This window comes from Pinus tabuliformis, chromosome X (genome assembly GCF_031772625.1).
Source record: "Pinus tabuliformis cultivar Carrire ecotype Pingquan chromosome X, CPIR1, whole genome shotgun sequence".
Taxonomy (NCBI): Eukaryota; Viridiplantae; Streptophyta; class Pinopsida; order Pinales; family Pinaceae; genus Pinus; species Pinus tabuliformis.
Genome location: NC_142308.1, coordinates 760261440 through 760405618, shown reverse-complemented (window position 1 = coordinate 760405618; position 144179 = coordinate 760261440).

The following is a 144179-nucleotide window of genomic DNA, read 5'->3' as shown; positions in this document are numbered from 1 at the left end:
CAGGTCTGGTTTTCTTAGGGGGATAAGCAATGTTTGTTGTGTTAAGGCTAGGAGGAGCCAAATAATTAGCCATATGTTTCACAGAATCATTATCAAGTCAGTGTTCTTTAACTCTATTTTATTTTGAGTTAGGAACAATAGTCTGCTTCTAATTCTCTACTTATTTATAATTCTATAGTTTAATGTGTGTTTTGAAAAGACTATTTTCACCATAACGATTATCTTGTATTTTACCCATGCACACGAATATAATCAAGCAAAAGAGAACTAAGGAATAAAGAAATTATATCTTTTCTAAATGCATAATTTGTTTTGGAACAAAGTACCAATATCGGTAGCTACAAAGTATGTTATATGTCTAATTTCTTTAATTTGAAAAATTTTATTTTATGTATGAAAAGAAAGGAATATGTTGTAGAAAATCTTGTAGGTCATATGCAATGTTTTTGGAAATTAAGGAAAATTATTTCTAAAGCTTTATAGTAATAATATTAGCGAGCATAGAACTATGTAAATGAAAGAATATAAATATTTATAGTGAAACACATTGGAGTAAGAAGGAGAAGTCCCTGTATACCAGTCATTGAAAACAAAAGAACTAGTCTTTATTTAAAAAATAAATAAATAAATAAATAAAATTATAACAGGCATGAAACCTTGTAAGTTCCTCTTTCTTAAAATTAGGAATATGAAATCCTTTCATTACAAGTAGAGAATCCTTGAGATAAAACCAAGGGATTCAATAATGGATATTCTGTAAACCATTCAAAAAAACATGTGTGGCCTAATAGATGAGGCCAACTTCCATCTAGATTGAAGAAGATAGATATGAAACTCAATGAACCAAAATATTTGGAAACAACAAAGGAAAACTGCCAACTCTTAGCATCTAGAAATAATCTCCTAAGAAACAACAAAATGAAATATTTACTTTTCAATGATAAATAGATAATAATTATGGTAGAGATATTGTATAATTGTAGTAAAATAATACAGGGGACTCTTACAAAATAAAGTTGTTATTAATGTGGTTATACAAAGAACAAATCAGAACCAAAAGAGAATATGCAAATATCTTAATATTACAAAGAGAAATTGCAGGAGAACAATGATTACAACCATACATGTGCATTATGAAAATCATAAAGGAATAAGTGAGTTCATTATAAAATTCGAATTACTTTAGTTAAAGTAACAAACAAGAGATGAGGTATATGAAAATATATAAATATTATTTGAACAAATAGACATAACATGTCTAATCTCCATGAGTAGTAATTCAATATTTCAGAAAAAAGGCTCACGGCCTTAAAACTTTCTTTGTACTTCTGAATAATATAAAAAAAGATTTCCGTGCAAGGCATTAATAAAAATTATAAACATAAATTCCAATAAATTTTCTCAATAAGCATCCTTGTAGCAGAATAAACCAAAAGAGGGAATTCGTTGACCTGTAAGAAGAAGGTCAGTAAGTAGAAGTTGAGATTGTATGCTTTTAAATAGATATTGTAATATTACCTATAAAAACAATGTATAGTGATGAGTACATAATGAAAGAGTGAGAAAATGGTAATAAAAATGATAGTATGGTGTACATCTGGATAAATGATTACCTGGCAAGATTTAAGAGGAAGAAATATTAGAGATCTCATTCCCTTTGACACAAAAGCAAAGTGTTGTGTCACACGGTGTCAAATACAATCAAAATATACCATAACTATGTAAATGTACATAGGGAACTAAAAATTATAGAGGGACAATTGTAACCCTATAGGTTCTATCCACTTATTAATTAAATAACTTTATCACGCTTAAGAAATTCTTTTTGAAATATTAAATGACTTGTATTGGCTATTTGTAAACAAGAGATAATAATTGCAATATTACTCTATCTAATCCAAAAACCCTAACTGGAAAGTAATGGCAACAAGGTACTCCAGTTCCTTTTAGTATACAGACCCAGGAAAATATTTGCAACTAGATAATGTGTAAAGCATATATACAATAGAATAGAACCATTCTATAAATATAAAGAAAATGCAAGGCCGAACATGCCAGATAAAATGAGGAGACATGGCGCTCAATTAAACGTGAAACTAATTCGAGATGTTATGTAGAAAAACCCTTTCGAAAAGAACAAACCCGACTATAGGAAAGAAAACCCTATTTCTATTTACGATGGTCTGAATGAAAAACCAGAGGAAATCTATAAAAGAAATCTCAAAACTAGGCTCTCAACATCTTATCAATGAATGAGAGGTAAATATGAATACATTTATACAAAGAATCTGACTATAAGAAAAATAAAAAACAATGAAATTCCCTGAACAAGTAAAAAATAAACCTTAAGGTTTGTAAAATACGAAAATTTCCAAGGAAATCTAATCAAAATCATTTAAAAGGTTCAGGTAATGGCAGAACAAATCTTGTTAAATATTGTGCGAACAGATTGATTTTAACCAAATGTTTACACGTTGATAAATACGATAGAGGTAATTATATCTCCTTAGTAAACCATGAGTGGAAAAAATATTTCCCCTTCCGAGGTTAAGGAAGGCCTCCTGTAACTTGTAGAAAATAAAATAAAAACCCTGACATTAAAAATAGTGTTACTCACAACAAGAAAGTAGTACATTGCAACTACAAAAATTGAAAAGAATAAAACTTGATAGTAAACCATTTAAATAACTCACCTCCTATAAGAGAGATTCAAAACTACTACCAAGAACCATGTTAACTCGACAATAAAAAAGGTTGAAAGCTCTCAAACGACATATGGTATGGAACATATCAATATATGGTATATGTCAAATTCCTATTAGAAATATACCATGTATGCTATAATTGTGTCATGGAAAATTGCTACTGAAACCCTAGCCGTAGAGTGGCATAATCGGGTAAGATCAAATGAAAATGATTATGGAATTACAACAAAACCAACAAGGAAGGTCTTTAAACTACTAGAGAAACCCTAAAACCATATCAATTGTTGATTCAATATTCATATGATCTTCACCGTTGATTGAAATTAGGTGACAAGTGTAATATGTGGCATAGGGATAGGAGTTTGTGCTCTCTAATAAAGTACTCCATAACTGGTGACATTTATATCTATATAATACAAACCTATAGCATTGCGAAGTACCATATTAATACCACATGTGAAGTGTTAAGATAATTCACATTACACACACTGCTAGTTTTGTTCGAAATAATACTGAGAGGGGGCCTAAATCAGTATTATCAGATCAATAATTTTTCATTTCCCAAATAGATTTATATATGCCACTTTTTGAAGTGAACTAGCCTGTACACGCTATTGTATTTAGAGAAACCAATGTATACCCAGAGAACTTATGATTTAGTCAATTTATCATGTGTTGATCTTTAATCAGTGCATCAGTAACTTATTAAACATTGAAATAAAAAAAACAGAGTAAACCATCACACATAAGCAACACACATGAACACCAAGATTTAAGGTGGAAACCCAATGTGGGTAAAAACCACCTACTATTGTCATCTATGTCTTCTTTTAATAATAAGAAAATTTGTTTACAATATTGTATTGGTGCAGACTCGTACCAGTATGCAAACACCCACTTGCACAAGGCTACAACCTTCTCTCATTTTCCAGCTTCTACTGGAAGGGAGCTGCAACCCCCTAGCTCTTGTACTAGCCAATGTGTTTACTAGTACGTAGGCACTTGCCTACAGAAGGCTACTACCTTCTCTCTTCTTCCAGGGACCATGTTTCATAAATTTTCAGACTGCATACTCCTAGCACACAACAATATACATGAAGGCCTCGTTTAATCAAATTTTCATACTGGACCCAATAGAACTTTCAAATTGCATCAATCAATAATTAGTTAATCTGAACAGTCATATCACTATCACCATAATATTGTGCTGAAACCAGAAACCTGCACTATCATTCAGAACCAGCTGCAACCTCAAAAATCATGCATCATAATGTATATGCTACTTTACTGAACCCAACCTGTGTGTATACGATACTTCCTTTAATCAAACCTGCTTATACCTTCAAAACTACTGAAACATAAAACTTTTGAATCAAGTTTGTACCAACCAGCAATATATTGAACATCTATTGTCAATTTCCAGAGCTTTACATAGATAGTAGCAGAGATCACCCTTCTCACTTATACAATCAATCAATTAGATACCGAACTCCTTATGCATTCAGTTTTGCATTCAGATCTAAGATGACTTCATTGAAGGACATCAGTAAAGAAAAAAACTGATCAGATAGGTCAGTCAAATCTGAAGGAAAAGGCTTTTCCTTTGTATACACTACTTGGAAGAGTATAACCACATGTACACGCTCTTTTACCGAGACGAACCAAAGTATAGGTCTACAAATATTAACTCATAACTTCGATGCAATTCCAAGATTCAGAAAAACCCAAATCATGACATTTAGAGAATAAAACACGTGTACATAATTATATATAGCCCAACCAATACCAGATCATTCAACGATAAGTCATTTCAGGTCTCATCATACTGATCCAACATTGAATTCAAGGTGCACAAAATATTTCAGATCAAATCACAAACATAGCCCCTACAACATAAAATATACTTCAAATAGAAGTATTCCTTAGAAACCCTTTCACTTTCACACCCTAGCCTTATGATCTTCTCCTCCTTATATTTTATGCATTTCTCAATACCTCAGACCAAAACCACTTAGGACCCGTGGTATTCTTGGACAAGATCAAAGAGTTTTTACTCTGCTCAATATAGTGGGCTAATACCATGGTATTGACCCCTAGTATTGTGTCCTCTTGAATTTCCTTGATTTTCCAACATATACACGCTTTTATTCTTGTGAAAGTGCGTGTATATGTATATGCTTTTTTTTTCTGTGAACTAGTGTGTATACATTGTTTTGACTAAGTGGACCTACGTATACATCTTAAACTACTTTTCACCATCCTTTACCTTCAACTTCTTCATTCTAATTAGTAGAATTTAGTTCCATATTCTTGTTCTTCTCTACCAATTCCCTATTACATCTGAATGGACCTATTACACTATGAGTGAGTTGCCATCAAGGACAACACTAGTATCATAATGCCAACAATATCCCCCTTTAGGCTTGATGGAAACCATGATGGTGTTGATTACTGCAAGCTATAGAAACTATTAGAGATAACGTGTAACACCGAAATACTCTCCCCCTTTGACATCAAGGGAAAAGGGCGGACCAAGATATTCTTCCTCTTTGATATACATTATGATGTCCATGCTCCCCTTGAGTACATGTTGAGTCTACAAATATATGTTTAAAAATAATAGCATGACTCTATAACTCAAATAAGTGAGTATGACCTCCCTATGACTAATGACTCATACATAAATCACCCAACCAAGTGGGGATATATCAATTATTTATACATGACATAAATAAAACAACTATTACATCATCCATCCCATGAAAAGTGGGGATACAAATTACATCGTATGTCCAATAGGACTCATTCAAATATAGACCATGACAGAAGAATTCATAGCACAAGTATCTGATACCATGCAACAAATGATATAAGTATCTGAAGCCATAACTGAACTCAACAGCCAGGATGCCAACAATGTAGAATGTGTGTGAAGGCTAATGCTCCCCCTGAACCTGTGCTACCCATATTAGAGTCTGACCCACTGTTTTTCTATCAAAAAAACATATATGCTCCTTCAGCCATAGAAACCCGCATGTATACGCGCGACTATACTTCATGAAACCCGCGTATAATAACCTTCCTCTAAAAACTAGATTTAACAGCAAGATGATGCAGAAACTAATCCTAGCTTTTGTCTGAGATATTCAAATGTTTCTCTCAGAATCAGTTTAGTGAATATATCTGCAACCTGTTCTTTGGAGGGAACATACTCCAATTTAACCTTTTGTTGAAGCACTTGTTCTCATAGAAAATGGTACTTAATGGGTATGTTCTTGGTCTTGGAGTGCATGATAGGATTTTTCAAAATACTGATGGCACTTGTATTATCACATAGAATGGAGATGGGTGGAGTACATGTCATCTGAATGTCTTGCAATGTTTGCATCATCTAAAGTAGTTGTGTGCAAAAAGATGCAGTAGCCACATATTCTGCTGCAGTTGTACATAAGGCAATCGAACTTTGTTTCTTGTTGAACAAAGACACTAACCAACAACCCATATAGAATGCACCTCCACTAGTGCTCTTTTGATCATCAACATTCCCTACCCAATCAGCATTTGTATATACATGAAGAGTAAGGTATGTATATTTAGGATACCATAGTCCAAAGTCCTGAGTTCCTTGAATATATTTGAAAATTCTTTTGACTACCTGGAGATGTGATTCCTTTGGATTTTCTTGGAACCTTCCAACAATTCCTACTGCATGCATGATATCAGGTCTCGTACCTGTTAGATAAAGCAGACTTCCAATCATAGATCTGTAATTTGGTTGGTTTACTACTGGTGATTCATTGTTAGAACTGAGACTACATCCTATTACCATTGGAGTACATACTAGTTTAGAATCTTCCATTCCATACTTCTTCAAGATCTACTTGAGATATTTGGTTTGTGAAAGAAAGATGCCATATTTTGTTTGTTGTACTTGTAGACCAAGAAAATAAGTAAGTTCACCCAGTAAAGACATTTCAAATTCTTGTTGCATTACGGAAGCAAAACTCTGACTCATGGATTCTTCATTGCTACCAAATATGATATCCTCAACATAAACAACAATAATTAGCAGTTTATAATTTTCAATATTTGTGTATAAATTGCTATCTGTGAAACCGTTTTTGAAACCTTCTTGTTGTAGATATTTCTCTAGGTGGTAATACTAAGCCCTTGGAGCCTGCTTCAGACCATAGAAAGCCTTTTTGAGCTTGCATACGAGGTTTTCATCATTTACAAGAATGAATCTTTCTGGTTGTTCAATATAAACTTCTTATTCCAAATCTCCATTAAGAAAAGATGATTTTACATCCATTTGATATACTTCGAATTTTCGAAAACTAGAGAGAGTGAGAAACATCCTTATGGCTTCAAGTTTGGCAACAGGTGCAAAAGTTTTTCCAAAATCTATACCTTCTTATTCAGCATACCCTTTACAAACAAGTCTTTCCTTGTTTCTAAAAACTTTTCCATTTTCATTCAGCTTATTTTTAAATATCCATTTTGTTCCTATAACATTCTTATCATGAGGTCTAGGAACTAATTCCCAAGTATCATTATTTTCAATTTGGTCCAGTTCTTCATCCATAGCCTTGACCCAAAATTCATCTTTGCAGGATTCATTTACATTCTAAGGTTTGGTGGAGGATAGTAATGTTAGATAACTTGAGGTCCTTGTAAGAGTTCTTGTTTGTAAACTAGCCCCTTTTTCTTCTAGAATTTAAGATTCTAGATGATTCTTCTAAACATATCTGGATGGAGTCTTTTCCCTGTCTGTTGTATCTTCTTTAGGTGCTTCATTGGTTTATTCTTCTATATCATTTTGATTTGATGTGGGAAAGCATTCCCCATCTTCCTCACTGTCATATTCCTCTGTTGATTTCATTTGCTCCGAATTTATACATGCTTCATCAATTACAACATCAATGCTTTCAACAATTTTCCGGAGTCTTTTATTATAACATTTTTATCCTTTAATTTTGAATGAATAACCAAGAATTCCTTCATCTGCTTTGGGTTCGAACTTACCAAGTTTTTCATCAGTCCTTTTGATGAAACATTTTCTTCCAAACACTCTAAAGTGTTTTATAGTAGGAGGCTTACCATACCAAATTTCATATGGAGTTTGATTTCTATTTACCTGAACATTCTCTTTGTTGAGAATAGTCATGGCAGCAAATGCAGCTTCACCCCAGAAGGTTGCAAGAGTTCCAAATTCATCAAGCATAGCTCAATCCATTTGTTGAACTATTCTGTTCATTCTTTCCACCACGCCATTTTGCTGAGGAGTTCTTGCAACAAAGAATTTCCTTTTTATTCCATGTTGTTCACAAAATTCAAAGAATTCATCTAATATGAATTCTCTCCCTCGATCAGATCTGAGACATTTGATTTTTCGATCTGATTCATTTTCAACTAAAGCTTTTAAGGCTTTAAACTTTTCAAATGCTTCATCTTTATGCTTTAGTAGGCCTAGCCAACACATCCTAGAAAATTCATCAATAAATTAAATAAAGTATTATTCTCCATGAGGTGAATTTTTCCTCATTGGTCCACATAAATCAGTATGGATGAGTTCAAGAGGCTTACTTGTTGATCCTTTATTTTCATTGAAGTGAACTCTAATTTTCTTACCGACTTGACCTAGTTTGCATATTGTATTTTCTGGGATGCTGATATCTGGAAGATCACAGACTGCCTTGAGCCTGCATGCTTTTCTTATTTGAGAAAAGCTTAGATGTCCCAATCTTCTATGTCGTAGCCAATTTTCATCTTTTTTTCTTAAATAGCATTGTTGTTGTCCTCCTTTAAGTATGTATAAGTTGTTTGGAGTTCTTGTAGATTTGATCACGGTCTTTCCTGTATCAAGCTCACAAAACACACATCTGTTTGATCGAAACGCAACTTCATTTCCTTGATCACACATTTGACTAACACTCAATAGGTTATGCTTTAAACCATCTACATAAATGACATTTCTAGTTTTAACCTTTTCTTTCAAGAAGATAGTACCTTTACCTTTAATGGCAGTTGGAGTTTCATTTCCAAATGAGACATTCTTTTCCTTTTCTAAAGCATTATATGAATGAAGTTTCTCTTTATCACCTGTCATGTGTTTGGAGCATCCACTATCGATGCACCACTGATTTTCTTATCCTTCTACATATATATCTATGCCACATCTTTATGATTGAGACTCCTTCTTTCCCCATATATTGTGATTTAATGATGTTTTCTCCTTTTGAAGTGATGGCCAAAATTTTCTCCTACATTATGATTCTTCATGACCAAAGTTGTTACAAATCAAACATTCTACTTCATTTTCAAGAGGAGAAAAGTTATTATAGGAACGTTTCTTAATTCCTGTTACACTCCTTTGATTTCATGCTTCTCTAGTCATGATGGTTTTGTAAGAAACACATTGAGAAGCCTTATGGTTGAAGTTATGACATGAAAAACATTTCCCATTAAAGAAGTTTATGCGATCATAGAATCTTTTGGTATTGTTTCCCTGTTGGTTGAAGATTCTACTAATATTAATCCTTGGAGTAATTAGAGTTTGATTTACCTGGCGAGTAATTTTAGGCTTTTGCTGATGATTGACATACTGTTCACTAGTCTTTGTTGCATCAAGATAGCTCTGTGGAGGCTGATGGCTTCTGTGATTGAGATGATTCTTCAGTATATCCAAGACCTGTCTTTATCAGAGGAGAATGCTGAACTTTGATGATTTCATTTAAAGTTTCAGATCCTTTAGAAAATCTAAGATTAATAGATTTTGTCTTCTCAAGCTCTTTCCTTAGACCCACAATTTCAAATTCTAGATTTTCATTGTGTTTTTCTTTTTCAGTGATTTGGTGTGTCAATGTATCTATGATCATATTCTTTTCTTCTAAACAGATTTTGAGTTTAGTGATTTCTTCAAGAAAGTCTTCCTCTTCTAAGGCATCCAAAAAATCATCATTGTCATAATCCATGAGTAGTCTATAATCTTGTTCAGTTTCACCTTCATCACTATTGGATAAACCATCACTATCTTCATGTGTATAGTAACTCCTATTCACAATCTGTTTTCTATTTTCTTTTGCATATTCCTTTCCTTTTTCATATTTATCTTTATGAGGACATTTTGCATCATAATGGCCGACTCTACCACAAGCAAATCATTTGAAAGGTAGCTTACCTCTGAATCTTCTGGAACCCCATTGAAGCTTCTTAAAAAAATTTAACTCATCTTCTTCTTCTGAAATGTGTCCTAATTCATTGTGCTCTTCCTTTTCTTTTCCCTTTACTGACACTTTAAAAGTGGCTTCTCTCATATCTGATGGACCTCCTTTTTTCATTTCAAAGGTAGTTAGGATTCCATAGAATTGAGTCACAGTAATAGTTTGAATATCTTGTTTTTCTTCTATGGCAGACACTTTTGCCTCAAATTTAGAACACAAAGATCTCAAGATTTTCTCAAATAAAGTAGCTTCCTTTATCTCTTCACCCAGATTCTTCATACAATTAACAATCTCATCTACATGTAAAAAGTAACTAGCAACACTCTCATCACTATGCATCTTAAGAGTTTCATACTGAATTCTGAGAGTTCAAAGCTTAGTACATTTTACCTGAGAGTGTCCATTGTATATCTGAATGATTTTTTCCCATATCTCTTTGGCTGCCTTGAGCTGCATGTCTTTGACCAATTTTGATTCTGAAAGACTTCCCAATAACGTATTGATGACTTTGGCATTTGTTTCGTATAACTTCTTACCTGCAGAGTCTGTAGGAATGACTGTTGGAAATTGATATCCTCCTTCCACAATTTCACAAACATCGCCTCCAAGAGATTGTAGATGGGCTTTGGTTCTTATTTTCCAATCCAACAAGTTGCTCCCATTGAAGATTGGTGGTCTGATAGATCCCATGCCTTCATGATTATTCATCTTGAATGATCTTCCTTCAAGCAATCAATTTTCTTCTGAAGGACCTACCCTGATACCAAATGTTGGAAATAATACTGAGAGGGGGGGTGAATCAGTATTATAATATCAATCATTTTTCATTTCCCAAACAGATTTATATATGCTTCTTCTGTGAAGTGAACTAGCGTGTACACGCTACTGTGTTTAGAGAAATCAGCGTATACCCAAAGAAATTATGATTTAGTCAATTTATCATGTGTTGATCTTTAATCAGTGCAGTAAAAAAAACAGAGTAAACCATCACACATAAGAAACACACATGAACACCAAGACTTAAGGTGGAAACACAATACGAGGAAAAACCACCTATTGATGTCCTCTCTATCTTCTTTTAATAATAAGAAAATCTATTCGCAATCTTGTACTGGTGCAGACTCATACTAGTACGTAGGCACCCACCTGTAGAAGGCTACAACCTTCTATCATTTTCCAGCTTCTACTAGAAGGGAGTTGCAACCCCCTAGCTCTTGTACTAGCCAATGTGTTTACTAGTATGTAGGTGTCGGCCTACAGAAGGCTACGACCTTGTCTTTACTTCCAAGGACCATGTTTCATAAATTTTTAGAATAGATGGTCCTGGCACACAACAATATACATGAAGGCCTTGTTTCATCAAATTTTCATACTAGACCCAACAAAACTTTCAAATTGCATCAATCAATAATCATTTAATCTAAACAGTCAGATCATTGTCACCAGAACATTATGCTGAACCCAAAAACCTGCATTATCATTCAGAACTAGTTGCAACCTCAAAAATCATGCATCAGAATGTATACGCTATTTTACTGAACCCAACCTGCGTGTATATGCTACTTCCTTTAATCAAACCTACATATACCTTCAAAACTACTGAAACATAAAACTTCTGAATCAAGTATGTACCAACCAGCAATATACCAAACATCTACTTTCAATTTATAGAGCTTTACACAAGAAGTAACAGAGATCACCCTTCTCACTTATACAATAAATCAATCAGATACCAAACTCCTTATGCATTCAGTTTTACATTCAAATCTAAGATGACTTCATTGGCAGACAGTAGTAAAACAACAGAACTGATCAAATAGATCAGTCTGATCTAAAGGAAAATGCTTTTCCTTTGTATACACTACTTGGAAGAGTATAACCTGTGTGCACACACACTTTTGCCGAGACGAACTAGCGTATAGGTCAACAAATATTAACTCATAACTTTGGTGCAATTCGAGACTTCAAACAAACCTAGATCATGACATTTAGAGAATAAAATAGGTGTACATAATCAGATCTAGCCCAACCAATATCAGATCATTCAATGATAAGTCATTTTAGGTCTCATGATCTTGATTCAACATTGAATTTGAGGTGCACAAAATATTTCAGATTAAATCACAAACATAGACCCTGCAACATAAAATATACTTCAGATAGAAGTATTCCTTAGAAACCCTTTCACTTTCACAACCTGGCCTTATGATCTTCTCCTCCTTATATAGTTTTAGGCCTTTCTCAATACCTCAGACCAAAACAGTTAGGACTCGTGGTATTCATGGATGAGATCAAACAGTCATTACTCCACTCAATATTGTGGGTTAATACCATGGTATTGACCCCTGATATTGTCTCCACTTGAATTTCCTTGATTTTCCAAAATATATGCGTTTTTCTTCTTATGAAAGTGCAGTGAACCAGCATGTATACATTGTTTTGACTAAGTGGACCTGCGTATACATCTTAAACTACTTTTCACCATCCTTTACCTTCAACTTCTTCATTCTTATTATTAGACTTTAGTTCCATCTTCCTGTTCTTCTGTACCAGTGCCCTGTTACATCTGAATGGACTTGTTACACTGTGAGTGAGTTGCCATCAAGGACAACACTAGTATCATAATGCCAACAAGTTTCTCACAAATTCAAAGTAATAAGTCAAGAGGCTCCTCAAAGGAAACCATGAATTGATAAGTTCTAAGTTATATGTTTAACTAGATGCATGCAATATGGTTGTATGCAATGGATAATTACAAAAAAGTAATGGTGTCCATGATATATGTAACTAAAGGTGTAGATTGGACTAAGTTCCATACCTTTTGGTATCAAGTTATGAAATATGTTATATCGATGCCAAACTATTGTCTCGCATGTAATAAATAAATTCAACCTTGAGATATTGTATATGATTCGAGGTGTAAAACATCGTGAGATGTGAGAGATCAATACCAATTGTGGGAATTAATACATATAAGAAAATGTAAAATAGTTATGGATAAAATAATGGAGATGTTATTAATGGTATAATATTCCTTTGTAGATGAAGGTTGTATAAACAGTTAAAGTTATATATAGTCATTAGATGAAAAATCCAAACATTAGTAATAATTTTGCTTCAATCATAATAAATATTGTTAAGCCTAGTAAAACAAAGACAAGGGATTTGTACCCATGGTAACTAATAAACTTTTTATTTTAAAATATATAATAACAAAGAAGGAAAATAGATTTAATGTTATATATACAGATAATTAAAAAAAAAAATGGTTATATGAGGGTCTTTACAAGTGGTATTAGAGATAAAGTTACAACATTAGGCCTCGTTTGTGTCCTGAAAACTAAAATTGTTATACCTATCATTACTAGACTGTATAAAAGAACTAAAAGTTGAAAGATGGTAGAATATTTTAATGGAAAAACTTACATGAGATCACCAAGGGGTGATGCAGAACATGACACTAAACTAGGAATGGTTGCGGACTAGAACCAGTAATGTAGAAAGTCAAAATTCTAAATTGCTACAAATGATAAGAAGTTTGAATGCAAATCTAAATTATATTAAGGTTAATTAGGAAAATTTAGTTAAAGTTGGAGAGGAGAAAGAGGAGATAATTGGATGTATGTTAATAAGTTGGAGGATGAAAGAGTCAATAAAAATACTCATAGGAAAAGGCCTAAAAGTAAATATGTTAGCACAACAAGAAGAAGAAATTCAATAACTTCTAGTGATTGTCAATCAAATGAATTTAGTAATCAAGAAGAACAAAAATCAAGCAGTATCACTTCCTTACCCATAAAAATAAGATCATCTACTCAGTTGCAGGGAGAGTTTAAGAAATTCAGACCTCCCAATTTTGATGGTGAATTTGAAGGAGTTGAGGCATGACTCCTCAATATTAGCCAACTATGAGCTTATTGGTAAAGAAGATTTATGGTGGGAAGAAAATAAAGTTCTTAAAAGAATCAAAAGAAAGAATTTAACTTGGAAATTTTTCAACAAAGAATTTAAAAAGAAATACTTGACTGAAAGGTATTTTGATGAAAAGGCTAGGGAGTTTCATGAGATCAAGTTGGGGAAATTTACTATGTATGAATTTGTTAACAAATTCATGAGTCTGTTGAGATATATTCCATACTTGAAAGAGGAGAAAGTAAAAATCCAAAGCTTTGTCAGTTTCCTACCTTTCTCTTATAGAGAAATAATTGAATTTGGTGAGCCAAAAATAATGGATGAAACCATTAGAAAAGATAAGTTGGGTTTTAATTAGAATAATAAAAAGGGAGAACATTCTAAAGGATGGATATCAAGTAAACCTAATAGATTTGGTAGTAGGAAGAAAGGATTTAAAAAACCTACTTTTATTAAAAGTGTACAAGTAGGAAACTAGAATGGAAATTTCAATCAGCAGAAAAATATTGGGAAAAAAGGAGGATTTGTTATAGGAAGCAATAATTCTACTGATTTTATAGAACCACCTATAAAATGTTGGGGTTGTGATGAAAATCGCTTATATGGAAACTATCCATAGAATCCATCAAAGAAGAACACACTGTTAAATTAGATTCAAGAAGCATCAACAGTAAATGGTGTAGCCTATAACATACCCAAAATCAGTGCTACATTGGATGGTAGGAAAGCCAATCATTAGTCAACTTATGGTTGAACACTAAGATAAGGTCTCTCATAAAAATGTATCTATGCCTATAAATCTAGGATCTACCTTGAGTTGTGTCTCCGTGCTTGTAGTTGAGAAGTGTAAAATTAGAAAGGAAAAATAGCATAAGCCCTAGTTAGTATAGTTGGCCATGGGAACAAAAAAAAATATTCTAAATTAATAAGAACTACAACATAGATATAAATGGAATGAAAGTTGTCCTCAATCTAAATATTTTACCATTAGGATCCTATGATATCCATATAGGAATGGATTGCTTAGAAGCACATATATTGATATTAAAATTCTTAGAGAATTCGTTTACATGTGTTGAAGATAAGGGAAAAGCTTGTATGGTTCAAGGAATCCGAAGAGAAATTTATGTTAGAAAAGTTTTTGTTGTACAAATGAAGAAATATGCTAGGAAAGGTTGTCAAAAATTCACTCTCCAAGTACAAGATCTATCTAAAAAGAAATAGTAGACATCATTGGAGGAATATCTTGTTCTAGAAAAATTTAAGGATGTATTTCGAGAAGAAATAACAAGACTTCCTCCAAGGAGCGATATTGACTTTCCCATTTATCTTATACTGGGTGTTGTTCCATTTTCCAAGGACCCATATAGAATGATCATTCCTGAACTTATGGAGAAAAATATTAAATTTCAAGAATTATGGAAACAAAAGTACATAAGACCATGTGTGTCTCCATGGGGAGCACCTATGTTATTTGTTAAAATTAAAGATGGAACATTGACACTGTGCATATATTATAGCCAAGTAAATAAGATGAATATAATAAATAAATACCCCTTTCCAAGAATAGATGACTTATTTGATCGAGTTATAGGAGCTTCCATATTCTCAAAAATTGATCTAAGGTCACGATAACATCAAATCAGGATTAAGGATGAAGAGATATCTAAGACAAATTTTCATATAGACTATGGGCATTGTGAATTTTTAGTACTTCCATTTGGGTTAATTAATGCACATGCTACATTCATGTGTCTCATGAACAATGTACTAAGAACATTCCTTGATAAGTTTATCATTGTCTTTATAGATTATATTCTGGTATATTCAAATAGTAAGGAAGAGAATGAGAAACATATGAAGGTGGTCCTCTAAACTCTAAGAGACAATGAACTATATGCTAAATATAGCAAATGCTCATTTTACTGGCAACAAATTCATTATTTAGGACATGTAATATTAGAAGAAACAATTGTTGTATATTCTAAGAAGATAAAAGAGATTATGGAGTGGTCGGCACCCAAGAATGTGGAAGAATTTAGATCCTTTATGGGCATAATAGGATATTATAGGAGATTCATAGAGGGGTTCTATAAACTTTCTTATCCAATCACTAATTTACAAAAGAAAGGAATTGGATTTGAATAGAGTAAAAAATGTCAAGCTAGTTTTGATAAACTAAAATAGCTTTTGACTGTAGGTCCAATTCTAAAATTAGTTGATCCCAATAAGGAATTTATGGTTTGTACATATGCAAGTTAAGACGTTCTAGGGGGAGTTTTAATCTAGGATGGTCATGTTATCTGCCATGAATATAGAAAATTGAAAGAACATGAGAATAATTATGCTACTCGTGACCTAGAATTAGCAGTAATAATTCATGCATTCAAAATGTGGAGACACTACCTAATAGGGAGAAAATTTTGGCTAAGAATAGATAATGTGAGTCTCAAATACCTATTTGATCAGCGTAATTTAAATGCTAGACAAGCAATATGTTCAACATTTATTAGTGAGTATGATTATGAGATCACACACATCAAAGGGAAGGAAAACAAAATAGTTTATGCTTTAAGTAGGAAACTTAATCAAATTTGCACTACAACACCAATCAGTTGGTCAACATATTTCATAGAAAGAGTCAAAACTTCTGAAAATTATGATTTAGAATATTTGAAAATTAAAGAAAAGATGTAGAAAACGATAAATTGGAAGAAGAGGAAGTTGATTTTTTAGTTAACAACCAAGATTTATTGTTGTTTAGAGGCATAATTTCCATACCTAATGACCTAAATCTGAAAAATTTTGTCCCAGATGAGTTGAATAAGAGACCAATAATTTTCATCCTGGTTATAAAAATTTGATCATTGTGTTAAGAAATATTTTTTTGGCCAAATTTGAAGAATGAGACATATGGATATGTAGTAATATGCTTAGAATCCCAACAAGTTAAGGCATCTCATCAACATCGTGCTAGATTAGTGCAACCACTACCCATTCCAGAATGGAAATGGGAGACCATTTCAATGGATTTCATTACTATATTGCCAAGGACAAGAAAACATCATGATTCCATTATGGTTGTGGTTGGCAAGCTTAAAAAGCAACACATTTCATTCTAGTGAATTCTGCTTTTAAGGCCATAAGTATTGTAGAAATTTTATGAGAGAAATTTTCAGGCTTCATGGGATGCCTAAGGTTGTGATTTCAGATAGAGATGAAAAGTTTACCTCTAAATTTTGGAAAGGGTTATTTGAAAATATAGGAACTAAGTTAAACTTTAGTACATCCTATCATCCTAAAAATGGTGGTCAAACAAAAAGGACCATTCAAATATTATAGGATATGTTAAGGATCTATGTGAATAAGTAAACTAAATGGGAAGACAGTTTGCATTTAGTTGAATTTGCCTACATCAATGACTATCAAACATATTTAAAAATGAGTCTATTTGAAGTCATGTATGGAAGAATATGCAAGGTACCAATAAGTTGGGATCACTCTGGCGACAGATTGATACTAGGTGCAGACATGTTAAAGGAAATGGAGGAAATAGTCAAGCAAGACAAATAGAATTTGAAAACAACTCAAGCTTGCTAGAAAATTTATTGAAAATAAATTAGAAGGAATTCAACCTGGGAGATCATGTATACTTTAACTTCAATCCTAAGAAGATTACACGTAGGCTTGGAAAATGTGCTAAGTTATCTCCTAGATAGTGTGGACCCTTTGAAGTGTTAGCCATAGGTGGATGTATTTCTTACGAACTAGCTTTGTCAGCCAAAATTAAGATTCATAATGTATTTCATGTTTCATTATCTAAAAATTATGTACATGACTCTTCTCATGTAATTATTTGGCATGTTGTACTGGTAGAACAAGAGGGAGAGTTCCTAGCAGAACCATTGTGTATTGTAGATTAGAGGGTGGTTAAACTGTGGAATAGAGATGTGGTGTAGTTGAAGGTTCAGTGGAAAAATTCCACTCCAGAGGAAACAACCTCGTAGTTAGAGGATGTTTTCAAAGAAGCTTATCCTTATATGTTAAAAAAAAATGAAATGATTTCCAAGAAGAAAGTACCGATTGGGACACAGGGATGGTGTCAAATTTAAGTGGGAGAGGATGTGATATCCCTCAACTCAAGGATTTCATTGTAATTAAAATGTTCATAAGTTTAAATTCTGATTTATTATGCTACAAAGACATTTAGACATTTAATTATCAGTAATTTTGTTGCTAATAAGTAATCTAAATTTCTAATTATGTTTCTATTTTTATGAGTTAAAAGAAAAAAACTTGGGAAATTAGTGGTTAAGTATAGATGGCAGAAAGAGGAAAAAGTCTACAAGTGATTTTGGAATTTATTGTTTTATCCATCATCAAGTCCTAGGAATCTAATGTGGGTGATTAGATTTATTTATTAAATTATGATGTTGGTCAATTAAGTGCTCCCTAAAAGATAGGGAGTTGTCTTCAAATGTGGGAAACAATAGCTCATAAATGAGCAGACAACTACCTACCACCTGTAAGTGATGTGGAAGCAGTTAATAACCACCCAAAGAATGGTAGATGAATATTATCTAAGAATTCTCTTGCTTTTGTCTCCATAATTATGAGAGAATAATTGGAGATATTAAAGAGAATTAAGGAAGAATAGATAGAAAGAAAATTGTAGTCTTGGTTTGCTTAGAGGGACAAGCATTTTTTATCATGTCAAGGTTGGGAGGAGCCAAGTAATTATTCATATATTTCCCATAATTATTATCAATTCGGTGTTCTCTGACTTTTTTTTATTTTATGTTAGGAACAATAGTCTACTTCTAATTCTCTACTTATTTATAATTTTATAGTTTATTGTGGGTTTTGAAAAGACTATTTTAACGGTAGTGATTCTCTTGTATTTTAATCATGCACACGAATATAATCAAGGGAAAGTGAACTAAGGAACAAATAAATGACATATTTTCTAACACTGATATCAGTAGTTACAAAGTAGGCTATATGTCTACTTTCTTTTATTTTAATGATTTTATTTTGTGTATGAAAAGAAAGGAATATGTTGTAGAAAATCTTGTAGGTTATATGTAATGTTTTTGGAAATTAAGGAAAAATAATTCTGAAGCTTTATACTCATAATATTAGCAAGTAGAAAACTAAGTAAATGAAAGAATATAAATATTTATAGTGTAATACATTGGAGTTAAAAGGAACAATCATTATATACTAGTCACTGAAAAGAAAAGAACTAATATTTATTCAAAAAAATTTAGCCTTTTAAAATAAGCATGAAATCTTGTAAGTTCCTCTTTCCTAAAATCAGGAATATGATATTCTTTCATTATAAGCATAGAATCCTTGAGATAAAACTGAGAAGGTATTCGGTAATGGGTTCTTTGTAAACTAGTAAAAAAAAATAGATTTGTGCCCTAAGAGATGAGGCGAATTTCCATGTGGATTTAAGAAGATGGATATGAAACTCCATGAACCAAAATATTTGGAAACATCAAAGGAAAACTTACAACTCTTAGCATCTGGAAATAATTTCCTAAGAAACAACAAAATGAAATATTAACTTTTCAATGATAAATCAATAATAATTATGGTAGATATATTGTATAATTGTGGTAAACAAATACAGGGGACTCTTATGATAGAAAATTGCTATTAATGTGGTTGTACGAAGAATAACTAAGAACCAGAAGAGAATATAAAAATATGTTAATATTACAGAGAGAAATTGGGGGAGAACAATGATTACAACCATAAAGACAAGAAGTACATGTGTGTTATGAAGAGCATAAAGGAATAAGTGAATCCATTATAAAATTCAAATTACTTTAGTTAAAGCAATAGATAGGAGATGAGGTATATGAAAATATATAAAGTATATAAATATTCTTTGAACAAATAGACATAACATGTCTAATATCCAAGAGTAGTAATTTAATATTTCAAAAAGAAACTCTCATGACCTTAAAAGTTTCTTTGTACTTCTGAATAATATATAATAATAATAAAATGTCATGCAAGGAATTAACCAAACTTATAAATAGAAATTTGAAGAAATCTTCCCAATAAGCAAAGAGGGAATTCGTCGACCTATAAGAAGAAAGTCAATAAGTAGAAAACGAGCTTCATATAGTCAAGCTTGTATGCTTTTAAACGAAGACTGTAATGTTTTAAGAAGGGTTTCCGCGTAAAACCTTTGTCGACGCGTTTCGAACCAACCAGTGTGGTTCATCATCAGGACAAGTTGAAGAGTCACATCATGGCTGCATATTAAATAGGGAGAGCAGATCTTCCAAACGGGTAGGTGTGACCATCAACCGCTACATAAAAATGGCTATATTATATAATAATATTATAATGTTAATCAAGGGTTAATAAGTCAAAACGTAATAACTCATAGTAATAATATAATATTATAATCATAGTAAATAATTTTCTTCTTAATAATTAATTCAATAATTTTTACATTATAATATATTATTTATTTGAATCTTATTCTATTTTATTTTATTTATATATTTCTATTTGGTTATTAAATTACTTTATTTAATTCTTTTTAATTTATTTAATCATTTAAATCCAATAGGGATAATATATACTCAATCTAGGTCAAGTAAAGGGGGGTTTTATAATAATATTGATTTAATATAACTAATAATCAAATGGAATTAATAAATTATTATTGAATATTAGTTAAAAATTTTGGATTTATTAAGGTAAGGGTAAAAGCTTAATATCAAAATTATAAGTAAAGCCATCTAATGGATCTAGGGATGTTAGTACAAGCCAGGATTGATAATATTAAGATATTATTGTTATGGTATTAGTAATAAAAAAATTAGAACGAGAGACAAATTCCAAGTTCAAGAAGGTCAAGAATAGGACAATTAATAAAATAAAATAACCACAGGAGAAACCCTAGGAGGATAGAAAAGTCGTGGCTCAAAGGAGAAGTATAAGGGGAAATACGGGGAAACCTAGAAAGCTAGAAAAGGTCAAAAAAGGGGCGGGGGGTTGGGGGAGGGGAAGGCATGACTAGGAAGAAAGGGCAGGGATCCAACAACTACTGATCTTCCCAGCCATCATCTCTATTAGATTGTCTAGCCTTCTTTCAATTTCAATAGCTTCCCTAAATTTACGGTGATGGAACTGTGCAACCTTTGCAATAACCTTGGCCTCTTCAATACAAACATGATGCTTGGTCTTTTCCACATGCTCTGCTAGCGCTGAAGACTTGTTTCTCCCATGCCTTAGGTCAACTACATGTTCGTTGATCCTTTGATGGATGGAGTGCCCTGTTTCCCCGATATAGGGGGTCCCACAAGAACAAGGAATCATGTAGACACCCTTCATGTCCCTAGGGTCAATAGGATCCTTCACCAATCATAGGGATTTACGAATGGTGTTGAGGGACATAAAGGTTGAGGGAATATTATACTTCTTAACAATCTGAGCAATCTTGTCCATGATACCATGGACATAGGGAAGATGGACACCAAGGAGACGTTCTTTAGGTTCTTTTTTAATCACTAAATTTTTGGAGGCTTTAAGGAAGACCTTCTGACCAAGGCATCTACTAGAGTTTTTCTCCATAAAGACATTAAGGAGATGGGATTTATCCTTATCGAAGCTCTTATTATCAGAAATCTTCAGGGCACGAGTAGCGAGGGTGTTAAGAACACCCAATTTTTGAGCGGGGAAATGATGGGAATTGACATGAAGATACTGCTCAATATGTGTTTTCTTCCAAAAAACTGAGTGGGAGAGGGAACTATCATTATTCTTAGAGATAGGAATATGAAGGAAGGGGAGGCAACCATTGAATTCTTTTCCCATGGTGAACTTAATGGCAGAGGATTGACAGTTGAGGTGATTGAAGAAGAGATCGAGCTCCTGTTGGCCATGGGACTAGATGACATTAGTGTCATCTACATACCTTTTCCATAGCTTGGGTAGGAGATGGGCCGAGGCTAAATCTTTGGCTTTGAAATCTTCCATAAAAAGATTAGCAACAATAGGGGATAGGGGTGAGCCCATGACAACACCACTCGAAACAGAAAAAAGTGGAAGTGAGACAGATCTCAACTAGATGAGTGGTATCGGGATAGGCGATAGATCACTTCCAAGGCCTCCTTTATAGGGATACAAGTGTAAAGGGAGACCACATCAAAGCTTACCAGAAAGTCCTCAAGGTCAAGCTTTATGTCCTTAAGCTCTTTAATGAAGGATGCAAAGTCTTTTACGAAGGACTCTATCCGGCCAACTAAGGGCTTAAGCTTAAGGTCAAGGAACTTAGCTAGAAGGTAGGTCGGACTAGAAGGTAGGTCGGACCATCAATGGTGTTGATAATATGCCTTAGGGGAGCCCCTTCTTTGTGAATCTTTGGCAACCCATAGATCCTAGGAGTAATGGTATTGCTCTCAATGAGTTTATGGCATAGGGAACTCACTCAGCTGCTGACTTGATGGAAAAAGCCATAGCCCTAGAAATTTTCTTTAGAGGGTTCTTGGGTAGCTTTTTATAACTTCCAACTTTTTATTACTACTAAAAACAATGTATAATAATGAGTACAGAATGAAAGAGAGGAAAAATGGTAAGAAAAGTGATAGTATGGTGTACATTGAGACAAATGATTATTGGACAAGAGTTAAGTGGAAACAACATTAGAGAGTTCATTCCTTGTGACACAAAAGAAAATAGTTGTGTCACACAGTGTCAAATATAATCAAAATATACCAAAATTATGTAAATGTACATACAAAACTAAAAATTACAGAGGGACAATTGTAACCCTACAGTTTTTGTGTACTCATTAATTAAATAACATGATCACGCTTAAGAAATTCCTTCTGAAAATTATTAAATTACCAGTAGTGGCTGTTTGTAAAATAAGAGATATTAATTGTAGTATTACTCTATCTAATCCAAAAACCCTAACTGGAAAGTAATGAGACTAAGGTACTTTGATCACTCTCAATATACAAGCCGAGGAAGATATTTGCAACTAGATATTATGTAAATCATAAATACAACAGAATAAAACCATTCTATAAATACAAAGAAAATAAAATATCGAGCATGCCAGATAAAATAAGGAGACATAATGCTCAGTCAAACATGAAACTGATTCCAAATGTTCTATAGAAAAACCCTTTCAAAAAGAACAAACTTGGCAACATGAAAGAAAACATTGTTTCTATTTACAATGGTTCGAATAACAAACCAGATAAAATCTCAAAAAGAAATCTCAGAACTGGGAGCTCAACATATCACTAATAACTAAGAGGTAAATCTAAATGCGTTTATACAAAGAGTCTGACTATAAGCAAAAAAATAAAGAAAAAAAATCCCTTAACAAGTAAGGAAGAAACCCTGAGGTCTCTAAAATATGAAAATCCTCCAAATAATTCTAATCAACTCATTTAAAATATTTGGGTAACGACGGAACAAATCTTGTCAAATATTGTGCGAATAGTTTGATTTTAAGAAAATGCTTACCCATTGATAAATATGATGGAGGTAAATGTATCTCCTTGGAAAACAATGAGTGGGAAAAAGGTTCCCCTTCCAAGGTTAAGGAAGGCCTCATGTAACTTGTAGAAAATAAAGGAAAAGCCCTGACATTAAAAATAGTGTTACTCACAACAAGCAAGTAGTACTTTGCAACTACAAAAATTGAAAATCGGAAAACTTGATAGTAAATCATTTAAAGAACTCACCTCCTATAAGAACATTGGAAAAGAGCTAGCAAGAACCATGCTAACTTGGCAAGAAAACAAGGTTGATAGCTCTATAATGACACATTGTATGGAACATACTAGCAGGTGGTGTATGTCAAACATTTGTTAGAAATATATTGTACACTATAACTGTGTCGTGGAAAATTGCTAATGAAATCCTAGCCGAAGAGCAGCATAATCGAGTAAGGTAAAATAAATAAATAAATGCAGCCTTGTGATATTATATATTAATCAAGGTGTAAAACCTCATGAGATGTGAGAGATCAATACCAATTGTGGGAATTAATACATATAAGAAAATGTAAAATAGTTAAGTATAAAAGAATGGAAATATTAATGGTATAATCTTCCTTTGTAGATGAAGGTTGTGTAAAAAAATAAAGTTATATAGTCATTAGATGAAAATTCCAAACATTAGTAATAATTTCACTTTAATTATAATAAAAAGTGTTAAACCTAGTAAAGCAGAGACAAGTGATTTGTAACCATGGTAATCCATAAATTTTTATTTTAAAATATATAACTAAAAATAAGGAAAATAGATTTAATATTATATATATAGATAAATAATTAAAATGATTATATGAGGGTATTTACAAGTGGTATAGGAGTTGAATTTACAGCATTAGGCCTCTTTTGGGTCCTGAAAACTAAAATTGTTATACCTATCATGAACAGATTGTATAAAAGAACTAAAACTTGAAAGATGGTAGGAGAGTTTCATGGACAAACTTTTGTGGGATCAACAAAGGGTGATTCAGAGCATCACATTGAAATAGGAATGGTTATGGGTGGAACTTGTAATGGAAAAAGAAGTTTGAAAATAGATCTAGATGATATTAAGGCTAATCATGAAAAGTTAGTCAAAGTCGTAGAGGAGCAAGAGGAGATCAATGGATATTTGTTAAATAAGTTGGAGGATGAAAAAGTCAATAAAAAGACTTGCAGAAAAAGGCCTAGAAGTAAATATGTTAGAACCACAAGAAGAAGCAATTAAACAACTTCTAGTGACCATAAATCAAATGAATCAAGTGATCAAGAAGAAAAAAATCAAGTAGTAGCGCTTCCTTACCCAGAAAAAGAAGATCATCCTCTCAATTGTAGGAAGAGTTAAAGAAAATCATACCTCCAAATTTCGATTATGAATCTTAAGAAGGAGTAGAGGTGTGGATCCTCAATATGTCCAAATACTTTGAAGTTTACAACTATCAAGTAATCTTAAGGCGATATTAGCTACCTATCAGTTGACTAGTAAAGCAAGTTTACAATGGGAAGAAAATAAAGCCCTTTAAAAGAATCAAAAGAAAGAATTTAACTTGGAAATTGTTCAAGAAATAATTTTAAAATAAATACTTAGCTCAAAGGTATTTTAATGGAAATGAAGGGAGTTTCATGAGTTGAATTTGGGGAAACTTTCCATGCATGAATTTGTTAACAAATTCATGAGTTTGTTGAGATATGTTCCATACTTGAATGAGGAGAAAGAAAAACCCCAAAAAATTGTCAGCCACTTACCTTTCTCTTATAGAGAAAGAATTGAATTTGATGAGCCAAGAAAAATGGATGAAACCATTAGAAAGATAAGTTATGTTTTAATTAGAATAAGAAAAAATGAAAACATTCTAAAGGATGGATATCAAGGAAACCTGACAGATTTGGTTGCAAGAAGAAAGGATTTTAAAATCCTACTTATACTAAAAGTGCACAAGCATGAAACTACAACAAAAAATTCAATCAGCATAAAAATATTGGGTGGAAAGGAGGATATGTTATAGGAAGCAGGAATTTTAGTGATTCTATAAATCCATCTATCAAATGTTGGGGCTATCATGAAAACCACCTACAGAGAAAATGTCCACATAATCCATTAAAGAAGAAGATAATGTTAAATCAAATTCAGGAAGCATCAACAGTAAATGTTGTAGCCTTTATTTATTGTTGTACCCTTTAACATACCCAAAATCAATGTTGCATTAGATGGGAGGAAGGAAGATCATCAATCAACTATGTTTGAATTCCAAGATAAGATCTTTGACAAAAATGTATATGTACTTATATATTTAGGAGTCTCCCCTATTGTAGTTGAGAAGTGTAAAATTGGAAAGGAAAAACAACATATGCCCTGGTTAGTACAATTGGCTATGGGAACCAAAAGAAAAGTACCTAAAGTTAGTAAAAATTGCACCATAGATCTAAATAGAATGCAAACTATCCTCAGTTTGAATATTTTACCATTAGGATCATATGATATCCTTATAGGAATGGACTAGTTAGAAGCATATAAACTGATATTAAAATTCTTAGACAAGTCATTTACATGTGTTGAGGATAAGGAAAAAGCTTGTGTGGTTCAAGGAATCCCAAGATAAATTTATGTTAGACAAGTTTATGTTATAAAAATGAAGAAATATGATAGGAAAGGTTTCCAACTAATCATTGTCCAAGTACAATATTTGTCTGAAAAAATAGCAGCCATAATTAGAGGAATATCTTGTACTAGAATAGTTTCAGGATGTATTTCGAGTAGAAATTCCAAGACTTCCTCCAAGGAGGGATATTGGCATCACCATTGATTGTATACCTAGTATTGTTCCAGTTTCGAAGGCCCCATAAGGAATGAGAACTCATGAACTTATGGAGGTAAAGATTCAATTGCAAGAATTATTGGACAAAAAGTACATAAGACCAAGTGAGTCTCCTTGGGGAGCAACCGTGTTATTAGTAAAAAAGAAAGATGGAACATTGATATTGTGCATAGATTATAGATAGTTGAATAATAAGACTATCAAAAATAAATAGCCCTTGCAAAAAATATATGACTTATTTGATTAAGTTAGAGAAGCTTCCATATTCTCTAAAATTGATCTAAGATCAAGATATCATCAAATAGGGATTAAGGATGAAGAAATACCTAAGACAATTTTTTGTACACAATACTGACATTATTAATTTGTAGTACTTCCATTTGGATTAACTAATGCACCTGCTACATTCATGTGTCTCATGAACAATGTACTAAGACCATTCCTATATAAGTTTGACATTGTCTTTATAGACAATATTATGGTATATTCAAAGAGTAAGGAAGAGCATGACCAATATTTGAATATGGTCCTCCAAACTCTAAGAGACAATGAACTATATGCTAAATATAGCAAATGTTCATTTTACTAGCAGCAAATTCATTATCTAGGACATGTAATATGAGAAGAAGGAATTGTTTTAAATCCTGATAAGATAAAAACAATTATGGAGTGGCCAACACCCAAGAATGTGAAGAAGTCGAATCCTTTATGGGCATCACAGGCTATTATAAGAGATTCATAGAGGGGTTCTCAAAATTTGCTTATCTAATCACTAATTTACAAAAGGAAGGAATCATATTTGAATGGAGTCAAAAATGTCAAGCTAGTTTTGGAAAATTGAAACAGCATTTGACTACATGTCCAATTCTAAAACTAGTTGCCTAATAAGGAATCTGTGGTTTGAACAGATGTAAGTGAAGAAATATTAGGAAGAGTTTTAATCCACGATGTTCATGTTATCTTCTATAAATCCATAAAATTGAAAGAACATGAGAAAAATTATGCTACTCATGATCTGGAATTAGCAACAATAATTCATGCATTCAAAATGTGGAGACACCTAACAGGGAGAAAATCTAGCTAAGAACAGAAAATCTGAGTCTCAAATACCTATTTGATCAGCCTAATTTAAATGCTAAACAAGCAAGATGGTTAGCATTTATTAGTGAGTATAATTTTGAGATCACACACATCAAAGTGAAGGAAAACAAAATAGTTGATGCTTTAAGCAGAAAACTTAATCAAATTTTCACTACAACACCAATTAGTTGGTCAACAAATTTGATAGAAAGAGTAAAAAAAGTTGGAAAATTTGATTTAGAATATATAAAAAATAAAGAAAAGGTGGAGAAAACCAATAAATTGGAAGAAGAGGAAGTTGATTTTTCAATTAATGGCCAATATTTATTGTTGTTTAGAGGCAGAATTTACATACCTAATGACATAAATCTAAAAAAAAATTATCCTAGATGAGTTGCATAAGAGACCAACAACTACTCATCCTGGTTATAAAAAAGTTGATCATTGTGTTAAGAAAGGATTTCTATTGGCCAAATATGAATAATGAGATAGTTGAATATGTAGCAAGATATTTAGAATGCCATCAAGTTAAGGCATCATCAACACCCTATTAGACTCTTGCAACCACTACCCATTCCAGAATGGAAATGGGAGACCATTTCAATGGATTTCATTACAAATTGCCAAAGAAAAGAAAACAACATGATTCCATTATGGTTGTGGTTGACAAGATTAACAAAGTAGTACATTTCATTCCAGTCAAATCTACTTTTAAGGCCATAAATATTGTAGAAATATTTATGACATAAATTTTTAGGCTTCAAGGGGTACCTAAGGTTTTGATTTCGGATAGAGACACAAAGTTTTCCTCCAAATTTTGGGAAGGGTTATTTGAAAATATGGGAATAAGTAAAAATTTAGTACATCCTATCATCCTCAAATGGATGGTCAAATAGAAAGGACCAATCAAATATTAGAGGATATGTTAAACATGTATGTGAAAGATAAGAAAAATAAATGGCAAGACTATTTGCATCTAGCTGAATTTGCATAAGAAAACTAAATGGAAATACTGTTTGCATCTAGTTGAATTTTCCTACAACAATGGCTATCAAACTTGTTTAAAAATGATTCCTTTTGAAGTAGTGTATGGAATAATATGCAAGGTACCATTAATTTGGGATCACCCTGAGGACAAATTGATACTAGGTCAAAACATGTTAAAGATATGGCGGAAATAGTTAAGCAAGTCAAATAGAATTTGGAAACAATGCAAGAACACCAAAAAAATTATGCAGATATGAAAAGAACTCAAAAGGAATTCAATTTCGGAGATCATGTATACTTGAAGGTTAAACCTAATAAGAGTACACTTAGGCTTGGCAGTTGTGCTTTGTGGACCCTTTGAAATGTTAGCCAGAGTTGGACCTGTTGCTTACCAACTAGCCCTTCCAGCCAATATTAAGATTCATAATGTATTTCATGTTTCATTGTTGTAAAAGTATGTACATTACCCTTCTCATTTAACTGATTAGCATCTTGTACAGATTGAACCAGAGGGAGAGTTCCTAGTAGAACCAATGTGTATTCTAGACTGGTTACACTCCAGAGTAGAGATGTGGTGTAGTTGAATGTTCAATGGGAAAATTTCATTCCAGAAGAAGCAACCTGGGAGTTAGAGGATGTTTTCAAAGAAGATTAACCTTCTATGTTTAAAAAAAAAATCTAAAATGATTTCCAAGAAGAAAATATTGATTGGGACACTGGTACGCTGTCAAATTTAAGTGGGGGAGGATGTGATTCCATCAGCTCAAGGATTCCATTCTAATTAAAATGTGCATAAGTTTAAATTTTGATTTAGTATGCTACAAAGACAGATAGACATTTAATTATTAGTAACTCTGCAGATAATAACTATTGTAAATTTGTTGTTGTAAAGTTGTAATTATGTTTCTATTTTGTGAGTACATAAATAAAAAAATGGGAAATTAAAGGTTAAGTACAGATGGTTGAAAGAGGAAAAAGGTTGCAATTTATTTTGGAATTTATTATTTTATCCATCAGCAATTCATAGGCATCTCATATTGGTGATTAGATTTATTTATGAAATTATGATGTTGATCAATTAATTGTTCCCTAAAAGACAAGGAGTTGTCTTCAGAATTGGGAAACTAGAGCTCATAAATGAGAAGATAACTACCTGCCACCTGTTGGTGAGGTGGAGGAAGTTAATAACAACCTAAAGAGTTGTAGATGGATATTATCAGTGAATTTTCTTGATTTTGTCTCAATAACTCTGAGAGCATAATTGGAGAGACTGAAGAGAAGTAAAGAAAAATAGACAGAAAGAAAATTGTAGGTTTGGTTTGCTTAGGGGGACAAGAATTATTTGTCATGTTAAGGTTGGGAGGAGCCAATTAATTAGCCATATATTTCCTAGAATTATTAACATTTCGGTGTTCTCTAACTCTATTTTATTGTATGTTAGGAACAATAGTCTACTTCTAATTCTCTACTTCTTTATAATTTTATATTTTATTGTGTGTTTTGAAAAGACTATTTTAATTGTAATGATTATCTTGTATTTTAGTAATGCACGTGAATATAATCAAGTGAAAGAGAACTAAGGAATAGAGAAATGATATCTTTTCTAAATGCTAATTTGTTTTGGAACATATTATTGATATCATTGGTTATAGAGTATGTTATATGTCTACTTTCTTTGATTTGAATAATATTATTTTGTGTATGAAAAGAACGGAATATGTTGTAGAAAATCTTGTAGGTTATATGCAATGTTTTTGGAAATTAAGGAAAATTATTTTTTATTCTTTATACTAATAATATTAGTGCACAGAAAAATAAGTAAATGAAAGAATCTAAATATTTATAGTGCAACACATTAGAGTTAGAAGGAATAGTCCTTGTATACTAGTCATTTAAAAGAAAAGAACTAATCTTTATTAAAAATAAAAATTAGCTTTTTACAATAGGCATGAAAACCTATAAGTTCCTCTTTCCTAAAATTAGGAATATGAAATTATTTCATTACATGCAGAGAACCCTTGAGATAAAACCAAGAAGGGATTCGGTAATGGGTTCTCTGTAAACTAGTCAAACAAAAATAGATGTGTGCTCTAAGAGATGATGCGACCTTCAGTGTAGATTGAATAAGACAGATATGAAACTCAATGAACCAAAATATTTGGAAACATCAAAGGAAAACTGCCAACTCTTAGCATCTAGAAATAATCTCCTAAGAAACAACAAAATGAAATATTTACTTTTCAATGATAAATAGATAATAACTATGGTAGATATATTGTATAATTGTGGTAACTTCAATATAGGGGACTCTTACAAAAGAAAATTCCTATTATTGTCTTTGTACGAAGAAAAAATAAGAATCATAAAAGAATATACATATATGTTAATCATACAATGAGAAATTGCAGGAGAACAACGATTACAACCATAACAGCAAGAAGTACATGTGTGTTATGAAAAGCATAAAGGAATAAGTGAATTCACTATAAAATTCGAATTACTTTAGTTAAAGCAATAGAAAGGAGATGAGGTATATGAAAATATATAAATCTCCTTTGAACAAATAGACATAACATGTCTAATCTCCAAGAGTAGTAATTTAATATTTCAGAAAGAAAGGCTCATGACCTTAAAAGCTTCTTTATACTTCTAAATAATATATAATAAAAAATTGTCATGCAAGGCATTAACCAAACTTATAAATGGAAATTCCAATAAAGCTTCTCAATAAGCATCCTTATAGTGGAATAAAGCAAAAGAGGTAATTAGCTGACCTGTAAGATGAAGGTCCATAAGTATAATTCTAGCTTCATATAGCCAAGCTTGTATGTTATTAAACAAAGATTGTAATATTACCTATAAAAGCAATAATGAGTGAAAAATGAAACAGAGGAAAAATAGTAAGAAAAATGATAGTATGGTGTACATCAAGATACATGATTACATGACAAGAGTTAATAGCAAGAAAACATCAAAGAGTTAATTCCTTGTGACACAAATGCAAAGCGTTGTGTCACACAGTGTCAAATACAATCAAAATATACCAGCACTATGTAAATGTACATACGAAACTAAAAATTACAGAGGGATAGTTGTAACCCTACAAGCTTTGTGTACTCATTAAGTAAAGAACTTGATCACGCTTAAGAAATTATTTTTGAAAATTATTAAATGAACAATATTGGATATTTTCAAAATATGAGATAATAATTGCAGTAGTACTCTATCTAATCCAAAAGCCCTAACTGAAAATGGAAACAACATACTTCGGTCGCTCTCATTATACAAACCAAGGAAAATATTTGCAACTAGATATTGTGTAAATCATAAATACAACCAAATAGAACCATTATGTAAATACAAAGAAAATACAAGATTGAACACGCCAGATAAAATAAGGAAACATAGCACTTAGTTAAACATGAAACTGATTCTAGATTTTTTGTAGAAAAACCCTTTTGAAAAGAACAAACATGACTACAAGAAAGAAAACCCTATTTCTATTTACGATGGCCTGAATGACAAACCGGAGGAAATCTAGAAAATAAATTTTGGAGCTAGGCTATTGGCATATTACCAATAACTAAGAGGTAAATCCAAATAAATTTATACAAAGATTCTGACTATAAGCAAGAAAATAAAGAACAAGATTCCCTTAACAAAGAAGAAACCATAAGGTCTGTAAAATATGAAAATCCTCCAAAGAATTTTAATTAAACTCATTTCAAAGGTTTGAGTAATGGCATAACAAATCATGTCAAATATTGTGTGAATAGTTTGATTTTAAACAAATGTTTACTCATTGATAAATACAGTGGAGGTAATTGTACCTCCTCAAAAAACCATGAGTGGGAAAAAGGTTTCCCCTTCTGAGATTAAGGAATGTCTCCTGTAACCTGTAAAACAAAACAAAAACAATAAACAAAACAAAATAAAAAACCTTAACATTAAAAATTATGTTACTCACAACATGCACGTATTACTTTGCAACTACAAAAATTGAAAAACAGAAAACCTGATAGTAAATCATTTAAAGAACTCACCTCCTGTAAGAGTGCTAGCAAACTTCTAGCATGAACCATGTTAACTCGACAAGAAAACAAGGTTGATAGCTCTCGAATGACACATGGTATGGAACATGCTGATAGATGGTGTATGTCAAACACATATTAATAATATACTCTGTATATTATAACTATGTCATGGAAAATTTATATTGAAACCTTAGCTGCAGAGCACAATAATGAGGTAAGGTCAAATGAAAATTATTATTGTGTTATTAAAAATCCAACAAGTTCTTTAAACTACCATAAAAACCCTAAAATTGTATCCATAGTTGATTCAAGCTTTATATGATCTTCACCGTTGATTGAACTTAGGTGACAAATGTAATATGTGGCATAGGAATAGGAGTTCCCACTCTGTAATAAAATAATCCATAAGTGGTGACATTTATATCTATATAATACAAACATACAACATTACAAAGTACCAGATTAATACCACATGTGATGTGTTAAGATAATATACATTGAACATAGTGCTAGTTTCTCACGAATTCAGAGTTATAAGTTAAGGGGCTCCTCAAAGGAAACCATGAACTGATAATATGTTAGTTATATGTTTAACTAGATGTGTGCATTATAGTTGTATGGAATGGATAATTGCAAATAAGTAATGGTGACAACTATATATGTAACTAAAGGTGTATATTGGACTAAGTTCCATACCTTCTGGTATCAAATTATGAAATATGTTATACCGATTCCAAACTTATGTCCCGCGCCTAAAAAATAAATGCAACCTTGTGATATTATATATGAACCAAGGTATAAAACCTCATGAGATATGAGAGATAAATACCAATTTTGGGAATCAATACATATAAGCAAACATAAAATAGCTAAGGATAAAAGAATGGGGTATTGTTAATGGTATAATCTTCCTTTGTAAACAAAGGTTGTATAAATAGTTAAAGTTATATATAGTCATTAGATTAAAATTCCAAACATTAGTAATAGTTTCTCTTTAATCATAATAAAAATCATTAGGCCCAGTAAAGCAGAGACAGTGGATTTGTACCCATGGTAATCAATAAAATTTTATATTAAAATATATAATAGCAAATTCTTGGTTGATAAAAGGTATCTTTTAAAACTCCTAATTATCCCACATTAATTATCAACCCGGGCAAGTACTCTTATTTCAAGAGTGTACACAGTATGTGGCTGCTATTAATTCAGAGAGTAATGTTTCCTAGATTACAGTTTAGATATTTAAATACAAGAGCAAACAAATGCATCTAATAAACTCCAATTGCAATCATTAAAAGGAATATAACATCTAAACTTCAAAACTCAATCTTCTACCAAAATCATAATCAATCCTTACTCAAGCAATTCAACTAGCAATGGCATCAGCTGAGAGTAAAGTAGCAATAACTCATCTCTTCTTGACTGATTTAATCTAAATCAAACTCAATCTTCAATAAATAATCTAAACAGAAATGATATCAATACGAGAGTCCAACAACAATAGTTAATACTCTTTACAGCTGATTAAATCAATTGGAATATTTATCTAAATAACTCAATCTGAAATGAAAGTGAAATGAATCAACGACAATACTATAAGTCATATAAAGCAGAGATATTTTGTCAACACAGGAAAACAATAAACAGCGAAGGAGATAAAATCACAGAAAGCAATAATACTATCAAACCATCACACTTGCGAGAATTGGAAATGTATGACACAAAGAAAGCAGTTAAATCCACCAGAGGTCAGGCCCTTAGCCGCCAGCGAACACTGCTAAGTTACTTCAAATAACGTGAGGGAATAGCAACTTCACTTATATATTAATCATCAAATTGAAGGAGCATTACAATATATTCGTGTTCTTCTCAATAGCAAGAGTTTGTAATTAAAATCACAAATTTCAATAATAATAGAGATTCCTCCCCTTTCTTCTTACAATCATCTCCTTTTATAATCAGAAAGGGTAAAAGATAAATCGTAAATGTGATCCCTCAGTATCTCCCGATCTTGAGGGATTCGCAACTGATTTCCAACTTCAGACATCCTTCCTTTTCATGTTGATCCTCCTAATTCGTCTTTAGCCTTAGCTGCAACCGCCACATTCCTTTCTTTGCTTGTTGAATTTTGTTGTTCCTTCATTAGGGAACAACAATTATCCATTTTGTTGTTTTCATGCATAAAGAAGGGTAATAATTAGCTAAATCGTATTTGTAGATAATTCCTTCATTTCTTACCATAATTCCTCAATATATTACTGCATTAGGATATAGAAAAGATAAGAATAAAAGAAAAGGATGATGAGATTAATAGTAACTACATACCCATTTCGTGACTCAACATACTCCCTTGCTTACCATGTTTCATGTCCTCATGAAAAGCAAGTAATTTGTATGTAGAGCAGTTAAAGAATAAGCTGGAGAAGGAATGTTGTAAAGTGGTCTAAAACCATGGTTCTTGGCCAAGAGCTCAAATATGGGCCCTGTGTGTCCTTCAAGCTATTCGTATATAGCCCGGTAACCTTCTGTAGGATACCAAAAGATAGGGCTACGAAACCGACATACTAGCCAATAAGGACCTCTCAAAATGAGATTGCTATAAGTGACAAAATGGTCTGCAGCTAGCTTAAATTTTTTATAATTAAATGGCTCTCTATTCTGTACATTACTAGTGGAGACTATCCACTTGAGCTTGGCTACAGCTAAGGAACTTTCCTGAATGGAGAGGAAGTATTCTACTCCATTCTGTACAATCTCTTTATGAATAGGCCCCAAAATTTTGATTACCCCTTCCCTTATCATCAGACTCTTGTAATTGGCTAGCATTTGCAAAGGATGCTTGGGTTCACTTCTGACCGAAAGATCCAGTCCATTCTCTTATCTTTGGAACACGTTATGAGCCTTGAACCATTTCAGTTGATTGACAGCAAATGAGATAAAGGATTGGAATTAAACATCCCCCACAAAAGGGTTGGGGTTCTTTTCCACCTCTTCCTCTAATACAAAATTATGTAGGAAAAATTCACAAAGCAACCTTTGAACTTTTACCCCATGCTATTTGCAACAATTTATAAAATCCTCAATTGTTTTTAACTCAATAGGTTTTTTCAGCTCTCACAGCTTTAATTTTTAACAGTAAGTATCGTTCTTACAAAAATAAGGCATAATTATTGGCAGGAGATCTGCATGCCAAGACATCAGTGTATAATGAGCAGATAGTGTCTATTTGACTCATGACCTTCTTTAATATGAGCTTCATTTTCTCAATTTTCTCTTCTTCTTTTTGGTATTTATCGAAGGTCTTGCTCTCTGATGTATTCATGTCCCGAAGCTGCCTCTCTAATTCTTGGTATTTTTTCTTGGAAACGGTTTCTAGTTCAAACCGTTTTATAGTAAGCCAAGCTTGTGCTAAATCTTCTTGAAGATTCAATATACTAGGATCGTTGCTTGTCATGATATTTTGGCTTGAATGGTTGTCTAAGTACTTCTGCTATAAGAAGGAATGACTATTGTCTGTGTTCCTTTATTATGGGAGGTCCAAACCTCCATCTGGGTAGCCATGTTGTAGGAGGGTACCACCTCCGTCTGAATAGCTAAGTTATAAGAGGGTATAGCCTCTGTCTGGGTAGCTACTTCTGCAAGAATTGCATATTGTTCCTTAATAGGTTGAGTAAGTATGGGCTCAGTTTGAGTCCGTGTAGCTCTTCTTTCATATAATTCAATTTGAACTATTGCGTTTACTATCTCCAGGGTTTTGTTTGGAACCTTCCCCGCTGATAATTCTTTTATCTTTCATCTGAGACTTTTTACCATTTTCCGAAGACTCTGTTATTCCTTCCTAAGCCTCTTAATTTTGGCTTTGTACTTTTTCAGAGGATCAACTGTTCTGTTAATATTTTCTGCTCCTAATGAGCCCAATTGCTTATCATGGCTCTGTTCTAAAAAAACCATGTCCCCAGATTGGTAGTCATCTTCCTGGTTTATTTCTACTTCTTCTGTTTGGCATATATTTTTCGTGTTTAGGCCTACCTAGCTGGGTTCTCCTAGAGATGTGTCACCGGGTTGGTTCACCTCTTCTTGAATGGCCTCTGTGCCTATTTCTGCTTCGCGGCTTGAATTTTCTGATAAAATTCTGTCATGGCCAGAGTTCTCCATAGATTGAGTTGCTCCAAAATTAAAATTAAGCGGGCTTTCAGGCGTAATGAAATCATTCATATTGGCCAGGATCTGGGCCAATTCGATATCGTGCAATAAATCTCCTAGGGAACTTGCATTTGGTGTTGAGAGGAGTCTTGATTCATTTCTTTGCTCATCCCCAGAATTCCCTGTTTCTTCCTCATGGTCTAATTCAGGGTCGTCCCATCCTTCTAACTGCAAGTATTACTCACTTCTTGGGCTGGATAGTTCTATGGGCTGGCTGATACTGCCCTGGGGATTTTCGGCCACTCCTAAGTTTGTCCTCAACCTGGTGGAATGTCTGTGCTTTTGGGGAATGTTCGCTGCAAGGGTAGTCCTATTCCTTTTCGAAATAGGATTAGGTGCAGGCAGAGCCAAACCTCCTTTGAGAGTAAATATTAGTTCCTCCCAGATTGGTTACTGTTGGGCAAGGTTGTAGCTAACTATCAGCCTAATCAACCAGTGGTGGCTTACTACGGTCTTTATATGTCGGGACCGTCTTAGCCTCTCTACGGTGTCATGGAGTAAAAAGTTCAATAATGCAGGTAAATTTACACCGCATTTTTGTTTCAGAACTACTAAGAGTTTGAGTTGACACGGCCTTACCACGTCTTTGCACCCATCACATGTGATGTAATTCTGGACGATCCTTGCTAATTCTCCCCATGGTTCTCCAAGCGAAGATGGTTGAATGCCTTTGCCTTTTTTTATCAGCTCCTGTCCTTCATCCTTAAAGGCTTCGATGACATCATGCAACTTCAATTGTTTGTTAGCCCATACGAGTCCTTCGGCTGGCAACCCGGATACTTCTGTTATCACAACATCTGATACTATGATTTATCTGCCCCTTAACATGGATTTTCCATTCTGTAAATTTCGTAAGAATTCAATGGAAATTTCTTCATTGGGTGGCTGAAATCATGTAAGTATGCTATTCACCCGGCTTGGGCTAAAATTTCTATGCCTGCATCAGAAACAGCCAGTATTAGCAGCTCCCTGCGAATTGTTCTTCCTCCCATACTGCATGAATTCTATAAATGGTTAGTGTGGCAGAGATAGCACAGCAATAAACAAAGCCGAGTGATGGAATAGCAAGTTGTTATAATGGTTATATTAGATGATACTTTACAAGCATAAATACCGTTATCTAGGACTTGTTATTATTCCACATGCTCCGTGATCATGGAATGTCGTACTGCCCTGCAAAATCAAATAAAGATCTGACACGCATGCATAAGTACACTAGAGGTTTCTCCTCGCCCCCCTTTGAAATAATAGGTCGCCTTTGACCGAATGAGTGAAGGGATACGTGTTGGCAGCGAAGTATAAGGGTGATGAAAGTGGTAAGGTACGCATATTAGTGAAAGGATCGCAAAAGATATCGGAGTGTTGAAATCAATGCATAAAACAAGAATTATCAATAAGTGAGGAGATGCCGTGAGGTGATTCAAAAAGGGAAAAGGACAACTGATGCAGGAAAAATACTATACCATCATTATTCCACTTAAAAATATTGTGATTGATTTTTAAAAGATATCGCATGCATAAAGGTTCAAAGTAAATTAGGAACATAATATCTCTGTAGTAAAGATAAAAAATAAGAAAAGGGAATTGTAATAAGTATTGATGTTGAAAATATGACTTCAATACCATCAGCAGAGCTTCTATTGCCTGCAAGCGTCTATAGCCTCAACAGAGTTGCTTTCTAACCCTTTGGAACCATGATCCTCTATGTATAATTGGGGAAGTGCATTATGATATCAGAGTAGAGACCAATGTGTTGGCTTGGTAACAAGATGAACACATTGCCATTCATTGGGAAGGAGCAAAAAGTGGGCAGGCCGGCTCTTAATGAGACCTCCTGTTCCAAGGACTTTTATTTCTTGATGCATCCATTGGATCATATCCCTAGTGTGGTGGCCATAGTGGGAATGCCACTTCGTTGCTTCCTTATGATCATGGTGTGATGAGACCCCCTATCCTCCATCTGTAAAAATCATAGACTTAATAGTAAACATATGTATATGTTTCTATTATATATATATATATATATATATATATATATATATATATATATATATATATATATATATATATATTAACAGCACTTCCTATTTATATATAGAGGGTGGCTCAACACTCCTTAGGAGTAGGGATGGTGGAAGAAGTCTAAATATATAAATAGAAAAAAGTATGCCCTTAACCTTATTTGATGATAATGAACAGAGAGAATTATAGGGGTTAGGGGGGAAATGGCATGGTACAAATAATCAGTCAATTCGATTTATAGTGGAAATGAGGACATTGAAGTGATATAGATGGTTGTATCCTTTCTTTTTTGATCAATACAAAGAAAACTTGTTAAAGATGATAATATTCAATATATTTGCTTGTTCCAATAAACTTCAGATTTGTATCCTTACATATATATTTGTACACTTGTGCCCTATAGAGGATCATAAAGAGTGAGCAAAGGAAAAAAAGGGTATTCTCAAACAAATATTCACAAAGTGTTATTTCCTAAAGGAAACAACAAAAGAAAACCTCACACAAAAAGTGATGTTCCTTATAGGGAACAACAAGGAAAGACACGCAAAAAGGTGTTGTTCCTTAGAGGGAACAACAGTTGTTCCCTATAGGGAGTAGCAAAGAAAATACATACGAAAATTGTTGTTCCTTAGAGGGAATAGTAGCTACTCCCTGTAGGGAACAACAAGGGAAATACATGCCAAAAAATTGTTGTTCCATGTAGGGAACAACAGCTGTTCCCTACGGGGAACAACGAAGAAAATGAACACAAAAATTGTTGTTCATTATAGGGAACAGCAGTTGTTCCCTGTAGGGAACAACAAAACAAAATGTACGCCGAAACTGTTGTTCCTTAGAGGGAACAACAGCTGTCCCTTAAAGGGAACAGTAGTTGTTCCTTGTAGGGAACAACAAGGAAAAATTGTACATGGAAATTATTGTTCCTTAGAGGTAACATTGGTTGTTCCTTAGAGGGAACAATAGTTATTCCTTAAAGGGAACAGCAAGAAGAAAAAAATTACACACCGAAATTGTTGTTCCTTAGAGGGAACAACAGTTATTCCTTAGAGGGAATAATAGTTTTTCCTTAGAGGGAACAGTAGCTGTTCCTTAGAGGGAACAACAACTTTTCCTTAGAGGGAACAGCAAGGAAAAATTGCACACAGAAATTGTTGTTCCTTAGAGGGAACAGAGGTTGTTCCTTAGAGGGAACAACATTTGTTCCTTAGAGGGAACAGTGGCCATTCCTTACAAGGAACAGCAGTTGTTCCTTGTCGGGAACAACAAAAATAAAAAAATTGCACACGAAATTGTTGTTCCTTAGAGGGAATAGCAAATAGCAAGAAGAAGAAAAAAATTGCACACGGAAATCATTGTTCCCTATTCCTTAGAGGGAACAGCAGCTGTTCCTTAGAGGGAACAGCAAAGGAAAAATAGAAAAAAAACAAACTTATATACAATTTGTTATACAAGCAAATTCAATCAAACAAAAAGGGAAATTTATGTATAGCTTTCAAAAACAAATAAATTCTTCACTGGACCAATGCTGTGGATGGGTTTCCCTCCTCAGCAAGAATTTGTATAGTGGAATCTTCTCGTAACTGTTGGCAAAAGGACTCCCTGGTAAGTGGTTTGTGATAGAGGCGTACTCGATGTCCATTTGCTTTAAAAGAGTAACCAAACCCATCAATGGTGGCTAATGTGTGAGTGTCATTATCATGCACCTCTTGTATCTCATAGTGGCCTAACCATCTAGTTTGGAGTTTTCCCGGGAAATCTTGGAACCTAGAATCATACAGAAGTGCCCAATCACCTTCGTGGAAGGTCTTCTTCTTGATAAGGGCATCATGCCATTTCACTCTTCGTTGTTGGATCAGTGCAGTATGCTGAAGAACTGATAGCTAGATTTCATCCAATTCATTGATTTGATGTAGCCTATTAATCTGTGCTTCATTTAAGTCCAAGACTACTTCCTGAGCTATCCTCAATGTCTGAATTTCAAATTTGATTGGGAAGATAGGTTCTTTGCCAAACATTGGCTGATATGGGGAATATCCCAGGGTATTTCTCCATGTCGTGCAGTGTGCCCATAGGGCTTCTGGCAATCAGGTAGCCCAATCACGTCTATGTGATGGGACTATCTTTATGAGTATTGCCTCAATTACTTTATTGGTGCTTTCTACCTGGCCATTTTCCTGTGAGTGGTATGGAGTTGTGATTCTATGCATGATATGATGATTTTTTAATGTCACAACAATCTTATGGTCTACAAATTGTGGCCCTCGATCCGTGATTATTTCTCTAGGTAAGCCATACTGGAAAAATTTGGAAAAGAAAGTGGATTACTGAGTTCTCTGTTGCCCTTGGTAATGCTTTTGCCTCTACCCATTTAGTCACATATTCTGTTGCGACTAGTATATATGTCTTTTTATTAGATGATGGGTTTATTGGACCAATGAAATCTAACGCCCATCATTCAAAAGGTTCAATGACTAACTACGGATGCCAGGGCATCTCATCAGACTTCCCAGCGCGTCCCATTCTTTGGCAACTATCGTGTGCCTGGACAAACTTCTTGTCATCCTTAAAAATGGTGGGCCAATAATAGCTCATATGTAAGACTTTGTGACCAGTCCTGCGGTCTACAAAATTTCCACCGCAAGGCCCATCGTGGCAAGCTTTCAGGATGTCGAAGATTTCATCCTCCCTAACACATCTTCGAATATGCACATCAGCTCCTGTATGAAATAAATATCCTTTGATCCAGGAGAACCAAGTGCTATGTTGTACTATTTGTTTTCCTTTTTTGGGCGTCAGGTGCTTGGGTAATTTTCCCACTTCTAGGTAGTTTGCGACATCTGCGTACCATGGTGTTTTCACGGTTATAGCAAATAAGTTCTCATCAAGGAACTGGTCTTCTACTTCTACCTAGTCGTCTGTCCTTCACATACATGAAATGAAGTTTCCTACTATATTTTCCTTTCCTGGTTGATCTTTGATTGTTAAGTCGAATTCCTACAAAAGGATCAACCATCTTGTCACTTTCCATTTGTAACACGTTTATTAGCTAGATATTTAATAGCAGAGTGATCAGCATACAAAACCATAGGATATCCTGTTATATAATGTCTGGATTTATTAATAGCATAGACTACAACCAGAAATTCATTTTTAGTCACAGTGTAATTCAACTCAACCGGAGCTAGATTTTTGCTGATTTAGTATATCGCATAAGGTTTCTTATCTTCCTCTTGGCCAGGAATTACTCCAATGGCCGTATCTAAAGCATCGGATGAAATGTGGAATGGAAAATCCCAATTTGGGCCCCGTAATACTGGGGCTGTTGATATTAGCCATTTTAAATCTTCAAAAGTAGTGTCACATTTTTCAGTCCATATGAAATCAATATTTCCTATTAATGCATATAATGGTGCAGCAATTTGAGAGAAATTTTTTATAAATCTTCTATAATATCCAGAAAATCCGAAGAAACTACGTACCTCAATTTGTGTGGAGGGGGTAGGTATTAAGAGAATTTTCTGAATTTTTGTTCGATCTACCTGAATTCCAGCTACTGAGATGTAGTGACCCAGGATGAGGCCCTCGGTCATCATCATGTGGCATTTTTCATGGCTTAAACAGAGCCTAGTAGTAATGCATCTTTGCAGAACTTTCTCTAGCATTTGTTATGCTGGCTTGAATTCATCCCCGAAGGGTGTAAAGTCATCCATGTACACTTCGATCCCCTCGTTTATTAAGTCTAAAAAAGTGTTGAGTATAGCCCTCTGGAATGTGGCAGGTGCATTGCATAGTCCGAAAGGTAAGACCTTGTAAGAAAATGTCCCCCAAGGTTAGGTAAAGGTAGTCTTATCCTGGTCTTCAGGGGCAATTTGAATTTGATTGTAGCCGCTGAATCCATCTAGGAAATAAAAGAATTTTTTTCCTGCCAATGTGTCCAAGACCTGGTCAATGAACGAAAGGGGAAAATGGTCTTTTTGGGTTGCTTTATTAAGCTCTCTATAATCAGCACATATAAGCCACTTTCCATTCTTTTTAGGCACCACAACTAACGGAGAAACCCATTTGATATCAGATATAGGATAGATGAAATTTACATCTAACAGTTTTTGTAGTTCATCTTTAACAATATCTTTAAGGTGACAGTTTAACCTCGTTGAGGTTGTCAAATGGGCCTCGCATCTTTCTCTGTATAGATGTGGTGCATGAATAATTAGGGATCGATCCCTTTCATGTCTGTGTAATTCCATATGAAAGCTTCTTTATATTTTCTCAAAAGTTGAACAATCCTCTGCTCCTGGTCATTAGTCAGGTTTTTGTTGATATTTAGGACTTTCCCTGGCTCAATTTCTATGGTTTTGCTATTGTAAATAGAAGTTGTTGGTATTGACTGGTCATTAATATCTTTTAAGGGATCTTCTTCAATTTCATTATCCAGGGCTACTTCGATCATGTGACATTTTGGATTGGCTACGACATCTGGTTGGTTAATGTAAGTGTTAATGATTTCATCTTCTGTTTGATCCTTAAATTCAAGAGCTTCTTCTATAGTTAGCGTGATCAAATGTTTTCAGTTAAATATGATACAGGTTGTTTTCTAGTTTTTATTATTGTTAAACTTGGTTGAGCTGGAGGATATAAAGATAAATTCTTTACATTACTTCCTCTTGCTATAGTCATGCTTCCTGTTCAACAGCTTATGTAAGAATATGCGATTGCTAGCCAAGGTCTTCCTAGAATTATGGGATGTCCGTCTAGCCGACTTCTATGATTGATCATCAAAAAATCTGCTAGGTATTCCCAAGAATCTACAGACACCATTACATCCTGTAATGTGCCTTCTGGTTTGACTACCGATCGGTTAGCTAGTTCTAGAAAGGTCGTGGTTGGATCTAAGGATGTAATGCCAAGTTTTTGACAGGTTGTTGTTGTGAGAATATTGATGGTTGCTCCTAGGTCAACTAATGCATTGGGGAAGGTGCATCCATTTATTTGTATCGTGACTATAGGGTTTCTTGGGTCCTCATATTTTACTGGTGTTTCTCTGCCTGATAATAAATCAGACAAAGTTCTGACTACATGGATAGTTGGGGTTGTTTTTATTTTCCTCTTTGGCTTTTTCATACACAATTCCTTAATAGTTTTTTCATAAATTGGAATGTCCTGAATAGCCTAGAGGAGAGGTATTTTTACACACAAATTTTTTAATTCTCTGGGAAGTTCAAAATTAGGTTATTCGATTCAGTGGGATATAATTAATCTTTCTGGGAATGGTGGAGAAGAGGTGATAGTTTGATCGTGAGTTTTCTGTTTAACCGTATTCTCTATTTGTGGTGCTTGTTCTACAAGTAACGGATATTCTAATTTTATATTTTTATCCCCCTATGACTTAGTTATCCATCCAGACCTTAATTTAAGCTCATTACACTCCCTCAACTTAGTTTCTGGCTCTGGTCCTTCAATAATTTGCACAGATTCACTGGTCTATTGTTGGGGTTTGGGTTAGGCTGGGCTGGGAGGGGTGGTCGTAGGTTCGTCTGAGGGTTCTGTTGCAATGCATAGGGTACTGGTAGTGTAGGTTGAGGTAGAGGGATTGTTCCTACTAGCTGGTTTGTAGGTCCTTTCCATCTTGACTACCAATTCTGGTTTTGTGAAGTGGAGGGTGGCCATTGAGATGGATATGCATTATTCTTCCAGAATGGTGGGAAGTAAGAGGAATTTGGCCAATTGTTGTTTTGATTTGATTGGTTGGACCAAGGTGGCATAGAGAATGGTTGTTGTGACCAATTAGGAAAAGGTGGTTGGTTCTGCCACATAGCTCCTAGGTATTGTTGTGAATTGTATTGCGAGGGTTGAAAGAAAGAAGATGGGTCAGTAGGAATACCTGTTTGTCGTGCTTGCCATTGGTTATGCTGATTTAGCAAGTAGATTGGTTATGTTTCTTCTTTTGCCTCCTTATAGACTACATTTAACCCTGGAAGTGATGGGAAGCTTTCTGTGGCATGATATTTAGTACATATGGCACAAGTTTGTACCATATCTAGCGGGCATTCTTTATGACTATGCTTTTTCCTGCATCTAGGACAAAATATCACCAAGTTTTTTTCTCTTCATCCTACTTCTGCTTGGCTTGCATGATGTCTAATTGTGTCGTCAAAGTTCCCAAGGTATCTATTTTGAAATCCTCCAACAGGTTGCTAATTCCTACACGATTAATGCTCCCACCAAATATTTTGTTGTCCCTGGTGGTCATGTCGCGTTCTGTTGGTTTCAATCTTGTACTGCCTCTTGAGGACCTGATACACAAATCAATAATGTTAGCATAGTCTTCTTGATATATATCAGCTTTACCCATAATATTTAATGTCTCTATCCATTGGTCTTTCATTCCTTTAATCAATGTAGTTTTTAGCACATTATCAGGCAAGGGCAGCGTTGCATAGGGAGACCGCTGGAGGTTATATCGAAAACGTTCCACATACTCTTCCAATGTTTCACTAGGTCTTGCTACCATTTGGAATATTTCGTCTTTCAATTCCCTAGATCTACAATAGTCCTGATATTTTTTAAGGAAAGCAGTTTTCATTTTATCCTAATAATTTATTGTGCCCCACCTAGTCCCATAAACCAACGCAGGGCTTCTCCTTTTAACGTAGAGGGAAACAAATTTAGTTTCTAGGGGTCGGTGGTATAATCATAACCCCGACATAATACATCAAATTCAAACAGAAATGCATCTGGATCCTCTAATGTGAGCCCGTGAAAGGTGGGAATATTTTGTAAAGGGATAGCTTTCATGGGTGCGTTGACATCTGTGTCAACGATGGGATACTGTAATGTAGAGGTCTAGGATGCTTGTGGGTTGTTGGCCATTTGATCAAATATATATCAGTACCCTTCCAGGATCTTTAGAGAGTTATTCCTAGGGTGATTAGAAGGGGTGGGAATGATCTTAAAAGCACTCCCTTGGTCTGGGATACTGAATGTTCCTTGCTCAATTACTGCCTGAGGGGATCTCGGTTCCTCTGTTTCCCCTGTTTCTCCTCCTCCTTTACGAATATTACAAGAATTCCCTTCTTGTGAGGGACTTGGGCACAAATTTTCAATATCTTGAAAAATATGCTCAGTTCCTTCTATTTTACTATTGACCTCAGTGTAGGCTACATATGGTGAGCCTGTGGCCCGAAGGGAGACAATAGCTTATCTGGAAACGATTGTTCAAGGACCTACTGATGGCTGAGATTCAGCTTTCTTTAAGATGTCACCTATGAAAGTTGATTGTTCAAGGGTCACCGATCCCTTAGATCTTTTAGGTTTGGGAAGTGGAATTGGATTGTTTTCGGGTCTTTTATTCTTAGTCATTCATGCAGAAATTCAAATGTTTATCTCTACCCTAAGTCCCTAACAACTCTGCTGGAAAGCGGGTGGGGGAGCAGGCATTTTACTTGCTCTGTACGTAGGTTCTTACCTTCCGTTTTTAATACTCAGTTCTCTCTCAATAGACAAGCATCAAATACCTACTCTAGTTTTTTATAATTGTGTTGAAAATTGGGCGAAGGAGCAAGCACTTTACTTTCCTCGTTACATAGGTTCTTACCTTCCATTTTCAATACCCAATTCCTCCTCAACAACAATTATCAAATGTACATCACTCGTTGTAAATGGCTACACTCTCCCCGGCAATGGCGCCAAAATGTTGGTTGATAAAAGGTGTCTTTTAAAAATCCTAATTATCCCACATTAATTATCAACCCAGGCAAGTCCTCTTATTTCAAGAGTGTACACAGTCTATGGCTACTATTAATTCAGAGAGTAATGTTTCCTAGATTGTAGTATAAATATTTGAATACAAGAGTAAATGGATGCATCTAATAAACTCCAATTGCAATCATTAAAGGGAATATAACATCTTAACTTCAAGACTCAATCTTCTACCGAAATCATAATCAATCCTTACTCAAGTAATTCGACTAGCAATGGCATCAACTGAGAGTACAGTAGAAATAACTCGTCTCTTCTTAACTGATTTAATCTAAATCAAACCCAATCTTCATTAAATAATCTAAACAACACTGATATCAATCTGAGAGTCCAACAACGATACTTAATACTCTTTATATTTGATTAAATCAAGTGGAATATTTATCTAAGTAACTCAATCTGAAATGAAAGTGAACTAAATCAACGACAATACTATAAGTCATATAAAGTAGAGATATTCTGTCAACACAAGAAAACAATAAACAACGAAGGAGATAAAATCATAGAAAACAAGAATAATATCAAACCATCACACTTGCAAGAATTGGAAATGTATGACACAAAGAAAGTTGTTAAATCCACCAGAGGTCGGGCCCTTAGCCACCAACGAACACTGCTAAGTTACTTCAGATAATGTGAGAGAACAACAAATTCATTTATGTATTAATCATCAAACTGAAGGAGCATTACAATATATTCGTGTTCTTCTCAACAGCAAGAGTCTATAATTAAAATTACAATTTCAATAATAACAGAGATTCCTCCCCTTTCTTCTTACAATCATCTCCTTTTATAATCAAAAAGAGTAAAAGATAAATGGTAAATGTGATCCCTCAGGATCTCCCAATCCTGAGGGATTCGCAACCAATTTCCAACTTCAGACATCCTTTCCTTTCTCACGTTGGTCCTCCTGATTCATCTTTAGCCTTGTTCACAACCACTGCGTTCCTTTCTTTGCTTGTTGATTTTTGTTGTTCCTTCATTAGGGAATAACAATTGTCCCTTTTGTTGTTTTCCTGCATAAAGAAGGGTAATAATTAGCTAAATCGTAACTGTAGATAATTCCTTCATTTCTTACCATAATTCATCAATATATTACCGCATTATGATATAGAAAAGATAATAATAAAGGAAAAGGATGATGAGATTAATAGTAACTACATACCCATTTTGTGACTCAACACAAATAAGGAAAATAGATTTAATGTTATATACATTGACTAAAGAAAAAAAATGGTTATATGAGGGTCTTTACATGGTAATTGATAGGTTTAGCAAAATGTGAATTCTGATGCCTTGTAAAAGAACCATTAAAGGACAAGAAGCAATCAATATGTTTTTTGAATAACTCTAGGTACATTTTGGGATACCAAGGTGCATCATCGCGAACAAAAATAATAGATTTCTTAGTGCCTTTTTTTACTACACCAAAGAGAATATGAACATGAAATTGAGGTCTATGACATTCCATCCACAAATAGATGTCTAGACATAAGTGATCAACAAGACTTTTGTGAAAATTTTCATGGGTTACATTCAAAAACATTAAGACCTTAGATGAAAATATGATCTATATCCAACACTCTTATAATAGAGCAATCCACACAAATACTAATAAGTCTCATTTTAAAACTTGATTTGGGTATTTTTCCACTTCACCTTTCACTATTTTATATGGATAGGAAGGAGTGAGGGAACATATCATATGTGTGTTATCACTCAGGTTGTTCCCAAAAGTTGTAAGAAAGGGAATACTGCCGAGGTAACTACAGACCAATCTTTTAGATACAGAATATATCCAATCTGTATACAGAGAGGGCTCTCTCTTTATGATTTAGCTTTGTTTTTAAAGGTATTAGGCTAGTTATGAAGTTCAATGGTTTTGTTTTGGGTTTGGGTGGTGAGATTCCATAGAAAAGAGAGGTAAAACAGAATAGTTCAGTCCATTGGGCATGATGGAGTCAAAGAAGATGGATTTCTGGATTCGGTTTCTTAACAGAGGATGGCTTCACAGAGCAAGGTAGTCAAACAGGGAACAAATAAAGGCTGGAATCAAATGGAATGAGCTCAAATGGGTGAAGGGCAATTAATAATCCTTCAACATATTAAAAGAGGGAAAGTGGATGATTATTGATAAGGAGAAGTTAAGAATTCCTTAGCAAATAAACAACATGAGAGAATCAGGAAACAGGACCAATTAAGAGTTAACTGTTTATGCTAATTCTGAAGAAAACACAGAGAATAATAAAGACTGAAAATATAGTGCAGTTAAGCAAATTCTGAACTAACCCTTTTTTTACCGTTCAGATTATGAAACACAGATGATATAATAAACAAGAAAACTGTAAAACACAAGATATAGGGGACTTATTGATCTGGAGGTTGATTCAAGAATTATGTGACAAGTCCTCTACATCAATTCTTCATCCAATAAGCCAGACAACAGATGATTCCAACAGCTCTTTATTCCAAAGTATCTGAGTTACAGCAAAGTCTAAGAAATTCACACACACCCAACCTCTTTAAAACTCTAATGAAGGGGGTATTTATACAACAAAATATGTACAATAGACATCTCATAACAGTTATGAGATAATATCTAGTTTTAATCTAAAATAATTTACAAGTAACATAGAAGCAACTAAAGAAAGATCACTGATGTTATGCTAGAGGCAGGCCTTTAGGGCTCGGCTTGCAGCTGTCTTCTGAAGTAACTCTGCGCCGACTGCCTCTCTTAAATGTGCATTAATTCTGATCTGATAGTCTTTAACTCTTATCTCCTGCCTTTAATTCTGATCTGCTTTGCCTTTAATTCTGCACTGATACACTTTAATGCTCGTACTAATAATCTTTGACTTGTTTTGATGCTCTTTAATGCTGAACCAACCCCGAATCACCGTTATCTGGCAAAATAGAACGACTAACGTGTCTTCACACCGCCTTTCTTTTGGTCGTTCATTTTTCTGAAGGTCCACTAGATAGGGTAACAAAATATCCCTGTATATCTCTGTTTCTTTCTTCTGTGAGCTCGGAAGTCCCTCGGTTTGATTTCAACTGTGTTTGAAGAGAAAGAAGCTATAAAATGATGGGTCGGCGGCGGTCTGAAACTAATGTGTTTGATTTTGGTCAATCTTATACCTGGAGCACGCAGGGCGATGTATGCTGAAAAACATAACAAAATGACCTTTTTCCCTTTTATTCGACAGAATGATTTTTTGGTGGGAAATTTTAATTTGAAGGACGGATAACGTAAGCATGACATCAACGGGAGTACAGGGGCAAGTGATCTGGCAAGTGATCTGGCGGTGACATCAGCAAAGGACAGCTGACATCAGCAGATTACATCAGTAGGGGGAAGGTAGTAAGCGGATTTGCCTGCACCGCTTTTTGGGTCAAGTGGTATTGATAGGAGAGCTAGCAAACATAGCAGGAGCGCGACGCGTGGCATGGTATAGGCGCCAAAACCAGCGGTTCCCCGTGAGTTAAACATTGGTAGAAAGGTCGGTTATGAAATGATTATAGGCCGTCACATGAACAGGTGCAGATCGAACGACAGATGGTGCATGGAGATGACAGGAGATTAACTGGTGGGGGCCCGGTACGATAAACCACGTTTTAATGGTTTCGGTCACATTTTGGTTAGTCACGGGAGGTTTGGTTATCAATTAACGTGGGGTTAATTAATCCCTTATGGTGCAACGGGAAGGGTTCTTAACAACTTTCAATTAAACTCATTAATTCCATAAAAAAACTCATTTATGGTTATATTTCAACCGGGGGCGGGAATATTAATATTCTTTGGGTTTATATCATATATTTACATAATATGAGATGGGGTTTATTCTGAGATTTACATAATAAAAGTTAAAAATTAATATGATTTATGAAATGGAAAGTGCTAAGCCATAATTGTTAAAAAACTTAGACTAAAGGGGCAAAAAGAGTTTATACAAGAAATATGGCCAATTTTCCTAAGTAAAATAGGGTTTCACTTAGGCAATGCTTATGGAATGGAATGAGTGACTTCAGTGATATGAAGCAGATCTTAATACCTTTGGGGGGGGGGGAATTAGCAAATGATTTTTTAGGGAAAAGTATGAACGGGAGTTAGTCATGTAATCTACCTCGCTTGAGCTGCATCAGGTGGAAAGTCCACCATGTACTTGTGATAGAGATAAGAGTAACACTTTTTAGAGACAAAATCTATCCCAAGTATCATTCTGCAACACCAAACTACCTACCCAGCCTATTTTGCCTAACATTTTTTCTTCTTTCTTTGGGTGCATTTAGACTAGAAAACCCTCATCAACTTTTTCTTTTTCTTTTCATGGTAAGCCTACCTAAGTCTGCACTTATTACTTCCAAGGGCTCAGATTAAACTGTTGAGCTCCTTTGCTTCTCTACCTATCTACTTATCTGCCAAAATTAAACAGTTTGGTCAGATTTTTATTCTCTATTTCTAAAACAGGAAATTCAAACATGAACTATCCAAGATTAAGCTGTTTGGCCATTCATCAATTGTGGCATGAGTTTTAACAGGCTGCACACAATGCTTTATTTGCAGAAAATGAAAAAGTAGTGGCATTTTGGACTTGCACACTTTCCTGGTCTTTCTTTGTTTGGGGTTCATTTATTTTCATTTTTTATTTTGACCATTTTATTCTTTTTACCCTTTGATTTTTCTTTTAGGGCATACCCTCTTTACATTTTTTTATTTTTATTTTTTATTTTTTGATAATATGGAAAACCTTTGCAACAAGGAAAGGGATGAAAATATTACAGAGCTCAACCAGTCAATCATGAAATATGACACCTATTGGTATAGGATTATAACACTGGCTCCACTTGGGGATGGCTTTCCCTGGTGGAAAGTCAAGAATAGCAGGTCAGATGGCCTTATGAATAACTTTTACTGTGCTCTGAAATCTTCCTTTGCTGGTTGCTTTATTGCATGTATATATGACAGCACACTTGTGAAGCTTAGGGACTTCTCTTCGGGCTTCAACTGCAGCAAGTTACTATACAATCCAAACTGTGACATTATTAAGGATATAGTATGTACGTGTTAGAGTCAGAATACATCAAAAAACTAGATCAAAATAATGTTTCAGCATTCGACCATTCACTGGTCCTTCTTCTGTTTCTGTACCAACCAGGCTCTTCAAAAAGTAAGTATTGTTCCCTTGCAATGCCTGGATAATGAATGGCCCTTTCCACAGGAAGTAAAACTTCCCATGTTTTCCTTTGTCTTCTCTCCTAGAATCCCACTTTAGAACTTTGTCTTCAAGGTAAAATTCTTTTTCTTTGGTCCTTTTATCAAATATTTTCTTGAGTTTTTCTTGTAACAGTTAGGATCTTTGGTGCACTTCTTCTCTGGTCTGCTGCAAATGGATAGTCTGATTTATTCTCCTTTGAATGGCATTGGGTTCCACCTGAGCTTCTTGTAGTAATTTCATCACAGGAACTCCTAAAGATGAAGGAAACACAGCCTCCATGCCATAAACTAGCTCATAAGGGCTAGTTCCAATAGATTTCTTCGTAGTAAGTCTGTCTGCCCATAGTGCATTTGTGAGTTTCTTGTGCCAATTTTTCTTGTTCTCTTCCAACAATTTCTTAATAATATTGATCAGGCTTTTATTGGAGGATTCAGCTAAACCATTACCTTGAGGGTAATAAGCTGTGGAATGGCCTAAAGAGATATGGTATTTGTTGTAGAAATTTATCAGTTTCTTGGACTTGAAGGCAGCAACATTGTCAGTTATGATCTTTTCAGGACAACCAAACCTAGAAAATATCTTGGTTTCTAAGAATCCTATGATCACTGTATCATTGGCTTGTCTGGAAGGAATGGCTTCTATCCATTTGGTGAAATAATATGTGGCAATAAGAATCCATTTATGTTGGCCAGAAGAGGGAGGATGGATTTCTCCAATGAAGTCCAAACCCCATTGTTGAAAGGGTCTGTTAGTGGAAATTGGTCTCAAGGGTAAGGCTAACAGTTTGCTTTTGCCTTCAAATATGTGGCATTTGTGGCAAGCAGTGACAAACTTCTTTGCATCAGCGAGCAAGGTTGGCCAGTAAAATCCAGCCCTTAGGATTTTGTCTACAGTTGATTTCCAGTAAAGGTGTCCACCGCAGTCCCCTACATGAAATTCTTTGAGAACTTTGTCAGATTCTTCTTTTATTAAACAATTCAATAGAATACATTCATGATTTTTCCAAAAAAGAGCATTATGTAAAATACAGAATTTTGAAGCTTTCATCTTTAAAAACCTTTTCTTTGTTCTGGATAACCCTGGAGGAGCCTACAGGTTTAATAAGACATGAATTATCTCAACATACCAAGGTGTTTCTAAGAAGGCCTGGGTGATTTGTGGAGTCGCCATCTCCTATTCGTTATCCAGTTCATTGATATCCAGGGCTTGAAAGTTTGTTTCAGTCATGAGTTTAGTTAATCCCTTTCCTTTTATCAGCTTTGTAGGTTTTATTTCAATTTCATACTCCACTATTTTAGCTATCCATTTACCTCGTTTGCCTTCAATTGCATCCTGAGTCAGGATATCTTTGACAACAGCATTTGGTACATAAGCTACTACATGGGAGTACAGTATATAGACTCTAAAGTCTTGAATGGCTTTCACAAGTGCAAAGGCCTGTTTTTCCATGATTTTGTAATTCATAGGTGCATCTCTAAGTGCTTTACTGAAAAAGGCTATGGGTTTTTCACATCCTTGATCATCTTTTTGAAGTAAAATAGCTACTATAGTGTATTCTGATGCAAGTGAGAAAATTATGAAGTCTCTGTCGAATTTTGGACTTGTGAGGACTGGTGTTCTGGTCAAAGCCATTTTGATTTCTTCAAATACTTGTTTGGCTTCTATTGTCCATTTAACTTTTGAATCCTTTTTTAACATGTTGTTTAGCAATCTAATTAATTCAGCCAGATTAGGTATGAATCTTCTCAAAAAGTTAATCTTCCCTAGGAAAGCTTGAAGTTCTTTGACATTTCTAGGGTGGGGTATTTGCAGAATAGCTTCTATTCTAGCAGGATCAATTCTGATGCCATCTTTGGAGATGATATGGCCTAACAGCTTGCCTTCTTCTAGACAAAAAAAAAGACATTTTAGGATTTAATGAAATACCATACTGTCTGCATTTTAGAAACACTTGTCTCAATTGATCTAAATGTTGCTGATCTGATCTAGAAAATACAGTGAGGTCATCAAGATATATAACCAAAAAATTGTGAATTTCTTTTGCAAAAGCAATGTCCATTGCTCGTTGAAAGGTTGCCCCTACGTTCTTAAGTCCGAATGGCATTTTAACATATTTGAATGTACCCCATGGTGTTGTAAACGCGGTCTTTTCTTGGTCATCAGGATGAACCGAAATCTGATTAAAACCTGAAAACTCATCCAAAAGTGAAATCCTAGAAGCACCTACTACCCTTTGTAAAATATGATCCATCTTGAGTAAAGGGTAATTTTCCTTCAAAGAAAATTTGTTTAGATTCCTTAAGTCAACACATAATCTGATTTCTCCTATTTTCTTTCTTGTAGGCACTAAATTAGACACCCACTCTAAAAATCTGATTGGGGCAATTATCCTTGCATCATGCATTCGTTTGATTTCTTTTTCAATTAAAGGGAGAAGTATAGGGTTGATTCTTCTGAGCTTTTGTTTGAATGGTTTTTTATTTTCCTTGAGGGGTATGGTATGCTAAATTACAGAGGTGTCATAAGATTTCAGGTCTTCGTAGCTCCAGGCAAAAATGTCCTGGAATTCTTTGATTAGTTCAACATATTTAAGTTTTTGATCAGGGGGCAAAGATTTGGACAATTTTACCATTTTTTGATTCTCTTCAGTTCCTATGTTGTAGTCTTCAATGTCTACTTTTGGAGGTTCCATTCAAGGCTTCTTTGGAAGATCGTTGAAATCAAAGAGATCTTCCAAAGGAGTTAATCCTTTGGGCAAATGATTGTCTTTCAAATTGATAATTTCATATTCTTCTTCATTAATCTCATCAATCTCTATTTCTTTAAGATCCTGTATTTCCTCTTTGGTAAATTTCGTTGGATGAAGCATTTGAGTTGCATTTACTATTGAATTGTCTGTTTCTATCTAATTTGGATCAAACTCTCTAACCGTATCTCCATCTTCGTTAGTGCTGGAAAATTCCTCTTCTAGGGTCAAAAAATTGTTGATCTGGTTATCATTGTCAAACACTTGCCAGTTCTTTACATTATCAGGTATGGCTGGCCTATGTCTAATTCCTGCTGTGAATTGATGATTTGGTTCAAATGTTAATTCGCAGGTGCTGGAAAACATTGCTAAGCTATGAGCTTGCAAGTTATGTTTTCTTGGGATTTTGGCAAGCTGAGTTTCTTGAAATGTATTGAGGATTTCCATAGTTGTTCTTCTGTAGTCTCTCAATCTAAGATCATTTGTTAAGAACTTCCCTTTTATTTGTTGAATGATTAAATCAAAATCTCCTAGGATTGAGACTCTAGTTGCTCCCAATTTCTTGACCAGTTTAAGACCTAGCAACAGAGCTTCATATTTAGCCATATTGTTAGTGCATCCAAAGTTTAAGCTATAGGCATGGCCTTCAGCATGATTGTTTTCAAGATTGTGCACCCAGACTCTTACTCCAGCTCCTAACTTGTTCACAAAACCATCAAATTCTAAGTACCAAAGAATTTCATGTTCATAATTAGCATCTGAAGTTTGAGGGATTTGTTCAATAGGAAGATCTGGTTTTTTGAGTTTCTTTTGGCTTCTCTGATGTTTCATGATTTTCAGAAATTTCTTGGATTTAGACACTAGACTTGTCATTTGCAATTTTTTCTGTTTCATCTGCTAGAACTTTTATCTCATGTGGGGGATCAATTTCAGCATTGTAAAGGATAAAAGAATCCATGTCTGAATGTACTGAGTAGATAGGGAAATTTTGAGGTTTCTCTTGACTACTTACTACATACTTCATTAAGGTTTCTCTGTATAGTTTCTTTGGTTGAACAAACACTAAAATAGTAGTGTAATACAGGTCTAACTATAGAGATCCTTGAAGCTTTGCACCCCAAGATCTAGACAATAGCATACCGTACTTTGGTGGAATATCAGCTACTACTATGTCCATTAAGATGGTTTTGGCAGGGTATTGGACTAGTGACACACATAATCTTTGATTAAACCCAAACATTTGACCTAACTTGAATCAAAAGAGAAAAGGTCTTTATATGGCCTGGTGATGTCAAGGTCAAGTTTCTCCATTACAGATTTAGGCATTAAGTTATGGGAAGCACCTGAATCAAACATGGCATTATGAAGTATTTTATCATGAATGTTTAAACCCACATAGAAAGGAGGAATTTCTCCCTCTACTGTTTTTCCATTTACTCCAGGGCCAAATATCAACTCGGGTTGGTCATCAAAAACATTTTTTGAATCTTCGTTCATAGAAATTTTGAGTGATCTGCTGATTTGACTTCTGTAGACATCATGTTTAGCTAATTCTGATAATGGAACAGCTATCTTTAGTTTGCCTACTTCTGTCTCAAGATTAAAAGGTTTTTCGGTCTGAGTTCTTTTATTTTGGACAGCGGAATTTTCTGCGTTTTTCTCCTCTTCAGGAGTGGGATTATGTGCTGAAGTTGTTTTCAAATCAAGTTCTAGAGGCTCTTCTACTTTTTCTTTAGCAAGAATAGAAGTGGAAGGTTTTTTGTTATGTGGTCGATTATCTGATACATCTTCAACAATTGGGCTATCAGGGTTAGGATCTATTTTAGAAAGAATATGTACACGGGGGTTATTGATCTTACCTTTGTTAGGCTGCTTGGTTTCTTTTTGTTTGTTGATTTCAGGGACATCTATTCTTCTGCTCCTCAGATTGTATTGTTTGTGGACTTCATAAATGGACGTAGCATATCCCTCCCTAAAGTCAAATGATTCACTTGACTGAGTTTGGAATTGCTTAAGAATGTGAGCTTCTTGATCCTCTTGGGTCAAGAAAACTTGTTGTTCATTGTTGAGTCCCATCAAATTTATTTGAGTGTCTTCTGTTGGTTCATCGGAAGTTGATGCTTCAGCATAATTTTCTTGAAAGGGGGGCCTAATATTTTGGTCAGGTCCTGTCTTTCCAATGTTAGGATTTTGATTTTCCCTGAAATTTGGATTTCTCCTAGTATTGCTTGGTTGACCATCCCAAGGGGATTTTCTCTCGATTGTTTCCACTCTATCTCCAAGTCTATCCATTCCTTTGATAATAGCATCTAATTTCTGTTCAAAGGTAGAAGGTTCTTCCTTGAAAGGTGTTCTCCTTTTAGCTTTGGCCCCAGATCTTTTAGATATCAGGTTGGCCTCAACACTGATAGATATACTCTGCATCTCTTCTAAGTTTCGAGGAGCTCTTTCCCTAAGTTGGTATGCCATATCAGAATCAAATGCATCAGGGAATTTAATCAAGGCCAAATCTGGGGGAGGTCTAAGATTTTGAGGAATAGCATTGTAGACATTATTGAATCAGGTACATTAATCTTGGACAGTGTCTTGTGTGCCTCTTCTTAGGTTCTCATACTCTCATAAAATGTGGAGAGGATCTTTCTTCTTTTCCCATCTGTTTAAGAAAGTTTGATAAAGAGCTTGTGGGTCATTGATACTGTTTGCAGGGAGGGCTCTAAACCAGGTTCTAATATCTCCAGTCAAACTTTGAACAAATACTTTCATTCTAACATCATCATCATCAATCTCATAACTTTCAAAATAGTCGGTCATTTTCTTGGTATGTTGTTGAGTTGTGTAAGTGTCAGTACCATCAAAAGAATGGATTTTACTTTGATAGGACCCTGGATTGATAGGTAGGTTCAGGGGAGTATGTCGGTTTGCCATGGTTGCAGAAATAGGGGTGACAACTAGAGGAGTAGGGATAACGATGGGAGTGTGTGATGTGGATGGAGGAGTGGAAAGGGTGGTTGGAGGTGTTGATGGTGAACTTGGAGAAGCTGTAGTAATCACAGAAAGGTTTGGTGTTTTTTCAGAGGTAAGTTCAGATTGAATGGAGTTCTGCAAATGTTTGTCAAGGTGTGAACTAGCAGAATTTTCTTGGCTCTCTTGTCTTCTAAGGATCCTAGAAATCAGATTAGGATTTTCAAACACAGGTGGGGGATTAGGATAAGGATTTGATCTGGTGTAACGAATCTTTTCTGAAGCCAGTTTCTAGGTGTATTTTTTGTTTTTTCTTGAAAGAGATTTGACAATACAACTTTAATAGTCTCTTCTAGGAGGTTTTAGATGTGGGAGTTTTTAACTTTCCTAAAGACATATTTGAAAAGAAGAACTGATCGAGTATTCGAGACCAACTATTCAATCCATATGCTAGACTGGAGATAGACTAAAGTAGCATTCATTTACTTCTACAATTGCAAGGCAAAAGCATTTCAAAGGCTACCTGGCTAACTTCAGGCTCCAATTGTAGCTTATAAAATAAACAATGGTGACAAACAATTATTCAGGTCCCCAGTGATTCGCCAATGATGTTATCACTCAGGTTGTTCCCAAAAGTTGTAAGAAAGGGAATACTGCCGAGGTAAACACTGTGAGATAATATCTAGTTTTAACCTAAAATAACAGCTGTGAGATAATATCTAGTTTTAACCTAAAATAATTTACAAGTAACATAGAAGCGGCACGAGAAAGATAACTGATGTTGTGCTGGAGGCAGGCCTTTAGGGTTCAGCTTGCAACTATCTTTTGAAGTAACTCTGCACCAACTGCCTCTCTTAAATGTGCATTAATTCTGATCTGATAGTCTTTAACTCTTATCTCTTGCCTTTAATTCTAATCTTCTTTGCCTTTAATTCTGCACTGATACACTTTAATGCTCGTACTGATACTCTTTGACTTGTTTTGATGCTCTTTAATGCTGAACCGATCCCGGCTCGCCTCTATCTAGAAAAATAGAACGGCTAACGTGTCTTCACACCGCCTTTCTTTTGGCCGTTCATGTTTCCGAAGGTCCACTGGATAGGGTAATAAAATATCCCTATATATCTCTATTTCTTTCTTATGTGAGCTCGGAAGTCCCTCAGTTTGAGTTCAACTGTGTTTGAAGAGAAAGAAGCTATAAAATGACAGGTTGGTAGAGTCTGCGAGCTCGTTGACGTAGCCTTTCTGGTCCAGAGGTGGTCTAAAACTAATGTGTTTGATTTCGGTCAATCTTATACCTGGAGCGTGTGGGGTGTTGTATGCTGAAAAACATAAGAAAATGACCTTTTTCCCTTTTATTCGAGATAATGATTTTTTGGCGGGAAATTTTAATTTGAAGGACGGATGACGTAAGCATGACATCAGCGGGAGTACGGGGGCAGTTGATGTCGCAGGTGATGTGGCGGTGACATCAGCAGATGATGTCAATAGGGGGAAGGTGGTAAGTAGTTTTACCGCACCGCTTTTGGGGTCAAGTGGTATTGATCAAAGGGATAGCGAACATAGCAAGAGCGTGACGCATGGCATGGTACAGGTGCCAAAACCGTCGGTTCCCCGCTAGTTAAACATCAGCGGAAAGGTGGGTTGTGAAATGATTATAGGCCGTCGGATGAACAGGTGCAAATCGAACGGCGAACGGTGCATGGAGATGACAGGAGATTAATTGCTGCCAGCCCGGTATGATAAACCACATTTTAATGGTTTCAGGCACGTTTTGATTGGTTGCGGGAGGTTTGGTTATCAATTAACGTGGGGTTAATTAATCCCTTATGGTGTGGCGGGAAGGGTTCTTAACAAGTTTCAATTAAACTCATTAATTCCCTAAAAAAACTCGTTTATGGTTATATTTCAACTGGGGGCGAGAATATTAATATTCTTGGGGTTTATAACATATATTTACATAATATGGGATGGGGTTTATTCTGGGATTTATGTAACAAAAGTTAAAAATTAATATGATTTATGAAATGTAAAGCGCTAAGCCATAATTGTAAAAAAACCTAGGCTAAAGGGGCAAAAAGAGTTTATACAATAAATATGACCAATTTTCCTAAGTAAAATAGGGTTTCACTTAGGCAATGCTTATGGAATGGAATGAGTGACTTCAGTGATATTAAGCAGATCTTAATACCTTTGGGGGGCAAATTAGCAAATGATTTTTTAGGGAGAAGTATGAACGGGAGTTAGTCATGTAATCCGCCTCGCTTGAGCTGCATCAGGTGGAAAGTCCACCATGTACTTGTGATAGAGATAAGAGTAACACTTTTTAGAGACAAAATCTATCCCAAGTATCATTCTGCAACACCAAACTACCTACCCAGCCTATTTTGCCTAGCATTTTTTCTTCTTTCTTTGGTTGCATTTAGACTAGCAAACGCTCATCAACTTTTTCTTTTTCTTTTCATGGTAAGCCTACCTAAGTCTGCACTTATTACTTCCAAGGGCTCAGATTAAATTGTTGAGCTTCGTTGCTTCTCTACCTATCTACTTATCTGCCAAGATTAAATAGTTTGGTCAGATTTTTTTATCTATTTCTAAAACAGGAAATTCAAACATGAACTAGCCAAGATTAAGCTATTTGGCCATTCATCAATTGTGGCATGAGTTTTAACAGGCTGCACACAATGCTTTATTTGCTGAAAATCAAAAAGTAGTGACATTTTGGACTTGCACACTTTCCTGGTCTTTCTTTGTTTGGGGTTCATTTCTTTTCATTTTTTCTTTTGACCATTTTATTCTTTTTACCCTTTGATTTTTCTTTTAGGGCATACCCTCTTTACATTTTTTTATTTTTTATTTTTATTTTTTGATAATATGGAAAACCTTTGCAACAAGGAAAGGGATGAACATATTACAGAGCTCAACCAGTCAATCATGAAATATGACACCTATTGGTATAGGAGTATAACAACGTGAAACATTGAAATAAAATAATTTTGTTGGAAATATTAGGCAAATTCATTTCCAATTACAAGAGATGCTAAACAAGTCATAGGAAAGGTATAAGGCCTAACATGACCAACATAAAATAGAGAAATCAATCAAATTTGGAGAAATAATTGGTCACAACTAAATAAGGAAAGACAATAGGGTCATGGTAATAATATCAAGGCTTTGCAATAGAGTCCCTTTGAAGTATTAGAGAAGGTGGAAGATAATGCCTACAGTCTCAACCTACCACCAAAAATATGCATTTACTCAAACATGAATGTGGATAATTTGAAACTCTATGAGCCTTCCATGTTGGATCAAGAGGAGGAGAGGCTCCTACCTACCATAGAGGACTTAGCCCCAGATGACCGAGAACAATTAGCAAAAGAAACACTTTTGTAGAAGAATTTTAGGACTATAAGATAGGGGTAGTATGAACTTTAGCAGATTGGGTTGAAAGGACAACTTCTATGCAAAGGAAAATGGAACTCAAGGAGAAGATAAAGGAAAAATTTCCTCACCTCATTCAATGGATATTTTTGGGATAAAAATCCTCCCTAAATGGGGAGGTATCATTCAAATTAGATCATCATACTATTTTTCACCTATCTTGATTCTTTCTAGATAGAAAAAAATTGAGGAATTTTCTTATAGGGCCCATTTTAGTGGTAGGCCATAATTTGGAAAATTAGGGTCTAGCACATCTTAGAGCCATTTTGAGACATCAAATGATGTTTTTTGGGGCCACGATATCCAAAATTATTGTACGCACCCTCAACATTGATTTACACTCCAAGATATTTTCAATGGTATAAATATCACCTCAATTAAAGCTCATATGCAGAAGTTACGCCTCCCACAAGTTGACCTACCTAGCTAACCACCATGGTAAGAGTGGATGCAACGCTAGCTCTTGTTACTCACACATGTGGGGCTAGCCATGTGAGGGCTCTCAATATTATTCTAAAAGGTCCAAATCCTTACCACATTGAGATTTAAGGAAATCAAACACATAATCCTAGATGGCTAGTGGGCTCTGTTAAATACCGGGTCGGAAGGAAGAGAAGGGGATCCATTATTTTTCATTGTACTTGTTTTGTAGCTACAAAAAACACTATGGAGTTGTATTTTTAAAACATACTAGGAGAGGAGAAGGATTTTGTAGTATCAATTTAGGCCACAATTTGAAAGGTAACTTCATAGGAGTGCCCATTTCTTTGAATGTGTATTTTTATGACCGAAACAAAGATAGAAAAGGCCAAGCCTCACCTTATAGCTAGGCTTTCAACTTCAATGGGTTTCCTAGGATAATTATTTTGTTTATTTTTGTCGACGATGTTTTGATGTGCCTATTCTTTCCATTTCTTATTTCATTTATTTCATAAATTTAAGTAAAGATAATAGTTAATTAATGTGGGATCTAAGGAAAGTTAATCCACATAGTCTAAGATTACATAGTATTGTAAGATCTATTGTGATGAACTGTTCAAGTGAAATATCGATGACAATTAACAAATAAACAGGCGATATTGTGTCATAGGAAGGGTTCAAGGTGGACCTTCAAAATATTCAAGCTATCACAAAATGGTCCACTCCTAATATAATTAAGAGTCTTGAAGGATTTTTTCATCTTACAATATACTATTGGAAATTTGTTAATAATTGTGCATGCATTGTAGGGCCACTCACACTCTATTGAAATATATTCATCTATATGGAAATAATATTCTACATTGGCATTCTCACTCTTAGAGGATGTTATGCCGTATACACAGGTATTGGAAACACCTTATTTTGGTAAAAATGTTCATAGTCAAATGTGATTCATTAGAACAAGAAATTAGAGTTGTATTGATGCAAGAATGGAAGCCATTAGTAATGTCCACTCCCTAATCCAATTATGCTACGCGGAGTTATTAGCTTAAATGTTGTGAGGTTAGTTAATGTGATAGATCCTTATTATTTTTATTAGTATACATATGAGGTAGGCATATTCTAGATACATAACCACACCTCACATGAATATGCTAGTATTATATGGTTTACTGTGATAAATAAATAATAATGTATCTTTATGATTAAGCCTCAAGATTCATTAAATATTAATTAATGTAACATTTTGATTAGTCCTTAAGCTTGAATAGTTATTATTTAAATGATTATCCCTTAATCCTAATTAATTGTTCATTAATGATATGGATTTTATTATGATTAATTTAATATCAAAGTTAAATGAGATGCTTATGAATCCGTTGATTTGAATTGAATTTTAAGAATGTAATATTTTATTAGGTATTTATTATTTGGTGGGTGTTAGTTGAATGATTTGACCTTATCACTAATTTTAGTATTACTTGAGTGGTTGGATTGTCATGCCTTGAGGGAAAATCCCTAGGATCTTAAAGGATGAAGCAAATGAGGTAGCTATCAAATCAAACGAGGAGGTGGATAACAAGAAGGGGGAGACTAGGGGAAGGTTACAGAGGTGGATGGGATAGATCTCAAGAAGGCATTTTTGTTTTGGGGAGAGTTAGGGTTTTGGGGTCAAGGAGGTCGAGAAAGGAGGGGGAAGGAAACTTGGTAGTTTGGTTTTGAAGTTGGGAGTCATGACGGTGCTTGAAAACTAGAGGTTTGACACACTACGACAGTAGTTTTTGGACTTTGGCTCATAGGGATAGGCAACCTTTAGAGGTCCCCTAGGCTAGGAATTCATATAGGTTGTTCCTAGTTGGCAAGGTGGCATATTCAATCGAGTGGTTTTGGGATGAGCACCGCAAGAGAGAAACAACAACCCAACCAGGTATTCCTATTATTTATTTAAGTGTCTGTGTGTGTGTACACACACATACATACACACTATTTATTCATCATTAAAGGACTACTTATTTAGTCGTATAAAAAAAACTTTAAAAAATTAAAAATAAAGATGGATATTTTTTTCCTGAGTAAGGGGCCTCACACCACTAGCTTTTGAAAGTAACAATTAAAGGGAAAAGACTTGGTAAATTCTATTGTAACACCCTCCTCCCACATCTACCCAAGTAACCAGTCAATCGGGGTAAACATGTGATGAAGAGTTACTATAATATGATTCAAGTCCCTATGTAACAGTTAACGAAGTGGAACCAATGGAACATAGACAAACTGACCTTCTATACCTGGAACAAAATAACCAAGATCCATACATCCCATCCCGGTGACTAGCGCTTGAGACAAGCTGACATTTTTTTGCATTAAATCCTCAGTCGCTCTCTTGACATAGGCATGCATGTGACTGGGACCCTCCATTCGATCCTACAGCCAGGCATGCTTGCGACTGGGGACTTATCCAAGTAGATTTGTGTCAACTACTCTGGATTTTGTGCCACTTTTTCAGGGCCAAGACTCAGGCCACTTACCATAACCCAATGAAACTTCCAAAAATGAAAAATAACATCGAAACAATGATACAAATGCAAATACTTGAAAAATGACTTGACTGGACCCGTACTATCCATGACATTCATTTCGTCAAACATGTCACAAATATGCATTCTACATGTTTAAACAATAGATTTGAGCATAGGGGTCTCATACTTATCTAAGAATCACTAAGAAGCATTAATGCCTCATCACAATAACTGCATTACCATCTATTAAGCCATATTTTCATTATACATTCAATGATTAACCAAAAGATGATGAGATCCAGAAATTTTCATTTTCATAAAACTCATTCATAACCATCATATAACCAACAGAAATATCAAGGATATAATAGCCATAAGACACATATAAACAAGTATATTTACCCATAAAATACCAGGGAGAAAGAGAGATTTTATTGATGAATGCAAAGGCCAAATAGGTTTAGGACTTCCACCTTCCACCTAACCATAGATTGGATGAACCAAATCTCTCTTTAGCCAATCACCCCCGTGTCATATTCTAATCATGAATGTGGGATATCATAGAACAAATCTATCAAAATAAAACCAAGGCTTCCATAGGCCAAACCACCTCAACACTCAACCAGTGATTCCACCTCACGATTATACATCACTAACCATGACTAGATGGTCTCTACCCAAGTTCTCCAGGGATATAAAGCATTTGTTCCAACCAAGGCTCTAAGACTAGTAACTCAACCCATAGTTGTTTTCGGGCTCCAAATTGTTTGTCCAAGCAAGGCTCCAGGACTAATAACTCAACCCAAGTTGTTACAGGGCTCCAAATGTTTTTTCCAAACAAGGCTCTAGGAACTAATAACTCAGCCCACAACCAAAGGAACATGAGAACCAACTAGAAAACAAAACGGAAATGCTCCCACAACACCATGGCTATCTAGGGAATGGAAAGGCTAGGCAAAACCACTATCAATATAGGAAATCCTCCATGCCAATGACAGATCATGACTAAGAAAACATATGCATATGCCATGCATTCCAAAACTAGTAAGGAAGTCATACATGCAACTCAGTACTTGCAAGAAAAACACGTCGTAGTTGTTGATCGTGATGTCCTCTCGTGCCTTCTTTCTCTTCCTTCCCCTTCTTGCTCCAAATCCCAAGTATGCCACACTCGTCCAAGAATGATCCAAGAAAAATCTAAGTATCCAAGAGTATGAGAGAGAGGGAGAAAAGAATGAGAACTCGAAAACTAAACTGAAAAAATTATTTCAACTAATCCTCATAACCCTTTTTATTAATGAGGTCTCTATTTTCTTCATTTTCCATTATTTTTCCTTCATTTTCCTCCTCACATGACAGTTGTGACCTTTAACCTTCCTTTTCTCCTAATTTCCATTATTTTCATAAATAAAATGGCAATTAATGCCTCATTCTTTTCCAAATCCTTTTCCATTTCCTTTGCTAATTTCCATTAGCCATAATAACCAAAATGAACACCCACTAGGATGTTTTTCCCACCATTCAGCTTGGAATACATGTCCCATGACCTTGGTCTTATAATTTTTTACATGAATTTTTAACCAAGGTTGTTATAGAACCCTCCCCCTTGAGGGAATACCATCCTCGATGTTTAATGATACCTATAACCAGCAAGACCGCTGAGAAGCAAAACATATTGCCCATGAAGCTTAATAACTAAGCTCATTGCAATATTTACAATGATCGACCTACTGAAAACATGACAACCATACCATTTACTAGAGCTTTATAACACAACTCATTATGGTATTTACAATAAAATCGTCATATACTCTTATACACATTTTCTTCAACTAGAAAATAACCATATTGTATATAGAACTTTATAAATCCATCTTAATATAGTATTTACAATAATATACACATATGTACATTTTCTCAACCAGTAAATAAAAGGATATGATGCCCATATCAACAACAAGGGAATCCAGAGGCTTACACCTCCACGCAGTAATACCAGGATTCAACTCCTTCCCAATAATTCTATAATCCACTTCCAAAGTCAAAGTTGCATCCAATGTCCAGCGCTACAATCCTGTGCCACTTGTCCTCTAAGTGAACAATTATCGACTCATTATTGTGGGTGCACTCCCAATGGGCATCTGATTCAATATGGAAATGATAATTACAAAAATAAATACATTCCCCGACCTTCCCTTCTCTACTACATAGCCCCTCGAGAAATCCCGTCATCCCCTTCCATGCAGTCACACACCTTCCAAGTTCTGTGGGCATCCCCTTCTCTGCGACACAGTCCCTCGAGAAACCCATTCCTTAGCAAGGTTTCCTCGCATTTCAAGGTCCATAAACCAAGGCATATCCCTACATCAAAACCATCATATCATTCATAACATGCTCATGGAAATCAACGAACACTTTTGGGTACCACTGTCACGCAATGCCCATGCTCCTGAAGTGCTTTAACAACATACTGCTACATGTTCCAATTCCTGTTGTTGTTGTTAATGCTTGCATTCAGTTTAAACCACCCAAACCAGGCATTTCCATGCTCCCTATACCAAGCACATAACTGCCATTAGATACAAAACAAATTAAAATAAATCCAAATCACACCTCATTGGTAGCTCGCTAATAAGGTACACTTGAAATTCTTCTCATTGTCTGTCACAACAAGTCAAACTAGTTGTTGACAAAATCATCATGTATAAACATATCACATCTGGTTAGCTCAAAATGCAATCGTCATAGAGAAAAATCATATATCACATGTAACTATCATAAATCATAGTCCTAGATCACATGTAATCATTGTAAACCAAAATCATAGATCACGAGCATAATAAAACTGAAATGAAATATTGATACTTATCCTTTAATCAGTCCTCTGCTTCTACCTTTATCCTTTCCATACAAACACTGGATCGGTTGCCACACCCAAAAAGCACCCAGTTCCTTTGATTCTCTTCAATCATGTACACATACACAAAGTGTACATCACAACACGTACATCCACACATGGCATATGACACCGCATAATACATACGCCTACATCTAGCATACAACACAACACATACACCTACATCCAGTGTACAACACAATAAATATACATACATAGAGTACAACAAAACAAATGCATGTGTCACGATACCATGACTACATAATGCACATACATAGTGTCACATGCCTACAACATGGCATGTATGACTTGCACACAGTACCACATGTGCAATAGTAACATATGTAAAACATGTACACAATACCACATGTACATAGCATTACATGCATAACGTGCGCATAACATCACACATACACAACACCATCTGCACAATGTGTACACAGTGCCACATGTACACTACACCATCTGTACAACATGTACACAATACCACATGTACACAGCACCACATGCACGACATGTACACAACACCACATGTACACAGCACCACAAGCACGACATGTACATAACACCACATGTACAATATGCACACAACACCATATTTACATAGCACTACATATACAACATGTACATAACACTATATGTACACATAAACACATATCCAACATGCACACAACATCCTATATCCATCATGCGCATAGTACAATATGTCCACAACACTGCATATCCAACATGTACATAGCACCATCTATACCCAACACTGCATATGAAATATGCACACAACACCATATATATAACAAGCACATAACACATAGGTACAAGCACTAAATATACAATATGCACAACATATACACAATAGTAGCACTACACATCCAAAACCACATTGTCTCTACCAAGCAACCTTTCTTCCAGTGTCTCTCTGTCATCTATGTGTATCCTAGCATGTCGCGGATCACATTGTTTTCATTCCGCTGATGTATCTCTCAGAATTACATGTCCATAACATAAACATAGTCATAGTATAAACACATAATATAAACTCATATCCACGTGATACTAACTTCATAAAGTTTTCAAGGCTACTCTTCCCACTTGATTCCCCATAAGACCAGAAACCTATTCATGTCATTCCCTTGCATAAGAAATCATTCCTCCACAATAATGATTCCTATGACCATGTCATACAGCAACATACATACATACATATACATATAGACATTAGCATTAAACAATCATGATTTCTGATGACCCTGTCAGACAATGACATTCATACATACATGCATACATATATAGACATCATCATAATCATGGTCACAATATAATTACCACATATCGTAAGGTAGGTTAATGGAACTCCCTTATTCATGCACAACATGCACAACATTGAGAGAAATAGCTCCCAACATAGCCAAGGCATCTAACACCTCAAATCCATTTACCTTACCTTACTTGATTACATTTCTCATGATTGTCTTGCCATCATCCATTTACAACAATGGACCCAACCAATAGAACTAGTTGTCATACTCTTGCCTTTAACTTCCCTTTACTCATGCATTGGCTTCATCTCAGTCTTACATTACCTGTTGGGTATCACACATATCTCCCCAACTCCATTAACATCCTCGTTCCTAGCCAAATCCGGAGACCCTCAAAACATAAAAGGCAAGAACAAGAAACAAACAAGGAGAAAATTGTGAAAATGAATAGAAATATGACACCACAAACAAAGTGGAATGATCATGCACTAGACATAAACAAAGTCGCAATCAAGCACAACAAATCACAAGAGACCAAAAGCACAAGGCTAAAAACAAACACCATGGCTCAATCCCCATGGCTTCCCAATGCTTCTAAGGGAAATCTCAACCTGATCCTTCTTCGAGATTTCATGGCAGCCTCTTTTCTATGCAATCTCGCGCATCATATTGTCATAAACACATAACCGTCAGCACATAAATAAATATAAAATATACTAGTTATCTTACCTTTTTATTCCAAGCACGTTTTCTTGTAGTTGAACACATTCATGTCATCTCTCAAGGGAATCCAATTCCCTTGACAGATCTAGCATATATCCACATAACATTAGACAAAATCAAGGTTAAGAAGCCTTCCTGTCTGCAAAGCGCACATTCGTTTGGAATTATGGTATCAAAACATGGCCAAAGTAATTCTTACCCAATTCCTTTCTTTTACCATTTTACCTTGTTGCAATTGAGTTTTACCATTTACTGCCACATCACCAAACTTTTATCTATATAAACACATCAACTATTACCTTTTCATGCTATTGCCAAGCATGTTTCCTTGTAACTGTTCACACATGTCAATCACATGTTCTAGAGATCAAGACATCATGTATATTAATTTGAAATCAACCTTTACCAAGATGAACAGTCATGTTATAACCAAAATTCAACTCATAGTCATCAATCATAATACATAATGCTACAACTATCACCTACTTGTACATATCAGTTGTTCTTAACACATATTGTGTTAGCACAATCATCTTTAAACGATATCATTTCTTCTTGTAATCCTATAGATACAAACTTATATCATGCTACTAATAAATAATTCAAACAATAGACATATGACATAATAGACACCAAACACTCAAACAACAAACAGACAACATAATCAAACTTCAAGCACTAAGTAGATGACCTAAGCAAGCTCATACCTTAATGTATCTCAAGGGAGGCTATTTTTTCTGCACAATCAATCTAGATTAACATTATATAACTTCACATCATATCAAATCAAACATAAATAAGGTCATGATATCCATAATAGTAATTAGCTAACATTCTCACATCATAAACTCATAGACAATTTTCATTCATGCATAACAACCACAGATGCACAATTAGTCTAGATTAGTATGACATAATATAACAATAAATTAACTCATACGTGAATATCATAACCATAATCATATGCATAGATCAATATAGGTTAGCACGATACATATAACATCAAGGTCTTAACTACAATAACCCTAATCATCAAGTTAACTACCATATAAAAATAAACAAGTTAACATATAACATACTTATCGACAACATATAACATAATCATCAAGTTAACTAACATAAAACAACAAAAACAATGCATATAACAACAAGTTACTATCATTCATGACAATTCAACACACATGCATATGACCACACTAATTCACTAGAATCTACCATGCATGTAACCACAACAATAATAAAATGAGAAAAAATTATATAACCCTAATGCACATAACAATCCATTAATTAACATACCTGCATGCCAAACATAAAATACACGTATGACGATATTCTCTTACCTCACTCTAATAGTATGCATATCTTGCTATATCTTAGCAAACATATTAGCATCATATCTTATCAACAACATCATTATGACACCAAATACATACAATGGCTTCACAATGAATGTTTGACATACTATACATGCATAACCATAATGCATGTATAACAACATATAGAAACTGACATGCATAACAAATGCATATACCACTGACATGCATTCATGACAAACACATCCCGACAACAACATCATCAACTCCTACATGGAAACACAAGTGTAACAATGGCCACTACCATGCATACATAACAAGTACATATAAAACCTACATGCGTGTAGGACAAACACATTATGCCCATCCAATCCAAGTGTTGAACACCCTCCTCCAACATCTACCTAAGTAACCATCCAACAGGGGAAATCATGTGAAGAAGAGTTACTATGATATGATTCAAATCCATATATATCATTTAAGGAAGTGGAACCGATAGAACACAGAAAACCTGACCTTTTATACCAGCAACAAAACCTTCAAGAGCCATCCATCCCATCTAGGTGGCTAGCCCTTGAGACAAACTAATATTTTGTTGCATTAAAGCCTCAATCACTCCCTTGACATAGGCATGCATGCAACTGAGACCCTTCAGTCACTCCCACATCAAGGCATGCATGTGACTGGGGAATTTTCTAGGTAGCTCTATATCAGCGACTCTATATTCTGTTGTACTTTTTCAGCACTAGGACTCACGCCACTGCTCAGAACTCCATGAAACTTCCAGAAATGAAAAATAACATCAAAAAATTGATATATATGAAAATACTTGAACAAGGACTTGATTGGACCCCTACTAGCCATGACAGGAATTTCTTCAAACATGTCACAAATATGCATTCTACTGGTTTAAACAACAAATTTGAGCATAGGGGTCTCGTACTTACCTAAGAATCACTAAGAAGCATTGATGCCTCATCATAATAACTGCATTACCATATATTAATCCATATATTCATTGTACATACATTGATTAACCAAAACATGATTAGAGCTATACATTTTCACTATCATAAAACTCATTCATAACCAACATATAAACAACAAAAATATCAAGGATATAACAACCATATAAGCCACATATAAAAAATTATATTTACCCATAAAATTTCAGGGAGAAAGAGAGCTCTTATTGATGAATGCAAAGGCCAACCATTTTTGATACTTTCATGTTCCATCTGAACATAGATTGGCTGAACCAAATCTCTCTTCAACCAATCACCCCCATGCCATATTCCAAGCATGAATGTGGGATCTCATAGAAAAAATCCATCAAAATCAAACCAGGGCTTCTAGAGGCCAAACCACCTCAACCCTCAACCAATTATTCCACCTCATACTCATACATCACTAACCATCACCATATTAGTCTCTACCCAAGATGTCCAGGGCTCTAGAGCATTTGTTCCAAACAAGGCTCCAGGACTAGGAACTCAACCCACAGTTGTTGTCGAGCTCCAGAGCATTTTTCCAACCAAGGCTCTAGAATAAATAACTCACCCACAAAGGGATCCAAATTGTTTGTCCAACCAGGGATCCAGGACTAATAACTCAACCCAATATGTTACAGGGGTCCAAATAATTTGTCCAACCAAGGCTCCAGGAACTAATTACTCAACCCACAACCAAAGGAACATGAGAAGAAAATAGAAAACAAAAGGTAAAGACTCCCACAACACCATGGCTATCCAAGAAATGGAAAGGCTAAGAAAAATCATCATCAATCCATGAAATCCTCCATTCCATTGACATATCATGACCAAGAAACCACCTGCATATGCCATGCATGTCAAAACTAGTAAGGAAATCATACATGCAACTCGGTATCTATAAGAAAAGCATGTTATAATTGTTGAACCTGTTGTTATCTTGTGCTTTATTGCTATTCCTTCACCTTCTTTCTCCAAATCCCAAGTATGTCACACTCCTCCAAGATTGCTCCAAGAAAACTCTAAGTATGCAAGAGTATGTGATAGTGAGAGAGGAAATCATACATGTAACTCGGTGCCTATAAGAAAAGCATGTTATAATTGTTGAACCTATTGTCATCTTGTGCTTTACTACTCTTCCTTCACCTTCTTTCTCCAAATCCCAAGTATGTCATACTCCTCCAAGATTTCTCCAAGAAAACTCTAAGTATCCAAGAGTATGAGAGAGTGAGAGAATAGAATGAGGGCTCCAAAACTAAAATGAAAAAAGTTTGTCAACTGATCCTCATAATCCATTTTATTAATGAGGCCTCTATTTTCTTCATTTTCCATTATTTATCCTTCATTTTATTCCTCACATGTAACCTGTGAACTTTCACCTTCCGTTTCTCCTAATTTCCATTATTTTCATAAATAAAATTTCAATTAATTCATCATGCCTTTCCAAAGCTTTTGCCATTGCCTATTCCAATTTCCATTGGCCATAATAACTTAAATGAACACTCACTAGCATATTTTCCCACCATTCATCTTGGAATATGTGTCCCATTACCTTGGTCATATATTATTTTACATGAATTTTTAACTAAGGTTGTTACATCTACATATACAAAGGGATTGACAACAATTTTCAAAAAGGAAATCATATCTCATTAGGAGGAATTTTGAAGTCAAGATAGACTAGGATGAAGTACTTTTTGGAGCAATATTTTCATCATAAGAGTTACAAAAATGTGTAGCAAAGATGCACGGTTTCAATTTTGAAATAATCTACAAAAGGGAAATGGACAATATATTAGTATATTCTCTTTCTAGAATAGAATGCACCTAAAATTTATATTCCATTACATATTCCATCCTATGAGCTTAGAAGAAGCTTACCATGAATAGCAATTTAAAAATAGTACCAGACATAAAATAAATGTTTTAAGTAATGGAGCCCCAAGGGTTAGCTCAAGTGGTCGAGTCCTCGTTGTTAAGTACCTCACCGATCAGGAGGTCACAGGGTTAATTCTCCTCAACGCCCTTGGGGTTAGGCCCTACTAGTTTGGCCAATGGGTTGATCTGCCCAGATTTTCCTATGGGAAAAAAAATTGATTAAAATAATGGAATATCTCTATGGAAAATTGGGAGTATAAAAGTGATATTCTTTGGTATGAGGGTAGATATTATTATGCCCTCATCCAAGTTGAAGCAAAAGATATTAAGGGAGTCTCTTGATTCTCCAATGGTAGGAAAATCATCGTTCACTAAAATGTATAAAGGATCAAAAAAAGATTTTTTTTGGGAAGGAATGAAGAAATATATTCAAAAATTGCAATAGAATGTGAGGCATGTCAAAGAAACAAAGGAGAGTGTTGAGGCCTCAACAACTCCCTTTTCTTTAGGAAAAAAATAAAAGGTCCCCCATGAAAATTTTAAAAATAATTCCTCTATTTGCATTTTATTTTTATTTTTCTTTTATGAATGAATTATAATTTTTGAGGTTTCCATCATCTTCTACTCTTCGAGTGCTTTCCAGTGATATAAAATTTTCCTCATTTCAAGTTCTGAACGGAAAGTTATGGGCCACTAAAGTTTTTCATATTATCATGTTTTGATGATGTGGTATGCTGACATGACATGATGACAGGCATGCTAACCAAGAAAATGATATGTTCCCTTGGTCCATGTGGCACATACTCCTGCTAAGTATGTTGACATGGCCACTGATGTGTATCCATTTAATTTTTATGTGTATGTGTGTATTCATATTTTATTGTTTGTTTTTTATTGTTTTATTGTATTTCAAGTTATTTTATTTTGTTTTGTTTTAGTTTTCTAGAATCTAGTCATCAGAAGTTCATGTTCATTAAAATTTGGTTTCAAAATTTTCAGTTCATCAAAATCTCGTCCCTTGGGCCACGAGACTTTTTCATATATACATTTCTAAACACGTTCGGGGTCCAAGGTCTGTTATTTCAAGATCAAAATTATTTATTAATTTTTACTTAATTTAATTTAATTTAATTATTTTTATTTATTAGATTGCAGTGCCATGGGATTGCAGTGGTTTTCCATTCTCCAACAATCTAATTAGTCCAGGACCGAAAGTTTGGAAAGGTGGGGAAGGTTCTATATTTTTTCTTATTTATTTTATAAAAAAATTATTCTCTCATGTATTTTGATTTAATTCAATTGAGTCATGACTTCACAAATATGTTCATATTTCAAAACTCATATATTTTATTTCCTAACTTTAATATTTTGTGCAACGTCAAAATATTCAAATGCAAACTCCTCCACTATAACTTCCTCTTTGTTTTCTCACACATCATTGAAAATACAAAATATACTATAAACCTTTCAATTTCACCCTCTACCATACATGTGGTACAATGTTTTTGGTATTTAATTCAAGGATCACAATTAACACATGAATTTTATCAATAATGGTTGAGCATTGATTTCCCAAGGCGATATCTTAAGTTATAGAGCACCAAATTAAGTGTAGGATAACTCATGTTTTTGTAAAATCAATAAAATTCTATTACAATCAAAAGTTTTAGCATACATGATTTCTTATCTCTACTGGTATGTAGTTTTAGAAACCAAACCAGCAGCATAAACACAAATTTTCCTTGATTGTTCATACCATTCTCTACTTAAGAGTTTGATATCCAAAACATTAAACAGAGTACTGCATAGAAAATTAGGGATAGACTAGATAACATAAACAACTACTAAAAAATAAAGTGTTTCTTCCCATAAGTACTTTGTTGACCTTCATTTTTCAAGGGTGCCTTATAGCCCAAGAGGTTATGGTTCTCTATATTATGAGCTTGGGGAAGAGACTGCTCTTATCGCCTGAAATGGGCACTTGCAATGAGTTGGATTTGTCCCTTCGATATATCCATTGGATCTTTGTTTTTCCATTCTTCTGCTAGGGCTTAAATATTGATGCGATGCAACCCCATTTCCTCTAGATTTTCTAGATCACAAGGTTCCAGTGTATCTTCTTCCATTTCTTCCATTTCTGCATCTTCTTGGTTGTCCTTGTTGGTTGGAATTCCCTTTTTGTTTTCCATCTGTTAGGGCTCTTCTTGATTTGTTTTCTTATTTTGTGTCATTTTTTACCTCTTCTCTCCACTTGTTATTTCATCTTTCATCAGTTGTTGAAGAATTGTGTACCAATTTTATTTATTTTCAACTACCGAGGTGGAATATGTGGATACTTTTTTTCTATTTCCTTCTATTAGTTATTTGGGAAAATCCATCTTGATATAGAGCTTGATTTTCCTAAGTCACTTGTTGAGCTTGGTTGGCGAGACAATCCCTAGATAGATGACCATATTCATGAAATTTGTGGCATCTGAATGGGATTTTCTCATAATCTAATGGAAGCTCCCAAATTTCATCTTCATTGCTCAATTGGATGTTAGTTGGAAGGGGTTTGGATAAATCCATATAAGCACAGAGGCATGCATAGGAAGTATACACGTGGGTTAGATGTTCAAAAGTCGCGTATGCATATACATGCACTTTCACGCACATAAAAGGGCGTACATGGTGGGAAACTTATTTTTGGTCTGTGGTCGTTAGTCCTTGGAATTTGAACCTATGGTTTTGGACCATGGTATCTCATCAGAAGTGTTGACCCCAGGTATTGGGCCCTTGGTATTGTTTATTATGGTTTTGGACCGTGGTATTGTGGAAGTCCTAAAACTATAAAAGAGGAAGGAGATCATGTGGCAAGAGATGATCTGATTTATTGAATATCTGATATTGTTCTAGATCTGGAATACTAGTGATTGGGTTATGGTACAGATCTAGATCTGGATGAAGGAGGAACCTGAGCGCAAGAAGGATAAGGACTATTGATGGATCAAAATCTCAAGGCTTGAACATTGGTATCTCTGTATGATTTTGATCTGTTATATGTGGCGCTCTCTTGATCTGTAAATCTGATAATCTGGGTTAACTAATGACTGAATGTTTTAAAAGAATAAATTATCCTTTATAGATCTTTACGCAGGTTCAGTTGAGTGCAGGTGCGTATGCACGCCTTTTCTGTGAATGAAAGAAGCGTATACGCAGTATTCTGGGTTCAGATTTGGTGTGTGGTATTGTTACTGTGATCTGGGTACAGTAATCAGAGAAGTGTTTATGTTGATTCAGTTTTGATTGGTGAAAAGGTGATTGGTTGATGCAGAAATTCTTGATTGATGTTATTTGTGGATCCAGTCTAGAAATTTATGAAACGTGGTCCCTGAAAGATAGAGAAGGTTGTAGCCTTCTGTAGGCCAACACCTACGTACTAGTATCTTGGCTAGTGCAAGAGCTAAGGGGGTTGTAGCTCCCTTCCAGAAGAAGCTGGAAAACGAGAGAGGGTTGTAGCTCTCTGCAAGTTGCAGCCTGCGTACTGGTAAAGGACTGCACCAGTACAATTGTAAAAAGAAGTTTCTAATTAAAGAGAAGATAGAGACGAATTGCAGCAGGTGGTTTTCACCCACATTGGGTTTCCAACTTATATCTTTTGTTCTTGTGTGCGATTATCTTTTTTCTCTGTTCTGCTGGTTCTGGTTACTGGTTATTTGCTTCTGAATCACAGATTAACAATCAACATCAAAAAGATAAAGTAAATTAAAAAGTTTGCATTATATACGCGGGTTTTCTTCTACATAGTTGTGTATATACGTGGGTTCAATTAACTGAAGTAGCGTATATCATTTGATTTTGAAAAAGGAACATTTGACTTAATAATAGTGATTCACCCCCCCCCCTCTCAGTATTATTTCCAACAATTGGTATCGGAGCAGGTTCTTCAGAAGAAGCTTGATCGCTTGAAGAAAGATCTTGCATCATGAGCAACTACGAGAGGGAAGCATCAATCAAGCCACCGATTTTCAATGGGACAAACTTCATTTATTGGAAGGTAAGAGTTACTACCTATCTTCAATCTCTTGGTACAGAAGTCTAGGATATCATAGATACAGGGTATACTTTTCCATCAGCAACTCCTACAGATCCGGATGAGAAGAAGAAATATGAAACAAATGCAAAGGCGATCAATACTCTATTAGGATGCCTATCTCAATCAGAATTTGTCAAGGTAATGCAGTTTAAATCTGCAAAAGAGATATGGGACAAGATTGTTCTGAGCTATGAAGGATATGATCAGGTAAAACGAGCAAAACTTCAAACCCTCAGGATTCAGTATGAAAATCTCAGGATGTATAATGATGAAAGTGTGGCTAACTATTTTCTTCGTGTAGATGAGATTGTTAATTGTATGAAAAATTTGGGTGCAGAAATAAAAGAGGCTGTTGTGGTTGAAAAAGTTCTAAGATCTTTGTCCCCTAGGTTTGAATCTAAAGTTTCTGCAATAGAAGAAAAAGAGAATCTACAAAGCCTTAAAATGTCACAGCTGCACGGAATTCTAACTGCTTATGAAATGAGGAAAGGAGGTCCATCAGATAGGAGAGAAGTTGCCTTCAAGGCTTCAGACAAAGGCGAGTACTACGAGTCAGGACATGTGTCAGAAGAAGAAGAAGAATCAAATTTTGTCAGAAATCTTCAACGGGGTACTGGACGGTTCCAAGGTAAGTTACCTTTCAAATGCTTTGCTTGTGGAAGAGTCAGTCACTATGCTTCCAAATGTCCTCACAAGGATAAGATTGACAAAGGGAAGGAACCTGTTAGAACAAGAAACAGAATGCAACTAAGAAAAGTTACTACACTCATGAAGACAGTGATGGCCTATCAAATAGTGACGAAGATGAACGAGGTAATGAGTATAAACTTTTAATGGCTTTTGAAGATGATGACTACATGGATGCTATAGATGTAGAAGGTTTTTATGAAGAGATGTCTAATCTCAAAATTTGCTTAGAAGAGAAAAATGCGATTATTGGTTCTCTGCAATGTCAATTGACTGAAAGGGAAAAACATCTTGAAAAATTGGAATGTGAAATTGTTGGTCTTAGAAAAGAGATTGAGAAAATGAAAGGTATTAATCTTAAATTTGTTAAAGGATCTGAAACTCTGGATGAGATTATCAATGTGCAGCGTTCTCCACTAATCAAGATAGGTCTGGGATATAATGGACAAACATCTCAAGCATCCACCTCCAAAAGTTATCTTGATGCAGCAAGGAGGAGCGAGCAAAGGCCTAATAGAAATCATCAGGTAAATCAGGGATAGTTTACCTCAAGAATGAACAAAGACTATCAAGAAAATCAGGGGCAAGCTACCTTAAGGACAAACAGAAGCTGCAATCAGCCACAGGTAAAATCTTCCCAATTTGCCTCAAGAATGGATGTCAGTAGAAACTACAATCGGTTGGATGGTAGATTTGATAATCGTAGGAGTTTCTTCAATGGCCAATGTTTCTCTTGACATAACTTTGGTCACAAAGTAGCTCAATGTGTTGCCTATAAGACAATCATGACTAGAGAAGCTCAAAAACAAAGGAATATGACTGGAATCATGAAAAGGACTTATAACAATTTTTCGGCCCTTGAAAATGAAGTTGAATGTTCTATTTGTAATAACTTTGGCCATGAAGATTCTGAATGCAGGAGCAGGTTTTGCAAGACAACTCAAAAGGAACAAACCTCAAGTGCCAGCACATGGAGAATGAAGGAACCACAACCAAAAAGATGTGGAATAGCTTTTTATGCAGAAGGAAAGGAAAATCTATGGTATATCGACAGCGGATGTTCAAAGCATATGACAGGGGATAAAGAAAAACTTGAATCATATACTGCATTAGAAAAGGGAAAGAAGGTTTATTTTGGAAACAATACCCCTGCAGCCATAAAAGGAAAAGGCACTGCTCAGTTGAAAGAAAAGGTCAAAGCTGGAAATGTTTTGTATGTTGATGGCTTGAAGCATAATCTACTAAGTGTTAGTCAGATGTGCGATCAAGGAACCGAGGTAGTTTTTCGATCAAATGGATGTAGTGTTCGTGATCTTGATACGGGAAAAACAGTGATCAAAGGCAGAAGAACTCCAAATAATTTATACATATTTGAAGAAGGACAACAACAATGCTATTTGAGCAAGGATGATGAACACTGGTTATGGCACCGGAGATTGGGGCATCTAAACTTTTCACAAATAAGGAAAGCATACAAATACCAGGCAGTTCGTGGTCTTCCAGATATCAAAATTCCAGATAACACCATATGCAAATCATGTCAATTTGGTAAGCAAACCAGAACTAACTTTCCTAAGAAGGAAGGATCAGCTAGCAATCCTCTTGAACTAGTTCATACAGATGTATGTGGTCCATTTAGGACAAGGTCACCTCGAGGAGAAGAATACTTGATATTATTCATTGACGACTTCTCCAGGTTTGTTTGGTTAGGACTTATGAAGCACAAAGACGAAGCATTCGAAAAATTCAAATCCTTCAAAGCCTTCGCTGAAAATGAGTCAGATTACAAAATTAAGTGCCTCAGGTCCGACAGAGGTGGGGAGTTTACCTCAAATGAATTTTTCGATTTCTGTGAAGAACATGGAATAAGAAGGGAATTCTCTACGGCTAGGACTCCTCATCAAAATGGAGTGGTGGAAAGGATGAACAGAACAGTCCAACAAATGGCTTGTGTTATGCTTGATGAGTTTGGAACTCCCGCAACCTTCTGGGGTGAAGCTACATATGCAGTGGTTGTTATTATCAACAAAACAAATGTCCGTGTGAACAGCACTCAAACTCCTCATGAGCTTTGGTATGGTGAGACTCCTTCAGTAAAGCATTTCAAATTTTTTGGGAGCAAATGCTATATTAAGAACACTGATGAACAGCTTGGCAAACTTGAACCTAGAGTAGATGAAGGCATTCTCCTTGGTTATTCTCCCCACAGCAAAGCATATAAGTGTTACAATAAAAGACTTGGAAGAATTGTTGACAGCATTGATGTAGTGGTTGATGAAAAAGGATACATCCCTAGGCAAGTAAATCATGAAAATATCAAAGAGGATGAAGACTACTCTCCAAATCAGACAGATGATGAAGAAGAACCTCAAGAGGCACCTGAGGAGCAAATAAGGATAGAAGAGAAGACTCCATCTAGGTACATTCAAAAGAATCATCCAGAATCTTAGATTTTGGGGCAGAAAGATGCAGGTGTACAAACAAGAAGAACAATTGCAGAAGCCTCAAGCTATTTGGCATTGCTATCCTCCACTGAACCACAAAATGTAATAGAGGCATGCAAAGATGAATGTTGGGTCAAGACGATGGATGAAGAACTTGAGAAGATCGATAAGAACAACACTTGGGAGTTGGTTCTTAGACCAAAAGATAAGAATGTCATAGGGACAAAATGGATCTTCAAAAATAAGTTGAATGAAAATGGGGAAGTAATTAGAAACAAGGCCAGACTTGTGTGTAAAGGGTATGCTCAACAAGAATGAATAGACTTCAAAGAAACTTTTGCTCCCGTTGCTAGACTTGAGGCCATCTGAATGTTCCTTGCTCTCTCAAGCTTTCAGAAGTTCAAAGTATTTCAAATGGACGTGAAGTCAGCCTTTCTGAATGGAGACTTAGAACAAGAATTATACATCGAGCAACTAGATGGTTTCATTCTTGGGAATGATCCAAATCTTGTATGCAGACTAAAAAAGGCTCTATATGGTCTTAAACAAGCTCCAAGGGCTTGGTACTACCGTTTGGACAAATATCTTCATCAACAAGGTTTTTCAAAAGGATCAGCAGATAGCAATCTTTATATAAAAATTGAAAATGACAAATTGCTAATACTTGTTGTGTATGTAGATGATATTATCTTTGGCAGCAATGAAGAGGCTATGAGTCAAAGCTTTGCCTTGGTGATGCAGAAAGAATTAGAAATGTCCTTTCTTGGAGAACTGACATATTTTCTTGGATTGAAAATCCAACAAAATAAAGGCGGTATCTTTTTATCTCAAACCAAGTATCTCAAGCAGATCTTGAAGAAATATGGCATGGAAGATGCAAAACCAGTATGTACCCCCATGGTTACAGGATGCAGTGTCAGTGCAAATGATGAATCAGCAGCAATGCATCAACCAACCTATAGATCCATGATTGGAAGTATACTTTATTTGATAGGTACCCGACCAGACATCATGCATACAGTGGGAATAGTTGGAAGATTTCAGGCAAATCGAAAGGAATCTCATCTTTAGGCAGTCAAGAGAATCTTCAAGTACCTTCGAGGAACTCAAAACTATGGCTTATGGTATCCTAGAGATACAGATCTCACACTTCATGCTTACACAGATGTAGATTGGGCCGGAAGCGTGGATGACAGGAAGAGCACAAGTGGTGGTGCATTCTTTTTGGGTTCCAGATTAGTATCTTAGTTCAGCAAGAAATAGAGTTCGATTGCTTTATCTACAGCTGAAGCAGAATATGTGGTTGCTGCATCTTGTTGCACACAACTCCTTTGGATGATGCAAATCTTGCAGGATTTTCAAATCACTTGTACTCCACCTGTCTCTATCTTATGTGATAATACAAGTGCAATCAGCATTTCAAAAAATCATGTCATGCATTCAAAGACCAAGCACATACCCATCAAGTATCATTTTCTTCGGGAACAAGTGCTTGAGCAAAAGGTCAAGTTGGAGTATGTTCCTTCTAAGGAACAAGTTGCTGATATACTCACCAAACCACTGCCCAGGGAAACTTTTGAATACCTCAGACAGAAGCTAGGAGTAGTTGATGCTTCATCCTGCTGTTGAAGCTTGTCTGTTTCAAAGAAAAATTGGTGTACACGAGTTGGATGAGGGGTATCCACGTACATACACCGATTTATGCAGGTGCAGTCACGTATATGGAGTTTCTGAAGGAATTCAGCAGGGATAGACTCTGGTTGTAGAGAGTCTGTAATGGGTCTGTCAGAGTTGATCTAGCACAAGTTCAGGGGGAGCAGATAATCTTCTAATAATGCATTTTTGTCATTACCTTAGAAGCTCTTGGTTCAAGTACTCAAGCTATTTGGTTCAGGTGGATCAGCTGCAGAAAGGAGAACAGAAGGAGAACATGGTTGCTGCTATTGTCAGATGCTGTTGATAGTAGTTATTGGTGATTTGCATAGTCTTGATATTTCGTCTCTATGTCATGTATATCTTCTCTTTATCAAGGTCATGTAACGGCCTATTTTGGTTTCCCCACTATGCCTGGGATGATTGATGCAATGTAATTGGTTATCATATGTAAATTTCTGATGTATCCCCACTTGGTTGGGTGGATGATCCCCACTTGGTTGGGTGATGGATGTATGTATCGAGTCCTTTGGTGATAGGAAGGTCATTTATGATATGTAAGCCATGATTCTTTTTATAGATCTTGCTTACAGTCAGGGGGAGCATGTTCAGCACAGCATAGCAGATATATCAGCATGTACTCAGGTGGAGCATAGCCCTTTTCCCTTGATGACAAAAGGGGAGAATGAGGATCTTGGGTTGCCATCAAGTCCAAAGGGGGATATTGTTGGCATTATGGCACAGGTGTGGCGCTATGGTACAGGTGTTGTCCTTGATGGAAACTCACTTTGGTGACAGATATCAGTTCAGGCTCTCAGGATGAAGGAAATCTTGTATACGCAGGTTCACCTTGCCGAAGACGCGTATACACACGGGTTAGACGTTCAAAAGTCGCGTATGCGTATACACGCACTTTCATGCACATAAAAGCACGTACATGGTGGGAAACTTATTTTTGGTCTGTGGTCATTAGTCCTTGGAATTTGAACCTGTGGTTTTGGACCATGGTATCTCGTCAGAAGTGTTGACCCCAGGTATTGGGCCCTTGGTATTGTTTATTATGGTTTTGGATCGTGGTATTGTGGAAGGCCTAAAACTATAAAAGAGGAAGGAGATCATGTGGCAAGAGATGATCTGATTTATTGAATATATGATATTGTTCTAGATCTGGAATACCGGTGATTGGGTTATGGTGCAGATCTAGATCTGGATGAAGGAGGAACCTGAGCGCAAGAAGGATAAGGACTATTGATGGATCAAAATCTCAAGGCTTGACCATTGGTATCTCTGTATGATTTTGATCTGTTATATGTGGTGCTCTCTTGATCTATAAATCTGATAATCTGGGTTAACTAATGACTGAATGTTTTAAAAGAATAAATTATCCTTTATAGATCTGTACGCAGGTTCAGTTGAGTGTAGGTGCGTATACACACCTTTTCTGTGAATGAAAGAAGCATATAAGCAGTATTCTGGGTTCAGATTTGGTGTGTGGTACTGTTACTATGATCTGGGTACAGTAGTCAGAGAAGTGTTTATGTTGATTCAGTTTTGATTGGTGAAAAGGTGATTGGTTGATGCAGAAATTCTTGATTGATGTTATTTGTGGATCCAGTCTGGAAATTTATGAAACGTGGTCCCTGAAAGACAGAGAAGGTTGTAGCCTTCTGTAGGCCAGCACCTATGTACTAGTATCTTGGCTAGTGCAAGAACTAAGGGGGTTGTAGCTCCCTTCTAGGAGAAGCTGGAAAATGAGAGAGGGTTGTAGCTCTCTGCAGGTTGCAACCTGCGTACTGGTAAAGGACTACACTAGTACAATTGTAAAAAGAAGTTTCTAATTAAAGAGAAGATAGAGACGAATTGCAGCAGGTGGTTTTCACCCACATTGGGTTTCCACCTTATATCTTGTGTTCTTGTGTGCGATTGTATTTTTGCTCTGTTCTACTGGTTCTGGTTACTGGTTATTTGCTTCTGAATCACAGATTAACAATCAACATTAGAAAGATAAAGTAAATTAAAAAGTTTACATTATATACGCGGGTTTTCTTCTTCATAGTTGCGTATATACGCGGGTTCAATTAACTGAAGTAGCGTATATCATTTGATTTTGAAAAAGGAACATTTGACTTAGTAATACTGATTCACCACCCCTCTCAGTATTATTTCCAACACAACATAGCCTTCTTCTACTCCTTCTTATACTAGTCAAATAATTGTTTATAAATTTATGGAGATTGAAAGAAAAAATTAAACTTTGAAATTAATGGCTTACACTAAGTTCTCGAAACATGTAGAAAATATTGTAGATTCACAAGCTCATGCAATGTACTAAATCAAAAGACAAGAATCTACTTCTACTTTCAACCAGCATAAGCCAATAGATCGATGAAAACAATAATCAACAAGAGGAAGATAATCAAATACACATAACACAATAAATACCTGGGGAAATCCACAGCTCAAAACCCCACTATCTATATTTCATATATCAGAAATCGCAGATGATAATACAATGCTTGTTCTCACAAGAACAATCCTAGCACTTGGTATAATCAATCCTCAGCTCACAAGCAAGATCTTGGCCAACACTTAGCCAATTCTCTAGCTCTCCAAACCCCTATTTCCTTGTGCAATTCCTACGGATGATTATCTCATATTAATGGGAAACTAGTGCATCCAAAACTGTGAAATCCCTTCTAGGTTCAGATCCTGATTGCATGCATGATCTATACAACTCAGTAAATCATACAAATTAAAATACATTGTCCTTGCACTCTAGTCTCAACTAGGTTTTTCTCATAATATATATGCATGAGTTTCTGATGAGGGAATCTTTAGTTAACTGGAGTAGCACTAGTTAATTCATTAGTGCACCAACTCACTATTAACTCACTATTAGTTCCTCAAATAGTTTGGAACTAATTTAATTGAACTTAACTCACTAAACTGAGTTATCTAATTACAACACACACTTAACTCATCCTGGACCCCTATAATATAGGGAGAACATATACATGACTTTAGAATGACTTCCAACTCGAAATTCTGAAGCTAATTAAGTTAATTAAACTTAATTAACTATTTACAAGTTTCTATGAGAATAGAATTCAATTTAATTCTCAATTTAATTCAAGGACAAATTAAACTGGAATTTCTTGTTTACATTTCTCAAAACTCCCACTCAACAGGAAAGGGATTATCATCTACCTTGATCCTGTCTCTGTGAAACTTGAATATACATCTTGACAATGCATTTTTCAAAATGTCAGCATCTTTCTCCTCCATGGGAATGTGCTCGAACAACATAATCTACCTCAATACATAATCTCTAAGACGATGATATCAGATATCAATATGCTTGGACTGATCATGAAAAAATAGATTTTCAAATAGTTTGATGCAACTTTCATTATCATAGTAAATCACAATTAGATCCATCTATTGACCAAAAAAACCAACTAGGATCTTCCTCATCTAGATGGCCTCACATGTTTCATGACTCGCAGCCATGTACTCTGCCTCTACCACACTGAGTGCAACCGATCTTTCTTTCCTACTATACCAAGAAATTATCAGTGATCCTGTTGATTTGCTTTTGGACGTATCTGCAACCACTGCCTTCCTTCCTTAGCTTGCTTCTTTTTCATTGTCCCTTAGTTAGGTAACAGCTGTTGTCCCTTTTTGTACTTTCCTGCGTCAAGGAGGATAATAATTAGCCAAAGTGTAACTACAAGTAATATTCTGTATTTCTTATCGTAATTTCTTAATAGATTAGCGCATTGAGATATAGAAAGGATGAGAATAAAGGAAAATGATAATAAGTTAATAGTAAATGCATACCTTTTCCATGATCCAACATACTCCCCTGCTTACCCTTTTCATGTCCTCATGAAAACCATGTAGTTTGTGTGCAGAGTATTCAAGGAATAAGCTGGAGAAGGAATGTCATAAAGCGGTCTGAAACCATGATTCTTAGCCAAGATTTCAAAGATGTGTCCTATTTTTCCTTCAGGCAGTTCATATATAGCCTTGGACCCTTCATAAGGATACCAAATAATAAGGCTGCGGAACCAAAAGCCTAGCCAATAAGGACTTTTCCCTAAGATGAGATTACTATAAATGACAAAGCATTCTACATTTAGTTTAAAATTTTTATAATTGAATGGTTCCCTATTCTGTACATTGTTATTGGAAACTATCCATCTGAACTTAGTTGCAGCCAAGGAGCTTTCCTGAATGGAAAGGAAATACTCTACTCCTTTTTGGACAATTTATTTTTGCATAGGCCCCAAAGTTTTGATTACTCCTTCCCTCTTCATCAAACTTTTGTGATTGGCTAACATTTGTAGTGGGTGTTTTGGTTCACCTCTAACCCAAAGGTCTAGTCCATTTTCATGCCTCTGGAACGTGCTGTGAGCTTTGAACCATTTTATTTGGTAAATAGTGAATGAAATAAAAGCTTAAAATTGTACATCCCCTACAAAAGGACTAGGGTTCTTTTCAGTTTCTTCCTCTAATACAAAATTGTGTAAATAAAATTCACACGGAAACCTCTGTACTTTCACCCCATGATTCTTGCAACAATTTATAAAATCCTCAATTGTTTTCAACTCTATTGGTTTTCTAGCTTTGACAACTTTGATCTTCAACTGTAAGTATCTTTCCATCAAAAATAGGGCACAGTTATTGGCAAGAGATCTGCATGCCAATATGTCAGTATATAAGGAGCAAATAGTATCCATTTGAATCCTGGCCTTTTCCAATCTAAGCTTTATTTTCTCAGTCTTCTCTTCTGCCTTTTCTATTTATCAAACGCCTCACTTTCCGAGATGTTCATGTCCCGAAGCTACTTTTGTAACTCCTGGTATTTCTGCCCCGGGACTGTTTCTAGTTCAAGTCATTCTATGGTAAGTCGAGCCTGGGCTAAATATGCTTGGAGATTCACTATGCTAGGGTCTTTGCCCATCATGATGTCTCTGGCTTGGGTATTTGTTTGTGTACTCCTTCTATGAGAATGGATGTTGATTGTTTGTGTTTCTTTGATATCGAAGATCCAAACCTCTGTTTGCATAGATGTGCTGTAGGAGGGTGTTATCTCCGTCTGAATGGCTAAGTCATGAGAAAGTATAGCCTCTGTTTGGGTAGCTGTTTCTGCAAAAATTACATGTTGTTCCCTAATAGGTTCAGTGATTATGGGCTTAGTTTGAGTCCCCGTAGCTTTTGTTTCTTGCAATTCAGTTTGGATGGCTGCGTTTATTATTTCTGGGGTTTTTTCTGGGACTTTCCCTGCTGCTAACTCCCTTATTTTTCGTTTGAGCCTCTTCACTATTTTCTGCAGCCTATGTTGTTCCTTCCTGAGCTTTTTAATTGTGGCTCTGTTATTTTTAGGGGGAGCGAGTGTTTTGCTAGTCATTTCCGCTCCTAACGGCTTGGTTGCTCGTCTTGACTCTGCTCTAAAAGGACTGTATCCCTAGATTAATTGTCATCTTCTTGGTCTATTTCCATATCCTTTGTTTGGTCTATATTTTCTATATTTAGGTCTACCTGCCTGGGTTCTTTTGGAGGTATATTGCCAGGTTGGTACGTCTCTTCCTGAGTAACTTTTGTTCCTGTTTCTACTTCACAGATTACATTTTCTGGTATGCTCCTGTTGTGGCTAGAGTTTTCTTTTGATTGCGTTGCTCCAATTTTAAAGTTAAGCGGGCTTTCGGGATGTATAAATTCATTCATATTGGCCAAAATCTGGGCCAATTCAATACATGCAGTAAGTCTCATGGGGGACTTGTATTTGGTGTTGAGGGTAATTATGTTTCATTTCTTTCCTCTTCACTAGAGTGCTATGTTTCCTCCTCAAGTTCTGACTCCCGGTCATCCCATCCTTCCAACTGTAAATATTGCTCATTTTCTGGACAAGATAATTCTATGAGCTAGCTACTGCTACCCTAGGTATTTTCAGTTGTTCCCAAGCTTGTCCTTAATCTGGCAGAGTGTTTGCGTTTTCATGGGATGTTTGTTGTGTGGGTAGTCCTTTTCCTCTTTGGAATAGGGTTAGGAGAAGGTAAAGCTAACCCCCTTTCTATGGAAAATATTAATTCTTCCCAACTCATTTGTTGTTGGGTGAGGTTGTAGCTAACTATCAGCCTAATTAAACAATGATGACTTACGACTGTTTCTATGTGTTGGGATTTTCTTATTCTTTCAACAGAATCATGCAGTAAGAAATTCAAATATGCAAGTAGATTTATTGAACATTTTTTCTTCAAAACTACTAACAGTTTAATTTGTCATGGCCTTACCACATTTTTTATTCTGTCACATGTAATGAAATTCTGAACGACTCTAGCTAGTTCTCCCCACAGTTCTCCAAGGGATGACGGTCAAACTCCTTTTCCTTCGATGATCAGCTCTTACCCTTCATCTTTAAGTATTTCAATGACATCCTGCAGCTTCAATTTTTTATTCGTCCACATTGGTCCTTCAGCTGGTAATCCAGAAACCTCTGCAATCATAACATTTGAGACTGTGATTTGTCTACCCCTCACCATAAACTGGCCGTTCTGTAAATTCTACAAGAATTCTATGGTGATTGTTTCGTTGGGTTGCTGGAATCATGTGAAATATGCTGCCCACCCGGCTCAGACTAGAATTTCTCTGGCGGCATCAGAAATAGCCAGTACTAGCAGCTCCCTGCGCACTGTTCATCCTCCCATATTGCCTAAATTCTACACATTGTAAGTTAGCACAGGTATCACAGCAATAGGCAGAGCTAGTGATGGAACAACAAGTTGTTATGATCGTTATATCGGATGATATTATTTAGCATAAATACCATTAAAGACTTGCTTATGGAATGTCATATAGTCTGGCATAACCAAATAAAGGACTGACACGCATGCATAAGTAATTTTGGAGTCACCCTTGCCCCCCTTTGAAATGATAGGTCACCTTCAACTGAGTGAATGAAGGAAAATCATGCTGGTGGCGATTTACAGGGATGATGGGAGTGGTAAGGTACGCCTATTTATGAAAGGATCGCAAGAGATATCAGAATGATGAAATCAATGTGTATATGATAATTATCAATTAGTGAGGAGATGCTATGAGATGATTTCAAAAAGGGAAAGAGGACATCTGACACAAAAAAGATACTTTACCGTCATCATTCCACTTAAAGCTTATTATGATTGATTTTTGTAGAAGATATCCATGCATAAAGGTTCAACATAAATTAGGAACATAATCACTCTGTAGTAAAGATACCAAATAAGGAAAGGGACTTGTAATAGCTATTGATGTTGGAAATATGACTTCAATACCATCAACAGAGCTGCTGTTGCCTACAGGCATCTATACCCTTGATAGAATTTCTTTCTAACCCTTTGGAACCATGGTCCTTTATGTAAAATAGGGAAAGTGCATTATGCTATTAGAGTGGAGACCAATGTGTTGGTTTCGTGACCAAATGAACACATTACCATTCACTAGGAAGGAGAAAAAGGTGGGCAGGCCAGCTTGTGATGAGACCTACTTTTTCAAAAACTTTTTATTTCTTGATTCATCCATTGGATCATATCCCTAATGTGGTGGCCATAGTGGGAATGGCAATTTGTTGGTTCCGTATGATCATGGTAGGCTGGCTCATGATGAGACCCCCTATCCTCCATCTATAACAAAATCATACAATTGCTAGTAAACATATGTGTGTATATATATATATATATATATATATATATATATATATATATATATATATTTGGAACAACACTTCCTATTTATACATAGAGGGTGGTTCAACACTCCTTAGGAGTACGAATGACAGAAGAAGTCTAAACATATCAAATAGAAGAAAGTATTCCCTTAACCTTATTTGATTATAATGAACAAAGAGAGTTATAGGGTTTAGGGAAGAACCAGCATGGTACAAGTAATCAATCACTTTGATTTATAATGGAAATGAGGATAGTGAAGTGATATAGATGGTTGTGTCCTTTCTTTTTCGATCAATACAAAGCAATCTTGTTTAAAGATGATAATATTCAATACTTTCTTGTTCCAATAATCCTCAGATTTGTATCCTTTCATATATATTTGTACCCTTGTGCCTGATAGAGGGTCATAAAAAGTGAAATAATATTCACAAAGTGCTTATTTCCTAAAGAAAACCTCACACAAAGAGTGTTGTTCCTTGTAGGGAACAACAAGAAAAAACACACAAAAAGGTGTTGTTCCTTAAAGGGAACAGCAGTTGTTCCCTGTAAGGAAAAGTGAATGAAAAATACACGTGGATGGTGTTGTTCTGTGTCGGGAACAACAAAAGGATATATACATGACAATGTTGTTCCTTATAGGGAACAATAGCTGTTCCTTAGGAGGAACAACAGGAAGAAAAGTTGCACATCGAAACTGATGTTCCTTAGAGGGAACAACAGCTGTTCCTTATAAGGAACAGTGAAAAGAGAAAAATAATTAGATGCAAAATTATTGTTCCTAAGAGGGAACGACAGCTATTCCTTAGAGGGAACAACAATTGTTCCTTAGAGGGGACAACAGCTATTCCTTAGAGGGAATAGCGGAAAAATAGATGCAAATGAAATTATTGTTCCTTAGAGGGAACAACGGTTGTTCCTTATAGGGAACAACAACTATTCCTTAAAGGTAACAGCAACTGTTCCTTAAAGGGAATAGTGAGAAAACAAGTCCAAACAAAACTGTTGTTCCTTAGAGGGAACAATGAGAAATCAAATCCAAATGAAATTGTTGTTCCTTAGAGGAAACGACAGCTGTTCCTAAGAGGGAACAACAGTTGTTCCTTAGAGCGAACAACAAAAACCAAATACATGCGAAATTGTTGTTCCTTAGAGAGAACAACAACTGTTCCTTAGAGGGAATAGTAGTTGTTCCTTAAAGGGAATAGCAAAAAGCAAATAGACAAGGGGCAATTGTTCCTTAAAGGGAACGGTAGCTATTCCTTAGAGGGAACAACAAAAAGAAAAGACACACGAAACTGTTGTTCCTTAGAGGGAACGACAGCTGTTCCTTAGAGGGAACAACAACAGTTCCTTAAAAGGAACTACACGAAAATCAAATATACAAGGAACTGTTGTTCCTTAGAGGGAACGACAAATGTTCCTTAGAGGGAATAGCAACTACTCCTTAAAGGGAACAACACGAAAATCAAATATACAGGGAACTGTTGTTCCTTAGAGGGAACGAAAGTTGTTCCTTAGAGGGAACAACGACTATTCCTTAAAGGGAGCAGCACGAAAATCAAATATACAGGGAACTGTTGTTTCTTAGAGAGAACGACGATTGTTCCTTAGAGGGAACATCAATTGTTCCTTAAAGGGAACAACACAAAAATCGGTACACAAAATTGTTGTTCCTTAGAGGGAACGACAGTTGTTCTTTGGAGGGAACGGCAGTTGTTCTTTGGAGGGAGCAACAAAAGAGAATTTATATACAATTTATACAAGCAAATTCAATAAAAATAGAAAGAAAATTTTTATGTACAAATTTCAAAAACAAATGAATTATTCACCTGGTCGATGCTAAGGACGAGTTTCCCTCCTCAACCAGAGTATGTATGGTGGAATCTTTCCGTAATTGTTGACAAAAGGACTCTGGTAAGCGGTTTGTGATAGAGTCGTACTCGATGTCCATTCGCTTTAAAAGAGTAGCCAGACCCATCAATGGTGGCTAATTTGAGGGTGCCATTATCATGCACCTTTTGTATCTCATAAGGTCCTAACCATCTAGTCTGGAGTTTTCCAGGGAAATCTCGGAACCTAGAATCGTACAGGAGTACCCAATCTCCTTCGTGGAAGATCGTCTTTTGATAATGGCATCATGCCATTTCGCTCTTTGTTGTTGGATCAATGTAGTGTGCTGAAGAGCTGATAGCCGGATTTCATCCAATTCATTGATTTGATGTAGCTTATTAATCTGTGCTTCGTTTAAGTCCAAGCCTACCTCCTGAGCTATCCTCAATGTTTGGATTTCAAATTCAATTGGGAAGATAGGTTCTTTGCCAAACACTAGTTGATATGGGGAATATCCCGTGGTATTTCTCCATGTCATGCGGTATGCCCACAAGGCTTCTGGCAATTGGCTAGCCCAGTCATGTCTATGTGATGCAACTGTCTTTGTGAATATTGCCTCGATTACCTTATTGGTGCTTTCTACCTGGCCATTTGCTTCCGGGTGGTATGGAGTCATGATTTTGTGCATGATATGATGGTTCTTTAATGTTGCAGCGATCTTATAGCCTATGAGTTGTGGTCCTCCATCGGTAATTACCTCTCTACGCAAGCCATATCACATGAATAGTTGGAAATTAAAGTGGATTACCCAATCCTCTATTGCCCTTGGTAGTGCCTCTGCCTCCACCCATTTAGTCACATACTCAGTTGCAACTAATATATATGTCTTTTGATTAGATGATGGGTCTATTGGGCTGACAAAATCTAACACCCATCGCTCAGAAGGTTCAATGACTATCTGCAGGTATAGGGGCATCTCATCAGACTACCCAGAGTGTCCCATTCTTTGGAAACTGTCGCATGCCTGGACAAACTTCTTAGCATTATTAAAAATGGTGGGACAATAATAGCCCATCTGTAATACCTTGTGACCAGTCCGACGATCTGACAAATTTCCGCCGCAAGGCCCATCGAGGCAAGCTTTCAGGATGTCAAAGATCTTGTCTTCCCTGACCCATATTCTAATGTGCATGTCGTTCCCTGTATGAAATAAATAGCCTCCGGTCCAAGAGAATCATATGTTGCGTTGTACTATTTGTTTTCTTTCATTAGGCGTCAAGTGCTTGGGTAATTTGCCTACTTCCAAGTAATTTGCGACATCTGCGTACCACGGTGTTTTTACAATTACAACAAATAAATGTTCATCAAGAAACTAGTCTTCTACTGCTGTCAAGTCATCTGTCTTTGGCATTCGTGAAAGGAAGTCTGCTACTGGATTTTCTTTTCCTAGTCGATCTTTGATAGTGATATCGAATACCTACAAAAGAATCAACCATCTTGTCACTCTTCCATTTGTAACAGGTTTATTAGCTAGATATTTAATAGTAGAGTGATTAGTGTATAAAACAACAGGGTATCCTATTATATAATGTTTGAATTTATTGATAGCATAGATTACAACCAAATTTTTTTTTTCAGTAAAAGTATAATTTAATTCAACAGGAGATAGATTTTTGTTGATATAGTATATTGCATATGGTTTTTTATCTTCCTCCTAGCCAAGGACTGCTCTAATTGTTGTGTCTGAGGCATCGGATAAAATCTGGAATGGCAAATCCCAGTTTGGGCCCCTTAATACTGGGGCTATTGATACAAGATGCTTTAAATATTCAAAAGCGTTGTCACATTTATCAGTCCAAATGAAATCAATATTTCCTGTTAATTCATATAGTGGTGCAGAAATTTGAGAAAAATTCTTTATAAATCTTCTATAATAGCCAAAAAATCCCAAGAAACTGTGTACCTCAGTTTGTGTGGAAGGGGTAGGTATTAAAATAATTATCTGAATTTTTGCTAGATCTACCTGGATTCCAGCTGCTGAGATATAGTAACCCAAGATGAGGCCCTCGGTCATCATCATGTGGCATTTTTCATGGCTTAAACAGATTTTGGTGGCAATGTATCTTTGCAGAAATTTCTCTAATGTTTGTAATGTTGGCTCGAAGTCATCTCTGTAAGGTGTAAATTCATCCATGTACACCTTGAGCCCTTCATTTATTAGATCTGAAAAAACACTGAGTATAGCCCTCTGAAATGTGGTAGGTGCATTGCACATCCCAAATGGTAAGGCCCTGTAAGAGAATGTTCCCCAAGGGTAGGTAAGGTAGTCTTATCCTAATCTTCAGGGGCAATCTGAATTTGATTGTATTCACTAAAGCCATCTAAGAAAGAAAATAATTTTTTCCCTGCCAATGTGTCCAAGACCTGGTCAATGAACGAAAGGGGAAAATGGTCTTTTTGGGTTGCTTTATTAAGCTCTCTATAGTCAACACATATACGTCACTTTCCATTATTTTTTGGCACCATTACTAATGGAGAGACCCATTTGCTATCAGATATGGGGTAGGTGAAGTTTACATCTAACATTTTTTGTAGTTCAGCTTTAACAATATCTTTAACATGAGGATTTAACCTCCATTCAGGTTGTAAAATGGGCCTGACATCTTTCTCTATATAAATGTGGTGTGTGCATAATTGGGGATCAATCGCTTTCATGTCCAAGTAATCCCATGCAAAGGCCTCTTTATATTTTCTCAGGAGTTGAACAAGCTTCTACTCTTGGTCAGCAGTCAGATTTTTGTTAATATTCAAAGTTTTTCCTGGCTCAATTTCTATGGTTTTGCTGTTATAAACATAAGTTGTTGGTATTGATTGATAATTAATATCTTTTAAGGGATCTTCTTCTATTTCATTATCGAGGATTGCTTCGACCATTGACATTTTAGATGGGATATGACATCTGGTTGGTTAATGTAAGTGTTAATGATGTCATATTCTGTTTGATCCTTAAATTCGATAGCATCTTCTATGGTTAGTGGTGATCTAATGTTTTCTATTAGATATGATACAGGTTGTTTTCTGGTTTTGATTATTGTTAAACTTGGCTGAGCTGGAGGATATAAGGCTAAATTATTCACATTTCTTCCTCTTGCTATAGTCATGTTGCATGTTCGATAGCTTATGTAAGCATCTACGGTTTCTAGCCAAGGTCTACCTAGAATTAGGGGATTTCCATTGAGTTGGTTCCTAGGATTGATGATCAGAAAGTCTGCAGGGTATTCCCAGGAGTCTACTGACACCATTACATCCTGTAATGTGCCTTCTGGTTTGACTACCAATCGGTCAGCTAGTTCCAACAAGGTCGTGGTTGGGTCCAACGATGTAATGCCAAGTTTTTGACAAGTTGTGGTTGTAAGAATATTGATTGTTGCTCCTAAATCGACTAATGCATTAGGGAAGGAGCATCCATTTATTTGCACAGTGACTATAGGATTTCTTGGGTCCTCATATTTTACAGGTGTTTCTCTGTCTGATAGTAAATCAGATAAGGTACCGACTACATGGACAGTTTGGGTTGTTTTTATTTTCCTCTTTGGATTTTTATACACAAATCCTTAATAGTTTTTGCATAAATCAGAATGTCCTGAATAGCCTAGAGGAGCGGTATTTTTATACACAATTTTTTCAATTCTCCCAGAAGATCAAAATCAGGGTATTCTATTAGGTGGGGTATGATTAATATTCTGGGAATGGTGGAGAAGAGGTGATTGTTCGATCGTGAGTTTTCTGTTTAACCATGTCCTCCACTTGTGGTTCTTGTTCTATAGGTAACTGATCTTCAATTTGTTTGTTTTTATCCCCCTCTGATTCTATTATCTACCCAGATCTTAATTGAAGCTCATTGTACTCCCTTAACTCGGTTTCTGGCTCTGGTCCTTAAATAATTTGCACAGATTGAACTGGTCTGTTGTTGGGGTTCGGGTTGGGTTGGGCTGGGAGCTGCAGTCGTAGGTTGGTCTGAGGGTTATGTTGCAATGTGTAGAGTGTTGGCAATGTGGGTTGAGGTAGGGGGATTGTTCCTGCTGGCTGGTTTGTAGGTCTTTTCCAGCTTGACTGCCAGTGTTGGTTCCATGAAGTTGAGGGTGGCCATTGGGATTGATATGCATTATGTTGCCAAAATGATGGGAAGTAAGAGGAATTTGGCCAATTATTATTTTGATTTAATTGGTTGGGCCAAGATGGCATAGGGAATGATTGTTGTGAACAATTGGAAAAAGAAGGTTGATTATGCCACATGGCTCCTGGGTATTGTTCCAAATTATATTGTGAAGTATGAAAGAAAGAGGATGGATCAGTCGGCATACCTATTTGTCATGGTTGCCATTGGCGACAATGATTTAGCGGGTAGGATAGTTTTGTTTCTTCCTCTACCTCCTTATAGACTTCTTTTAACCCTAGAAGTGATGGGAAACTTTCTGTGGTGTGATCTTTAGTACATATGGCACAGGTTTGCACCATACCAATGGGCATTCTTTGTGACTATGCTTCTTCCTGCATCTTGGACAGAATATCACCAAGTTTTGTTCTGCTTCTGCCCGCTTTTGTTTGACTTGCATAATGTCCAATTGCGTTGTCAGAGTTCCCAAAATATATATTTTTAAATCCTCTAGCAGGTTGCTAATTTTTGCACGAGTTATACCTCCACCAGATATTTTGTTGTCCCTAGTAGTCATGTCGCGTTCTGCTGGTTTCAATCTCGTACTGCCTCTTGAGGACCTTATACACAATTTAATAATGTCAGCATATTCTTCTTGATATATATCACCTTTGCCCATAATATTTAATGTTTCTATCCATTGTTCTTTCATCCCTTTAATCAGTGTAGTTTTTACCACATTATCAAGTAAAGGCAGAGTTGCATAGGGAGACCGCTGGAAATTATATTGAAATCATTCCACATATTCTTCTAATGTTTCACTGGGTCTTGCTACCATTTGGAATATTTCGTCTTTCAATTCCCTAGATCTACAATAGTCCTAGTATTTTTTTAGGAAAGCAGTTTCCATTTGTTCCCAATCATTTATTGTGCCACCACCTAATCCCATAAACCAATGCAAGGCTACTCCTTTCAGTGTGGAAGGAAACAGTTTTAGTTTTTGGGGGTCAGTGGTATAATCATAACGCTGACATAATACATCAAATTCAAACAGAAATGCATCTGGATCCTCTAATGTTAATCCATGAAAGGTGGGAATATTTTTGTTAGGGTCCAACCCTAACACCCTTATTTATGTAATAGGATCGAGTCATAGTTATAGTTAAGTAAAGTGTCAATAAAGCCCATATTAATAATTGTAAGTGGTTAACCCACATTTAATGAAGGGACCACAGTTAGTTGCAAATGGGCCATAGTATTAGATAGATGGTATTAATAAGAACCATGGTATTGCCCCATGGTATTGCATGTATGAATCCTATATAAAGGATAGAGACTCCCCTCAAGGAGCATTGTGTCTTATTTTGTAATTGAGCTCAGCTCTGTTGGAGGTTGCCCCCTCGAAGAGGCAAGAGAACATTGCTTTCTGAATAATAAAATACTTTTTGTTATTTCTCATTGTTCTATGTTCTAGGAATATTTCTTCGCATATTTGGTATTATGGTATCGTATTGTAGGTTAAGAGCATAACAAGTGGTATCAAAGTGCTTTCCATGGTCGGTGGGATCTCCAGTTTTTAGCAAAAAAAAAAAAAAAAAATTGGCTAGAGACGTGTTCCAACGTCTTTAAACCACAAGATCTATCGTTGAGCGCATAAACCTGTGGATTTGGGGAGACATGAATGCAGGAAATACAAGAGGTGGTTACTCTTGTTGGACTCCCTTGTAACCACTGTGGGTACCCCTTCAAGTTGTAGCACATTAGACAAAACCGCACACGGACTATCTTCCAAGTACCCTCTGGGGTATATCGGAAGCCCCCTATCTCCCATGAAACCCCGCCATAGATAAATTGTCAGTCGTCTTGCTACTACAGTACTCCGAGAACAACACTCAGGGAGATTACTCACTCGTACGATAGGGTAGTCAAGTTGTACAACTAAGGGTACGGTTGATCCTCCTTGGTTAGTGCCCTGAAAAATTGGGCCAAGTACTACTGTCAAACCCTTATGTATATTGTGATCTATAGCACCTGACACTCCTAGAGACCATAGTTCCCTTCTCTATCTCTGGATCACGCATAATCTTTGCCAGATCAGATCTCGCAGGTGGGGTTTTGTCACAGCAACAGCAATCAGTTCCATCGTTCAGATATATCAGATCCATCAAATCTGCAGCAGCAATCAGTTTTGCCGTTCAGATCTATCATATCAGCGATTCAGATCCATCAGAACCGTCATCCAGATCTAGTAGTTTGGGCTATGTAGCCGTCGCAACAATCAGATCCGCCTTTCAGATTTGACTAATTATGTGGGTTCCTATACCTGGGCATGATTTTAGCAGGACTTTGGGGAGCATTGACATTTTTGGGATTCAAATACTGCAGTATTCCTAAGCAAGGATTAAAACTCCGTTCGGAGTAAAAAAAAAAAAACAAAAACAAAAAAAAGAGTCTAAGACCCCCTAGGATGCTTATTGGAGACTGAGCCCATAAGAATCATGTCGACGAGTTGAGCAAGGTGGTACCATTCAATTGTTAGTGCCAAAAATTTTGGGCGGTACTAAATTTCAAGTACATTGGATCGGTGCATGGTACAAACTAGAGCTCAAGCTATGGCCAATGGGAGGATTGACAACCTTGAATCACAATTGAAAGATGTAATGTTGCAGCAGAAGAAATTAAATGAAACACTCTCAAAGGGCAAGGTGGAGAAACGCGCGGAGGCATATATTGGCAATGAAAACATTAAGGGTGAGTCTAGCCAGTCTCTTGACCTCTTTGGCACCCACCAACACTCCCATCTGCGACCACCCAAGCTGGACATGTATAAATTTGATGGCTCTCACCTTGCTGCATGGATAGCATAAATGGATCAGTATTTCACACTAAATTACATCATGGATGATGCGACTCAGCTTAGTGTGGGTAGCATGTACTTGGACAATGAAAGATGGCAATGGTGGCAATGGCATCAACATTGTTATGGAAGGCCCTTGACTTGGCAAACATTCAAAAAAGCTCTTACGGATCGCTTTGATCATGAACCTAATTTTTTGGGTCGTCTCACTAAGCTCTGACAGACAGGAACAATGAATGAATATATTACAGCCTTTGAAGCCTTAGCTTTCCGCACTGGAGGTCTACACGATGAGTTCTATGTGGAATGTTTTGTCAGTGGTCTCAAAGAAGCCATACAAGCCCACGTCTGATTGCACCACCCTATCTCATGGCTGCATGCTTGCATGATAACTCGTGAAGTAGAACGTGCATTAGTGGCCTAGTACAATCACCCAAATTTCATCGCCAAGGGTCGCCCCACACAGGCTCAAAGAACTACCCAAACACTCAAGGTTCAAAAGTTGTCACCAACAGAAATGGTAGAAAGAAGAAAGCAAGGATTGTGTTACTACTGTGATGAGAAATACTCCCCTGGGCATAAATGCAGGGAGCCCAAATTCTTTCAAATTGATGCTACTGATCACAGTTCATCGGAGGAAGCCCCACCACTTGAGGAACCAAAGGAGGAAGAAGAGGACAACTAGCTGAACAATGTACCTGAAGAACCAGATATCTCACTGCATGCTTTGGCAGGGATTTCTTCTCCCCAAACTCTCAAAATCATAGGTTTTATTAAGCATCACCCAGTAGTAGTCTTGATTGATAGTGGCAGTACACATAATTTTATCCATCAAAGAGTCGTGGAAGCAGTGAATTGTTTTGTCTGAGCAATTTCTTACTTCCAGGTCCAAATTGCTAATGGGAGGACAATGAAATGTGAAGGCCACTGTGAAAATTTCAAAATTCAAATGGGGGATTATCAGTTAAAGACTTCAAAATTCAAATGGGGGATTATCAGTTAAAGACCCACATGTTTTCCATACACATGGGAGGGTGCAACATTGTCCTAGGTGTTGAATGGCTTTGCACACTTGGCCCAATCACAATGGTTTTCCAGGAATTATATATGAGCTTTAAGCAGAAAAACCACACACATACCCTCCGCGGACTCCAGGCGGGAGCTCCCTCTATCATCAGCTCACATCGGATGGAAAAATTGTTAAAAAAGGGCCACCATGGAGTTATAACCCAATTTAATGCCATCCAGGCCTTTGAACCGAACTCTCTTCATATTCATCTTGAGATGCAATAGATCTTAAACAACCATCTGCCAGTCTTTGACAAGCCTCATGAGCTTCCACTCTCGAGAGGGGAGCATGATCATAGCATTACTTTGGTCCCAGGGGCCAAACCACCAAATGTGCACCCATATAGATATCCGTTCGCCCAAAAGAATGAAATTGAAAAAATAATCAAGGAACTCCTGGAAGCAGGCGTCATTCGTCCCAGCATTAGTCCTTATTCGTCGCCAGTGGTCATGGTGCTTAAGAAAGATGGGTAATGGCGTATGTGTCCAGACTTTAGGGCCCTCAATAAGTTGACGGTCAAATATAAATTTCCCATCCCGGTTGTCGATGATTTGCTAGATGAACTAAATGGGGCTCAATTATTTACTAAGCTCGACCTTTGCTCATGCTATCACCAAATTCGCATGAAAGAAGTAGACATTCCAAGGACTGCTTTCCAAACTCATGAAGGCCATTATGAGTTCCTGGTCATGCCATTTGGTCTTTGTAATTCCCCATCCACTTTTTAGAGCCTTATGAACCACCTGCTCAAACCATATCTCAGAAAATTTGTCCTTGTTTTCTTTGATGACATCCTCATCTACAGTCGCACCTGGACCACACATCTTTAGCATGTAGATCTGCTCTTGCAACTGCTTTGCAAGCATAAATTATTTGCCAAGATGTCCAAGTGCTCTTTTGGCATGGAAGAAGTTGAGTATTTGGGCCACATTGTGGGGCGTGGAGGTGTCAGGGTAGACCCCAAAAAGATCCAGGCAATGCAGGATTGGCCTCAACCAAAGACCTTGAAGAGCTTGAGAGGATTTTTGGGTCTCAGGGCTACTATCGCAAATTTTTCTGCAATTATGGTCGCATTGCTAGGCCCCTCACTCAACTCCTTAAGAAAAAATCATTCCTCTAGAATGATGAAGCACAACAAGCCTTTACAGCTCTCAAACATGCCATGTGTTCCACTCCAGTCTTAGCACTACCCGACTTCACCAAATCTTTTGTGATTGAATGTGATGCGTCTAGTACAGGTATTGGGGCAGTCTTAATGCAGGAAGGTCGACCCTTGGCCTTCACGAGCCACAACTAGGTGGGAAGAATCTGGGACAATCTACCTATGAGAAGGAATTGATGGCCATCTTACATGCAGTAGATACCTGGTGACCATACTTATTGGGGCGACGTTTCCAAATCCGCACAGACCATCAAAGCCTTAAATATTTTTTGGAGCAATGCCTATCCTCACCACAAGAAAATAAATGGCTCACAAAAATGCTACGATATGATTATGAGATAATTTACAAGAAAGGGCACGAAAATATTGTAACAAATGCATTATCCCACGAATTTGAGGAGGAAAGTACCTTGCTCGCAATTTCCCTTCCCATTCCAGAATGGATTGAAGAGGCTCACAAGGAATGGTTTTCACATCCTTGGCTCTCCCAACTCATTAATCAATTGCAGGCGGATCCAAATTCCACAGTGGGCTACTCATGGTAGGATGAGATTCTTCGCTATAAGGACAGAGTCGTAATATCACCAACATCCACCCTCAAAAGCTGCATTTTGGTGGAGTTGCACTCATCTCCCACTGTAGGACATTCAGGCTTTCAAAAGACGTATGCTCGCACTCGAAGATCATTTTTTTGGACAGGCATGAAAAAGGACATTCTTACTTTTGTAGCTGAATGCGACGTCTGTCAGCACCACAAAGGAGAAACAGTCAAATCCCCAGGCACATTACAGCCATTGCCCATCCCAGCCTCAATCTGGACGGAGGTTTCTATGGATTTCATTACGGGTCTTCCAAAGTCAGGAAACAAGTCAATCATCATGGTGGTTGTGGACAGACTTTCTAAGTATGCTCATTTTTGTGCCCTACCCCACCCTTTTACACTGACTTTGGTCGCTCAATCTTTCATGGATTAGATCTTCAAATTGCATGGCATGCCCACTTCCATTGTGTCTGATCGTGACCCAATCTTCACCAGTAACTTTTGGCAGGAACTCTTCCGGCTACAAGGTACCCAACTACAACTCAGTACTTCCTATCATCCACAAACTGATGGTCAAACTAAAGCAGTTAACAAATGTCTGGAGACCTACCTTAGGTGTTTCGCTTCAGAAAAGCAACATCTCTGGGTACATTGGTTACCTCTAGCCGAATGGTGGTATAACACCAACTATCATGCCACCACCAAAATGACTCTGTATGAAGCAGTTTATGGTGAACTCCCTCCTTCCCCTACTTCTTATATCAAGGGATGCTCAAAGGTACAAGCAGTGGATCAACTCCTACAGAACCACACAACCATGTTGACCCACCTTAGAGAGAATCTTCATCAAGCCCAAAACCGCACGAAGCAATAAGCAGATCAACATCGCTCAGAATTCCAATTTCAAGAAGGGGATCAGGTATTTTTGAGGCTGCAACCATATAAGAAAACATCACCCAAAGACAAGGGTTGTCAAAAATTATCTCCAAAATTCTACAGACCGTATCAAGTACTTCAGTGCATTGGAGAAGTCGCCTACAAGCTAGCTTTGCCACCCACTACAAAAATCCATCCAGTCTTCCAAGTCTCATGCCTCAAGAAAGTGATTGGGAACCATTGCAGAATTCAAACCATCTACCTGAAGTGGATGAAGAAGGGTCAATCTGGCTCCAACCTGAATAGGTTCTTAACACACGAGAATGGCACCTGCGTGGTCGCACGATCAAGGAAGTCCTCGTCAAGTGGAAAGACACCTCTCCAGAAGATGCAACCTGGGAACCAGCCACTATCCTTCAGCAATTTCTACAGCTTTAGCCTTGAGGACAAGGCTATTCTTATGGGGGAGGGCATGTTAGGGTCCAACCCTAACCCCCTTATTTTTTATGTAATAGGATCGAGTCATAGTTATAGTTAAGTAAAGAGTCAATAAAGCCCATACTAATAATTGTAAGCCACATTTAATGAAGGGACCACAGTTAGTTGCAAATGGGCCATGGTATTAGATAGATGGTATTAATAAGAACCATGGTATTGCCCCATGGTATTGCATGTATGAATCCTATATAAAGGATAGAGACTCCCCTCGAGGAGCATCGTGTCTTATTTTGTAATTGAGCTTAGCTCTATTGGAGGTTTCCCCCTCGAAGAGGGAAGTGAACATTGCTTTCTGAATAATAAAATACTTGCTATTATTTCTCATTGTTCTATGTTCTAGGTATATTTCTTCGCATATTTGGTATTCTGGTATCGTCTTGCAGGTTAAGAGCATAACAATTTTGGAGAGGGATAGCTTTCATGGGTGCGTTGACTATTGTGTCAATGATGGGATATTGCAATGTAGAGGTCTGAGGTTCTTGTGGGTTGTTGTTCATTTGATCAAATATGTGCCAATACCCTTCCGAGATTTGTAGAGAGTTATTCCTAGGATGATTAGAAGGGGTGGGAATGATCTTAACAACACTCTCTCAATCTTGGATACTAGGTGTTCCTTGCCCAATTACTACCTGAGGGGATCTTGGTTCCTCAGTTTTCCTTGTTTCTCCTCCTCCTTCATGAATAATACAAGAATTCCCTTCTTGTGAGGAAATTGAGCACAAATTTTCAATCTTATGAAAACTCTGCTCAGTTCCCACTGTTTTGCTATGGACCTCAACATAGGCTACAGATGGTGAGCCTGTGGCCCGAAGGGAGACAATAGGTTGTTTGGAAGCAACGTTTCTATGACCTACTGATGGCTGAGATTCAGATTTCTTTAAGATATCATCTATGAACATTGATCGTCCAAGGGTCACCAGTCCCTTAGATCTATCAGGTTTGGGTAGTGGAATTGGATTGTTTTCAGTTTTTTTCTTCTAAGTCATTCATGCAAACAATTCAAATGTTTATCTCTACCCTAAGTTCTTAAAAATTCTACTGGAAATCGGGCAGGGGAACAGGCATTTTATGTGCTCCGTACGCAGATTCTTAACTTTCATTTTTAATACCTAGTTCTCTCCCAACAGATAAGCAACAAATAACTACTTCAAATTTATGTAATTATGCTGAAAAGTGGGCGGAGGAGAAAGCACTTTACTTGCTCATTACATAGGTTCTTACCTTCCATTTTCAAAACCTAATTCTTCTTCAACAACAATCATCATATGTACATTACTCCTTAGAAATGGCTACACTCTCCCCAACAACGGCACCAAAATGTTGAGTGATAAAAGGTGCTTTTCAACTGCTAATTATCTTCACATTAATTATCAATCCGGGTAGGTATTTCTATTTCAAGAGTGTACACAGTATGTGGCGGCTATTTAACTCAGAGAGTAATGCTTCTAAATTGCAGTATAGATCCTTTAAATACAATAGTAAATGGATGCAGCAAGTAAATTCTAATTGCAATTAAAAGAAAACTCAATCATTTAATGAAATCAAATCCTACAACAATTCAGGTAACAACAGTATCAGTTAAGAGTACAGCAGTGATAACTCTTCCCTTAGAGACTGATTGAATTTCAATCAAACTCACTACTCTGTAAAACAATGATTACATCAATCTAAGAGACTAACAGTAGTAGTTAATTCTCATTACATTTGATTACATCGAGTAGGATATTCATCTAGGGAACTCAATCCAAAGCAAAAGGAAACTAATTAAACAACAATGCTGTAAATTATATAAAACAGAGCTATTCTGTCAGCGCAAAGAAATAAGAAACATCAACGAAATAAAATCGCAGAAAGCAATAGACTATCAACTATCACACTTGCAAGAATCAGAAATATATGACACAGGTGAAGCAGTGAATTCCACCAGAAGCCGGGCCTTTAGCCACCAGCGAACACTGCTGGTTACTTCAGATAAATGAAAAGGAACAACAACTCCTCTTATATATTAATCATGAAAGAGTATTACAACGTATTTGCGTTCTTCGCTACAACGAAAGTCTGTAATTGAGAATTACAATAATAATAACAATAATCATCCCCTTTCTGCTTACAATCATTGCCTTTTATAATGAGAAAGGGGTAGAAAGATAGATGATAAAAGTGATCCCTCAGGATCTCTCGATCCTATTGATTCGTACAATTTTCTAACTTCAGACATCTTTCCCTTCTCGCGCTGATCCTGTTGATTTGCTTTTGGATGTATATGAAACCACCACATTCCTTCCTCAGCTTTTTGCTTTTTTGTTGTCCCTTAGTTACGGAACAACAGTTGTTTCTTTTTGTACTTTCCTGCATCAAGGAGGATAATAATTAGCAAAAGCATAACTGCAAGTAATTTCTGTATTTCTTACCATAATTTCTTAATAGATTAGCGCATTAAGATATAGAAAGGATGAGAATAAAGGAAAAGTATAATAAGTTAATAGTAAATTCATACCTTTTCCATGACCCAACAACATACATAGATACCTATACATGCATGCATAAGGAAACCAATACATATATCATTTAGAGTAACCCAGATAACATAGGGTACAATAAACATATGCATGAAATGTGTTGGCTCTTGTTATATTAATAAGTGTAAGTTACAGTCATACAATACATCCATGTCCAACCACTAGTTCTGGTAGTGGAATGTTACAACCACAACTGCCAGCTCCTCCAAAGAGATATACTAGCTCTCCATAGTGGAGAAGCCAAGGCTCGTTACAATATTGTCCAAGATCTCTCTAAGATAGTCTTATCGGAAGCTTGGCTGACCAAAAGCCTTTACAACCAATTATGAGGTTCTATTTATAGCAAAGGGTGGGATAACCCTTGACATTCCCCTTTTTGGAATTTCATCTACCCTCATGACTCTTCATCTACTCTATGATTGTTACATCCAACTATCGACACTTGAACATCCACTTGACAAGACATTACATTACAATGCACATGTGCTCACGTAAGACAAAATGGCTTGAGCAATCCATGCAAGACATCACTGGCACTCAGTCCATTCTTGGTGAGACCAACTTTTTGGCATGCTTGTGATGGTGAAGGTGGTGAGTTTATGCCAATCTTTGTCATCTATGATGGTGTGCATGCGCTCCATGGTGACATATTGTTGAAGCGAACTCTTGCCTCTGTTGCATCTAGGTGCATTGGTGTGGCTCCTCCATCCAACTCGTCTACTAACATGCGCATGGCTTTCTTGGGTGCGGCCGACCTAGCAACACACTTATGCATAGTATCTAGGCTAATCTTCCAGTGTGTGTTGGTGGTTATGTGCATAAACTGTCAACTACAGGTTTAGCTCCAGTCGTACTTGCTTCTTGTCTTTGCCTCGGTGAGTGTGCTAAATGGGTTGATCGCATGCATGCGTTTAATGACATGCATGCTACTGAGATCCCTTGTGTGTGATCAACAACACCACTCACCATGTCTTCTATGTTCCAGCTGCTAGGATGAATCTATAACTTGTACGGGCAGTTTCATCCGTCTATGCATGTTGTGCCCCTTGTTGTACCTATTCATGCTCCAACTCATTCTCTTGTATATGCAACTCTTGTTCTTCTTTGAGTATTTTCTTAAGTGCATGCAACTCCTTCTCTGTTCTGTTCTCTACCTTTTGTTTGATCTTCATGTCGCATCGTCACCTCATAGCTTTAGTCTCCAAAGTTTCTTTCACCACAAGTGGATCTGCTTGAGCTTGCAACTTTGTTCCACCTCTGTGTTGTCAACAACCTTCCTCTTACATTCGTTGCATCCAGTATGCTACCTTCAACTGTTGTTGATGGTGCTACTTGGTGTGATGTTGTTTCCATCATATCTTGATGTCCTTGCCTATGAACAACTTGATGTCTTCGTGAGTAGGCAAGCTCATAGATACTTGATCAACTACATCCCCAAGTGTGCTTTGAATGGTGTCTTTGACTCTGCTCTCCTGGAAACCATGGTACCTCTACTGCTGAGAGGTAGATGAACCCCTGTGATACTTGGAGACATGGAAACACTCATGGAAAGCAATCTATCAGTTGAGAACCAAAATGAACTTGAGAAATGACTTGCAACATACCTGTGTGACTGATCATGAAGGTCGTGCAATTTCAGCCAGGAGGTTGGGAGAATAAGTGCTAAAACTGTGCAAGGCATAGTCTGGGTGGATGGGAAGCTGACTGACTACTGGCACTACACAATGCATAGTCCAATTTGGTTTTTGACTTCTAGAATTACGCAATGCGCAATCTCAGTTAGCAATAGTTGCAGGCTCAATGACTGCATTGTGAAATTTTCTGGGCCAGTAGTCACTGTCCCTTAGAATTGCGCAATGCAAGACTGGTGGACATTCACTGAGAAGAAATGTGCATTTCCTGAGAGGAACACAGATCCTTCCCTCTTAGGATTGCGCAATGTTGTCTTGGTGAGGCAGAGTTCTAGCCAAGGTTGCCCAGACTCACTGACGGGCAACTGAAAGTGAATGTGAATGTGAATGCATGGCGATACTGAGTGTAAGAATAAGTGAATGATCATGCATGCAAATGGTGAATGACAGATTCATAAAATGGAACAACATGCATGTGGGTGAGGCGAGTCGCTAAATCAGCAACCATTCATGAAAAACAGTTTCATGCATGCAACAGTAGTGAGATGTTAACGAAAACTGAAATGCTGCTAGTACAAGCTAGTATGTATCAAAATGACAACAAGCATTCTCTAAAATCAATCAGAAAGCATTCATATGGAGAAAAACACAAAAGTCACTATAAATACAACGTAAGACATGAGAAGCGAGATTACCCCAAGAGAGCTGAGATGAATGTGCCAACGACTCCTAGATGCAATGTGGGATGCCATAGCTGCAAGGTCAATGTGAAGAATGAGCTCTATAACGTCTGGTTCATGAGTTTTGATCAAATCAAAGATGTGACACGCATGCCAAAAATCTAGGAAGAGTGACACTTGGTGGGAGGTTTCTGAAATGATCCTTGCATACAACCTCTAGCTGCTAAAATTAGATCCCTGAATTAAGGGATTCCTTTGCATGCTACCTTGGGAGAAGAAGCCCAAGCATGAAACTCAGTTTTACTTGGTCCCGGAGGGAATTGGTAAACTCAAGTGCACATGCAACAGTCTTCTCAACTGCTGGGAGAAAATGCACATTTCTGGAAGGGAGTTGGGTTGGCTACCTAGAAGATTTGCGCAATTTTTGGGAAGAGTAGCTGACTTCTGCCCAGGATTGTGCAAATTCTAGGATGAGTGGCCATGTTAGGAAGAATTACGTAATTTTCTGGATGAAGCTTGACTGGTAGAATTTCGCAATTCTGGAGCCCAGCAAGTTGCCAGACAAAATTGCGCAATTTCTAGAGGGAAGGTTGGTTTCCCTCTAGAATTGCACAATTTCCTGGGGGAGTTTCTCAGCCTACAGCTGGATCAAGTCCGGAGGAATAGCCTATGAGGGGAATGGAACAAGCTCTGATGGGCAAGTTGTCATTATGCAAGAAAATCATTGAATCTAGTGTACTTGATAAAGCAAGACATGCTGCTGTGAAAGGTTTGTAGGGAGGCTCCAAAATGAAGCTAAGGAAAAACTTTGGAGGGTGGTTGTAGCTGCTACAACACTTGGTGACACACTGGTAGAACTCCAGCGCTCTGAATGGACCTTGTTCGTGAAAAGCAAGTCTAACACCTCCAGAGGTATTGTTCAGTTCTAAGCTCGTCTTGGTTTCCACACTTGCTTGATTGTAAGATGTAGCATCTGCAAAGCTCTTGGTCGATTGACACACAATCCAAGCCGATTCAACTAAGTTTTTTCGATTAGGGTTGAGGGGTATATTTGTGCATAAGCAGTATAGTTGTCAGAGTCTTAGTTTCATCTCTAGTGATGCTCTGCTACCAACAGGTCTGGACAGTACCCTGATGGAGTCACATAGGAACACAAGCATGGCTCCGCTGCCAGAAAGCCTGGTCAATACCCCAACGAAGTTACTTGCATCACCTCTCTGTGCAGGAATCCTTTCTCTTCTTTCACCTTATTCATTTTCATTTTTTTTCAAACTTTTTTCACTTTTTCATTTTTTCATTTTTCATCTTCATAACTATGCATAGAACTTATTCATTTCAGAGGCAGAAGAGGGATCCCAACTTATTGAGAGAAGAAGAGATTGTTCCTGCAAAGAAGTATTTTATTATACCTCTGACATGTCTGTTAAGGTTTTCCCCCTCACCTTACTCTACTTGACTTGGTTGACAATGGTCAACCCAAAAACAATCGACTAGAGTAGGTGATACTAGTTAGTGCGCAAGTGTGTTTTCACCAAGGTTTAATTCAAACAGTACGTATTTTCCATTGATGTATCATGGACTGAAGACACAAGTTCTTACATAAGAGAGAGGGCAGTGGATAACCAAATGTTGATAGTTGTACAAGTCCTCTAGTACTTTACCCAGCTTGTTTCAAGAGTCATACATAGTTTCTTTCGAAACTCACCTACGAACAAAACAAGCAAACAAACAACAAAGCAAAGCAGAAGTAGAAGAAAGAGAGAAAGCAAAGTGAGTAAGAAAAAAAGCAAGCAGACAAACAAACCAACAAAGAAATTAAGAAAACAAGCATGTAAGAAAACAGACTAAAATCAAACATTACTCCTACTCCTAACCTAACAGTGCATGGGCCATCTCACATGAAGTGATACTTCCAATGCAGCCACCAGTGCATTAGTTGACCCATGTTGGTGAAGGCATGGTTCGCTAACAAGACAATTGTGTGAACTAGAAAACAAGAAAGATGTAACAATGAAGACAAACACAGTCTGAGTTTAAAAGCATCCACATAACGAAAATGGGTGAAATTGCATGTCATGCATTCTGTGGAGCTTCCATGGTGTTGTGCTACACTGCATGCAGATGTTGAGTGTATGCATTCTCTTGACTGTGACATGTAAGAAAATGTGAGAGAGGTAGGCCACTTACATTGTCCACATGTGCTTGTTGTGTAAGATTCCTCCAATGCATGAGCAATGGGAACGTGTAGTTCAAGTGGAGGAAGCAAAATTTGGGTGTTTGGTTTATATTCAATGTAAAGTAGAGAGTGATGAGGTGCCTTGAGTGTTTCAACAATTTCCTGACTAGAAGTGAAACCAACCTCAGGACAACGAACTCCTGACATAACCATCAGCTTGGGATGGGCCCATATCTATGTCGAAGGATGATTTAGAGCCACTTTATGATGTGAAACCTATGGAGGTGGATATGTAATAGATAGTGGTGGAAGTGGTGGACCCTAGACATGAACATGATAAGAATAATTGGTGTATTTACCTTGTTAAAGAAAGTGTGTTCCCCTCTGGCATAGCCCATGGGGTTTTGACTTCGTTGATAGATGGATCATCATAAACCAGTGTCTTAGATAGATTAACACTGATTGAATCAAAATCGTGATCGGATGAGGAAGTGAATAGATCATGACAATGAAGATCATAAAATTCAGGATGTTTGTCGGCATCCTCATGATTTGATGAATCTTGCAGAGGGGCATATGAGAAGCAAATATGTTCACCCTTTGTGTTTTCCGAAATGACATATGACAAATTGGATGAATTTTTGGAGGACTATGTGTCCTCTCCTTACTGTAATGATAGACTAACATCCGACATGTCCTATGAATGATCGAAAGTAGAGACATTTGGAAATGATTTTTCAACAGGAAAATCAGTAGTGGAAAAATCACAAGGGATGTCAGGATAAAGTGGATGAGGCATAGTTGGAAGGAATTCATCCTTCACTGCACATTCTTCTTTAGATTATCGCACACACTCATCATGAATGATGGCGCAAATTGGTTGTATAACACCAACTCCATCGACAACTTGATCCTCATTCACAATAGGTGAGGAGTCTAGAATAGGAGAACACAAGACAGTACAATCTGGAGGATCAACAAAATGCGTGGATGGAGGTTGAGGTAATGAATCCATGTGACAACCAACAAGCATGCAAGCCAAATCTATGCAGGTATCAAGAGTAGGTGGGGTGGGAGGATGTGATAGTTCAACAGATGTGTGTGCATGATCGCCCACAGCACTCCGTGGTGGTGGAGTTGTTTGATGAGGTGAAGGCGGACAGTCACTTGTGACAGCAAATTTGCCTACCTGGATCGTGCAACTCCATCACTAAAGTGTGTTGAGTGAGGTTTGGATATGTGAAGAAGATACTCAAATCTTCCATCAAGAAATTCCCAATCAATATCATCTTCGGGGAATCAATATGCAAGATTACAAAAGTGTGTGTAAAAATGATCAATGGATTCATCGGGTGCTTTTTGTAATTTTAGAATTTCTTTGTTGAGTGCTTTATACTCAAAGTGATTGAAATCATGGTCTATCTCTGCGACTAGATGAGCAAGAGAATGAATAGATTTTTCGGGCAGTGTGGCACACTAGTGCATTGGGTGCCCTTGAAGCCTGTAGACAAACAACGCACAACTCATGTATTCTTCAAATATTCCATGTCTTTCACATGAGCCTACAACGCCAACCACATGCCTAACCAAGGCTACATGGCCTCCAGCATCATCTATTTTATGTGACAATTTATCTGAGATCTCTTCCGAAATAATGAAGTCATTTCCATAAGACATACACTCCAGAAAAGGAACTCGTAGTTAGTCATGATAAATATGTAGAGATTCAAAATAGATGTGAGGACTTAGCTTGTCATCTGGCCCTCCTTCTAGTGCCAAAATGTTGACGTTGATGGACCCACCAACTTGCAAGGGGATCTCCCCAATAAGAAGTCTCAATTAGACCTTAGACCATTTGGTGTAGGATTCCCAGTAGTGGGTCGTATGGTAATGCCTTGACCATGATTTTGCATAGAGGCAAGTAAGAGTCCCTGTTGGTAGCAAGGTATCACAGCTATAGTAAGTCAAGGAAGGTGTATGACAGGTTCTAACACACTGAGGGTGAGATGAGTGGACCCCTTGGAAACCTGTAATAGTACGTGGCTTGGAAGGGAACACACGAGCGAAGATGCATCACAACATGGAAGGAAAGTTAGCAAGCAATCCAAAGTGATCATTAAACCAATAGAACATTTAAGAGAGATTCATACACATATACACAGATAACTATACATGCATGTGTAAGAAAACCAATACATATATCATTTAGAGTAAACTAGATAGCATATAATACAATAAAACGTGTTGGCTCTTGTTATACTAAGAAGTGCAAGTTCCATTCATACAATACATCCATGTCCAACCACTAGTTCTGATAGCAGAACGTTACAGCCACAACTGCCTGCTCCTCCAAAGAGATATACTAGGTCTGCGCAGTGGAGAACAGGGAAAATTTTAAGAACCCCCCTAAATCTATATGTATAATAAATGGGCGAATCTCCATGGTATATAGGAAAAATGGAAGGTGATTTTATCAATAATATAATATGTATATATAATTTTTTGGCGAATCTCTCACCAAGCATGGCAAATATTTTACTCAATTATAAAATCTTGTAAGATCTTGGCGAGTTTTTCACTAAATAATAAAACTTTGTAAAGTCCTAGTGAATCTTAGCATTGTGAACTCTTAGAGAATTTTTTGAAAAAGTATAAAACCATATATGACAAGAGCCACATGGTGGCAATATCACCGTTTTTTTTTCACATTTTCACGACATGGAACTTGTTTATAAAATTATAAAATAGCCAACCAAGTCCCTTACAATATGCAGGTAAGCTTATAACAGAGTCTGATACCTCTACTATGTTTGTCTTCATTTAAGTGTCATAGCTACTATACTTAACATTGTGAATCACAACTCTCTCGGAACTCAAGTCTATAGTGTAATTAAAACCTTTGGAAATTGAATCTGACAACTCTATAAAAAGGATTAGTGAAATAGAAGCTTTTGTGAATGAGCCCACTAACTATCACTGCTAAACAATCAATCTAGACTATGAAGTCTTCCATCGTGATCGCAATCGTGCTCACGATCAAGGGAGTGCAACCACCTGGCCTGACATAATGGCCATCATAGCTTCCAATAATCAGCAACCACCTTGCAAGGACATCCTAGCTCATGTCTCATGAATTTTATTCATCAATCTTAACTGATGTAAATCTTATAAAGATAATATTAGAATCCTCTCTAGATTCACTGTTAATACAAGGGTAAAGGAAATTTTCTAGCTCAAGGCACTAGCCAATACCAACTTTGTTATTTGTGACCGCTTTGTGGGGATGCACCTACCCTGCCCCATTGGGTTTCTGCCTTGTAACATAGTTCAAGGATCACAAGACTTTCCAATCTTCCTACTCAATTAGACACACTTTATATGCTATACATAGTGAATGGAAAAGAAGCATTATAGAACACACAATTTCACAGAAGGAAGAAAAATCTTAGCCAGTTCAATATCAAAATCTTAACCACTGATTAATAAAGAATAACAAGTAGTGTAATGAATTGTTCCGAGTTATTTATTTACAAGCTGTAAAGAATGTAGTGGAATGGAAAATATTACTTAGGCAACCCTTCAATATTTTCTACTAATATGTCTGTGCATGTACATATGAAATTAAGAGCATTGTTGAATACAAAGTTTCCTTTTCTCTTACCTCCATTTTGACAAATCAGTGTGAAATCAGTGTCACTTTGAATCTCCTTTCCTGTGTGGATGTTTTTACAAATCAATTTGAAATCAAAGTCACTTTGAATTTCCTTTCCTATGAGGGATCACATCCACAGTTGATTAGTAAAAGATAATCTACTATATATTATGTTCAAGAAATTGACTTCAATCTACAGTGGAAACGAGACCTCAATTCTTATTCTGAATTTGAATATCTCAGGACAACATAAGAGATAAAAATGCATATGTCCTTAGTAGCTAGAAAACAATCACTACATCATTACAAGACCACCTAGATTTCAGCACTTAATCTAAATAATGGCACTAGTTGCAGTGTTTATTTGCATTAACACCATGGAAAAGCAACAACAATGTTTCAAAGCACACTTACTGGAAAAGTTGTAACGTTCCGAGAATATTTAATGATAGCATCTAAACCTCGTAGCTATGGTGGGGAAACTAGGGAACCCAAATCTTGGAAGATATCTCATACCAAATCTGAGAAAAAAATAAAAAAGGGAAAAAATCAAAATCTATAAATCAAGCAATGAATTGTTTACAAATCAAATACAATTCCTTTAACTAATAGTTAAATTGTGGTGATATATTTAAATATTTAGTAAGAGGGGAACTTCAAACCATGGAATATTACCTTTGTCACTACTATCATCCCTCAGTGACTGAGATTAAAAATCAATACTTATGGATAGATTGTAAGAAATTCTATGAAATAGTAAAGCATAACCTCTATTTTCAAGCACCAAAATCAAGACATTGTTACATCAAGAGCCATAATTGATACATAATAAATTAATCAAGTCCTTGTATGGCATAGGCTTGTTTCACAACCTCTATTTTCTCAATAACAAAATCAAGACATTGTATGTGGTTATTTCCAAAAGGAAACTGTGTTCTGATTTCGAAGAGGATCTTATCAAAAGACATGGATTTATTCAAAGCTACAAAGCCTAATGGGTTACTGAAAAATAAGTTGGAATATTTGATCATGATACTTAAATTGAAAAAATATGCTTTCCTTTTAGAAACATTACAATTATACAATGTTTTTTTAAAGCATTAGAATTTGAAATTGGGCCTTTCTATCAAGACAAATTTTCATTAACAGAATGTACTTTCCTACCTGAAACGTTGTACATATCCAAGAAAAACTTGAAAAACATAAGAGAACTTAGCATAATGTACTTTATTTCCTTCCTTAACATTCTTAAAGAGTTGAGGTTCCCCAAGTCATCAGGTAACTTTCAAAGGAAATGACAGTTAGTAATAGTCCAATTCACAACTGAAGATGTGTCACAAATACGAGGGGGCATCTCCTCCAAATCACAAAAGTGCTCCGGGTTAAAATCTAGCATTATTGGAAGCTTAATGCTTGACTGGGTGTTATTGAACCCAGACATTTTTCCAATCTTCACTAAAAGCTTAAAGACATTTTCTCTAAGTTCTACATGGATTTACTATGCTCTTGAAGTGGGGGCACATGCAGCCTCTCCAAGTGAATAGTCTTAAACTAAGTGAAAAGAAGGCCGATAGATCATTCAGTGTGGATCTCTTTAACCCATAATTGAATACTATGTCTCTCTTGAACCCATAATTGAATACTATTAGGACTTTCAAATTTTTCATGGAACTCAAAAATGTTGGAAGAAAGTATTTGCTTCCAGAAAAGAGTAAAACTAAAGCCTCTACTTGAGGAAAATTGATGTCACACCACTAATACTTCTCCATGGAATCTGTATAGGTAAACCACAAATGCAAAATTCCATTAGAATATTGTGTTTATTAAATACACAAATGAAATCATTGCATTTATTTAAAATATCTTTTGAAATCAAAATTACCGAAATTACATATTGATAACCTAGTGGGTGTAGGATAAAATTCACCCGTGTCATTCACATAGAGCATGAGAAAAAACCTAATACTATATATTAAACCAAGAAAAATTCAAATTCATCACTTCTAGGGACCTCATAACCACCCTGCCAATACACAAGTATGTCCTTGTTTACAGTTAGAAAAATTACCCAAATTACAATCTATTTACTCCAACCTACGTTGGAAAGTTATAGAAGGATGACTAGTGCAATCAATCCATTCTTTTTAGCCCTGGATTTGTTTCAGTTTAAAACAGAAGTATACAAATATACTTGTCCAATGTCTATGCTTTAACCATTCACCTTAATATGTTTTTACAATATAATTTCCTAAGTCTATTTAATATCTTCATTATCATAAAAACCAACCTATATCCATCTTAACTCCACATCTACCACTCTTAGGGGGATGAAATCTATTTATCCCTCTAAGGACTTGGTAGACCCAGAATTAAGATGGATATAAGATGATAGAATTCCCCTTTAAATAATCTATGCTCACATGAATACCATGGTATTACCATGGGTCAATACCATGGGTTATCATAAACCTGGAGCTTAAAGATTACTATTATTAATTTATAAAAATTAATATAATTAATAGTTGATTTTTATTTTATTTTTTATTTTAACCAACCTAAAATGTTTGACATACATTAAATTACAACATCCATTTTTACTCTTGATCCACCAAGCCTCGAGAGGGATCAAATATTTTTCCACTCTATGCTAGTTTGCATATCATGATATTTGATACCTCTGGGGGGTTAGTAGATCCAGAGTAAAGATGGATCTATGCTGGTTTAATGTAGATCCAGAGTAAAGATGGATCTATGTTGGTTTAATTCCCCCATTTAAATAGGCTACATTCGAGGTGAATACCACGGGTCAATACCATGTGCCATTTTGGTGAATACCATGGGTCAATACCATGTGCCATTTTTATTTTTATTAATACTAATATTAGGGTTAATAATGTTTTTTTGCATGCTATTAATAATAATCTAGCCCATGGTATTTGTCCCATGGTATTTTGCCCATAGGTTTCACCTAAATATAACGCATTTTTTGAGTGTTCGTAAATATAAGGTGACTTATGGAGTAAATATAAAAAAAATGTTTTATTTGTTTACCATACCTCTCATTTATTTATATTTTTATTAATTTACCATGCCTCTTTTACAAATATGGTATTTGGCCCATAGGATTCACTTAAATAAAACCTCTTTTTTGAGCCTTCATAAATAGAACGAGGGTTATGGACTAAATAAAAAAAGAGGTTTTATTTATTTACCGTACGTTCTAGTTTATTTATATTTTTATTTGTTTACCATACCTTTTGAGTAAGTATAAAAACATGTTTTATTTATTTACCATACCTCCACTTTACTTATATTTTTATTTGTTTACACCTTGCATGTATATAAGGTGACTTATGGAGGAAATATAAAAAATGTTTTATTTATTTACCATACCTCTCATTTATTTATATTTTTATTAATTTACCATACCTCTTTTATAAATATGGTATTTGGCCCATAGGATTCACTTAAATAAAACCTATTCTTGAAAATTTTGTAACTCCTAATTTCAAGAGCTAAATTTACCTTTTTTACCCTCTCCCTTAAAATAAGGTGGGCTATTTGAGGTGATTTGTAAAAATGTACTATGATACAAGATATTCGCCCACTAAAAATTTAAAACCCCTTAATTTTGCCAAAGGGCGAACATTCGCCCCTAAAATTTTCCATGGTGGAGAAGCCAAGGCTCGTCACAATACTGTCCAAGCTCTCTCCAAGATAGTCTTATCGGAAACTTGGCTGCCCAAAAGCCTTTACAATGAGTTATGAGGTTCTATTTATAGCAAAGGGTGGGGTGACCCTTGACATTCCCCTTTGTGATAGTGCATCTACCCTCATGACTCTTCATCTACTCTATGACTGTTACATCCAACTATCGACACTTGAACTTCCACTTGATAAGATGTTACATTACAATGCACATGTGCTCATGTGAGGCACAATGGCTTGAGCAATCCATGCAAGACATCACTGACACTCGGTCCATTGTGGTGAGACCAACTCTTTGAAATGCTTGTGATGGTGAAGGTGGTGAGCTGATGCCAAGCTTGGTCATCTGTGATGGTGTGCATGCACTCCATGGTGACATCTTGCTGAAGCGAACTCTTATCTCTGTTCCATCTAGGTGCATTGGTGTGGCTCCTCCATCCAACTCATCTGCTAACATGCACATGGCCTTCTTGGGTGCGGCCAAACCGACAACACACTTATGCATAGTATCTAGGTTGATCTTCGAGTGTGTGTTGTTGGTCATGCGCATCAATTGTCAACTACATCTTCAGCTCCAGGGGGACTTGATTCTTGTCTTTGCCTCGGTGAGTGTGCTAAATGGGTTGATCACATGTGTGCGCACAATGACATGCATGCTTCTAAGATCCCTTGCTTGAAATCAACAACACCACTCACCATGTACTTTGTGCCAGCTGTTGGGATGAATTTATAACTTGTATGGGTGCAGTTTCATCCGTCTGTGCATGTTGCACCCCCCATTGTACTTATTCCTTCTACAACTCATTCTCTTGTCTATGCATTTCATGTTCTTCTTTGAGTCGCTTCTTAAGCGCATGCAAATCCTTCAATGTTCCATTCTCTTCCTTCATGCGATCTTCCTGTCACGTTGTCACCTCATAGCCTAAGTCTCCAAAGTCGCTTTCACCACAAGCGGATCTACTTGAGCTTGAAACTTTATTCCACCTCTGTGTTTTCAGCAACCTTCCTCTTGCGTTCGTTGCGTACAGTATGCTACGTTCAGTTGTTGTTGATGGTGCTACTTGCTGTGATGCCACTACCATCATATCTTGATGTCCTTTCCTACGAACAACTTGATGCCTTCGTGAGTAGGCAAGATCATAGACACTTGATCGACTGCATCCCCAAGTGTGCTCTGAACGGTGTCTTTGACTTTGCTCTCCTAGAAACCATGGTACATGTGCTGCTGAGAGGTAGAAGAACCCCTGTGATACTTAGAGACATGGAAACACTCATGGCAATCAATATGTTAGTCGAAAACCAACATGAACTTGAGAATTTACTTGAAACATACATGTGTGACTAATCATGAAGGTCGCGCAATTTCGGCCGGGAGGTCGGGAGACTGAGTTCCAAAACTACGCAAGGCACAGTCTGGGCTCCTAGGAGGTTGACTGACTACTGGAACTGTGCAATTCATAGTCCAATCTGGCTATTGACTGCTAGAATTGAGCAATGCACAATCTCAGTTGGAAATGGTTACAGGATTAGTGATTGCATTGTGCAATTTTCTAGGCCAGTAGTCATTGTCCCTCCGAATTGCGCAATGAAAGACTGGAGGATAGTCACTAGGAAGAAATGTGAATTTCCTGAGAGGAATACAGAGCCTTTCCTCTCAAGATTCTGCAATGCTATCTTGGTCAGGCAGAGTCTGGACCAAGTTTTCCCAGACTCACCGACGGGCAACTAAAAGCGAACGTGAATGCGAATGCATGGCGATACTGAGTGTAAGCATAAGTGAATGATTAGGCATGCAAACGGTGAATGACAGATTCATAAAATCGAACAACATGCATGTGGGTGAGGCGGGTCATCGAATCGGTGACCATTCGTGAAAAATAGTTTCATGCATGCGACAAAAGTGAGATGTTAATGAAAACTAAAACGATGCTAGTACAAGCTAGTATTTATCAAAACAACAACAAGCGTTCACTGAAATCAATAAAATAGCATTCATACGAAGAGAAACACAAAAAGCACAAGAAATGTAACACAAGACATGAGAAGTGGGCTTACCCCAAGACAACTGAGTTGAATGTGTTGACGACTCCTAGATGTAATATGGGATGCTAGATCTGCAAGGTTGATGTGATGAATGAGATTTGTAGCATCTAGTTCCTGAGTTTTGAAAAAATCGAAGATGTGATGCGCATGCCACAAATCTAGGAAGAGCGACACTTGGTGGGAGGTTTTTGAAATGATCCTTGCATGAAACCTCCAGTTGTTGAAAGTAGATCCATAAATCAAGGGATTCCTTTGCATGCTGCCTTGGGAGAAGCAGTCCATGCATGCAAGTTAGTTTTGCTCGGTCTCGGAGGGAACTGGTCAACTCAGCTACACATGAAACAGTCTAGTTAACTGCTGGGAGAAAATGCGCATTTCTGGAAGGGAGCTGGGCTAGCTGCCCAGAAGGTTTACACAATTTATGGGTAGAGTAGTTGATTGCTACCTAAGATTGTGCAAATTCTAGGCTAAGTAGCCATGTTGGGAGGAATTGCACAATTTTATGGATGAAGCCTGACTGGCAGAATTGTGCAATTCTGGAGCCCAGTAGGCTAGCAGATAGAATTGTGCAATTTCTAGAGGGAAGACTGGTTTCCCTCTAGAATTGCACAATTTCTTAAGGGAGATGCTTAGCTTGTAGCTAGACAATGTCCGGAGGAACAGCTTGTGAGGGGAATGGAACAAGCTCTGATGGATAGGATGTCATTCTGTAAGAAAATCACTAAAGTTGGTGTACTTGAAGAAACAAGACATGCTGCTGTGAAAGGTTGGTAGGGAGGCTCCAAAACGAAGCTAAGGAAAAAATTTGGAGGGTGGTTGTAGCCGCTACAACACTTTCTTTCATACTTATTGATGGGAAACTTCTTCAAATATAGATGGTTCTACTTAAATTAGTCTTTTCATATATGCAGCATATCCAGAATATATCTTCAGCCTTTTTCTTTCCTTGAAGGTTCCTTTCGCAACTCCATGCCCTTCAGCATCTTCATGAGTGGCTTTTAACCAATTTGGCCTCTTCCTTGTGCTTGGTATGACCACAGCTAGAATAGGCTCACTTGGTCCTTGCTACAGGTCTATTTGGGCACATCACTCCCGCTGATCAAAGCAGTGTAAACAAGGTCTATCAAACCCTAATTTAGTTGCTACATGCCCTAGACATGCCACCCCATTGAGTGCTTTCATCCATGAGAGTTTCCTGACTTCAAACCCTGCTGAAGTACTTCCTTGGGTCACTAGCGCACCCCTGGTTAGGGGTAAGTGCTCTGCAAAGCAGGTAGCCCCATTTAAGGCTACATTGCAGAGCACCTAAGGGGATTTAGGGCCCAGCGAGTTGTTAACTCGTGTTCGCTCAGCAAGCAAGCAGAAGTTTGCCACACGAGGGAGAACGAGAAATTATCTACGAGAAAAGTGCTCCCTGGACCGAACGTGAAAGTTGTTTTCCATCATACGGCTCCGTAACTCTACTCTCTCGGATTATATATCCAAAAGGTCCGCTCTCAGCCATTCCACACGCTGTCTAGCAGAGCAGGCGGTTTTACGCGTTTGAAGTGGCCGTAGTAGATGCCAAACCTGCTGCTCAGTCAGTATGGGCGCAGCAGCTACATGGACCCCTCCCTTCCGTTGTTGCCAGCGCTTTCCCGGGCCGGCCGATATGGGATTCTTCCTCACCCTCCGTTGTCAGGTGAGCAATTATTCCTTTCCCCCAAAGGGACAAGCGGCTTCGCACCTTATAATATAAAGAGAAAGCACTCAAGCCTACACTGGGCAAGAATCCTCAAAATGTTCATTGGATCCTGAGTATATTCCTCCTTTCTAGAGCCTTCTAGAAGGAACCCAACTCTTATCCTATCAAGATGAGCTCGACTTAGGATAGCCTTGGATCATCTAATCCTCTATCCTCTCATCCCTTTGAACATGGAAACTAATCATCCAATTATGGAAAACCATTCAATGCCATATTAATGACAAAACCACTTGCATTCATCTATAAATTGGCCTCCCATCATAGAGCCAAGGAGCTTGGATATTATAGAGAAATATTGTTGGTTTAGAGACTTGAAATCATTGTCAAAGTAATGTTATGATGTTGGATTGATGTTGCTATTGGTGTGATGAGGGCTTGGACTAAGCTGGATGAGTGACATGAGATTGAACCACATTGGGTGTAACTTCTCCTTCTATCAATCAATAAAGTTGTTTGTTCCTTTTCCAATACTTTTGTCTATATCTATGATGAATGTATGTTCAAATGTTGTCGATTCCATTTGTTTACAATAAATAGATCATATGCTTTGATTGTTGTCGTCTTTTGTTTATGTTGGTAGGTACCAATTGAGCAAATTCAGTTTGAGCGGGAGCGACAGGAGCAACTCAAAGGAGATCAAAGGAAGTGAAGGATCACAAGTAGGTTCTTTTATCTTATCTGTTTATTGTAGGAAAAGGTTAAACATCTTTACTTCAGTTTTTCTAAGTGTAACTACCCACTTAGTGAAGATATACTTATCCGTAGGTATAAATTACGTATAATGAATTGGTGACTCCACTAGGGAATGACCATTGTTCCTGGTAGTTATCCCTTGTCTTAGCAGCACCAGTAGACTTTGCTTGAGTTCATTTACCTATATTCAGACATTTTGAAGCTTGTTTGGTCAAAATATGTTATTATTTATGTGTTGATAGTGCTCTCTCGCATCAACACATTGTTTTTCTTGACACAGTGTGCTTTAGAGTAGCCTTAGCCTAGAGAGGGTGCTCTGCAATGCACTGTCTCCCACTCAGGGCTACTTTGGTCCCTGTCAAGTCAAAAACCCATCTTTTTGCTTGATTTTTTCCAAACTCTTTCACATCTTGTTTGCTGAATGGTCAATGTTTCTCTGTCCCTGAAGTCCAAAATAACATTTCTTTTCCATGCCCACTTTGTCTTTGTTTGTTCAATGTTTCTTTATGTTTTCTTTATCATTGTCGAATCAATCCCAAAGTTAGCTTACATTGATTAGTCTTTACTTTTTTGAAAAAAAATTGTCGTAAAGTCTTCATTTTTTTGAAAAAGAAACTGTTGTAAAGTCTTTGTTTCTTGTGAAAAGCATTGATTGATCGTTTGTGCATTTATTTTCTTTATGTTCATCTAAACATTAAAGGAATGAAAAGAAAAACATGCATAATGCATTTAGAATTTTGTGTGTGCTTGTAGGAATGGTATAGGGAAAGTTGCATTAGATGTGCTCTATGCTCTTTGTTTAAATATTTTGATTGCTCTATCCCTTTTAGTTATGGTTTTCATTGTTTAAATCAAATGAAAAAAATGTTTCCTATCTTAGTTGCATTCTAGGATTTTCAGAAACATCACGCAGTGAACCTGAAAGGCAAACTTTTAAACAAGATCAACTAAAATTTATCTCAATTAACCTAATGGAGCATTGTAACTTAACGCATAACATTTAGAGGTCTAGGCTAGCGACATGTTCCAGTGTCATTAAACATAGCATCTGTCACTAACGATCTGCGATACATTCTGAGTGTGATACTTCATTCCACGTACGTAATTATATCATAGCTTGTCCATGTACTTTCGGGTATATCGGGCGGTATTATAGTATGAAAAGTATAAAGGAATGCTCTCACTGTGTTGTTCCGCATTAGACAGCGCTAACATGGATTGGGCCTTCACGTAATTTCAGGTATATTTGGGAGGACTACATTAGGTTGCTATCCATCCATAGGTAACTGAGTCAGCCACCTTTTATACTATGATACACTAAAAACAACATTCGGGAAGATTACCTGCACGTATGTTAAGTCCTTGGCTCCTCCGCGGATGTATATTGCAGTTCACAGTTACTTGGTAATTCTTTTGCCTATATTACCCTTTTTTTGTTTATTTCTTTTTATAATAAAATCAATCAGCAATCATGGAAGAAAATAAACCTTTACCCCGTCGTTCACGTAGGATAGCGAGTAAACCGCCTTTACCGCCTGAAGCTACACCTAATCGGCAAAAGCAGTCTCGTTTAACTGAGTCCAATACATCACAAAATTTTGGTTCTTCATCTGATTTACTCGACTCACCTATACCGGTATGTACTGCAATTCTAGTTACTCCTATTATTGGTTTATCTGATACTGAAGTGGAACCTTTACAATTACCTGAGGACACTGAAAGTGAACTTAGTGAAATGGTAACCGAAATTTTCCAACAAGAAGTTGATCCTCAACTAGAATTTGTTCAAGAAATTCATCTTGAACCCATTTTTCTTTTACAAGAACACTTGGATCCCAAAGTTGAACAACTAGAAGTTGTTCCATACCAGAAGACAATCGACTAGTTTATCCTCAGACATCTGTAATAGTTGAGACTTCTCCTTTACCATAGAGCCAAAAACTAGAAATTTATTACGGACCTAACAGTGAAATCCTTCCACCCAATTTGATTGCTATTGAAGAGGAATGAAGAAGGAACTTCACCTAGAACTCCAACTCGTTTTGGACCAGGGCTTTATCTTTATCCTTCTTTTCCTTGGTTAACTTAAACTGCTCCTCTTGATCCTGTTTACTTTCAAACTCCCATAGATTCATTAGGACATTTATTGGGTCATTTGACTATGGTTGAAACAACATCCCATATTGTATCATCTGTTAAAGTTGTGACGACATCTACTGTCGCTACTTCTTCGATGTTTACCACAACACCTGAGTCACATCTATATGGTGGTTCATCTATCCCACTGGGTTACCAATCATTATCTGGAACTCACTCAGGTGTTTCTTCTAGTCCATGATCTTCACCCATGTTGCCCATAGGAATTTTACCTGGTTCTTCACTTACAGATACTGAACAGTTTGATCCATCAAGTCAATATCAAGTTGGCCCATTTGGTTACCGTCCAATGCATCCACTTAACACTATATTACCTCCATATGGAGAACAATATGCCCAATCTTCTTATTCTCCATACTCTGGGGGGCCACCATATGGCAGTATACTATTATCTTTAGGTCCAACTTATTCTGGAATGATTGTTTTTCAATGGAAGCCTACAATGCATGTTCAACCAAGGATTGTGTATTCATCACAACCAATACAACATGTTTCATCCATACCTACTATGCCTATCGTTATGACTTTACCACAGTCGCATGCTCAGTTGATTGTATCTCAAACTTTACAAGATGATCCTTAAGCCTCTTACCCTCAAGTTTCAGGTCTATAGACTCAGTCATCTTAGGCCATTTTACAACAACCATTTGTGTCTAAAATCCAACAACCTCTGGCCAGTTTACCATTAACTGGGATGAGTCAGACTTATACTGGTCCAATTTATCCACAACTTGATCAAACTTATACTAGTGGGCAACGACCGTTGTATCAATTGTTGTTGGGAAAAGTATCCAATACGGAATGACCCTATCCCACTCTAAGGGTGATAGTACCTCAGCAACAATCAAAGCAAAGCTATTTGAGATTACTTCTTTATGAGATGTAAGAGAGGGGAGAAAGAGATCCACTAACCGATGTCTTCCGCTAACGATTGATCCAATCTTCTCTCCTTGCTGCTTGCTCCCAGCTCCTTGCTCTTTCACTGGCCCAGCTACACCAAGATCCTGCAAAATGGCAAGAGAGGGAAACTACAAGAAGCATACATTCATAACTGATTCAAGGATTAGAATAAATCAAATACACAAGTATAACAATACACCATTGAAACACATGCATATAGAAGAACCTCAAATGCTTTATTAATGGAAGAAGTAAAGTTCAGGAAGTGATACAACCATAAGAGGCCCAATCCAGCATCACCTCCCAGCAGAAAGAAATCTCCTCTTCACCTCCTTCAAAGCAAATCACCCAATAGTTCTATACTCAAACCAACAGCACTTCCTTACATTCACAAGATTCCAGCCTCCCTAGACCTCATGAGAGAGCTCTATATATAGGAGTTTTGGAGAAAGGATGAGTCAGCTTGAGGCTGGCATGAAGCTGACTAGTGTCCTCTCCCACTTCAGTTATTCTTCAGTTCTTGAGTCCACTTGGAGGTTCTTGCTTCCACTTGGAGATCTAGACCCTCTTACTCATCACCAGTCGAATTCCTTGATCCAAGTGTCATTTTGGAAGCTTCCTGGGCATTGACACCTTGAGGAATGACTGTGCCACATGTCCCAACTCGCCCAGCGCAGGTAGCCTTCTTTGCAGTTGACATTCAACGCAGGTAGACAGTGGAGCAGTTGACATTCAGCGCAGATGCTCAGTGGAGCAGTTGACATGATCCAGAATTAGCTTGTTTTTGAGTGTTTTCAGGTGGAGAACTGATATTCAGTGCTGTGGTTTGCTGACCTTGTTCCTCTAGGGGTAGGAACAACATGTTTAGGGACTTTGGATCCCTTAGATTATGGACATTTCATGCTTCATGTTGTAAGGCACAAAAATGTCTATAACAGTTGCCCCCTAAAGTATGACGTCGTTTATCGAGTGAAATGCTTTATCAGGAGGATCCGAAGTTCATTCAATCGCTGAGAGGTGACCTGTAATAAAATACAATACAATACATTATTTTTCATTCTGCTTTCATGATCTAGCTGAGGTGGGCATTCCCATGCTCAGCTTTATAAATTCATTTTGGTACATAGAACAGACGATCGTCTGATGGTAGACTGATAATTCTCTGCTGAAATTATCATCCTTTGAGTAGGATGATCATCTGCTGCAATGATGTACATGTCAAATGTCTTTATATTTCCTGAATATATATCGCAGCCCGGATGGATGAAACTAGATCTGGGGTCTTCAAACTCGTTCGATCTTCACTCTAAATACAAGTCGATCCATGTGAGAATTGCGCTGAAGTCGAACATGGAAAGACATCGCTTGATTACCGGTCAATGATGTAAACCGTTAACAAGCGCGAGAGGAATCACCGATAATGATAATGACCCTCAAGGTACTGCAGTACAATTCACGTGGTGTGAATATAGGACTTGGCGTCGAACACCACGCAAAATCTTCTGGTCGAAGGTCATTGATGTATACCTGTCGCCGGAAGTGAGAAACTTGCCATTGAGGCATGCAAGCTTCAAAGTACTGAGGGGGGTGTTCCTAGATCAACTTCTTGGATAATGAGCTGAAGTCGACAAGAAGCGATCCGTCAAAGGAGGGCCTTAATGAATCCCACATCAGTGACACGGAACGGAGCTAATGACTTTAATGGAGGTGAAAACAATCTGTGACATATGATTCAGGGTGGCAATCATGGATGGATGAAGGATAATGTATGGCAGTGGATGGGACACGGTTGACTCTTTCTGAACAACATCTCTTGAACATATAACGACACTGATGCGATGGATCGGTAGCATTACCCCAAATGTGGATGGTTTGGCGAGACCATGGTGATGAGACCGGTGAATGAAACAACCCAACCCGATGTGATACGGAGGAAAAGTGTCATGTTCAAGAGCGAATTGCTACCATTAAAGCTTTGAGGTTCTCCCAATTTTCCCCAGTCATTTCTGACCAGTACCTCTTTATTTTTGTCAAGCTTGAGGAGGATAACATATGCTTGTTCTATAACCTGCCCTTCGGGCAAGCCCATCGCTATGTTTTAACGAGCCTAGCGATAGGGAAACTCGTTCTCGTCTAAAGACAAGTTTGTCGCTATTTAATCATTTTAACGAGTCTAACGACAAGGAAAACTCGGCCCTTTTCATTTTTAGAGAGTCTGAAAAGGTACATAAAGTTAACTCCAAAATTCCTTTTTCGTCATCTAATCCCTTAAGTCCGAAAGAGTATAAAACAATACAGAAGGGATGATTTTTTGATAACTTTAACGAGCCGAATAAAACAAGCGCTCGACCTTTTTGTGCAATAATCCCTCAGGTCCAAAAAGATTAAAATCTAGAGGAGGGATAGCTCTTCCGGTCCTTTTAACGAGCTGGAAGGCCAAAACTCGGCAAACTTTTCATATTTTACGAGTCAAGAGAAAAGAGCTCAAAGAAGACTCGTCTTTTGAGGAACGAGTGATAAACAGGGATAGCAACTGATTCCAGGTACAGGTTGGAATTTTCCAATCACGAAAATGTCACAAGGATGGCTAGGTGAAATCACTCTTCGCAGCTGTTCCTCAAAATGGGTAAACAATCATATGGAGGTGAACGATCGGCCAAATGGAATGGAGGTGGCAGGTGCAAACACGACCAAGGCTTTTTATGGCTAATAAATTTACGATCACAGTGGTTATTTACCGGGATAGGTTCATTTTTTATTTAACGAGCTTGAATGCGCCAAAACACTGCTCAATCTTATGTTTATTTTTTAACGAGCATGAACTATGTGCTAAAACTGCTCGGATCTCGCTTTTCTATTTTTTAACGAGCATAAATTCCACGGTAAAACTGCTCAATATACCAGTCATAAGATAAGAAATGTCTCCTGTGAGATCTCTATTTTTTATGGAGCTTCATCTTCACTAAGCTTTGCTCCCTCATCCTTTCTTTATGCAAGTTCGGAAACGGCTAATCCCAAAAAACAGATAAATAACCGTTCTTAGCTTATACTCCAAAAGGTTTGCATGCCCCCAGGTATAAAGTACAATTTCAAGGCTGCCCCTACTTATCCATCAAAACATTTGTTTTAAAGGGTGAGGCTTACCTCTTTCAGGTTACCCAAAGATTGTCTTGTTAACTTCTTCAAACGAAAACATTTCCTCGGCACTGTCTACCGAAATAGACAAGGGTGAATGACTCTTGTCAAACACGTAACTTTGACAAAAGAATCCTATTCCAGAACAACCCCTCTTCCATCCACGGACGGGGTACGGACTAGTCATACTCTCTCGCGGAAATTCTACCTTATACCCAAGGTTTTCTCTGCCCGAAGCAGACCAGGATGCATGCCCCCTGGGTTCCAGTCCCATCTTTCCGAATCACTCGCACTCATCGGGAAGGAGGACTGGGGGTGGAGACATTTCTTGATTGAATAGACCATTCAGGGTTGGTATGTGACTATTTGCGATGCGTGATCCCGGAAATGAAAGTTGGTCTACGAGCTTGACCACCCTTCCTTCGTGTGGAAAACACATTACTCTAAAGAGTGAGGAGACTATTGCTCCCATGCAATATATATAGTCTCGTCCAAGGAGTAGGTTATAATCCAAGGGTCCTTGAACAACCATCACGTTCATTTGAACAGTCTTCCCTTTCAATGTAACAGGCACATTGGGGAGGATCCCTAATAGTCGACTGGTTCCTTTATCGAAACCCGAGAGATTTCTTATCTCAGGCAAAAGCGCCAGGGAACCCAGTGCTTTCCAAGCAATAGAGGAAAGGATACTCACATACGCCCCTTCATCAATGATAGTGCCGGCCATTACCATTCTATAAATTTGGACTATGATTCTGAATGGTACACTGGCTGGCAACCGGGGTCTGCCTAGTTGGTTCCAATCAAAGGACACAACCAGGTTGCTTGGTGGTGGGACCGAATACACGGCCGGATATGACCCTGACGATGTTCCTTCCTGCGATAAAGGAATGGGCGCATTGTCCTGATGCTCATCAGAGTCGGGGTTGATGAAAAGAATCTGGACGGTGTCATCCTTATTCTCTTCAGTGAGGGTGTCATTTGAAGATGAATCTTCAGTGACGGTGTCATTTGAAGATGAAACTTCTGAAGGGAGAACCGGGTCAACTGCCGTTTCGACCTTTGGACTTTCGTCCGGTCTGGATTCAGTAGGTTCATTTTCAATGACTGACGCTTCAGCTGACCACTTGAGCGGGCCAGCTGTATTTTCAACCAACGAAGGACTTGGCACGAGTTTTTTGTATCCAGGAGGAAGTCTCATCGGTGAAACCGGGCGATCTTCCAAAACTCTCTTCGCTTCGTCTAAGAAGGGACAACGGTGGATGGCATGATCGCCTTCACACAGTCTACAGGGGGATCTTGCTCCCCCTCTTTCTCTTGAACCTTCACCTTCGCTCGTTGACGGTAAGCATTCAACATGGCTATCAGAGGTTGATGCTCCCGAATTGTGCAAACGAGGGGACCAGTCCCTTAGTATCCGGGGAATACAAGGACAATCTCTATGGAAGTGGTCTCCTCTGCATATGACACATGGCGATTTAGGCCCGGTCTGTGTTGTGTGTGGATTTTTGTTAGATGTCTTTTGCTTGCCCCCAGTCGCCTTAGGCTCCTTCTTCTTCTTCTCTCTCTTCGTCTTCTCCTTCTTCTCCATGGGAGCTTGGCTTTTGCCGGCTCTACCTTGCGAAGATGAAGGATTGGAGGAAGAGTTATAGGAAGTAGAAGGCTGGTGGGAAGCTCTAGACTGATCTAACTGTTGACTCGACTGTTCAGGTACCATGGTGTTCTGAACTACATTGGTTGAGAATAGCCAAATTGGCAGGCCAATTGTCAGTCCTGGAAGCGACAATGTGGCCATGTGGGGCGCACCAACTTCTCCCCAAGAGGAGAAAGGACTAGGATTTCCATCATGTGGAATTCCTTGGTTGGTGCGTTCCATGTTCTCAACCTACAGATCAACGCAGGAATAGGAGGTGATTATGTTCCGTTTAAAATAAATTTTATAATGACGCTTTAGACACAACTTGCTTTTTCACTTTTTAAGAGTCGAGAAAAATCTAAAGATGACTCTAGTCTCCTTCGATGTTTTAATGAGCCCGAAGTGACAAATGCTCGGGTGGACTTTTTCAGTTATAGAGTTTGAAAAAGGCCAAAAGAAACTACTCTGGAGTTCTAGGCAGAGGCTGTGCCAAACTTTTCGCAAAACCACAGAATACGTTTTACGGTACGAGTGGTCGATCTTCGTGAATGATGTGTTCACTGCATTGCGATCAGTAGGGCGGCCGACACGGATTCCTATGGATAAAGGCTTTGTTCCTATAGGGGTCTCCCAATATATACGCGACGGTACGTGGGAGCACAAGTCCGTATTGATACTTATCGCTTCACCGTGGAGGAATCACCCAACCACTCAACGCTAAGATATCACGTTTAACGACGCCGGGACACGTCTCTAGCTTAGACCTCTATGTGTTTGCGTTATGTTTCAATGCGTTGTTATGTAAATTCAATTTATTTTAAGGTTGATCTTGTTTAGCAGTTTGCCTTTATGGATCACCACGAGATGTATAGTAACACTCCTAAATGCAGTCTAAGATGATAAGCAAGCTTTTCAATCTTTCAACTTTGAAAATCTTAACTACTGAGGGAAAAGAAAGACATCATCTTTTCACACAGATCATAGAGCACACACTAATGCACTTTTTCCTAAATCAACATGCAAACTGTCAAAATTCACATGCACAATGCAGGTATTTCTTTTCTCTTTCTTAATGTTGATGTAATACAAAAAAGAAATATGTTGTATAACTTTGAATTCAATTTCAAGTGAAAGCAAACAAGCTTGTCCAAAATCAAAAGACACCTTAAGATTTACCTGTTTCGACACTAGAAATATATAAATTCAAACCATATGACAAAAGCAAAAGCTCAATCAGCTATGAACAACAAACAAACTAACTCTTAAGATCAAAACGACACTTATCACAGGTCTAGATCTAAGAGGCCACAGCAAGACTAGTTCACTTTCGTTATGGGAAACTGCAAATGATGTAAGAAATACACAAAGAACAAATACAGTTTCTTTATACAACCGAGGCGGAATAGTGGCAAGGAAAGGTGGTTTCAGATAGGCACATTGACTGATAACAGGCTGCAAAAACAAGGTTGAAAACAAGGCAATAAACAGCAAGGAACCCCAGTTGCACTAGGCAAAACTGGTTCAGCGCAGGTAGTACACTGTCAGTTTGACATTCAGCGCAGGTAGCCCCTTCGGGACCTGCGATGAAATGCAGACTGCCTTCACAGTGCCTGCAATGAAGAGATAAACTTTCGTTTTTCTCAGTTTCCGGGTCACAGATTGCTCAAAAATCAACAGTTTTTGGCCAAATCAGAAGCTATCAATCAAGTACACACTAAGGGATGAAAAGGAGGATGAAAAGCTATCACTAAGAGCTATTCAGAGTCCTTGTGGATCAGCTCTTCAAATCATAAACATGCCCAGAAACTGAGCTAGAGTAGCTGCCCTCTACTTTGCATTTGAAAGCTCCAAATGCAGTTCGATTTGGTACTCCCTGTGTTTATGAAATGAATAGCAAAAACACAAACAACCAACAAGATACGGTCCCCAGCGGAGTCACCAATTTGTTGTTGGGAAAAGTATCCAATACGGAATGACCCTATCCCACTCTAAGGGTGATAGTACCTCAGTAACAATCAAAGCAAAGCTATTTGAGATTACTTCTTTATGAGATGTAAGAGAGGGGAGAAAGAGATCCACTAACCGATGTCTTCCGCTAATGATTGATCCAATCTTCTCTCCTTGCTGCTTGCTCCCAGCTCCTTGCTCTTTCACTGGCCTAGCTACACCAAGATCCTGCAAAATGGCAAGAGAGGGAAACTACAAGAAGCATACATTCATAACTGATTCAAGGATTAGAATAAATCAAATACACAAGTATAACAATACACCATTGAAACACATGCATATAGAAGAACCTCAAATGCTTTATTAATGGAAGAAGTAAAGTTCAGGAAGTGATACAACCATAAGAGGCCCAATCCAGCATCACCTCCCAGCAGAAAGAAATCTCCTCTTCACCTCCTTCAAAGAAAATCACCCAATAGTTCTATACTCAAACCAACAGCACTTCCTTACATTCACAAGATTCCAGCCTCCCTAGACCTCATGAGAGAGCTCTATATATAGGAGTTTTGGAGAAAGGATGAGTCAGCTTGAGGCTGGCATGAAGCTGACTAGTGTCCTCTCCCACTTCAGTTATTCTTCAGTTCTTGAGTCCACTTGGAGGTTCTTGCTTCCACTTGGAGATCTAGACCCTCTTACTCATCACCAGTCGAATTCCTTGATCCAAGTGTCATTTTGGAAGCTTCCTGGGCATTGACACCTTGAGGAATGACTGTGCCACATGTCCCAACTCGCCCAACGCAGGTAGCCTTCTTTGCAGTTGACATTCAGCGTAGGTAGATAGTGGAGCAGTTGACATTCAACGCAGATGCTCAGTGGAGCAGTTGACATGATCCAGAATTAGCTTGTTTTTGAGTGTTTTCAGGTGGAGAACTGATATTCAGTGCTGTGGTTTGCTGACCTTGTTCCTCTAGGGGTAGGAACAACATGGTTAGGGACTTTGGATCCCTTAGATTATGGACATTTCATGCTTCATGTTGTAAGGCACAAAAATGTCTATAACATCAATAATTGTGGTAGCCACAATACCAACAAAAGAAATTCCAAAAGTACCAAACTTATCCTGGACTTGTTCAATAAGCCTATGTTGGTTTTGGTCAACAACGATCTTACCCAGGTTCTAGTAAACAAGCCTATGCTGGTTTTGGTCAACAGAAAATTTATCCTGGTTCCCAACAACAACCTTATACTAGATATGCTCAACAAACCTACCCCTATCAAGGTTACCAGTAGCATATTCCTTATGTTGGTATTCAAAGGCCTATTTCCCAGGAAATTTGATCTTACCCTGGTTACGCTCAACTCGACCTAAACTAACAGTTTCCTTTTGTCACAACACTTGAATTACCATATTTAAATCAACTTACCAATGATCCCATTCTTTATTCAGCTTGGAGGTCGGTGATTCCACACAAATTGCCTTCTGATATTCCTAAGTTCAATGGAAACCCTGGAGAATATCTATCCAATCGCGTTATGAATTTTCATTTATGGTGTTCATCCAACTCCCTAAATGATGATTCAGTAAGACTACATCTTTTCCAGTGAATTCTCACTGGTCCGGCTGCAAAGTGGTATATTGACTTACCACGAGCTTCATTTAACAACTTCACAGCCTTAGCCACTACATTTTTAACCCATTTCCAGTTACCCATCAGATATGAAATTGGAACAAAACTATTGACCAACTTTAAACAGACCACTGCTACTCACATTTCTGATCATATTCATTAATGGCGTCGTTGTCGTCAAAAGTTCAAAACTCTTGTTCCTAGTCAACTTTTGGCCGAGTGGTTTATTAAATCCTTGTTGCCATCTATCACCAAGGATGTGGATAAAGGAGGAATTGTTACTAAAGAGCAAGTAATTGCTCGTGCCCAATACTTAGACTTGATTTTCACCTAGTCTATCACACTCTATGATAAGATTCCAAATGCACCTAGACCATCTTTTACTATTCCACCACCTCCATCCACTAAGGACTCTCATGTTGGTGATGGTGTGATAGGTTCTTGAAGCACTCAAACAACAAGTAGACCATCTATTCAAACACTTGTTATTTCAAATCAAACCTCTAATACACCTGATAATACACTTGCTTCCAAAATAAATGTCGTGTCATCTGATAAAGGTAAAAATGAAAAGCAACCTAGAAGCAAGAAAAATGGGAAAACCAAAAAGAAACAAAATTCTCCCCCTCAGGAGAAATCATCTAATTCCTCTTCTCCGGCTAGGAAACCTCGTTACCCATCTTTAATCTGTAATGAGGAGAACTTTACGCGAGACTGTCCTCACCACTCTGAAGTCAAAAAACTTCTTAAGACTTCTAGTACATCCACTGTGTTGACAGACCCTTTTCCAAACCTAGAGACTCATTTAGTTGCTACAGATCATGCTTCGAATTCACAAGTGCTTATGTTATCTGCAACTAAGCCTAAGACTAATGTTTTGGTGATTACACAAAGTAAATATTAAGGTAATCCACATTTTTCATTGAATAAGAAGGCTATAGATCAACCCAATACTTCGACTTCGACTTCGTCTGGCTCCATTCCACCACCCATTGCACCAGAGTTAATAATAAAACCTCCTAAGGGAATTGTTCATAAATCTACATTCAACCCTCGAGCTCGAACAACGCAAAATTATATCATAGTAGAGGATTTGGCTCAGTCACCTTTTGCTATGTCGACGCTTGAGGTGCTTCAAAATTGTCCTTCCCAAAAGCATGCTTTATTGTTAGCAATTGGTGGAATTGATCCAACGGATTCCAATATCGTAGTTTTTAACCATGTGGATTATACTCCACAATTACCATCACAGTTAGCATTCTTGATCCAAGTAAATGCTTTGAATCACCTCATTCACCGAAACATTGTTAACGAAGGTGCATCTACTTGTATCATTTCAATGAATTGCTAGCTCACCGCCTTTGTCATGATCACCTACAACGTTAAAAGCTTTTGATGGTTGCACTTATACACCTTGTGGAATTTTAAGTGACCTGCATGTAGAACTAGGGGGAAAAACTGTAACTATTAAAGCTGAGGTTGTTAACGGACCCCTTGACTACAATATTTTACTAGGAGAACCATGGGTTTACACTATGGCTACTGTGGTTTCGACATACTTTCATATGATCACTTTCCCTCATAAAGGCAGAATCACAGTAATTGATCAACTCTCCTTCTTCGCCTCTAGTTCACAGTGAACTAGAAGCGTTCCTTTAGTTCGCGAACCTCCGCTATCTCTTCATAACACTGGAGTAGGTCCCTTCAAAGATTCTTCCCTAATGGGAAACTTTTCACTACTGTCACCATCACAAATAGCGGAAGTTGCAAAAATTGAAACATGTAACATGATATCTTCCACTTCATCTGACTTATGGAAGATTTCCAATAATTCCGAATTTGATATGCGTAATAAAACCATGACGCTAAGCCCAATTGAGCTCGCATAGAAATCAATATTTTTGGCTTGCGCAGCAAATCCAAATCCATCATCACTGATTGTATGGATTGATCATTCGTTAGAATACGGTACTTCCTCTGATCCTTTTTCACGTACATTTTCTACTGATGAAGGAATCATCCAATTAATGATGATAGAAGAAGAACCATGGGTAGATTATCATCATCAATCCCATCTTCCAGATCACATAGAAGATATTCCAAATGAACTAAATCACCCTTCAATTGTTGATCACATGATGACTAAATTAACTACCAAGTTAGGACTCTCACATGATAGTTCTACTCCTTATTATCCACATGATAATGGACAAGTTGAAGACCTCAACAAAGTCCTTAAGAGAATTCTTCAATGAATGATAGGAGTTCACAAATGAAACTAGCATTTGATCATGTACTCAGCTTTGTGGGCTTACTGAACCTCGATAAGAAACACAACTAGATTCACACCTTTCCAATTGGTGTATTATCTTGAGGTAATCTTTCCAATACAATGTGAGATTTCATCACTAAAACTTGCAATTGACTTGTTACCTGACATTTCTAATGAGGAAGCACATTTCTTAGAACTCATCCATCTAGATGAAACACATCATGAAGCCGCATTGGCCAACAAAGCACATAAGAAACGAATTAAGGCACAATATGAATGAAATTTCAAGCCTCACATATTATCAGAAGGAGACCTAGTCTTGTTTTATGACCAGGAAACCAATAAATTAGGAATAAGAAAATTTGAACCACTATGGATGGGCCTCTACATTGTCAAGCGTGTTTTGGCAAAAGGCATTTACGAGTTGGTTGATTATGATGGAATTCCATTGTTGCAGCCCCGATACGGGGTGTATCTTAAACGTTACTATGTTTGATTGTGTGTAGTAAAAACATTGTATATATTCTTTGATTATGCGTGTATGTCACAGTGTAACTTTTAGATTTTTTATATGGTTAGTAATCCACTTTGCATTTTTTGTAGATGTCGGAATCTTTGGAACCATTTGTTGGTTATGCCGATGATGCTAGTCATAGTACACAAAACCTATCCTCTACAGCATTGGCCATATTCACTCCAAGTGGCGAGTTAGTGAGTTTTCAAGGGATTTGTATCGGTCGTTCTACGAACAATATCATTGAGTATAGCACATTGATCGAACTCCTCTCTGATGCCATTTCACTTGGCATTCATCAAATCACCATTAGGCTAGACTCACAACTTTTTGTACTACAACTTACGAATGTTTATACCGTTTGAAATCCAACTATTCATCATATTTTCCTTAGAGTTCATCTCTTGGAAAGAATTTTTGATTACATTCAATATCAACACATTTCCAGAAACTTTAACATGTTGACTGATTCTGTAGCGAATTACATGTTAAACAAACATTTAAGACATATGTAAAGAGTAAATTTTCAATTCACATCAATATTTGAATAGGATTACACATAACCATACAAAAACACTGAAAGTAAAATAGATAGATGTTCAAAGTTTTTACAAAAATTTGTGTCCAAGACATGTTGGTCATCTGACCTTAAAACCTATAAATGCATACATTAAATCATCCTAAGTAGATCTAAAGATGCTCATGATAACAGGTCACTACCTCAGCTATCATACACAATAGCCTCATCTAATGGCTAGGTACACCAATAGTACGGTGTTGTAGTCTCATCGGTAACTCCTCGATCTGAACATCCATTATATCGAGGGTTAACCCCTTTATATGATGTTGCAACTCTGCCAATGTCTCGATTAGATCTAAATCTTGGAGAACTGCTCTTCCAACAATTCTCCTCACTGGTTCACCAGCCTCCTGTTGATGACCCATTGATCAAATAGTGCTAACATCTGTATACATGAGAAAAATTTTAGTTTAGTCTTGGAAACATCAAAAAACACAAAAACATATAAAAACTCAAAAAATCAAAAACACATGATCAAAACAATTTACCTATAGCATCCCATTGAGCACCCACTGGTAATCTCAAATATATATCTCTAGGGAAATCCATCCCTACATATGGATGCTCCTCTATGACAATATTTTGTCAACGGAGCCAACTGAAGAATGTGATAGAAAATGAGATTGATGACTTACCAGCATGTCTAGCCATCAACTCTACCCATCTCTGCATCTATGGATCTCTAGGACCAGCTAAAGTTAGTGTCACATGCTGAGGTTGCATCAATGGAATTCTCTCCAAAGTAAAAGCAATCAATATCGATCCATAGCTGAAATTATTTGTCTTACTGCTTTTTACTTTAGTTAGCTACTCTTTCATCAAAGAGAGTATTGCCTCACACCAGTTGAACATAGTTGGCTCGAGACACTCGAGTGCATACTTCATGTATTATCTATTTGCGACATGAAGTGTCATGCTACCCACCAACTTTGTGATAGTAAAGAGGATTGTTCACAAGGGCATATCACGAACATCCCTAATATTTATATTTCCATCTTTGCTAGGTTGTGTATCTAGCCGGCAGAATTGTCGAATGTAGTCCCTCACTGATTCACCCCCATGGGTAGAACCTGAAAGATAAAAGGGGGCACCACGTCTCAACAATCTTGTGAGAAAGTAAATATCATCAATCAATATAGGAAGCACATTTTCCCCTATGTGAAAAACATGTTCCGTTGGATCCCATGAATGAACCAAGAACTACAATAGTTCTAATTGTTGCCTCATCCTAGATAACCTGAAATATTTGAGTAACCCACAATCTCTAAGGGCCTCAATACTACTAGGATCATTTAGGGCAACCATATCATGTTCTTCATGTTCTCTTTCACGCCATGTGATAGCCATTTTGATCTGATCAAATTCTAAAATCACATCATAGGCTTAGTTAGGATCCATTTCATGTAAAAAACTGAAGAGATTTTGGGTAGAAATGATGAATCAAATTTCTAAATTGCACCAAATGCACCCTTGATCTTTAGACAGTATGATGTAGAGTAGTTTCCCTTCTGTTTGACTGTTCTGCAGCGTAGTTTTCGATGCATAAGGGTGTGTTGATCCTAGGGCATGACATATTTACCCTAAGGACCCCAAAACCCTAAACATTTTGCCTGAAATTGAAAAATAATGACCTTAAATGAAATAGAAGAGGTATATCTCCTACCTGGTCCCAATGGCATGAAGAATGATCCATAAAATCTCCCACAATCAGCTGCTAAAGTTTGAGGTAAAAAAACTGATTCAGAGCACAAAACTGAATGGTAAATGTCAAATGGTAAAATGACTAGGTAAATTCTTGTTTTATGGTTATTTCATGTTCATTAAATGAATAAACTATAGTTTTTACCTATTTTTACCAATGAAACATGTATTTTTAATCCATTTGGTGGTTCTTTGAGCAGATTTACATCTGACATAGTGAGTTTGGCGTGCATGATCGTAAAATGTACTTTTGACCACAGAGCATACTTTTATCTCTTTTTTTAGCTCTATTAAACATCGAAAAAGGAACCCCCCCAGAGTCCTCTTTCAACTCTTTTCAGACTCTCAAAATATGAAAAGATTGTCAAGCACTTATCCTTTTCAGCTTGTAAATGGATTGGAAATGACATCTACTCAATATAAGTTTAACCCTTTTCCGGACTGAGATAGATTACTTACAAAAATGGAATACGTTGATCGAACATGTTCAATAGGTTCTCTCTTGTATTATTTTACGCTTTTTCGGACTTGAGAGACAAATTTACAAAAAAAACTTGTGGAATTTTCTTTTCGTCCCATCTCAAACTCTCTAAATATGAAAAGGATCAAGTTCTCATTGTCGTTAAATTCGTTAAAGCATCAAATAGCGACAAAATTGTTCATCATGACAAGACTGAGTTTCACCTTCGCTAGACTCATTAAAACATCACATAGAAATGGATTCACCCGAAGGGTAGAATTATACATCAAGCATATGTTATCCTCCTCAAGCTTGTTAAAAAATAAAGAGGTACTGGTCAACAATGACTGGGAAAAATGGAAAAAGGGATAAATCACTTTATGGTAGCAAGTCACTCTTGAACATAACACTTTCACTTCATATCTGTGACAATTTGGGTTGGGTTATATGCTTGATGGCTATCATACCTATGGTCTATCACATCATCCATCACTTTGGTTTTGGGTCAATGGCGCCAATTCATTCAATGTCGTCAACATGTTCAAGAGAAGTCACTCAATAAAATTCATCCTTTGCAATAATCATAAACCTTCATTTTCATAACCTCAATTCCTGAACATTGTGTCATTAGTCACATTCTGTCTTCAAAATCATTACACTCGTTTCGTGTTCCTAATGGGGGATACATCAAGGCCCTCCTGCAACGAATCACTTCTTGTTGACATCATCACATTATCGAGGAAGTTGACTTAGAAACACCCTTCTAGTACCTTGAGGCTTGCATACATCAATGGCAAGTTTCTCGCTTCCGGCGATAGGTTGACACCATAGGCCTTCGACCGAAAGACTTTGTATGGTGTTTAACATCAAAACATCTATTCACACCATGCAAAATGTACTACAGTACCTTGAGAATCATTATCATTATTAGTGATTTCTCTCACGTCTATTAACATCTTACATCATTGGCTAGTAATCAGAGGGTGTCTTCCCATGTTCGACTTCAGATCACTTTTTCACATGGTTAGACTTGTATTTGAGCAAACGATTGGACAAGATAGAGAACCTTGGATCTAGTTTCATCTATCCAAGCTGCGATTTTAGGAGAGTACTAAATCATATGTATGACGGCTTTACACAGATGGTCATCTTACCATGGGTCTATATCTGTAGACGACTATTTGATTTATGTACATGTAATGAAAATTTTATATGTTGAGCACGGATATTCCTTCCCTCAGAAATTCGTGAAAAATTCAAAGATATCATGATATTATGTATTGTAATTGATGCAGGTCACCATCTTCTTCAGATGCACCTCATCACATCATAAAGCATATCACTCAATATTATCATTTTTAACTTCATGCTTTAGGGGGTAGCTGTTACAGGTCTATTTGGGCGCATCACTCCTGATGATCAGATTAGTGTAAACAAGGTCTATCAAACCCTAATTTAGTTACTACATGCCTTAGACATGCCACCTCATTGAGTGCTTTCATCCATGAGAGTTTCCTGACTTCAAACCCTGCTGAAGTGCTTCCTTGGGTCACCAGTGCACCTCTAGTCAGGGGTAAGTGCTCTGCAAAGCAAGTAGCCCCATTCAAGGCTATGTTGCAGAGCACCTAAGCCCACTGAAGCCTGCACTTAGCGATAATCTTTGAAATGTTCATTGGATCCTAATTATATTCCTCCTTTCTAGAGCCTTCTAAAAGGAACCCAGCTCCTATCCTATCAAGATGAGATCGACTTGAGATAGCCTTGGATCATCTAATCCTCTATCCTCTCATCCCTTTGAACATGGAAACTAATCATCAAATTATGGAAAACCATTCAGTGCCATATTAATGACAAAACCACTTGCATTGATCTATAAATTGGCCTCCCATCATAGAGCCAAGGATCTTGGATATTATAGAGAAATATTGTTGGCTTAGAGACTTGAAATAATTGTCAAAGTAATGTTATGCTACTGGATTGATGTTTCTATTGGTGTGATGAGGGATTGGACTAAGTTGGATGAGTGACATGATATCGAACCACATTGGGTGTAGCTTCTCCTTATATCAATCAATAAAGTTGTTTATTCTATTTCCAATACTTTTGTCTATATCTATGATGAATGTATGTTCAAATGTTTTCGATTCCATTTGTTTACAATAAATAGATCATATGCTTTGATTGCCGTCTTCTGTTTATGTTGGCAGGCATCAATTGAGAAAATTCAGTTTAAGCGGGAGCGACTGGAGCAACTCAAAGGAGATCAAAGGAAGCGAAGGATCACAAGTAGATTCTTTTATCTTATATGTTTATTGTAGGAAAAGGTTAAACAACTTTACTTCAGTTGTTCTAAGTGTAACTACCCACTTAGGGAAGATATACTTATCCGTAGGTATAAATTTTGTATAACAATCCTTCTTCTTCCTCTTGAATTGTATCAGGGTTGTCAGGTTGTACTTATTCTTCTTCAAATATGGGTAGATCTTCATCATCAGAATCAATAGAAATATCCTTCGATCTTTTGTAGGCTTGATTTTCATGAAATATAACATCCCTTCTTACTTCAATGTGTCTCCCTTATTTGATGTAGATTATATATGCCTTTGAGGAGAGACTATAGCCAACGAAGATCCCTTTGATGCTTGTAGAATCCAACTTCTTTCGTTTGTCCTTGGGAACATGGAGATATGCAAGACTCCCAAAGATTTGGAGATGGTCCACGTGGTTTTTTTTCCTGTGAATGCTTCCTCAGGTGTCGTATTATCAAGAATCATATGAGGAATTATTTTTTGAATATATACAGTTTTCATTACTGCTTCTCCCCATATAAACTTTAGCAAGTATTGATCAAGTAAAATTTTTCATACACCTTCTTCAATTGTCCTATTCTTTCTTTCGGCCACTCTATTTTATTCGGGATAGTAGCGAACAATAAGATCCCTCTTTGTTCCTCCTTATTTACAATATGAAATCAAATATTTAGAAGTGCATTCCCCACCATTGTCGGATCTCAAAGTTGTTATCTTTCTTTTGGTTAGGGTTTCCACTTCACATCTAAACTCCTTGAATTTCTCAAATACTTCATCATTTTTCTTGAGAAGATAGAGTGATGTCTTTCTAGAGTGATCATCAATAAATGTTACATAGTAAAGATGAACTCCAAGTGATTTTTCAGATATGGGCCCACACACATCATAATGTATGAGGTCTAATATTTCTTTAGACCTTGTTTCACTCTTTGAAAATGGTTTTCTTGGATGTTTTCCCAAAGAGAATCCCTTGCAAACTCCTTCACGATCTTCTTTGATATCGGGGATGCCATGAACTAGATCTTTAAGAGTGGGAATGACCTTGTAGTTAAGATGACCATAAATTCTATTCCATAGCTCAAGAGGAGAGATTTCTGTATGAACTAGGGCTTGAGGAGGTGGTGTAATCACTCTATACAAACTTCCTTCATGAACTCCAATAACCCTAGCTTTATCAATTGAATCCTTTCCCCAAACCAAGACCTTTCCATTAACAAAAGCAATTTTATCCCCTTTATCTTCTAAGAAAGAAATTGAAAGAAAATTACTTTTTCAAACCTAGAACATATAGTATGTTGTTGAGATGTAGTTTTTCTCCATTCTCTAGCTTCAAAGATGTTAATCCCAAGCCTCTAACAGCATAGCTTTTGTTGTCTCCCAATTCCACTGCATGGGAAGATGGTTCCTTTGATAGAGTTTATAGTTGATTACTTTCCCCTATAATATGCCTTGATGCTCCACTGTCAATGATCCATGCATTATCGTCATTAAGGGATATTGTAAGTGCATCTAAGAACCCTTGACTTTTGACCTTGTTGAATAAGTAGTCGACAATATTCTTGATCCATCTTCCTGTAGAAGTGAATCCTATTCTTATCATAGAGGGAGTATCATTTCCTTTAAGCCAATGAAGTGATCTTCAATCTTCTTCAACCTTAACTCTAATACCATGTTCAGAAATCAATGCTAGTATAATAAGAGTTAGATTTCTCTTTATTGATAATAACTTGTGAATTATGTTGGATTATTTTACTTATTTTTTATATTATCTTTCATCAAGAAATTACCAAATTATGTGTGCATGAATATCACAAAAACACAAGATGTAGGCACTCTATCGGGGAAAAACCCCTATCTAGGGGAAAAACCAGTCAAAATATCTTCCTTGCTCATGTGGAAAGGAATACATAGGTGAAACAGGTAGGTCTCTTAACATCAGAATTAAAGAACACACTGCTGACCTAAGAAGAGAAAGGACCTCAAAATCGGCCTTAGCATGACATGTTCACTTTCCTCTCATTACATCTGCATGGAAGAAGTCAGACTAGTTAGAAAAGAAGACCACTATCTTAAAAGGAAAATCAAGGAAGCCATTGAAATAGAAAAAAGGAAGAATAACTTGAACCGAGACGATGGATTAAAACTAAGCAACACCTGGAAACCCTTACTTGAAATCTTAAAGAATCAATAATTAACTCATATCCCTTCAATATTTTAATCCCCCCTCTCTCATTAAAAAATTAATAAAATAAAATTCAAAACAGCTAAGAAACATTATCTTACATCCTCATTAAACAATAAAACAAAAACAAATATAAACATATAAATAAATAATTAGTTATTTATAACTTAATTTGATAATATTAAAATAAACTAAAATCATAAGTTATAGGAACATAGTAGTCGTAATAACTCAAATACAAACAAGTTAATTAATTAAACAAATTAATTAACTAATTAATGAGAGAATTAATTAGAAAATTAATTAAACAAATTAATTAATTAAACAAATCAATAAATTAAACAAATTAATTAATTAATTAAACAAACAATTAATTAATCAATTAAACAAATTAATTAATTAATCAAACAAATTAAATAATTAATTAAACAAATTAACTAAACAAATTAATTAAATAATAAATAATTATAAAATAAATAATCTGAATATTAACAAACTAACTAGATAATGGCCGTCCTAATTTCTTAGATTACTTCTTTCATAACCTATATATACACCCTAAGATATAGCTCATGGATACATCATTAATATCTTTAGAATATCTATTGACGCATCCCCTGATGATGGAATCACTTGGTATTCCAAAACGTTGGGTTCATAAAACTCTATAACAGGTCATTCCTTCTCTATCTAAAAATATCTTCCTTTAATAGTTTTCCTTGAGACTCTTCAACCTAGACAAATACATCCTCCACACCAAGCCAACCTCTCCTTCTTCAACCTAACTTTCGACCTAGCAAAAGCAACACTTCGACCCTAAGAACTTCGACTTGTCATCTTTTGGCATTAAAAGGAACTTAGACCTTGACTGGGAGACTTCAATCTCCTAAACCAAACCACACGAGAGAGAAAGAGAGAGAGAGAGAGAGACCAAAATTTTGATTTTCTTCTTCCCTTCCTCCTTGACCAAACTCACACTCCTTTTAGCCCCTTCCTTCAACTTCGCATTCTTCCCAGCTACGAAATATCAAACTATGCTTGAGAGAGTGAGATGCTCAAGTGAAGTCAAATTGCCTTGTATATATAGCCTTCCAATGAGGTCGAATTTCCTTCCTTGAGGCTAAGTTGATCTGCTTGAGGCCGACTTGGTGTGGAGGGTACATGTAACATAATTCATTTTTGACTCAAAAATAATTATTTTTTACATCGTTCGAAAGCCGAAGAGGGGTCTCATAAAATATACAATGACTCTAATCACTCTTTATTAATCCTAGGAGTCCATAATGGGGAGTTTGGCTAATAAAATGATGACCCAAGCATGAAACCCATGATTTAATAAGTCATTGTAACAATAATAAAAATTATTTTGACAAATACATTTTATGAAGACCGAACCTAGTTACATTTTTCAACAGTATCTACATTATGGTTCTCACGAGGAAACCTTGGGATATTTGAAAAATCAAAAGCAACATACTTTTTGGTCATATATGGAGGCTATTCCATTTTTCTTTGCTTCTATCTCTTTAATGTATGGCTAAATTTGAAAATTTCGAGTGAACAATGATGATACCTTATACAAATACCAAGGTGGAGTTGCAAAGATGAGATTTTCTTTAAGAGACTTCAAAAGTATGGATGTGCTCACCTCTATATCCAACAAAGTCTTCAAAATATGTAAGGAATTAGGGCTTTGTCCCTTCATGGAGTTTCCATGTGAGAAGGATATATTTAATACA